Source organism: Castor canadensis, chromosome 15 (assembly GCF_047511655.1).
Source record: "Castor canadensis chromosome 15, mCasCan1.hap1v2, whole genome shotgun sequence".
In the NCBI taxonomy this organism is placed as follows: Eukaryota; Metazoa; Chordata; class Mammalia; order Rodentia; family Castoridae; genus Castor; species Castor canadensis.
The window spans coordinates 7,434,497-7,578,675 of record NC_133400.1 but is presented as its reverse complement, the minus strand read 5'-3'; the positions used below and the strand labels follow the sequence as shown (position 1 = coordinate 7,578,675).

Genomic DNA, 144,179 nt, shown 5'->3' with positions numbered 1-144,179 from the left:
GCCACCAAAAGCAGAGAGCTTCCAAGACAAGCCTTATGATTTCCACACAACTGAAAAGTTCCTTGGACTTTATTCCCTTCCATTCATAAAAATGCCATTATCACTGAATGAGCTAACCACCCAATGTAATTGTAAATTCCTTGGCACTGTTAAGCTAAATCATTGACTTCAACTTTCTCCTTTGAACCTTGGGTAATTATACCAAGTTCTCCCAGGCCCAGGGAGGTATATATGTGTCCTGACTCTCCCAAGATGAGGAGGATGGTAACTTCCATTTATTAGCCAACCACATTAGTTAGGTTGATGATGTGCAAAGTGAGAGATGAACAGAATCTTATCCTGGGAATCAGAGCCAGCTCTATTATTTGCAAGACTCAGTGCAAAGCCAAAATGTGAGCCCTCATGTCCAAAGCTGAGTTTTCTTGTGAGCGTGGGGTCCCATGGAAGTGTAAAGTCATACATGCGTGTGGCTGGTTCTGTTGAGGGTTGTTGGCAAGACATTGTCATGAATTTCTGAGAATGATCTAAAGAGGGCTATAGCAATTATGGCAGGCCTGAGGACACTTCCTTTCTAAGGTTAAGTGTAAAAGGGTAAAAAGGAGTGATGAATATAAGTCAACTGGCTCAACAAATGGAAGAGCGAATGTATGGCTGGAAATCAGGGGGAATTGACTTGGCCAACCCATCCTGGAGGTGAGCAAACAAGCAATCAATGAGGCAGACAGAACAGATCATTGTGCTATACATGGACATGCAAGAGAGAGAATTGTGTCTTTAAAAGAAGGCAAGTAGCGGAATTAAAAATATCTAGGACATCCACAAGTCATGTCCAAGCTCCACCTGCAACTTGAAAACAGCACAGTTCAACCAGAGTTCTAGAAGCATCAAACTCTTATGGGGGAAAAAAAAAAAGGAAAGAAAGAAAAGAAGCATGAGAGAAATTCTAAGGCTGAGACCCTAAACCTACTTTTGTCTTATGAATCCAGAAAAGACTCTGCTCTTTCTACTTTAGTAGCTCAAACATGCCAAGGCAGAAGAACCAAGGCCTGGTGCTCTGTGTATATTTTAGATACATGCATGGTAAACTTTATGGGATAAGATAGAGAGGTAAGTAATTATCTCTGAAACTTTAGCACTTAAACAGATCCAGAATGTATAGATATAAACACATCAGAGATGAAAAAAAACAACAAAACAGTATGCACAGGATGCAAGCGTAAGGGTGAAATACTGAAATATTAGGAGAAAAGATGGGAATCTGAACAAGGGAGCCAGCCAATAACTGAGTAAAGACCCCTCATTCTTCTTTAGTGGCCAGGTGGTAAGGACATTTTCTTTCTAGTGAGTTTTCTCAACTGTCCCCTTAAGTTTGACTCTAGACTCAGATATGCTGACATATGATTGTCTCCTCTCCCGAGAGGGACCTTAAACGAAGGTATCGTCCATTCGGTTTCAAGTAGATACTGAATATGATCGCCTCTGCATTTGTTGAAGAACAGCAGCTCACCCTTCGATATTTAAAGGGGTTGAGGGTGAGGTTGTATTGCAAGAACTTTTTTTTCCCCTCAAAAATGTATACTTTGACATTTAACCAAATTAACAAACATTAATTGCACATAAAACCCACTTTGCTGAATTGCAATGAGCCATTTAACCCTATGGACCAATCCACCCGAGAGTTTAGGAGGAGAAGCAGACTTGGCAGTTCTCAAACATTAAGACACTCAGCTGCCTACACTCAAGCTCCTTCGAGGTCAGAGAAAGCTATGTTGCAGAAAAGGAACGGGAGGCCAAATTAGCACTTTGGCAGCATTCTTCAAAAGAAAAATGTAACCTCAGGACTTTCCCAATGCTCTTAGTTCAGTCTTCCAAGACATGCTGATGGATTATAGTCTTATTTGGACACAGGGCAAGGAAGGTTGCTCCCTACAGCTTCTCCTATCCTTGCACATATATAAAAACTAAGAAACTTTTTCTGCATTCAGTTTTTTTGGGGGGGGTTGGGGGCATGTCTCTCTCTGACTAATTGCTGATTTTCTCTTAGCCCAAGGCTATGACACTTTCTGTCACATCACCAGCACTTCCTCATCACAGAAAATCATCTCTGTGTACTGTCTTCTCCAAGATGTGAGGGAATCATAGAACTCCATCCCTACTTCCTCTCTCCACTGAGACTGATTCCTGGAAACAGGTGACCTATAACCACAGTTTTATTTGTTTCATCTTCTAATGGTCCAAGGTATGTGTCCCAAGGGGAAGGTATGGGCTGTGTCTGTTTTATTCATCATTCTATCTGGGGGATGGACTCCTTGTCAATCTATATTAAATGCTCAATAGAAGTTTGATGAATGAATAATGAGTGATGAGATGGGATGACATTTTTTTTCCCCAAAACTGTCTGCCAAAACACAGTGGGTTTCAAAGAAATCACATATGGCCACCAGAGTCAGCTTGCACACAGATGTTGCTGTACATTTTATGCTTTTCCTCATAGTTATTTTCTTTTTGGTTCTACACACCCCAGAGCACCACCACACAATGAAAACCCAAGGGATCTGCAGCATGGAAGCCAACTTTCAGAAGAGTAAGCAATGGAATTCCTAGGAAAATGGTGGAGATGAACAGTCCACCTTGTACAGTATGGGCACAATGATTGAGAGTTGCCCAACCCTCATTTCTTTGCTGTATTAGAAAGTTTCCAACACTGAACATGAAAAGTTAGGGAAATGTCAGCAGAATATATCTCCCCGCCACCTCAGGACAGAATTCAGATATATACCAGGCAATCACAAAGGAGTAGGAAATAGAGGATGAAATTTAACTTCAGTTAGACAAGGCAGAATTAAAATGGAAATGCACTAAAGGGTTTAGGCAACAATCTCATCTTATATGGATAAAGGAATAATCTAAGTACAATAGTCATGCAGCTCTATTGACAAATAACAGACTCAAAATATATAAAATCAAAATCATTACAAATAGGAAGAGAAACTGACAAGAAATACGGGAGATATGAGTTTACCACAGCTGTTATTGTCTGCAACTGTAAATACCTTCTAGAAAAAAATGAATGTGAATAACCAACTTAGTCTCTAACTAATGATTTACCAAGCAACTAAATGAAACAATACAAACTAACACTGAAAGATCATGGAGATGAAAATTTAATTAATACATAGGACAATTTCATTACTATGTGGTTAATTAAAAGGTACATATTTATTTTCACCCACACCTTTACTTTTTAAAAATGTCCCTGACATATCTACAAAAATTGATCATTGAACCAAAGCTCCAAAAATTTGTGTTCCAACACCATGATTTCATCAGAAAGCAATGAAATGAGAAATGTAGAGCAAACATGAAATCAAAATTGTGGGGCTGGGGACATAGCTCATGATAGGACATTTGCTTAGTACGCACAAGGGTCTGGGTTCAATCCTAAGCACTCCCCCACTCCCATATTGCAACCATTTTGAGTCAGCACACCTTTAAATATCTCATGATCTTTAAATATCTCAGAGAAAGATCAAAATTAAAAATTTCACTTATATATTAAGAAAAAGGGATTGTACAATACAAAACTACCAACACATGACAAATGAATCCATATAAGATATATTAAGTCCTTTAGTTAGAAGCAAAATTCATAGCTTTAAATCCTTTATACATTTATATATAACATTTAATTATAAACATTACTAAATATTAGGTATATGAGAACTGCTTAAACTTTATATGGTAAACATGTTATATTATATATATATACATATTATAGCATGTGTATATGTTATCTTTTTTCACTTCAGTTGAAAAGGCCTATGAAAATCACAGTTAAGGCACAGCAAAGGGAAGAACAGAGGTAATGGCAACTTAGTAAATTCAGATACGGAAAAAGCACACAACTCATCAGTGCACCTAAGACTGGATACTGGTGTGTGGTAGGGCAGAAAACTAAATGAATTCTGGGTGATTTCACATCAAACATGGAGGGAGGAGATGGGAAAGAAACACAAAAGCACTGTGAATATACAAGAAGCAAGGCAGAATTCTAAAGTCAGAATACTTTATTGTTATTCCATAACAATAATTAATTTGAAAAATCACAGTGAAATGTTAAAACATTTTTCTAGGAGGCTATTAAAATTGATCCATCTGCCTAGCTCAAGGACTTTATCTAAATAAAATTGAAACAAAGTTTCAGATGATCACTTAACACAAAATGGCTCTGCATCCAGAGAATTCATAGGCAAGTAATTTCAAGGAATAACTAATTTTCACAGTACATAATCATATCTAAAACATATAAAAGTAGACAAGTCTCCAATTTGTTTTAAGTTAATATGGCTTTATAACTGAAACACTCTGAAGAACAAACTACGATTCACTCTCACTTAGGAATATAGGTGAAAAAATTCTAAATAATATATTATCAAATTGAATCCAGCAATGTATTTAAACAATACTATACACTAAAGAGAGTTCAATGCCATCATAAAAATGTCATTTAACAATAGGGAGTTCATTAATAGATTGGTCCTCTTCAATCTGTCAAAGAAGAAAAATATTTTCCATCTCAAAGAAGCCAAAAAGATATTTAATAAAATTCAGCATCAAATGCCAATAACACTTTATCTAACTACTTTCTTAACACCATAATTAACATCTATCTGCAATGGGTAGAATCGTGTGCCCTAAACCTGGAACCTCAGAATACAACCTTACTTGGAAATAGGTACCTTTCAGATGTAATTAAGGTAAGGATCAAGATGAGATCATACTGCATGGCATGGGCCCTAAATCCATTGAGAGAATCCAATGAGAGACAGAAATGGACAGAGAGGAAGGTGAGGAGAAGGCAAGGCAGAGATGAAGGTGACACATCTATAAAATAAGCAATGCTGGTGATAGCCAGTGTCCACCAGGAGCTGGGGGAGAGGCCTGGGACAACTCCCAGAAGGGCGAACCTTGTGGACATGTGCATTTTGACCTCTGGCCTCCAGAATGGAGAAAATAGATTTCTTTGTGTTGGTTTAAACCATTTAGTTTCTGGGTTAGCCAGTCTAGGAAATACCATTTTAACTCGCAGGTCCACATCACATTTAACTGTGCAACACCACATGCATTCATGTTAAGGTCAGTGACATGATCGTGATTCCTGAAGGATCATGATAACTGTATACAGATGCTACATACAAAGCATTGCCTGCCAAACACAAGGCACAGGCAACCTCTGAGCCTATTGATCTGGCTAGTGCCAGTTCTGCAGCAATACTCTGCAAAGTAAAAGGCAAGGAGGGGGCAAGTAATAGTGACTCTGCAGCAGTGTGAGGTGTCTCACGACCGTGACTCGTTTCCTCCTTCTACATTGGGAAACCAAGACTTGAGGATGCTCCAGAACCTTCTCATGGTGGGGCCAGCTAGCTGCTGGGAGAAGATTCAGCTCAAGTTTACTTACCTTGGGTGCCATGACCTTCCATCTATTCCAAGCTCCCTCCCTGATCTGAGTCAGGACCTCTTTCCACGTTTCCTAGAAATAAGTGTTAGTTCCACATCTACTCTGGTAACCAAGGGCTACTAGAGAACTAGGCACCTGCCTTTATCTCTGTACCGATAGCCCTTACCACAATAAGTTTAAGTTGATTTTGTTCGGCAGTGAAGAAGGAAAGAAGGAAGGAAGGAAGGAAGGAAGGAAAGGAGAAAGAGAGGGAGGGAGGGAAGTAAACAAAGAAAATTAGGATCAAACAGTTGTAAATCCACATTCTCCATAAAGAACAGTTCATTCCCCTCTTGGGCCACATTTTCTCGGTGTGATGGGTCAGTCAGTATGCCCTGTGCTAGGCTCAATAATTATTCCCAAAGATGTACATGTCCTAAACACTAAAACATGTAAATATGTTACCTTACATGGCAAAAGGGACTTTACAGATGTGATTAAGAAACTTGACATTGGGAGATAATATTGGATTATCTAGGTGACCCCAATGTAATCCCAAAGGTCTCTATAAAAGGGAGGAAGAGGGAGATCTAACTACCCAGAAGAGAAGGCAATGTTACCATGGAAGCAGAGATTAGAGTGATAGGGCCACAAGCCAAGGAATACAGACAAGCAGAAGCTAGAAGAAGAAAAATTTAAAAACCAAACATTTCCCATGTTCTCAGGAGGGAACATGGGATACCTTGGTTTCAGCCCATTGACATGCATGTCAAACATCTAACTTTCAAGTCTGAAGACAATGTGTACTGTACTAATCAAATTAAGTTTGTGGCCATTTGTTACAGCACTCATAAGAAATTCCCGCTCACCCTAGCCAGTCAAAAAAACAAGCCTCCAAGTCCTAATTAAATAGCTCTTGATGCAAACTGAACTCAGGAGGCATCAGAAATGGTAAAGATACATTGACAACAAACACAAAAAAGAAAAGGGAGGGGGAAAGAAAAACTGATTGATTATTTACAAAACTCACATGTACAATCACACATATATATAGGTATGATTATAATAGGACTATATATATTGTACTTAGGAATATATATGATTATACATGAATATACATACATTATTATATGTAGGAATATATATACACATATATAATCCTTTAGTATTAGCATTAAGTGTTCTGAGTTTTGGTAAAGTATTCCCTAGTATCATCTTCCCAAATTAGAAAAATGAAATAGCAGAGATTCTGGAAAGTAACTCACTCGTGAAAGATAAATACTTGATATTTATCAAGTACCCACAGTAGTATTTACCCTTTTATTTCTAAACATTATCTACAGCACTTTTTTTTTTTCATTTTTCTTTTATTATTCATATGTGCATACAAGGCTTGGTTCATTTCTCCCCCCTGCCCCCACCCCCTCCCTTACCACCCACTCCACCCCCTCCTGCTCCCCCCCTCAATACCCCGCAGAAACTATTTTGCCCTTATCTCTAATTTTGTTGTAGAGAGAGTATAAGCAATAATAGGAAGGAACAAGGGGTTTTGCTGGTTGAGATAAGGATAGCTATACAGGGCATTGACTCACATTGATTTCCTGTGTGTGGGTGTTACCTTCTAGGTTAATTCTTTTTGATCTAACCTTTTCTCTAGTTCCTGGTCCCCTTTTCCTATTGGCCTCAGTTGCTTTAAGGTATCTGCTTTAGTTTCTCTGCATTAAGTGCAACAAATGCTAGCTAGTTTTTTAGGTGTCTTACCTATCCTCACCCCTCCCTTGTGTGCTCTCCCTTTTATCCTGTGCTCATAGTCCAATCCCCTTGTTGTGTTTGCCCTTGATCTAATGTCCACATATGAGGGAGAACATACGATTTTTGGTCTTTTGAACCAGGCTAACCTCACTCAGAATGATGTTCTCCAATTCCATCCATTTACCAGCGAATGATAACATTTCGTTCTTCTTCATGGCTGCATAAAATTCCATTGTGTATAGATACCACATTTTCTTAATCCATTCGTCAGTGCTGGGGCATCTTGGCTGTTTCCATAACTTGGCTATTGTGAATAGTGCCGCAATAAACATGGATGTGCAGGTGCCTCTGGAGTAACAGTCTTTTGGGTATATCCCCAAGAGTGGTATTGCTGGATCAAATGGTAGATCGATGTCCAGCTTTTTAAGTAGCCTCCAAATTTTTTTCCAGAGTGGTTGTACTAGTCTACATTCCCACCAACAGTGTAAGAGGGTTCCTTTTTCCCCGCATCCTCGCCAACACCTGTTGTTGGTGGTGTTGCTGATGATGGCTATTCTAACAGGGGTGAGGTGGAATCTTGGTGTGGTTTTAATTTGCATTTCCTTTATTGCTAGAGATGGTGAGCGTTTTTTCATGTGTTTTCTGGCCATTTGAATTTCTTCTTTTGAGAAAGTTCTGTTTAGTTCACATGCCCATTTCTTCATTGGTTCATTAGTTTTGGGAGAATTTAGTTTTTTAAGTTCCCTGTATATTCTGGTTATCAGTCCTTTGTCTGATGTATAATTGGCAAATATTTTCTCCCATTCTGTGGGTGTTCTCTTCAGTTTAGAGACCATTTCTTTTGATGAACAGAAGCTTTTTAGTTTTATGAGGTCCCATTTATCTATGCTATCTCTTAGTTGCTGTGCTGCTGGGGTTTCATTGAGAAAGTTCTTACCTATACCTACTAACTCCAGAGTATTTCCTACTCTTTCTTCTACAGCACTTCTTAAAATGGTTCTTGACGCAGGCTACTATGATAAACTCTATCTTGCACCTCAGCAAATTGATGCTCAAAAATTAAATTTTAAGCTGAATATCTCTTATCTGAAATAATTGGGACCAGAAATATTTCAGATTTTAGAATTTTCCAAATTTTGAAGTGTTGGCAGGTGATGACAAGGTATCTACTTCATAGATTCCTCATACATACACCTGACAATCATTTGATGCACCATTTTTGGTACACTTGTGTTCTAACTGTGACTTGTCATGTCACCTGAGGTATGAAATTTTCCACTTGTGGACATGTTGGTGCTCAAAAAGGTTTTGTTTTAGACCTTTGGATCAAGGATACTCAATCTATATTTGCCTGGGGTCACCCTTATGGTAACAGACAAGGAAGGACTTGGTCCAAAGCCCAACCCAGGAACAGACTCATCGAGATGAGGATAATGACATCAGGCTTTTGTCATTTGGTACTGTTCCTGAAACCCCAACTCCTACTTGAATCACAAGTATCAGGTAGTTATCCGTGTGAACTCTGGAATCCTTGCTCTCCTACTTGCTTAAGCCTGAACAAGTCACTGACTCTCTTGTGAGTCGCCTGTCTCTAATCCTGCATGATAATAAAATATTTTATGCAGGGTCATCATGAAGATTGAATAAAAATGGATCAAAAGGCACTTAGTTCAATACCTGGCACACAGTAGGTGCTCAGTCAATATTGGTTTCCTTCTTTTCTAGAAATATTGACATGCCATGGTGAGCCTCAGAGACGAGAATTATATTTGGTCAGTTATGCTATTCATATTCTCCCAACTGTGGTAAAATTATAGATTTAAAAATCTCTTTGTAGATCAATTTCTCTAAGTCTATTGAATTATACAGAGGCAACTCACTTACTGAAGCAAGAGGGAAGAAAGAACATGGTAGGTGGGGGGTTGTTTTTAATTGACCCACAAGGAAGAATCACTGAAATGTAGCACTATTTCATCACCACTTTCTCTCAGTTTACAAAGACAGTCGTGGCCACATGGTCTCAATCCATATGCACCAAATGGGGAGAACTGAACTGTATGTACCAAGAGCAGTTGGTTTCATAGGTTGTTCAATGCACAGACAGTTTTTAATTTAATATTTCCCATAGACCTTTAAAAGTATTGGGTGCATTTTGAAAAGTCCAATAAATATTTGTCATTTTATATAGGGCTATCATTTTTGTTTGTTTGTTTGTGGTTTTTCTTTCCCTCTCAAACACAAATCAAGTGAAATATTTAAGGTCTGAGCCAAATGCCCAGGAGCTTATTAAAAATGAGTCCAAATGAGTTGCCTGGCAAATGCTGGGAGTATGGAAATAAGGCAACATTTAAGAATTCCAGAGTGGGCTGAAAAAGGAATGCCATGCATGGTGCCCTTTGGGGTTAGAGAAGACTGAAACCTGAGTATCTGAGTAGTCAGAAAGATATAAAGGGGCAGTGAGAGATACTTCAAAGGCCAATGGCCAGGGAACATAGAGGATTAAGTATATGAAAACCATGACAGAGGGAGGCTGCCCTCCAAGCCCACCTCCAAAACACACACACACACACACACACACACACAAGCACACGCATGCACGCGTGCACACGCATGCACACACACACACACACACACACACACACACGGTCAGTTGTCTGGTGGTGATAGGTTATCCAAAGAGAGATATCCACTAAAGATCAACTTCAGAGCAAGCTCCCTCCTTTTGTTCTCCAGCCAGTTATAGAATACTTATTTGTATGTGTCCCTCAAATCATTTTTTATCAACAGTATTTTTAATGACACAAGATCAATTGTTACTTATTCAGCACGTATGTGTGGATTTATGTATACATACAGACATAGCATATACATATAGAGAGAGATCAGACCCTATCTATTTATCTAGCTATCTATCTATCATCTAGTGAAACCATTCTGTGACTGACTCTTTGTAGGTCCTAGGGGAAAATGGTGAGCAAAAATTGGCTGTCTCGTCTACCTAGTGTTTCACTGGGGTTCTGCCTGCCCATTCTGTTCTCACAGCCTTAATTCAGAATGTGAAGCCTCCCCAGATCCCCTCATTGCCTCCACCCTCTTCTTTACCCTCCACACCATCCAACCTCAGGAGATGTAAACCTGATCTCATTACTCCTCCTAGAATCCCATGATTCCCTGTTGCCTACAGAACAAAGTCACAAGCCCTCTGTAGGAGTAGAAGGCAGGGATTTCAGTATTCCCCTCCAGCCTCATATTTATGTTCTGTTCTTATCTGAAATTTATGCTTGAACAACTCTATTGAGTGCTTACTGCCCCAAGATGCTAGGTTGGAGAACATCCTCTTGTCTAGGTGCTTCTACCCAACACGTTAAATTAGAATGGATCATTATTTTGAGCCATATTTCTTCCTGTTTCAGAGGCCCTCTGTCTGGTTAGACCTATATATTGGGGCACTTTATTAAAATCATCTCTTAATAGATCACCTCATGTTGGAAATCTTCAAAATGTAATCTAACCATTACAAAATATATTCTTCAGTCAGGGCAAATACTTACTGGCACCTGAACTATGTCAGACTCTGCTTGGTTTAGGTGCTACAGAGTAATGGCCCTAACACCATAAAAACAGCCCAAGGTTAGCCAGCCTTCTATGGAGGCTCTCAGGGTGCAAGGATGAGAAGGCTGCACTGCTCTTGTCTGTTGTCACACTTGGCATGGGGAGAATGGTCACCACTGTTTTCCTCAGGACCAGGATCTTCCGTCCTTCTCCACCTCACTTTTGCTTTCCTAAGACCTGGCAGGTGAGCTCGTGACCTCTATACAAGTGGCCCATTCAGTTTGAGGCAAAGGTCTACCTTTTAGTTCTTTTTAAACAACTAATTCTCCAAGAACTCATGAAGACATCCTCTTCATCATTCATCTTAGTCTTCCCAGTTCTTCAAAGTTGGAGTTCCTGGTAACTCTTCCCCAAAGAGGCCTCTCCTGACTTTGGTTCACAAAAAAACCACCCACACCAGTGTCAAAGAGGACTTGGAATTCAGTCATTGAACTGACCACCTGGTGTTTGGACTGCTCCATACCCATTCTTGTTGCTCCTGGCACCTGGACACTTGTACTCTATGGGGTTCGGGTTGAACACATTGAGTCACAATTCCCATAATAGGAAAAATTGAGCAGGCAGTCCAGTCTGGCCAATCATTTCACTCCCTTCTCACAGTGGAAGTGACATGCTTAGGTTGATCCAGAAAGAGAAAGATAATCTATCAGATATTACAGCCTCACAATCAACTTAAATAATATGTGGGGAAGTATAGCACAAAGAAAATGCTCATGGATTGTAATTCCCCTGCCATCCCTGTACCCATCCTCTTTTTAATGGAGTCAGATCTCCTGGCATATATGTGCTCTCAGTCAAACTTGGAAATTCACCTAGCACCCATCAGATTCAACTGTCTATACCAGACTCAACCTACATTTTCCCCATCATTTGAACAGAACTCTCTGGTTGGCTTGACTGAGCTTTCTCAGAAGCCATTCCATTTCTTACTGAGCCAGACCTTGCCCTAGCCTCTGACTTCTCCTCCTCAGCTCCCCAGGAGGTGACAAGAAAAAGGCTGCCTTCACCTACCAAGCCAGTGTTCATCCACCAAATGCTCAATGCAGAACCCACTCGTCACCTCAAGCATTGTTTATCCACAGTAAGCAACAAAGTCAGCCTTGAGACAGAACCTGTCACTCAAACTGTCTTAAGGAAATTCCACCTTCGTGGCCTCTGCACTACACTTGGAGCAGGTGGGCAGGCCATGCCCGCGTGGTCAGGGAAAACAGAAGGCCTTGGAAACAGAACTATTATGTGTGGAAAATAAAACCTTCTGTAATTAGTCATGAAAGACTCAAGTATTTCCCGTTGTTGAATCTGTGCCGTAGGAATAAAGTTATTAAAAACATTTCTCCCTACTTATATATCGTCTGTTGTTCATCTTGGCTCTTTACAGAGGATGGGTAAAGGAGTCAATTATATCCATAAGGAAGAGGAAGGGCCACTACAAGTGGCCTGGTTAAACATTATATATGTTTTTCATCCTAAAGAAGCCAGGGCTGGAGGCATCTGGCCATGTCCAATGGGCCTATGGCTTCTGTGTACAAGAGCACAATAACATTCATGCCAGAAGGCAATATGGCTCCCATGTGATCTGCCTGTTGAAAAATTATACTTTCATAAGTGAAGTCGCACCATTCCATCAGTTTCTGGTAGGTGAGTTCTGGGCTTACCATCAGAATTAGATGTAAGTCTTGGCCTGCTGTTCTTGCTCTACCATTGGGGGTACAATTTCCTTATCTGAGGCCTGATATCCAAACTATAAAGTGAGAACATGACCATGCAGTGTCTTAGCGAGCATTACGTGAGATCTTACAAGTGAAATACTCACCATGCCACCTGGGTCACTGTGGGAGTTTTGTGAATGTCACCGATGGTGGCAAAGATGGGGAACTTAGGATTGCTCTTTATCACTGTGCTTCCTCTCACCCTATTTGCAAAATAGAGGCCAGTAAAAGTGTCCCTGGGTAGGCCTGTTGAATCATGGTCACCTAGAGCCAAGAGTGGGTACCAGAAAGTTTTCTGGCATCAGGGCATATCATAAGGAAAATCAATTTCCCTGCAAAGGGCAACATGTGACCCCTGAAGATTCCATGGCCTTCTCCAGCTTGGTCAGCAGGAAAAGTGCAGTCACTCGGGACCGAGACTGCAGATGCTCCTCTCTCAGGACTGCAGATTTGGATGAGAACTCTCTAGAGATAAGAATCCCAGGAGACTTGGTGTTCTTCCTATTTTGAGCAAGGCCAGAAATACCCCAGGCAGAGCTGACTTCTAGTAGGATGTCCCCCTAACTGGCCAAGAGAGGCAGTTAGGAGCAGAAGGTAGAGGCAAGTAAGACCAATAGGAGAGAAACTGGGTGAATTCTTTTAAAGTTCAAGTGTTTAATTTTGTCTTGGTTTTGTTCAAGGTTAAGGGGTCAAGTCATTTCTTATTTTATCCAAATCATCTCTGCAACCTCTAGAGAGAAGTCACAATACTGCTACAATATTTCCAAAGTCCTTGTAAATCAATGTCTTTACTCTGCCCTGAGATACCTAAAATGTCACTGTAAATTAGAACCTTAAATAGTTCAGAATAAGAGCATTACAAAGACTGTGTTCAACAATAAACACATGAAGTAAGAGATCCAGTGTTATGCAGTACACATATTGGCTAATCTGACACTCTCCCATTGTGTTATGGAAGGATGGGTTTGCCTTGATGCAAATTTTCCTTAGGACCTGGGATTTCCTCCAATGGTCATTTTGGCAAAAACGTTCTGTCTCAAGAGCTTAATTCAAAGTTGTGTACACATCACAATGGGCTCCAGACTGGCTCGGGGCTCTCACAGTTAGTCACAGCCAATACTTCTTTCACTAGACTCTGGAAAAGGTAAGAAAGATCTCTTAAACTCTCTCAGAAAGCTTTTCCTCTAGGACATGAGTCCAAGCAAAGCTGCTGGGGAAGTTTCATATGAGTGCAGACCTAAAGGAGTAGGTTGTCAATTGGCAAAGGAAGGGCCTGAGTCCTAGTGAAGAGTATACACATACACATCAGAGCCCAGCAGGAGGACCAGCAGTAGTTGGGAGGCAGTTGTACTGGTTCCCAGAGACAGCTGTGTGCAACTCCCCCAATGCTTTGTTGAATGTCACTATGTTTGTATCTTTTATATGTGGTGGTACTGGAGTTTGAACTCAGGACCTCACACTTGCTAGGCAGGTGCTGTACCACTTGAGCTACTTCATCAGCCCTATTTTTGTGTGTTTGGTATTTTTGAGATAGGGTCCCACTTTTGTTGTCTGGGCTGGCCTTGAATCATAATCTACCTGATCTCTGCCTCTTGAGTAGATAGGATTACAGACATGAGCCACTGATGCCTGGCCCACGCATACATCTTGAAATTTCCTTTGGTATGAATATTTATACCATAGAAGTTGACAAATGCTATAAACCAAGATTTTTCTTAAGTACAAGGACCAAATGACAATTTCCTCATACTCTTGTCCCTAGCAGTCTGCATGGGAGACCTCAGTAGATATGAATTTTCAGGGAAGTGAGGTAGCAATAGTTACAGATCCGGTCATCTTCCTTCTCATCATTGTCAAACCTGCACCATAGAGGAATGGAGCAAAAGCTAAGCCATGAGCACAAAGGTATCCAATTCTATGCCTGGTTCTCAGAGAAGCAGATTTCTATCTGCCTTAGGCAGTAGCTCTTCCACTGAGAACATAAGTGACACACACCTGTGTCTCACTTTCTTTCTAGCATCGACATTTGTTCTCAACTATAAATTTTGATTGAAAGTATTGTATAATCTGCACTGGGTCACATTTGTCTAACTGCCATCAAAGGACCCAGAAATACAATGACAATTGCTTCATCTACTTGCACTAGAGGAAGAAGACAACATCTATGTCCAGTCTTTTCTACAAATTTTGAAATTGGGAACACTGGAGTCATAAATATTCAGATTCAAATCTTGACTTCATCGGTATTTTGATGACCTATGTGGTCCTTATTTACAAGGATTTTGGTAGCACCTGCCTCCTAAAACTGTGAGAAAAGTTTAATGAGATGAAACAAGTGCAATCCTTGGCATAGTGCTTTTGACAGGAGTCAAAGTTTCGATAAACTAAAATGATAAGCCAGAGGGAATCCAAGGATGACTCAATCCTCTTCATTGTGGAACCGCCTCATATTGGGAACCACCATGCTCTGATTTGTTTTCTACATGGGGGTGGTTTTTATTTACAGTTCTTAGAGCCCTGCTAGCTGCATATTGGTATCTTCACTTTCCTGATGAAGCCCTTGAGGATGAGGAAGGTTGAAGACTTTCTGAAGGCCATAGTTAGCATGTGGCTGAAGCAGAATTGAAATCTAGGTTTCCCTGTCATCAAAACCTGTATGATTTCTCTCTATAATTCTGCCTTGATAGATAACAAAGTCCAGAGAGAGAGAGAGGGCTAATTAGTACAAGGTTTAAAAAAATGAATAGCCCAACTACAATTCAGGTCTTTGAATCCTGTGTGACTGTGGTTTCCACCAACCCTCAGCATCTCACCAAGCACCACGCAAATAGATTTAGATCAGCTTCATTCAGGGCATTCATATGTCAAAGTCAGTGACATGTTATTTTGGAATGATAAGATATGAAGATCCCTATTTCTAAGTGGACAGGGACAGCAAATACTCCCTTGATTATACAAAAGCATGGATTACAACTTTATCCACGCCCCCCAACCTCCACACCTAAGTTTCCCAGCATTGCTTCTAGTTTTGCTGCCCACTGTATTTGTGCCTTGGTTTCTAGATTTTGGAAAGAGGATTGTATCACCTCCCAATGCTGTTGAGAAAGTCCTAAGTGTAATTCTGTTAGCCAAATTCAGTTTCCTCCCTGCCCCAATCACAACTTTGTCATTGAGCTATAGCCTGCCTCAGCACTCTGGAGGACACAATATTCTGTAGGGTATCCCCTGACCCATGAGCCACCCCAGTCATTGTTTACAATAAAGGAGAGTCCTCTATCAGGGACTCTCCATCAATGATGGGCAGTGGGGACAAGGAATCAAAGTGCAGTCTTAGGACATTCAACAAACATTAACCAATTTGTTAGTGATTATTTCACATCAGCCCTCATCATACACCAATTAGTCACTTCCACGGGACCACAGTGCAGGCAGGATAATCATGAGTGACGAATGAGCACCACACTCAGGTGCTTTTGTGTGGTAGAGGCAGGGAGGTAGGTTGCATTGCCATCCTGTGATGAGTCTTTGTTCAGATCTGGTTCTCTTTATTTTCTTTCAAGAAAAAGTACTGAGTTATCCTCCCACATCCTCAGGGGATTGGTTCCAGAATACCTCACCAAAAATGTCAAAATCCAAAGATGTTCAACTCCCTTGTATAAAATAGCACCACATATACATAGAACCTCCACACATCCCCCTCCATACTTTAAATCATCTCCAGATTACTTCTAATATCTAATACAATACAAATGCTATGTAAACAGTTGTTATGCTTGATTGTTTAGAGAATAATGATAAAAAATAAAAGTTTTTGTTGGGGGGAGAAATAAAAGTTTGTACATGTTCAGTACAGACACATTTTTTTCAAATATTCTCACCTGTGGTTGATTTAGTCTGTTCTAGACAACCCATGGGTACAGAGGAGTTATCACATATGGAGAATAAGAACCAAATTCCAGCACAGATCTGCCAGTGGCCAGCTGTGTAACCTTGAAGGCCCATCATATTTGTGAAGAAGGAGGTACCCACGGTCAGCAAGACCTAGGTTTAGATTTCAGAGTTGAGTAGTTTTGAGCACAGTCTGGCTTCACTATGCATTACGACTCTGAATGTCTCTCTGTATGTTACAGTAGGTCTCTTACTGGTATTTATTGGCATTTATTCGAAGATTCAAGATGGTGTTGGCCATGTAGAATCATGTGCTCTGAACCTCCCGTATTAATTTTCTTCTGCTACTGTAACAAATTGCCAAACTGAGTTAATGAAACCAATACAAGAGTAGCAACTTAAAATCCAATGCCTCATAGCTCTTGAGGTCAGAAATCCAAAGTAGGTCTTGCTGAACTAGACACCAGTGTCTCCAGATGTGGTTCTTTCCAGAGATTCCAGGGGAAAATCCATTTCTTTGTTTTTTCCAGCTCTAGAGTCACCTGCCTTTCTTGGCTGTGGCCTCTTGTTCCATCTATGAAAATGCTCCAATTTCTACCTTGTCATCACCTCTCCTTCTCTGACTCTTACAAGGACTGTTGAACAGTTTCTCCAACTCAGGGGTCCTGGCTTAATCACATCTGCAATGATCCCTTTTTAATGTCAGGTGATGTATTCATAAATCCTGAAATTCCAATATGGAAACCTTTTATATGGCCATTATTCTACCCATCACCTTCTTATGTTCAGTTAGATTAAATTACATGACAGTCACCAAGGAGAAACAGTTGCCATCTCCATTGTCAACTTACTTTAATGATAACCAAGAAATGGAAAGGAAAGAAGCAGTTGGAACCCAAGAATATTGTCATCTAGCTTAACCAATCTATGGTCAGTTTCCTGTGTGAATTGAGGGTTATAAGATTACCAGGCACAGAGGTTTGTTGTGGAGATTATCTAATTTAATAGAATCCAGAACATAAAGAAGATACTAAGAATATCAACCCGATGGACCACCTTTTTGCAATTATGACACCATTCATGCAAGATGAAAAGGACTGGTTGACCAGTGCTCATGAATAAGTATCACCGTGACTTTTTGACAGGGCACAGAATCTCTAATTAACTCTCACAGAAGACCCGGAAGACTTCTCCTGTCAGACTCAATCACACTCTTTTAGAGTTTAAAAGTTGTAAGATGGATGACAATTTAGAATCTACAAGGCATTTACTCTCTTCATCTTCACCACAACTTCAACCCAGGAATGTTAATTCCATCTACTCAGAGGAGGGGGCTGAGAGTTAGAGTGGTCAAGCCCAAAGCTAAGTTGCTAAGAAGTGACTTAGTCCTGCTTTTTGAACTCCAAATTCCAGGCCCTCTCCACTGTGCTATATTGTCTGCATATTTTTGCCATGAGCCAACTTTGTGTATCATATCTGGGAAAGGAAGGAAAAGAGAATCCAACAGAAATTAACAGGTGACCCACATTCAAAATAGTTGGGAACGGTATATAGCAAATGACTGATCATAACTTTTATTGATAACATTTTCATTCAAATTTGTTCCTTGAACTCTAAACACTACAGTTGGACTGACCTGAGTTTGAGTCCTGCTTTGATACAGTGATATATGATGTCTCTGTGACAGCTCCTACTTGAGTAAAACCCCTGGTTACTGTCACTTGGGTATACATATAAAGGTGAGTGTAACTATTGTATGTCTGACTAGTGGGGTTAGGTTATAATTATGGAAATATTCCAAGGAAGATTTGATTGGATTAATCCCCTTCTAGAATCTTCACAAATAAATGGAAACAACGATAGAGACTGACAAGCTTGCATAAGGTGAGCCTGAATTTCCTTCCATCCATCTTGTCCACATTTTCTAGGGACATTTTTTGGGGGAGATAAATATTTAGATTTCAAGAAATGATACTCAAGGTCTCTGGGGTTGTCTCACTTTAGCTGAATATGAAAAGCATTATAGTTTGGAAGGTGCATTATAAATCCAGTGACAGCTAGTCTGGGACTGATTGGAGATACTTTCAAACCTAATTAAAGTGGTTTCCCATTTTGACTTGGCTCCAGGTATCCATTTATTGCCTGGGCTAGAAACTAATTTGTAGCAAGATTTGGGATCCAGGCCCTTACACTGGAATGAGTGTTATGTGTGATAAAGCTAAGCCACTTCATTTAATACTAGAGAAGTAATTTGAAATAAAAGAAATTACATTCCATATTCAAGAAATAAATATGCTTCTAACTAAAAACAGAATTAAAGTGCGTAAAAACATATTTTCTGAAAGCAAGTACCCATTTCAGTGTTATCTGAACATGGACTTACAAATATTTTCCTTTGAATCATTTCTTCTACCATAGCCCAATTCTGTCATTCAAAGGCTTGGTACCTTTTTCCACATTGGCATCTTTATTTTCTCTTCCTTTTTAAACCCATGGCTGACCTCTTTCTGTTGCACTGGCATTGCAAGGAATGAATAAGATGCTGTAAATTACCTGCCACAGAGAATTCACCACTACCTCATAGCCAGCATCAACATCCATCCCTACATCCTCATCACATCACCAATCTCATTGTCACCATCAACACCATTTGTCTACAGAGGGGGCAGGTAGAATAAAAACTTGATCATCATGAATTGAAGAACCTAGTCCATGCCTAACAATAGTTTTTCTTGTGCCCTCAAAGCCACAGTTGCTGGTTAACTCTACAGTACAAAGAAAGGACTGGAACATACATGCATTGACAATGGTGATTCAAAATGTCTGCTTAATTCTCCTATAACACCATCACAGCACATTCATCACGTCCTCAGGGAAATCCTTCCAGAAGCCAAACAAATTTAAATTTTTGTTATAATCTGTCAGCATTACCACTTCTGTCTTCTCGTGATTGTTCTCACAATTGCATTTTTCTGATTTCCATTATCATTTGATTACTGTGTATCTCTACCATAACACCTTATGTTCCTTGTATGATTTTGCTAACTGTATACGCCAGTCCCTAGCATCCAAAAGCATTAAATAATTAATGTTGAATGAATAAATGAAAGAATAAATGGATGGATCAAAAAGAGCAACTATAACAAGTGTTGGTAAGGATATGGAGACTTTGGAACCCTCTGTACTTCTGGTGGAATTATAAAGTGGTACAGTCACTTTGGAAAACTGATTGGATACTTCATCAAATGGTAAACATGGAGACACCAAATAACGCTACAGTTTTACTTCTAGGTCTATATTCAAGAGAACTGAAAAACTTTTGTATGAATTTTCATAGTAGTATTATTCATAACAGCCAAAAAATGGAAAGTGATCCAAATGTGAATTCAACTAATGAATAGATAAATGAAATGCATTATGTCCAGATGGGCATATTATTTCATAATGAAAAGCCATAAAAAATTGATCTATGGTACAGCATGCATAAATCTTGAAAACATTAACTAAGTGAAAGAAGCTGGTCACAAAAAGCCACATACTCTATGAGTCCATTTGTATGAAGTATTCAGAACAGAAAATCCATAGAGACAGAAAGATTACTGGTCACCAGGGGCATGTGGAGGAGAAAACGTGGAGTGACTGCAAAGAGATAAGGGGTTTCTTTGGGCGGGGATAAAGATGTTCTGGAATTACATAGTGGAGATGGTTATGAATAATGCTTTAAAAAGCCCGCTAAATTATATATTTTAAAATGATATATTTGAGCACAGAAAATGTTTAGGGTGATGGAAATACTCTGAATGATATGAGTGGACAGCCATAAAATGCAAAACACCAAGAATGAACCCCAATGTACACTGTGGATTCTGAGCAATTATGGTATGTCAATGTAGGCTCATTGGTTGTACAGAATGTACCACTTTTGTGTGGGACACTGAAAATGGTGGAGGTTATGCACATGTGGGGGAAAGGGGAGCATAGAAATCCTTCTAACTTCCACTCAATTTGGCTGTCAACCCAAAACTGCTGCAAAAATTGTCTAATTTTTAAAAAAGGTGAATTTTGTGGCATGTAAATAATATCTCAGTAAATATTTCAATAAAGAAGAAATGCAACATATTGACATTTGTCTGTCTGACTCCCATGGCCAGACTTCCTCCCTCATACAAGGCTGCCTCTGTTAGGGCCTCTTGGGGGCCAACAGCTCTTTGGTTGCTTGCTCAAGTCTCCTCTTCTGGGAACTGAGAAGTCTAAGGGGGACAAACTACCCCCACCAATTCCTGTCACAAATTCATTCTAGGAAGTTCAGCTTTGAATGTTTCAGTGATGAATCAGTTTGGATTCTGGCCCCAGAAATAATAATAGTGTACCTTCAGCAGAGTGTGATCTGCAGCTAAAAGAGTTGCTCCAAGCTGTTGTAGTGTAGACATTTTTAAATAATGGAATCACACATTGTCCTGGATCATCCTTGATTGCCTCTCGTCTAGACCAAAAAGCACACAGCTTGTTTTCTCACTAAACAGAACGCATCACCCACTTTATCCAGGGTCCCCACCCATTCTTAGGATTCTCAACATCTCTGCGCACTTAGGGAGTCATAGGTAAAGGACACGTGGCCTCTACACAGGATTTTATCAAAGAAAGGCTGAAGGAAAAAGCAGTGTTTGCTGAGAACTTAAGGTGAGTTTTTACAGCCACTTTTTTATGTTACCTATAAAAATATGGGTTCCCTCATGAATCTTTCTGTAGAATTTGCTACTTGAAGGAGACCCAAATCTGAGTTTGAAAGCTTATATGAATAAACTAGCAATTATTTCGATTATTTTTAAGAAATGGAAGACAGATTTATATAATAAATACAACTTCCTTTTAAAAAAAAAACTTCCAATATTTCTGCTTCATGTTTCACAGCAGCCAAAATACTCTTGGGATCCATCTCTTCACGTCGTGTCTGTTCATCTACGTTCACTCCACCCAAAAATCAGCCCTGGGAGATTTGGCTCTTTTCGGAGCCTCTTCCTGGATCTGTATTATATGCATTTCTTATTTAATTTTTATGAAAGATTTATCATACACATATTATTGTGGCTCTGTTTTACAGACTGAAAAACAAAGACTCAGAGCAGTTAAGTGACTTGCTAAAGGTTTTCCAGTTAGTGAAGAGGCTGTACTTCATCTTCGTCTGACAGATCTCTCATCTCGCTTTGTGCAATAACCTGTTACCTTCTCACCCATCTATTTTGGCCCATATTGCTCCTTGTTTTGCAATATGGGGAAGCTGACACTTGTTGAGATTTCGCAGATAAAATCTCCAGTGCAGCCTTTATTTACACTGAAAACCCACCTTGTGGAAGGGATGCAAACCAATAAACACTTTTCCAGTGCCTGATGGTGGAAGGTGTTAGAAAAATGAAAAATCTGACAACCTTACTTCTTTGAGGTGCAAAGGTTAAAATTATTGGAAAACACAGATGGCCTTTAACCAAACGTTGAAGGATTTCAAAGCTGAGAAAAGCTATGTGAGTGAGCTGGGTAGGTAAAAAATACTTTCTAGGGAAGTATTTTCCTAATCTGAGCCCTAACTGATATACAGCACTTGACACAGGACCTGGGTTTCCAACAGATAACCCAAACATTACTGCACTGAACTTTGTCATTTCTACCCAATGTATTTTCTTCTTTCTTATGTGTGGACTATGGTGGGGGAAGGCTGAATTTCTGCTTCTGTCTGAGTAGAAGAGGTAGAGGGGGTACAAACGTTTTTTCTATGAGAGAGAGTAATATAGGTCAAAGCCTCTGCTCACTCCTGTCCCAGACTCTTCTCTATGGAGATGATGTTCTAAGCTGGTTGTACAGCATGAAGAGTATCTCCTGAGCTAATTTCCATGAGTTGCCATGTCTCAAAGCCAAGAACCAGACCCCATCCTTACAGTGACTGTGGAATAGGATTCCACGTTTGGTAATGTCTGGAGACATTTGGAGTTCTCTGAACTTTGTGAGGTATTTCTCACAAAGCTTCTCTGTATCACTCTGTATTGATACAAAGTGAATAAAAGTCAGAACTGCTCCTAAAATCCTACAGAGTACAGAACAAAAAAATTACCCAACCCAAATTCAATAGTTTTGAGAAGGAGAACTCCTGCTCACAAAGTACCTTTTCCTACTTCTCCCAGATCCTGCTTACTCCAACCACTGGTCTCTATGTAGCAAGAAAAGCAGCCTCCTCGTCTCCATTGTACCTTCTCTAGCTGTTGGTCCAACTCTTGACCAAGCAACCTACACTATCAAGAACTGGGCTACTAAAGCCTGCAACTTGTTAGTATCTGAGAGTATTGTGTCTAGTAATTCTCTTAATTTCCCTTTAGCATAAGTTGATCCACTTGACTGGGCTTTTGCTTAAGTTAAAATCACAATATCCCTCCTTCTGGTTTGGAAGCAAAATAAACAAAGATTGAGAAAAGGAGACTCAAGCAACTACCCAGAAGCCCCCAGCACAATCTCTGCTTACTGTGGAAGTCCTGCATTTTGGGGTACATGGATTTCTGCCCAAGCTCTTCCTGACTGTTTTCCACTCAGTTTTTGCTCTTGTTTATATAGCTCCCTTAACTCAAGAGACCAGAGAATAATACTATGTGGCAGGATTTAGGCACCACAGTCTGACAAAGGACTCCAAAAAAAGCACGACTTCAAAGTCTGCCTTTCCAGCAAATCTGTCACCTGTGAAATTGAGATTTGGTGTCAGAGGAAATGGGGCGGAGATATTTCATTTGCAGTGAAAATTCTGGATCATCCCAAACCCAATGGCTGAGACACATTTTCAAGAGGAACAGATGGGTGCCTGCCTACAGGGGGCCTTCAGATGCTCAGGGGAGGACAATGTTTTAACCACACCTCCTGGGGGAGTCCATCTGGCCCAGGTCATGAGAACATACCCCATGATGAGGCCTGAGGCTGCCTGCAGCTCTGAGCAGGTGGGCTTGTGTAAGGGCCAGTGTTCTCACTGGCTGCCAGTCAATTCTGGTCCTGAAGGCAACCAATGGGCCAGATCTGGATAAGGAGAAAGAAGACACAGCTCTGTCTAAGGAGTGGACCCCATGACTCTGATCCACCTTCATGGGTGGTGGTGAACCATGCATGCAGCTCACACATGGCCCAGCCTAGGCCTCGGTAATGGAAAGCTGACAGTTCCTGGTTCTATGAGTTCAGGACAAAAGACTGACACACCCAAGGGCAATGCTCAGTGGGCATTCGACTCCCACAAGCTGGTCAGTATTATTTTTCACAGCAGGGCTTTCCATGCTGCAAGTGATTAAGCTTCCAGCAACCCAAATTCCTTAGCCTTGCAAAACTTCAGCTAATAATGTAATGTGACCATTCTCTGAAACGCAACACTCTTGGGGATAGAGCACATTCCCAAGTAGAAACGAGAGTAGCACATCTTTCTGAGCACCTGAAAGATCAAAAGGGTGACATGGTGAAGGTCTAGCATGGTTATTTGCAGACTTTTGGTCTTAGTAGACGGCCGCACTAATAACCTATTGAGGTCCCCAAAAAAGCTTTTGGTTCCATGGGTTCCATCTGTCTTTGGTTATATTTTAGAGATTCAGACCAACACAAGTTTTAAACACTTAGTTATCAATGCGTTTAAAACCATAACAAAGCTACTACATGTGAACATAAGTAACACAGTTTCACTAAAAAATAACCATAGCTTCCCAGACAGAAAGCAACTTAGTAAGATGGCAGGCATTGTAAATCCTTTTAGTTACTGGCTTAATAGAAAACAGATTCTCACATCAACTCCTGCATTTAATCTGCTACAATATTGTATGAAAGTACATGAAAAAAGTCCAGACTCACACAGATATGGAAGTAGAAAAGGGGAAAGTATTTTAGTGGCCCTTTCAGAGAATTGAGGGTAGTGTTTTTGATACTACACCAAAACTCAGCAAGGGGTATTTCTTAAAGATTAGCTGCAACATGGAATCATAAGACATATCAATAAATTTTTATATATATTCAATTAAAATTCATGGGTACATCTTGCACTTTGCATTGATCTTTTAATACATGATGCATTCATAATTTGGAAAATATGGGCTCCTGAGTTATACAGATTTTTTTTCAAATCTTTTCACATTTCATTTATACTATATACATATATATTTTTTAACAACCACACCTTTGTTAATAGCACCAATCTCATCCCCAAAGTATTCAAGTGTTTGGAAGCTGTTAAGCTCACAGTTGCAGATGTAAATTTTCCAAAATTCTAATTTACTCTTGAAAGTTGGACTTTGAGCATTGGCAACAAATACTGTCAGTTGTTTTTCTTGAAGTGACAGGCTCATTTTACTCATTTTCAAGAAATTGTCTGGCACACAGCCAGGTCTGAATAATCATAATTTGTCTGTCTTTTGTTCTTCTAAGGGAAAGCGGTGCTCCATGAATAAGTGGCTACTTCAGCTCACAACTCAAGCAATCGCTCAAGTGGTTTTCCTCAAGCCAATCATTGCTCTTTGCTATGCAGCAGAAATATTTGTAGAGTACTTCCCATTTTATCATACAAACTATTAAAAGGATGTGGTCTAAAAGGTGGTCTACAAAAGGTAATCATTTTTACTGCATTTTTAAGGGCATTCTTAGGAGAAATAGGCTTTGTTTCTTTTCTTTCTTGTTGCGAGTATGTGAAGATGCAATGACCCTTGTGTACTCGGATAGTGCTTCTTGGCTTGCGAAGGTACCAGCAATTCTGACCCACTGCTGTCTTTGCACCACCAGGGCAACTGTCAACACAGGGACAAAGACAAATAGCAACTTAATTTTATGGGAAAACTAATTTTGATCTCCAAGATCACCTGAAAAATTTTGGGGACTCCCTGGCTTCCACACTTAGGGGACCATTGACTTTGGGGACCGTGGAGACCTTGGAAGTTCACCTGATCTCAGTCTGCTGAGGTAATGATTTTACCTACCTGATATGAAAGGGCTGGTGACAGAGAGGCCACTTGGATTCCAGTTGCTTTAATAGTCTGCATTTTTGTTTCAGAAAGTATATGCTTATTTAAAAAACAAAGCAGTGTAGACATATTTGATGTTGGTAGTAAATTTCATTTGTAATCATAGCCAAGATTTTGAATTTTGGTAGAATTTTCCCAAATTGTTTTTCTATGCCCAGGAAGTACATAGGTAAGTAGATGGGCACAGGATGGAATATATATAATAAAAATGGATCAAGCAATGCATGCTGATGTATGTTTTACTGCTATCATGAAACAGTATCATTTAACAGTACATCTTGAACCCCAAAGCATCATTTACCTTATGATTATTTGATGATGTAGAGCAAGAATTTGGGACAAAGACACAAACACACCGCCATAGTTCCGGCCCTCCAAAGTAGGGTGCTGTGCCTTTGTCCTTCTGGTAGAGAACAGGGAATGGCAGCCAGTCCCTGCTGGGGACCTCTCCAGGAGACAGCCCAAGCAATGCAACTTCGTCATTATTTCTTGTGAGAACCACAAAGAAGCCTGAGAAAAGGAAAGTAAATGGTATCAGGAGAGAGTTCAGAAATGAGGGGACACTGATGTTAGGTTTGGTAGAATGAGAACATGTCAGCAGCACAGATGGAGAGAGGAAGCAGCAGCTGGTAGGGCTTATACTGGGCAAGCATGACTGACATGTTTTAATATGGTAGAGTGGAGGGGAGGGAGGGAGGACAGAGGTAAGAGATAAGATGGAAGAGGCAATTCCAGGCCATATAACCAAAGGTTATGGTTACCAAAGGAGACAAATGATAAGAAGTTTGCCTTTATATGAAGAGCAATGAAGGGCCACTGGGGGGCTTCTCTCCAGCCAGGGTGATCAGATGGCTTTTGAGAAATATCCCATTGGCCACCATATGGAGAAGGCTTAGAAACAGCTGATGGACACAGGAGAATGGACTGGATCCTACTGTTTTCATCTAACTGAGGAGCACCGAGAATCTAAAGCAGGGCAGGGAACACAGCGTGGAGAGAAAGATTGGGGGAACTATTCAGGAGTGACCACACTGTGACTTCTCTATCCAGATCTCAGCCCTTTACCAGGGAGGTCATTAGAACCATAAATCTCAAATTAATCTTAAAAAATAAAACAACAACATGAAAGCAAGGGAGGAAAGAGCTGTACGTGAATCCTCCCTCTGCCCTCTGTATTTGATGACTCCAGGTTTCCTCGGAAAAAGTCAATGAGACAATTAAGTCCCTGCCCATTTTTCCTCATCCTGATCTCAAACAGTGTTAAAAAGGCTTGCACCACACTTTTCACACCCCGGCTTGTTAATAATTCATGCACTTGCCTTCTCCAGTTCTTTTGTCTTTGCTGTTTAAACCCAGTGGAAACATGGAGATTCTCATTTGGCTTCCTGAATGCCCCATCCTTACAAGCTGTCCAGTGGCCACTGCTTTAATGCCCCTGCTTTGGGGTTGATGAAATTCTTTATTTTCCACCAAAACGCCAACAGGGATCAAACATGATCTTTGCTAATTCTGTTGTCTCACATGTGACAGTTTTTTCTCACTGGGATGACTTTTCCCAGGATCACTGTGGCTAGGGGAGAGAAGGGGCTTCTGTTACTACTCAGACTGTCGTTTGTGGGCCAGCAGCACACATTTCACTCCGGAAAAGGGTTTCTCAACCTCCACACAGTTGACATTTGGGCCAGAAAGTTCGTAGTGATGGGGACTTTCCTCAATACCAAAGGATGTGTAGCCTCTAAATGTCAGGAGACCTAGAACTCAAAAGACTCTGCAATCCCAGCCCTGTCAATAACCTGGCACAGAGGGGACACCTCCAGGTGCCTAGGATTGGGGAAGCGCTTTGGATCTCAGACCCGGCTACTTGTTCAGCCTCATTTCTCAAATTCAGCCCCCTTCCTCACCTCTTCTAACTCAATACAAGTCTCATCCACTGCAGCTACGTGAACCTCCCTCTGCTTCCTTCAGTGTGGTCTGTGACAGTGTCCTATCTATGATAGCTCGTTCTTCTCTATGGGAAGCTTCCCCACACCAATCCTCACCAGCGAGACCTCCACTTCACATCCCTATAGCACACTCTGGTTGTTACCATTGCTCTTACAAAGGTGCCTGATGATAACTCCTTATTTAGTGTTCATTCCCACAAATGTAGTCAATGTTAGGAGGGCAGTGGCCACATCTGTGAGCGTCACCTAACAATCCCTGACACTGAGTGCGAACTTAATGAACATTTATTCAAGGAATGAATAAACCAAATACTGTAGCACTGCAGCTAGGTCTAGAGCTAACTGGTTCCCTTTCAGCCACATCTAAGAATGAAATTAGGTAAGAGGGTGGGCATGGAGGCAGAGAGGAATGGAAGGAGGAAAGAGTCTGGGGTCAGGGAAGCACTTTGGTCCAGATTCAGACAGCAGTCAGTGCATCAGCATCTCCAAGGGGAGCTTTGTCTGCATGGAAGCAGTAAACCCAACACTCTAGTTCTGACTATATTGAAGATGGTATTATTCATCACATAATCACAAGAGAAACGGTTGTCACACTCCTGTCCCCTTAGGGGCCTCATTCCTCACTAGGCCTCCTGGATACAACTGGAATCAGCAAAGGAAAGAGAGACAAGACTCAACAGCAACCAGATCTCTGGCTATGGGAGAGAAGTGAGTCTACTCCAGGGAAGGGAGTCAATACCTGGAACAGTCACACAAAAGGCATCTGACCCCTCTGAAGAGGGAATGCCCACTCAAGACTAGCAGAACATGTGAATCAAATATTGGCATGATTAAAATTTAGCCTTGTGACATGTGGCCTCATAGGCCAACTCTGGGATACACAGATGCATGTGTGGTGGTAAACTTCTGTTGACAGCCAGGGAAGGGAGATCTGGGATTTCTATCCCTCTCAACTTCCCAAGATCACCCTAGGTTTTCAAGATTCAGCTTGAGCCTGAGAAATTTTTTAGGAAAATGGTCACTATTACCCCAAACCAGAGGTACCCCTCCTTTGTAGGAGAACAACATGGGAATATTACAAGTAGTCTGGCTGAGGAAGAGGGAGAGGCGCTCTCTGGGCAGAACAGATACCCCAAACAATGATGTAGAGCATCAGACCTGCTCAGAGTGGTAAAACTCATGTATCCCATACAGAGAAGAATCAGTGGGACAAAGCATTGAGGCACATGGAAGAGGATTTGGGAAAATGATGGTAACAATGATGATGATGAATCATAGAGCCTTAAGTTTAATTAAATATTCTATTACTTAAGAAAATCCTAATGATGACCTTCATCCTAGGTGGGCCAGGGCAGGTGGTCAATAACTGTTAGCCACAAGTTTTCTCAACTGGATCTCAGTAAGCCCCATGCTGGACTGTTGTTGCCACCACACAGAGAAAGGGAAAGACAAAGGAGAAACAAGCAAAACCAAGCCTACATTTATAAACATACTTGGAAGTGGCCCAAGGCTCAGAGCTAGCTCTTTCCTCCTCCTTAATCCTCTTCCTCTTCCTCTCTTCCCTTTCCTGTTCCTCCCCCTCTTTCCCCTAATCCTTCTCTTTCTTCTTTGGATAATTTATTGAGGTGAAATTCACGTAACATAAAATGAGCCATTTTAAAATAAGCAATTCAGAAGCATTTACTATGTTTACAAGGTCATATAACTATCACCTCTATCTAGTTCCAGAACATTTCCATCAATCCTAAGTGAAAGTCCACACCCACTAAGCAGTCTTTCCCCTTCCCCACTATCTCCAGTCCCTGGCAACAACCAACCCGATTTCTCTCTGTGAGTTTATCTATTCTTGTTAAGGTGTTTTGTAAAGCAAATCATACAATGGATGGTCCTGTGTGATTGACTTCTTTCATTCCGTATGTTTTTGTGGTTTATCTCTGTTATTTCACATAGCAGTCCTTTATTCCTTTTTATAGCTAAATTATATCTCCTTGTATGGATAGACCACAGTCTGCTTACCCATCATCCACTAATGGACACTTGGTACATTTCCACCTTTTGGCTAATGAAACAGTGCTCTATGAACATGGACTCGTCCGAGATCCTAGTTCCCATTCTTCTGTGATGTACCTAGGCATGGAACTACTGGGCCACACGATAATTCTATGTTTCCCTTTTAAAAAACACCAATCTGTTTTCCACAGCAGCTGTACCATTTTGATCTCTTCCTAGCAGTGCCCGAGGGTTCCGATTTCCCCATTGGTGCTTCGTCAACAGCCCTGTTCTCCCCTTCCCACTCCACACCAATCTAAGTGCCTTTGACCTTGGCACAGATACTGTATTTATTTCTAATTAGCCTCTTTGCAAGTCAGCACTCCATCTCACCCTGCAACTCACCTTGACCTTGACCAACCAAGGTCTCAGTCCCCACTGCACTTTAACATATGGCCTTTAACCCCCAAACCCCTTAGAACTAGTCACTACACACCCTCAGGCCTTAGCAATCCTCACCAGTATGTCCCATAACTGCTCAGGACATCTGTCTTAGATTGGCTGGACTCTACAGTCCAACGATTAGGCTTCACCTTAAAAACCACTCTCCCTGTTGGCTTCTGCTGTGCAGATCAGCTGTTGAGAAGGATTCTGAGGTTGTATCTGGTGCTGCAGAGTGGAGAAAAATTAATATAGGGTTTGGAATTGGGAAGACAGTGCACATACACTGCACCAGCCACCAGTACCCACTGTACCCATTTGTCCATTCGGTTTGCCTGCATTTATCAGCCCCTACCTGCTCGTGTGTTCACTGCTCGATTCTGTGTCTGTAGCCCTCTCTGCCACAACTCAGTTCACATTTCCCTCATAGCTCTTCTTACCTCTTATCATTCCCCACAACATTCTTAAGTTCTGCAAGTCCCCAATGCTAGCCAAGACCACTACTTTAGGCCAAGATCATGGGATATAATCTCAAGAGCTCTCCCATGTGATAGAACAAAATTAAGGACAAAGGTAGAAGTGGTCACATGCATACATTGTGAGTGGAAAGAGGGAGCCCCCGGGTGTGAGGGTACATGCTAGTCCTCTAGTCCTTCCTTGTTAGCTGCTAGCATTGTAGGCAGTGACTGGTGAACTGGCACAAGAGACTGAGAAGTCAGAGCTCTTTGTAACCTAATCGTGTCTCCGTGCAGAACTGTCAAGTCCTCACATTTCAAAGGTAGCAATTGTTTTGAGTACCAAAAATAAACTCTTGCTCTTTGACTTGCTCCACAAGCCCCTTAGGGTTTTAGACTTTCCTCCTTTTAAGTTTTTGGGTTTAGATCTTTCTACAGCCAGCACTGCACAAAGCAGAAGTGTAGAAGTGAATTTCCCCATCAGAACTCAGTACATGGTCAACCATGAGGCTCAAAGGGGCGATGTGACAATGCCTGCGTGGAATCCAGCTGCATGTGGTCAAGTGCAAACAATAGCTGCTGGGCTTGTCCTTTGCATTACTGCAGGGAGCAGCAGCCCATAGAGAAGCAGAGAGAGCTGGAAAGGCCTGCATGATACCTATCTCCCTGCATGAGTTTGACCCAACGCCCTGCTCAGGCTTCCCACAGCGCCACGCTTCAGCCAGAATCCTCATCCCCAAAGCAGGACTGCCAGGTTTACTGCCATCCTTAAAAGCTTCTGAGGTCTCTCTAGTATGTACAGCAAGGTTACCTGGTCCTAGGTCCCCCAGGCCCTCACTACTCTCTAGCTGGAAGCTGGCAGACCTTTTCTGTCAAGGGCCAGAACATCAATGGTTGAAGCTTTGCAGCCATCTCATTGTCTTTATCATAACTACTCACTCTGTCCCGGGGCAAGAAACCAGACATAGGCAATATGCAAACAAGGGCTGGAGCTATATTCTAATAAAACTTTATTTGCAAAAAAAAAAAGAAGCCAGAAGCTGGCTATAGTTTTCCACCCACAATATTCTAAATTGTGGCAAGATGTACAATGATATGCGCTTGGTATCACACACTTGAGATAATCAAGCACAGCCCTTCCCACCCCTCACCCTCTTCAGGGAGATGGTAGGCCCCAAATGGTCTAAACTGACTTCATTGTAAAAGTGAGACTTTGAGACTCAGGTAAAGTATCAGTCCATTCAGGCTGCTATTGTTGCGGGAGTTTGCTAGTTGAAAAACGAGACTCTGAGGCAGTTAGCAGGAAGCAAGGTTATATTGTGCCAGCACAGACCCAGCGGACTCGTGTTCAAAGGCTGAGCCCCAAGAACAAAGGGGTCTCACCTTATATACCCTTGCAAGCAGGTTACAGAAGCAAAAAACAAGGTCTAGTCCATATATGGTTATATTTAATTTTATTGATTACTTTATCCCAGTGCTACATGACTTCCCCCTCCCTGGTGCTATGTGACCTTCCTCATGTTCAGATTTCTCAGGTTTTATCTCTCTGCCATGCCATCCCTACCTCCCTGCTACTTTCTCAGGACTCAGGCCTAGTCTGTTTTCACCCTCCTCTCTGCTACACTATAACAACATATCTTAAACTGATAGGCTTAAAACAACAGAAACTTAATCCTCATAGCCTGGAGGCTGGGAAGCCCATGATCAAGACACCAGTAGATTTCCTGTCTGGGAAGCATCCACTCTCTGGTTCACAAATAGCTGTCTTCTCTATGGCTACTCTCATGGTGGAAGGGATAAGTTAGCTCCCTTGGCCCTTGTTTTTAAAGGGCATTAATTGCCAAGCATGGTGACTCACACCTGTAATCCAAGATATGCAGGAGGCAGGGGTAGGAGGATCACTATCTGAGGCTGGCCCAAGCAAAAGCAAGAGACCATATATTTATGATAAAATAAGCAAAAGGGTCTGGGGGCATATCTCAAGTGGTAGCGCACCTTCCTACTAAGTGCAAGGCCCCAAATTCAATCCCTAGTACCATCAAAAATAAATAAATAAAAGGGCATTCATTCATCCATGAGAGCAGTCTCCTAAAAGCCCTATCTCTTACTACCATCACTCTGGGGGTTAGGATTTCAACACAGGAATATGGGGGGACACAAACCTCAGGCCACAGCAAGAGGCTTCTCCAAGATCAAGGTCAATGGTTCCTCTGTTTGAAGGTGAGCCATATTCTGCCTTTATTACAGCATAGAACCTCCAATACTATAGGCAGTGACACCAAGCCTAAGGTTCCAGCATCCAGTCATGGGGCCAAGTAGAAGTGAATTTTCCAGTGGGGGAGAGGATGGCTCCTTAGAGCCACAGGAGTTGCCACTGGAGCCTCACAAAGCCACACATGCATGTAAATGAAGCAACTCAAGGTCCAGGAGCTCAGGGTTTATCTTATTTTTAAGGTGGTGCTTTGGCTGACAGCAAAAAGTCATGAAAGATCCTTACTGAGAGTCTTGGGGCACGTGTAAAGATGTTCCACTGGGTCATGTGAAACATGGACACTGAAAGTTGAAATGCTCTTTCCTAACATCACCAGTCCCTCATAAATGGGTTTCTGTAGCCTCAGGCTTTGGGGAAATAAGCACTCCTAGAGTCCCCTGTGCGGATTTGGTTGTGAATCAGGTATAAAATTCAGATGCTTCTTCTCTGCCCATTACATTCTGCAGCACTCACTCAGAGGATGGTCCCAGCACTCAACACAGGAAAATAAATAGCTCTGACAGTTCTCAAATATGACGATATTAGAAGAGCTGAGACTAGGACAGGCAGAGAGTAAGAAGATAAATAATAGTACAAGTTTCAGCTTTCCCCGTGACAGGTTAAATGGCATGCTAGGACTCAGGCAAGGTTGATGGGTACTTGCTAATATCCACTGTCCCTTTCTTAGCAAACGCCACTGTGCTAACAGACTGTTTTCCCAGCCTTTCTTGCAGCTAGGTGTAGCCATGTGGCAATGAGCTATAAGAGAAACAGGATAGCAAACTTGCAAAGGTGTCCTTTAAGAAGGAGTTTGCCCTTCCAATTCTTATTCTCTTGTAGCCTGGAATGCAAACATAATGGCTACATCTTGAGCAGATGTCATGGCCATAAGGAAGCATGCTAAAGACAGCAGAGCAGTAGGTAGACAGAGCCTGCGTCCCTAAGGATTTCAGACACCTCCCATATCAGGTTAACTTGCTTATCTCTCGTTAATGTCTTACTTGTGAGCATAAATCCTTTTATGTTTAAACCACTGTAGGAGACTTTCTATTATATGAGGCCAAACTCAATCATAGTGATCAAATTACCAAATTCATATGTTCATTCATTCTCATTCATTTTCTCTCTCTCTCTCTCTCTCTCTCTCTCACACACACACACACACACACACACACACCTTACTTCAAATTGAAAGTGTTTATTGCAAGTTTATTGTATCCAAGATAAAATTTGGGAAACTTTCTTTCTTTGGATGGGTACCTGAGTATGAAACTACTATTGCACAAGGGAAGGTCTGGATCTTGTCGTTCTACAGAGTCATTTTAACTAGTGTGAGTTTTAAATTTTGACCTTTAAGCTCCTAGAATAGAACAGCATGATTCTAGAATGATTCTCTACATGATGTCTACATCAGAGTCTGAAGCCCAAGGTCAAACAACTCAACTCATTTTCCCATCCAGCTTCTCCCTCAGTGATCATAGTCACAGAAAACGATACCACCATTCACACTGTCATTCTGGGTCCTGGTTCCCTCTTTCCTCCTCTCATCTGCTTCATCGTCAAGTCCCCCCAAAGTCTCCCCAGATCCACTGCTGTTCCTCTCCCATACCCTCCACCGCCTGATGCTAACCACTGGTGATTTTCCTCTTGACAGATGCTACCTTAGCACCTTGCTGATGCATTGTCCTGGCCTTGCTCCCCTAACAGCCGGAATAAACATTTTCAAAATGAACATCAGATCAGATCATATGAACCTGAGGAAATCCTTCCAAAGGTCTCCCAACATAATTTAATGCAAAACCCTCACACTCCTTACCTTACCAACCCCTGCACCTCTCCCCACCATGGTTCCTTGGCTCCAGTCATGTGGTTTTATTTCTATTCTTTATATACACTAAGCTCATTCCTGCCTTAGGACTTCTCCCACAAAGATTTCAATGGACTCTCTTCCTCCCTACACCCTCTCTAAAGGCTCTTTTCACCCCAATCTCTATTGCCCAAGTCAGTGTTAGCACCATCATAACACATGTGAGTACCTGGTGCTCGGGGATTTGTTTATTTGGGTGAAACGCCAACGGGACTGAAGCTCCATGGGAGAAAACTCCTTCTGTGTGTGTTCACAGCTATATCCTCTGTGCACAGAGTGGGCACTTAGTAATTACTTCTTAAATGGGTGAGTTAATTGGCTTGTCAACCAAAATGTTAAAATCAAATGAGTTGATGTAACTCTGCACCTCAAGTTTATATTACTAATGCTAATTTCAAAGTGATTCCAAATGGAATTACTGATATTAATCCATTCATTGAATATTACAGACTTCAATGGACCTTCCACCCTCCCACTCATTCAAGTCTAATGGCAATCCTCCATACTGAGCCCTATTTCCCAAGGCCAGGCTGTCCTTGGGAGGACACAGTCGTTTCTTTAGCTAAACTAGCAAAGAAGGAGCCAAATTGCTCATCAATAATAGGTGGGAGGTTTAGAGAGTAATAAAAATATTCCCGTTTTTATTCACACCTCTTCCCTCTCTTTCTATCGGCAAATGATAAGGGTTGTTAAGAGTTTATTGAACAACTTTAACCATCTACAGTTGATTGGCAAAGCTTTGCTCTAATTAAACAAATCCTAGAGATAGAGTCAGCGAGGGGAAGATTTTCTTTTCTTATGTTAGGCCGCTGTAACTGATAGAAGCGTTTCTCCAGCTTTAAGGGTTTTAACGAGGAACATGCCCAGCATTGTTACCCACCACATCTGCAGAGCACATGCCCACTGATTACTCGCCTCCCACAAGCACCACCAGGTATTGGGCCTTTTAAGCATTGCAAATACCAGCAGAGAACAGGCTTGACTCCAAGCTCAGCAAGGTAGAATAATCAAAATGTGTTAATACTTTATTGAACAGAAAACCTGTGAGTTAAATAGCAATTAAGTTAATAAACCAATTCTCATTTTCTTCACTGAATCAAAAGATCTCAGATGAATTTTCTTATTGGGAACTCACTGGTTATTAATGCTTTTATGCAGTAATTTTAACAAAGCAAATATGGCAGTGTGGATTAACAATTAGTAGATCACTCATCCAGGAGCCATACAGATCTGGATGCAAATATCAGCTTAACTCCCTGCTGCCCACTGAGCTTTAGATAAGTTACCCAAACTCCTTCATCCTGCACATTCTCATTTTGGAAAACAGGCATGAGAAACAATCCTGACTTCACAGGTTGCGAAAGTTTTAAAATAAGACATTTTGCCAAAATTCATAGCAAATATGAATTTTATAGCAAAATTTATTTTTCAGCCCTAAAATCAACCCTTTATCAGGACAGCGGTCATTTCTTCTAACAGTTATAGTACTAGCCTAAGTATTTCAGATGGTTAAGTTTACTTGCAAATGGCCTGGTTTCTCCAGGTAGACTTTAATTTGAGTTGTTGCCTCCTCTTAAAATCAAAGGTCTTAACAGGCCAATAAGAGCCTGGCTCATTTGGATCCTGCCTACCTTTCCTACCTTTACTCTCATATCAAATCCCATCCCTCCCTCGTGATCAACACTCTAAGCTCAACATCCTCCTTTTTCTTCCCTGAACGCCTCCTGTTCCTCTAGACTGCACATCTGACTCCTCCTCGTCCTCCAGCCTCAGCTCCAACACTACCAGCTCTTGGTGGGATACTCCATGATCACCCCTTGTAAACTTTCTCCCATTGCTCTTTCCCTGCTTCCAGCAGGGCACATAGATACAATCCAAGGCTATCCTTCTCATGTCTGTTTGCTATTTTAACATGTGTTTGCCCACAAGGGTGTACCCTCCTGTGCACAAGAATGGCTCTCTGATGTCAGCTCTGAACTTTTTCCTAGCAAATATATAATAAATAAGCAATCAGATAAACAAATAGTGATTGTTTTGACTCAATTTCCTGCCAGCAGACAACAAGAGTCCCTTCTCTGGTTCCTGGCCACCATGATAAGATACTCCTCCCTGTCCTCTTCAACATGATGGACTGAGCCCTCTGAAACTGTGAGCCCAAGTCAGTCTTTTCCTCCTAAAAAAAGACAATGAAACAGGGATTTGGGTGCAAGCGACTTGTTTGGGAAATGAAAGTGCAAGTGACTTGTTTGGGAAATGAATTCAGGAAAAAAAAACAGCAAGAAGTGTGAGAATGAGACAGAGAAGGGACAAAAAGTGAGGAAAGATGACTTTCCAAGCTGATTATCACTATGGGCAACTGGGTCTCTTGCTGTTGGGGAGAGGAGAGGAATGCTAGCAGAAGAAAAGAACAGCTAGGTGATGTCTACGCTCCATACCCTGGGAGAGGGATCCTGTATTGATCCACCATTCACATGAGTTGTTTGTTGAAGGCTGTAATTCCTAAACAATTCTAGCTTGCTCTAAACTTCAGACAGAGTAGACTCCAGTGACCAGAGAAAGCACTCAAAGAATCACAGGGGCAAGAAGCTAGAAATCAGGTAGGGTGTACATCAAAGACCTAAGCTCCAAGGGTTTACATGACAGCAAAATTATCTGCTGAAACAAAACTCTAGGCACATAGTCTGCCATTGAAAAGGAGTGCTATTCCCTCAAGTCCATGAACCACACTGCAAACACAGTCAAGGGACACAAGTAGGGCACACAGAGGGGTCACATACATGGTACATGCACAGCACATAACTTTTCCACTGTCTTCTCAAATGACCTCTTGGGCAAACCATGGCCCAAGAAAATAAAACCAAGTGGTCACCTTTAAAAATAAGCAGCCTGTGGCTAAATGCTATTCTACATGTCGCGACCCTCCCACAGTGGCTCTTGCTTGGGATTGAACATGACTTTGAAAGAACCCATATCACATTAGCAAGGTTTATGCTGCAAATTATTCTCTACAAAGAGCTATTAAAAATCAGTGATGAGTGAAAATAGCCTTCAAAATTTCATGTCTACATTCAAGCCCTAGATTGAGTTTCTCCTCTTCAGTTTCATTCAAATAATTATGTTCCCTGAATTAAATGATTTTTTTAATTCAAGTGTGTCCCATGGCCATATGTTTATTTGGATGAGAGAGAAAGGTGTCTTAATTTCTCATAATAAGAGCTTTCCTGAAAGCTGTCACTTCAGTGGCATGGCTGTAATCAAAACTGAATTCTATGCAAGAGGAAAATTATATTGCCTTTCAAATTAATTTGCAAATGGTCACAATCCTAATAAAATGCAGGCAAGACTGTGATTTCTCTTCTGCAAATGCCCAGTTTCCCAGTGACCAGGAGAAACAACTGACTGAAGACCACAATGTCTGATGTGTGCTACATGACACAAAGTCTGAGCTGAGCTCAAGATGGGAAGTGCAAGCTGGGGACCCTGGAGTATGACAAAGTTGTAGGAAATTTCTCATTCTTGTCTTCAGTTTGCTTGGAGTCTGTGGCTGGCACTAGAAATTACCAGCATCCAGCCCCAGAAACTGGAATGAAGAAGGAACCACAGGAGGACTTGGTGCTACAGTTTTGCCAGCCCCTCATCTCCTTCCTTAGGAAGGGCTTTGAGGTGATCCCTCCCCTCAATGTGGTCCTTCCCTTTAGTTTTAACACCCACAACACAGATGTTCTGGGTTTTTTTTGTTTTTTTTTTTTGGTAGGATTGGGGTATGGACTCAGGGCTTCATGCCTGCAGAGCAGGTACTCACAAAGTAGACACTCTACCACTTGAGCTACACCTCCAGTTCACTTTGCTCTGGTTATATTGGAGATGGGGTCCCATGAAACTTTTATCCAGGCTGGGTTTTGTACCATGATCCTCCTGAACTCAGTCTCCCAAGTATCTAGGATTACAGGCATGAGTCATGGGCACCCAACCAGATGTTCCTTTGAAATCTACTTTTGCTTCTGTCAAAGTTATCCTTTGTCTTTTCTTGGTGGGGGGGTGGGGTAGGGTGCTGTACCAGGGTTTGAACTCAGGGTCTTGCACTTGCTAGGCAGGCACTGAACCACTTGAGCCACTCCTCCAATCCTTTTTGTTTGGTTATTTTTGAGATAGGGTCTCGCTTTTATGCCCAGGCAGGCCTGTACCACGATCCTCCTGTTTATTCCAATATGCCCAGATTTATTAGTTGAGATGGGGTCTCAACTAAGTTTTTGCCCAGGCTGGCCTTGAACTGCCATCCTATCTCTGCCTCCTGAGAGCTAGGATTACAGGTGTGAGTACCATGCACAGTTTAGATAGGTCTCTTTCCAGGCTATGAGCTGCTTAAAGACAAGACTGGGTGGGTGCATTGGTTTCCTTTTGCCACTCTAACAAATCCCCACAAACTTAGTGGCTTAAAGCAACACCAGTTTATTGTCTTGCAGTTCTGGAGATCCCAGGAGAAGCCTTTCATTTTTCAGTTTCTAGAGGCCACCTATATTCCTTAGCTTGTGGTTCCATATCACTCAACTTCTGCACCTGGTATCCCATTTCTTTCTCCTTTTTTGACCTTCTTTCCTCCCGCTGTAAGGACCCATGTCCTTTGGCCCACCTGGATAATCCAAAATCATTTTTCCACTTCAATGTCCACAATCATGTCTGCAAAGTCCCTTTTGCAATGTGAGGTAAGATATTTGCAGGTTCTGGGGATTATGAAAGAGATATCCTGGAAAGCCATTTCCTGCCCACCACAATGACAACCACCATTCTATCCCAGGACCTATTCCCCCCAAAAAACCACGTCCAGATAATGCAGAATCAGAGTGAACTGGCAATACAGTAGGGAATCCAGAACACAGTCCTTTAGTGTGAAGTCAGGCAAGTGTGACTCTAAGTCCTGGGCTTGCTGTTAGCCTGACCAGCTTCCTACAGTGTTTCTCACTTGTAGTACAGATAGTTGAAAGCACCTACCAGCAGTTGTTGGAATAAACTACAAAATGCCTATGAAGAGCTATACTCAGGAGCTCAATAAGTTTGCACTGAGAAGTAAAGCTGAGTTGGGGCAAACAAATGTGTTTTGAAAGGGACAGATGGTGAAATTTTTCATTTTCAAAGGCCATCCAGTCTCTGTCCCAGCTATGCAACTCAGCCATGGTGACGCAAAAGCAGCCATAAGACAACATATAAGTGAAAGAGCAAAGTGATGTTCCAATAAAACTTTATTTATGACATTCAAATTTGAATTTCATGTAGTTTTCACATCATGACTTTTTGCTTTTGATTCTTTTTCCAGCCATTTAAACATGCAAAAATGTTCATTCTTAGTTTTTGAGCCACAGAAAAACAACCTCTGACAAGGTTGGATTTCACCCATGGGTCATGGGTTGCTCATTCCCATACTCCCTTCCAGCTAAGAGTACATAATCCCAGTCACCAGAATATAGTGCTGGGTTCAGGGGGAGACAATCAAATCCAAGTTCAAATGTAAATTTTATGCCTTTAATAACTGGGCTACCTCTATTAGGTGATTTAGCCTAAGTATCTGTGCTATACCAGCCAAATAAAATACTTTATATGGAAATGGACATTAAAATAAGCCAATCACACAATACCAGAGGCCAACTTGGCCTGTCACATAGATGCTCAGTAAACATTGGAAGTCATCCACCCCAGAGGATGTCTCTTTATTGGCAATTTTTACTCTAGATGTATCTGCTTTTAGAGAGGCAACTTTCAGTAATAAGGTGGATTTGCCAAAGAAGGCTTTCTGTTCTCTTAGCTGCATGTCAGACCACAGTAATGATGAATCAAGAACAGCAGTTGGTCTGGAAGAACACATCTGTTGCTGGATCCCTTAGGATGCTACTGGAGGTTGAGGCTCAATTCAATAACAGTTGGATTGAGGGCTAGGAATTTCTCAACTCATTGAGGGTAAAAGAGAGAAGGAAGCAACTGTGTTTTACCTTGCACGTCCAACTTGGTCTCCCCCTCCTTACCTTCCTACCCCACATAACAAACCATCTTCCCGCAACATGCACTACAGTGAGAAGCATGCAGGGATAAAACCCAGCTAAGCGCTTACGTCATTTTACAATCAAGCATCTCCAAATCTGTTTATCTGATCAGCCCCAAATTCTGTTGAAGCATTGACATGTGCATTTCTAAATAATTTCAGGATGTCAACCTGAATAGACCCACAGAATCGGAAAGTTAATTATCTTTGACAACTTTGCCAGCTAATTTCCTATTTATATGTACCAAACCGGGGGCCTCTCTCATCCCCTCCTGTCACAAAGGATTTATCAATCAAATCAAGGCCTAAAATTGTCTGCCAAGGCATTCCAGCTTCCCAAAGGGGCGTTTATCTATTTGAAATCTCACCGGCTATCCAATGACAGCATAGTTGACATGAAACAGAAGAGGGGCTGCTTCCTTTCTGTGTGAGGCCCTGGCAGTGAGGGCCTCACTGGACAGTTTTGCCCCAACTCCCAGCCCAGTACCCCCACCCTCTCTTCCTCTTCTTGTCAGGCCCCAATTTCCAAATGACACTAGCTTCACCTCTGTGTTTCAGCTGACAGACCCCACAGAGCACTAGGGCACTGCCTGTCCAAGCCAATCCACTGGTCCTCGCTCAGGAAAGGGAGTCCTGGGAAGGCAACAGGCCAACGCTGACAGGCAGCCTGGTGGTGGCAGTTGGGGCTCCTGATATTGCTACTTCCCTCTGACAGTGAGTCCATGCTCAACTGTAATGGCCATTTCCACTGCCCCATTCCCTGGGATGGGGCTATGCTGTATGAGACTCAGCGCAGTCAACTGTGGCTTGGTGGGCTACACAGGCATAGGCTTGGAAGTTGTGATTTCTGCTGTTGGTTCCTCATGTGAAAGTCCCAGCTACCAAGGAGACACCTGCAGTTACTCAGGATGAGAAAGAGGACTACAGGTGCCCTGTTCCTACCCATCCCTAGAGATACTGACTGGGAGAAAGTCCAGATTAACAGGCAGGTTTCCTATTATTGATTTATCTATTCCACAGGCCCTACCTAACATGTTCTTTGTGCTGACTGCCAAGCTGAAGGAGCCCTGCCTTTCAGGAAATTTCAGTTTAATGAGTGGCATTCATTCATTTCTACCGTTTGACAAATCTGCTGTGTACAAGGCATGTTCTAAGCACTAAGATATAGCAGTGAAAAACAAAATTTTAAAGAAAGAAAAAGACTTGTTCTCATGGAGCATATATTCTATTGTGGGGGGATCAGCAAACTATGGTTGGTAAGCAAAGTCTGGCCCACTTCTTGCTTTTATAAATAAAGTTTTATTGAAATACCATTGCATTCATCTGTTTGCATATTGTCTATGGCTATTTTTGTCCTACAAAAGCTGTGGTGAGTAGCTGTAATTGAGACCATACGGCCCATAATGTCTACAATATTTACTCTCCAGTTCTTCATAGAAAAAGTTTGCTGCAAAGAGCCAGAGATAACTTGAGCACAGAAAGATATGTAGAAATAGAAACATATAGCATCCAGAGGGAGCTCTTATGATGGCTGGCCCTTGAAGTTTGTTTTATTCACTGTTGGTGTCACAATGATGTCACAATGAGTGGAACAGTGCTTGGAACAGAATAGATACTCACCAAAAAGTTTTGTTTGGCTAGAAAAGTAGGGGATGGGTAGGGGAACAGACAGATGGGAAGGTTCCAAAAGGTTTGATGAAGAAGGTAATATATAAGTTGGATGTTGAAAAACTAAAACATTCACCAGAAGAAGGGGAGGGAGTTTGGAAAATCCGTATGTAATACTTGCAATGTAGAAGCAAGATGGTGCCCTGAGGGTACAGATAGCTGGTGAGCACAGGAACCCAGGTCAGAGTCAGAGGGAACAGGGTCATAACAGAGAGGATCCCCCTCGTGTATTTATAATACATGATGAAGATGCGCAGTGTGTCCCAGGCTCCTTGCCTCGGGGCCCCACACTTTGGGGTGCCTTTCTTGAAATGGGCATTGGTCCTCATTTCTCCCCTTGAAGCACTTACTTCTTGGTCCTTTACCCCAAGGAGCTCTAGTAACCCTGCCTATGAAGTCAGTCAAGGACTCCATGACCAGCCCCTAGTTGCAAGAGTATAGCCTGGCTCGCTTTGGCTGGCATGCTATTTATTTCATGGGAATGCTCAGAGTTGGGCCACCAGAATGGTGCCAACAGATGGATTTAAGGTAACTATTCTCATGTCAGATACATGCTGAGTCCAGGGACCTGGCTCTTAAAGGATCATGGCTAACATCTAAGTATGTTGAGTGGCCACATGAATCAGTTCTGACAATGCTACCTGCAGTACATAGCACCCAAGGACAGCTCGGTGGTAGCAGATGTCCTTTACCCTATGCCCCTCCCTTTCAGTACCAGCAGCAAGGGAGTCACCTGCCCCATCTGCAGACTGTTTAGAGAATGGGGACAACCATGCCTGTCATGTCTGAGGGATCCACAATGTCAACCAGTCCAACCGTCAATGTTCTCTCCTGCTTCTGTCCACACGATGGTATTTCCTGTGCTCTTAGAACCAAGCTATGCTGGCTGAGAAAGAGACACTCTTCAGACGAACTGCTCTCTTTCCTCTACCCATGGCCCTTGATTGCCCACCCCCACTGTGGGGAAGGCAAGATGCCATCATAAACAGGGCCTGATTGTGGCCTCAGTATACAAAAGTGGACATAGAGAATATGCTGTTCTATATTGTATGTTGACACAATCAAATTCCAAATGGGAGATTTAACATGGCCAGGAAAAATGAACTATCATTTCCCTTTTCCTGCACACTCGAGAACATTGATTTGAGGTCATGTTCCTGGCAGCACAATCTCTGAGAACAACATTGGAAGCCAGTGTTTAAAGGTGGCACAAAGGATGGTGACCAGTAGTGGTGGAACCACTGGGAGCTGCAGAAGCAAAGATGCAGGCATTGTTTCAATATAAGCAGGTTATGAAAACTATGGGATTGTGAGTAACAACAGTGTTTCTACCTTTTGCTTCTGGAGGAACATATGAAATTAGCCAGGAATGGCATATTGGATAATAAAGAAGACAAAGACGTGGTCCCCAAAATTAATGGTGCCTGCCTTCCTCAAAGATACTGATTGGACAGATTCTCTGCCCATGGTTCCACATTTTCATCAGAAAATCACTATCCCTCATATAGACCCATGAATTGTGTAATAAGTTTTATAATCAAATTGCTCACATAGACAAGGACCTCATTAAAAAAAAATTGCCCAAGGTACTACACCTCTTCCAGCGGTCCTAAGGCATTTCAGCCTCAGAGAAGTATTGTGTTTTAAAAGAAAAGATCAATAATTACAGAGCCAACAGATGACTTGCAATCCCTTTACTCATTTTCTTTTCTTTGAAGGACATCTAGAGCTGACCAGAAACTCTTCCTCTTCCTGATTCTTACCCTCTATGGACTCCAGAGCTTTCTTCTCTCTCTCTCTCTCTCTCTCTCTCTCTCTCTCTCTCTCTCTCTTATGTTTCTGTGTAACTCAATTTGACCTTCACCCCTAAGTTGATCCACAACCCAGACTCTATTCTTCTACTCTTAATTTATTCCCTAATTTTCCATCACAAAAATAGAGACATGGCCTCAAAAGAGACAAACACTCAGTGTTTCCTTTTTCATGGGCCCCTAGGGAGGAGGTAACTGTGGACACTTGTATGCCAATGCATCACATTTATCATGTTTGCCAGGCTAAGGCTCTTGATTACCCCCAAAGAGTAGAGAGGTGAAATAAGAATCAAAATATAGACCATGGTGCTGGTAGAACATTGCTTTCCAGTTAAAATAAGGATTTAAGTATTTTGGGGAAAAATAATACAAGAGGCTATGTCAACAGATCTTGAAATTATGTAACAGGTTGTATACACCAAAGGATACATATGGCAGAAATGGTAGCAGAAGCTCTAGGGTATTAGTTATGTAATCTGTTATCAATTTTGTTTTGATCTTTTGCTTCCTGGCCTTCTGTATATAAAATTAACCTATGGGGTTCATATGGATAAAAGCTTATGTAACAGGAATTGTCATGCTCTCTATAGTCAGCATCACATAAATTCCTTAACTTCAGTGGCAGGGTGCCTCTTGCTCCCTGACTTTGATTGGTCCTTGTTTTCAGGTCCACAGAGTAGCTCAGTCTCAAATCATAATGTCCCCTCTCAAGATGGCTTCTGGTATGAACACTCTGATATAGGGGACAACAAAATGTCTTTCTTCTCCAATATGAGTCTGCCACATGGAAGAAGTCATTGCCACACCAAATCCCATGCTGGGTTTAAAGCTTGCAGGAATTGTGGGTCCTTCCTTTGATTAGGATTCCCAATCTGTTGTGTTGTCACCAGGGCTGTCTGGTTTTCTCTGTGTGTGTGTATGGGGGGGGTACCTTGATATTAAACTTGGAAAGGAGGTACAAGTCCTCAGAAAGTAAGGAAATGAGATTTTTTGTGTCTCTAATTTTTTTTTTTTTGCAGTGCTGGAGCTTGAACTCAGGGCCTACACCTTGAGCCACTCTACCAGCCCTTTTTTGTGATAGGTTTTTTTTTTGAGATAGGGTCTCACAAACTATTTGCCCAGGCTGGCTTTGAACTGCAATCCTTCTGATCTCTGCTTCCTGATTAGTTAGGGTTACAGGCATGAGCCACCAGTGCTCGGCTTCTGTGTCTCTAAATTTTTTTTTTAATTGATACACTTTTTAAGAGCAATTTTAGATTTGCAGAATTGAGCAGAAACTAGTTATGGTCCCTTCTTTCCCCTTTAGTTAGCCTTCTTTTAACACTTTGCATTAATGGTACAATTAATGAATCCCTATTGTATATTGTTATTCATTAAAATCCAGTTTGCTGTGGGGCTCACACTATGTTGTACAGGTCTATAGGTTTTCAGTTGTTTTGACTTTATTCATTTCCTTACTTCTCAGCACCTTAGGGCTCCTTCAACATTTTTTTAATGTTTGAAAGCAACTACATTTATAAACAACTGGACTCCTTGTATAATATGATTGTAAATAAACATTTCTGATCAACTCAGTCCACTTACACATCTTTTATAAAGCACATACCAGGCACTGGGTGCTGAATTTAACAAACAGGATCAGCAAGTCATTAAAGTAGGGTCCCCTATGCCAGGGAACATGTTGGCTACACAGATCCAGAGCACAAAGTGAGCAGAATATGGCTCCGTGTCCAAGCCTGTGCTGAAGCAAAGTACTGGATGCTCTGGTTCATAGACGGCCACCTGAAATCATTCACTATTTCCTGAGGGCTTTGTGTCACCCAGAAGCCAGCTTAGATCTCCACTGCAGTGTCCTGGCCCCATGCATCCCAGAGCCCCCAGATTGGGAGGCCTCATGTCCATTATCTAGGGCTCATGCCCATGACTCCTAGAGCTGCCTCCTGTCACATCCCAGTCTCTGAGCGAGTACAGAATTAGTTGCCTCGCTGCACGGATGCCCTTTGTCTGGCAGTGCTGAGCTGGCCAGTTCCTGCCTGGATTTATTTCAGTCACGAATTTCCTGGGTTGCAAGGGCTGGCTGAAGGGACAGGAATTCTCTGAGACCATTTGCCTTGTGTGTGAGCATCCTGGGGCTGCTGTAACAAAGCACCCCAAATCAGGTGGCTGAAAACAACAAAAATTTATTTGCTCACAGCCTGGAGACCAGAAGTCCAAAATCACAGTATCCACTATGATATGCTCCCTCCGAAGGATGTAGAGAAGAATGTGCTCCAGCTTCTGATGGTGGCAGCTGTCTTGTCCTTGGCATTCCTTAGCCTATGTCATCATGTGACACTCTTTCTGTGTATCTCTATTTCCAAATTTTCCTCTTATAAGGACACCAGCCATTGGGTTAGGGCCCACCCTAATCCAGCATGAGCTCCTTTTAACTTGATTACATATGCAAAGACCCTACTTCTAAATAAGTCACATCTATGGTACCAGTGGAATTAGGACTTTTAGGAAGGAAGGGGATGTACGTCGACCTGCAACTCCTTGAATTCCCAAAGTTGGCTCACAACTGGCTTCCCACAGCATGAAACTGAGTCAAAGCAAAACCAAGCTGAAACCAGGAGAAAAAACAGAGGTTGTTTCCTGACCCATTGGCTGCCTTGGAACACCAGTGAACAACTGGTGCTTAGCAGATGCCAAGTGTCACATGTATATGTGGCTTAAAGAAAGAAAAGGCAGAACTTGGAGCTGTTCTGGAGAGCTGTAATCCCCAGAGCCCTGGAGGACATCATTTCCTCACCCTGAGAAATGATGCCCTTAGCAGGAGAACATCCATTCTTCCCCAAACCTGTTTATCAAGTGCCCACAATGTTTTAAGCATAGGAGATAGAGCAGCAGGGAAAGGACAAATGCCTGAACCATATAGCTCATATTCTAGCAAGAAGAGACCAGAAATAAATGAGAAAAATAGGTGGAAAGTAGAGAATGAAACAACTCCAGTGAGCATGAAGTGACTAACAGGAAGAAGTCAGTAAAGAAAGCTAAGAAGGCCATCTTTTGGAGGTCCAGCTCTGACTTGGGAGGCCATACACGGAGTGAATGCAGGAAGGGGTGGCAAAAAGAGGAGAAGTTTGTTTGGGGAATGGCTCCTATGTGGCCAGGTACTAAGAGAAATTAATAACGCAGGAAAAAGAAGGTGCTACTGAAGGAACCTGGGTAGTACAGTATCTAGTGTTGAGGAATAATGAAATGGAAAAGAATGTGATGGCAGGTGTGGGGGAAGGTTGCTGGAGAGGAGCACACACCTGCAGTCCTTCTTGACCCTTGCCATTGTCCCTGTACAACAGGAACCAGTTCAGGTCTTCCAGTTAGGGTGGGGGAGCATTTGAGGATTCAGGAATTCCTGTAATTGTCTTGAAATAGAGATGAACATGGGACCTTTGGGGGAGAGGGTGGAGGCAGAGCCAGGTAGGTGAAGGTTAGTATGACTTCCTGGGAACTAATGAAGTGGGAGACTCATTATAACACCCTGGCTTTCTTTAAAGAGCATGGAGTTATGTATCCTGACACCACTGTCTGCAAGCTCTAATGCCATAGGTAGGTCCCTTAACCTCTTGAGGCTTCTGTTTCCTCGTCTGTAGGCTGGTGTTAACAATGTCCCAACCTCCTGGGACTGTTAAGAGGAGTGTGTGAGTGGCTCCAGGCAATGTGCTCAGAACAGGATTGGTTGTAACAGAGGCTTTCAGCCCTTCTGCCTTTCCAGCCCTCACTGTACAAGCTTGGGTGTCTAGTACATGCTAGCTATCTTCCAGCTGATGGTATAATCTAGAGAGGAAAGGATATAGCTCTTGTTCTTGACTTGGAGTCAGCGACCCATATACCAACTCAGAGCAAAGGAACAAAACCCTCACTGCAGGAAGGAAGGAGACACCTGTCCCCATCCTTGGAAAGGCTCTCCACCCTCATTTTCATCTGAACTATCTGGAATACTGGAAGTCAGAATGTGAAGGATTGTCTTTCCCCACATCTTGTGTGCAGCCTGGATAAGGGAGCTCTTTGCCACCCAGCTATCTCAGCATCACGGTGTCGGAGCCCAGGGCAGCCACCTCTGTCACTTTCTCTGCCCATTCCCATCTCCTGTCTGAAAGCTCAGGCAGCAATCAAGTGCTTCCATTGACAGACACTTGGATTAGAAGCCAGTGGTGCACCCTGCAGATGATTCCCTCAGACAATATCCCACTCTGAGCAGCCTGCAAACAAAAGTTTCCACACACACCAACTTGTGTCAGTGCTGATGAGCAAGGAACACTGTGATGATAGTGACTTTCCAACTATGGGGGATTCACTCCAGACCCCACTATTCCCTTGGATGAACATGTTTAGCATGGACTGTATTTCATAGCAATTTCCCACTACAGGGGGCAATGAATATTTACCTGAGGTGTGGACTTCTGCTATCCTGATAGATACTTACACAATGCTTGAGGGTCACTAGATGATCAAGATGGGACTTGCTCACCTCAACTGCCTAGGAGCTCTGTGCACTTTACCTCAGTTGGCACACCTATGCAATGGGGCTAGCATGGCTCAGAGGGCACATGAGAAAATGCCTTGGAAAGAGAGTGCTGGAAGCAATTTGGAAACTCTTCTTAGCTGCTTAGGTGCTGGGCAACTGTGGGGAAAAGAAAGACAAATGGGAGGATCCTTTCCAGGCAAGCAGAAAATTAATGCACTTCTTAAGTGACTCAGAAATGGAGGGCTGGGGTGTGGCTCAAAGAGTAGAGTACCTGCCTAGCAAGCTCAAGACCCTGAGTTCAAACCTGAGTACTGCCAAGAAATGGCATATGGAAAGAACCTTAGAGGTGGTGCAAAGAAATGCTCTCATTTCAGTCAAGAAAGCCAGCTCTGACAAGATACATGACAGGACCAAGGTCACACGACAGGATGAGGACTCCAACCCGGGTCTTCAGTCTTTAATTCCAATTCTCCTCCACTACATGGCAGAGACTTGTCCTTGCTTCTTCGTTGAACATCTTGGTGTAGTTGTGTCTGCTGCAAAACCTCCAGTGGAAGCTATACTCAAGAACTGCAAGTTCAGTCCCCTGTCACCTGCTCTTATTCGGGGACCTGAGTTCTAGTCTTGCTCTAGGACTCTGTTTCCTCATTGGCAAAATGTTCCAGGGATGCACCACTCCTCCCACTGTCCTTCACAGGCAGTATTCAAATATTTTCTGAAAGTGACAACCTTTACAGCAGTCACAAGCACAGTTATGCTAGGCTAGGATTTCTCAACCTTAGTCCAATTCACATTTGAGCCAGACGATGTGTGGGGACTGTCCCGTGCATCACAGAGGCCAAGCAGCATTCCCAGGCTCTACCAGCAGCACTCCCTTCTGTCCAATGCTCCAGTTGCAGGAATCAAAATGTCTCTGGGCACTGTCTTGGTCACCTGCCTGTGGCACTGACCCCTGATTAAGAACTACTCAAGACCACAGATGAGAGCAGAGACCTTCTTCAGGTAACAACCTCACCCAGGGCCCGCTCTGTGTAGATCGGCCCTCTTCAGGACAGGAGCCCAGAGATACAGGCTTGTCTAGGACCCCATTTTGGTCCCAGGCCACTCTAGTCTTTAAATCACCTCCACTGCTGACTTGACTTCACTGGCTCCAAACAAAATAATAATAACAAAAAACAAGCCTAGACAATGCTTTTAAAATGAATTAGTTACTCAAATATAAAAGCATTATTCCGGTCTGTAGCACACACAAGGAACTCCTTTCTTTTCCTTCTGAGTCACCAAAAACAAGTTAATTTGGAGTAAGAAGTGTGTTCTAGTATCTACTTTGAACAATTTTCAAGTCATTTATCTATTTTTGAACTTTTTTTTTTAAAATGATTATTTTTAAAAGGGGTATGGGGCTGGGTGTAATCCCAGCTAATTACAAGGTGGAAGTAGGATTATTGTGGGGAAAAAGCATGAAACACTATCTGAAAAGCAAACTTAAGCAAAAATAAAGGACTAGGAGCATCACTCAAGTGGTAGAGCGCTTGCCTAGGAAGCACGAAGCCCTGAGTTCAATCTCCAATACCACCAAAACACAAATAAATAAACAATGCAGGTATGGGGGATGGGAAAAGTAGAACAAATAATACTAAACAATGATTTATTAGAAATGTCACTACTCATTGTCACTAATGTCATTTTATTTTCCAGCTTAATCAACAGAGATGGGTCTCAAAAACCTAAGAGCTGACTACCCTTAATGAGACACAACCCAGATAGGGACATGGTCTTAGGATTTCATTTCTTTCCATGAATCCAGTTGAAATTCTAAGATACCACTGAATGAAGGCTTCTCAGCTCAATGCTGAAGAGTGAATCAAGATTTCCATTAAAAGAAAGGAAAAGCCAGCATGTTCCAGGCTTTTCTCATTTGTATACCTATAAGCAGCAGCTGCAACTTTGCATACAAGTGATTTCTTTTTACATAAATAAAATGTTTTTTTGCCATTTTTAGTCACTGGAGCATTAAAATAAATAAATAAAATGGAGCCTTTGAAAAGGGCTGCTTAAGAAAACAACTTTGTTGGCTTCCTGAATGACTCGCTCTCAGATTTTTGAAAGTTTGTCGTGCACACGGCCGTTCCCAATTCAATTTACTTTTACCCCCATAGACCTCTGTACTTTAAATTGCTACTCTGATTTTTGTTGTGAAGATTTCTTTCTCCTGCAGATGTACTGCTGTTGAGATAAATGATATTTGGGGATTTTGAAAGTACTTTTAAGCATGGTATAAAGAAATCTAAACGTGAAGACTGAATAGCAGAGGGAAAACATGTCGCCCAGGAGCTGCCTCAGACTCTCCCATCTCTGAGATGGGTCTCATAGCACACAAATGTGGTAAGAAGCAGAATCCTATGAGTCATTCCCATGCTGGACTCAAGACTGGATGGACTATTGAGTTAGCTTAAGAATGTCCACCAGGGCCCAGTGTGGTGTCTCACACCTATAATCCCAGCTACTTCAGAGGTAGAGATCAGAGGGTCACAGTTCTTGGGCAGCCTGGACAAAATATTTGCAAGATCCCATCTCAATCGATAAGCCAGACATGGTGGTGTGCACCAGTGAGCCCAGCTACACAGGAGGTGTAATTAGGTGGATCACAACCCAAGACCAGTCCCAGACAAAAGCACACGACCCTACCTGTAAAATAACTAAAGCAAAAAGGACTGGGGTCATGGCTCAGTGGTAGAGCACTTGCCTAGCAAGCACAAGACCCTGAGTTCAAGCCTCAGTAAGGGTCTGGGGTGTCCAGACCCTTTCTTCCCAACTGGCTGGCCTAATTCCTTTCCCCACACGACTCTCTTCACTCTGTACTCTTCAGCCAGGGCCCTACTTGCTGTATTAAGAAGCCGTTGTGGAGTAAGCTGAGGCATCTCTCATTATTTGTGGATGATGGTGGGTCTTTGTTCATGGGTGGAGGATTTAGGGCAGCCTCATTCACATGGCTTGTGGTTGGTGCATTATCAGATGGAGCAAAATGATGGGTGTGACTTGGTCAAATATCTCACCATTTAGCAGCCTAGCTGGTGTCTCCAGGTTGCTAGAAATCAATCTAAGAACAAGCCTAGCTAGTGCTTGAGCACTCTCCCCATGATTGCTAAGGTCAGACTGGCCAAAGTAAGTCCTGAGGCCAGCCAGCTTGGAATCAGTATAAGAGGTCACTACCAAAGGCTATACTCCAAAGAGAAGAACATGTGGCCGTTTTATTGGAGATAAGACCTATGTTGGTTGTCCAGGCTGGACTGAACTTACTATGTAGCCCAGGATAGTTTTAAACTCACCACCCTCTTGCCTTGGCCTCTTGAGTGCTGGAATCACAGGCAGCTCTGTGTGAATGTTTTTAATCATTTATCACATTTCTTGGTTAAACAAATACATTATTTGCAGAGCCTGTACTTACAAATTTGTCTACTTTCTAACTTGTTTGCAACCCCAAACCAATAGCCCCAGCACTTGTGTTGGCATTTGCAGACCTGCAGAATGGGGGAAAAAAGTAGTCCACCCAACAAGCACAGTCCCAGCTGAGACTGCAGAAGGCTCAGCTCTCTTGCCGCAGACTAGTGGCCTCTGTGCAGTGTACTTGGTGCCATGGCTTTTGTATTTCTATGCTTTGCTGGTGATTTTGCCATTTAAAATGCCCCCCACTGGAGGGCTGAAGCACTGTCCCATGTTCCTAAGTATGGAAGGCCACAGTGCGCCTTCCACAGAAAACGCAGAGGTTTTATTCAGGTATGCACTAGAGTGCAGTTGGCTGAGCATTCAAGGCCAATGAGTCAATGATACAGATCAAATAAGGAGCCTTTAAACAGAAACACACATGACAATGGCTATTCATTGATCTGCTGGTGAAAGTGTTGTGAGCCCGAGCTCACAGGAACAACACCCTGTATTTCAACCCCAGGAGCAACAGTTAGTATTCACTGATTCTCTGTTTGTGGTGACATTGTGGGATGTAGTGACTGTGAGTAATGACAGTAGCTGTGTTTAATGAGTGCCTTCTTTATGCCCAGCCTGCTTCCTGGGGCAGGGTTATTTGGTGAGTTTCCTACTTTCAAGGAGCCTAAACTTTAATGGGGGAGTCATGCATGACTTAATTAATGATATGCAGCTTCAGGAAAGTCAGAGGAAGTGCCCTGAGGATTTGAAGCACAAGCTGAGAGCTGGAAAGTGGACAGAAGAAGACAGCACAGGTACCAGAGGAGAAAGTCTGACTTGTAGCTCTTGAGCAAGGGTGGACTGGGGAACATTTACAGGAGTTAGTCACTAACTATGGGGAGCTACATTAGAGAAAGAGTGGCAACAATGGGTCAGAAAGCCCATAAGAGATAGAAAGGTTCATTAGGAGCATTTCAGTTAAGGCAAAAAGTCTGGGATTTTGTATCCCCACATCAACCAGTTATGACTTTGGACAAGGCACCTCCCTCAGTTGAAGTCAACCCACAGGAAAAGAGAATTCAAACTGAGAACAGTCATGACAGATGAGAAAATTCATGTAGTTAAAGTGAACAGTGTCCCCTAGTAACCTAAAAGGACTTGAGAGCCAAAGAGAAAGGCAGCTATGTCAAACAGAGAATAGCTGTGGTAGAAGGGAACATAGAACATGTGAGCAATAAAAAGAAAGCCCATGTAGGACTGTTGGCATGGACAGCACATACAAGCGTGGACTGAGATAAAGCTGGAGACCTGGCCAAGATGAAGGCATGTGCTGCCTCTTCCAGTCCTCATCTTCAGAGTCATGTGAGTTATGGAGGTTTTTGAGCAAAGGAAGCAATCTGCTTAAGTGAAGAGAACAGAACTGAGCAGTTGTAGGGAGGTTAGGCTAGTGGATAGAATAAGACTAGCTATGTGGTGGTGAAGATGAGATGGCAAGAGGTAGAGGGAGTTGATAGGTGTTTAGAAAGTAACATCAATAGGACTTGACACTGACACCAATTTAGAGAGCTGGGGAGGAGGACATCATGGAGACTACAGTTGCTGGTTGCCTGGATAGATGGTTGGATGGAAGGATGGGTGGATGGATCAATAGATGGATGGATGGATGGATGGATGGATGGATGGATGGAGGTTCCCTCTGCTGAGAAAGAGACTTCCAAAAGAGGAAGGTTTAGAAGGTTGACAAGAGGAGAGTAACCACTTTAGAATCAGCCACTTTGTGCCCTCTCCCCAAAAAATGGGATCCATGTGTCTGGCACTCAGAAGTTTATGATGAAAACTTAAATTTAGAAATCACCACAGAGACAGTAATGGAAATCTCTGGTAGGGTGAGACTGACTGACTGTAAAGGAGCAGAGAAGAAAATGATCTAAGACAAAGAACACCCACATTCAATGGGCAGGAAGGGGAGACAGGTTACAAAAGACCTAGACAAGTGGAAGGGAGAAGGAGAAGGAAGTCAGAGACCTCACGGGAAGACACCATTTCATGAGAAAGTGGTCTAGGGTCAGGTTTGCTGAGGGTCCATACCAATAAAGACTGAAAACTTTCTGCTGGATTAATAGCAGAAAATAGAGCTGAGGTCTCCAATGGGATAAAAGGAGGAGTCAAGCAGAATTCTTTTCCATTTGAGAAAAGATAACTCTGGGTTTTATAGAGATGGATAACATCATGTCACTGTCTAACTTGGTCCCTCTTTATTTTGTGTTTGGCTTGTGGAAGGAAGAGCTACAAGAATCCTCAGCACTTAGAGAACTGATTGTGTATGTGTTCAAGCCAAGGAAACACTCTGCCTTTGATTAGCATGGGAACAGCCAGGTCTCTGTTGCTAGAAAGATCAAAATCTTGGAGAAAAACCAAATATATGAAATTAGGCAAAAGTGGGATAAATTTAGAGTGAAATCTAAATTTTATAAAATTCAATACCAAATCCTGGTGAGCTTTCAGTGTGTCCTACAGTCATTCATTCATTCCTTCACTCACTGTATATTGAAATGGCCACATTGGAAAGAAATGATTATGACAATATGCATCAAGATTCATGAAAATGAGGCTAGAAGCGTGGCTCAACTGATAGAGTGCCTGCCTAACCAGGATGAAGTCCTCTGTCCAAATCCTTTACCACCAAAAAAAAAAAAAAAAGAGAATCATGAAAACAGTCTTTTACCTTAAGGTAATGACTGTGCTCTTGTGAATGTTATCCAAACACATAACTCAAAAGAAACTAAAGAAAATGAAATTATATGCATACATTTATTCAATGCAGATTTTCTCTAAAAGCTAATCTTTGGAAATAACATAAGTGTCCAATATTTGGGGAAATTTTTAATAAATATCTGTAAGGCAACAGGATATAATACTGAGGAATCATTAAAATGGCTTTATAGTACCACAGGGGGAAATGTTGAAGTATAAGTAAAACGCAAAAGAGTAGATCTGGTATTGTTTTATCTATATAAATTACTTATGAATATGGAATAAAATGAGATCATTGGGTTACATAGTGGTGTCATAGATCTTCAATTTTGAAAGTCACTAATATTTTTGTTTTACTTATTCATGTTAAAAATGCAAGAGTAATATAGCTAGTGTGTGGGGGGGGGGGAACCAAAAGAAGAAAAATGCCTTCTGAAAAGGGCTTTGATGTAAAGCTGACCAGAAACCTACAACTGTGCTCAGAATGAGATTACATCTTGACTCCGCACTGAAGTAGTCAAGATGAATTAAATGGAAATGTCTTTCTTCTTTGTTCACTTGAGCCCTTACTGATAGAAGGTAAAATGAACTCTCCCATTTGCCTAACTGTTTAGAGTCTTGAAACTTTGTTCAATCTTCCACATCACCTCTCCAGGAGTCATTTTGTGCTAGCAGAGAATGCTACATAATCAAGCAGCTCAAGCCTGCTTCTCATGCAATTATACCCGGAGGGATTTGAGAGTCCAGCTCAGGAGACCAATAAGAAAGGCTGCATCTTGTGTGTTGGTCGCTGGACCAAGGATTAGACTTGGAAGAATTTAACTGCTCCCTGAGCACTGGGCCATACTGCCGTGTGGAGAAGAGATACATAGGCCTGAGGGGCTGTTGTCACTCTGCCACTCTCTGGACCTCCTGAAGAAGAATGAGTTGGTTTGTAAAAGCTTCCCTGGCCTGATATGAGGGTCCAGCTCTTATGTCCATCAGAACTGGGGACAAGAGCCAGTGCTTGCTAGAGTGGTGATGGAGTGTGCTTGGATTCTGAGCATTCATACACTTGTCCACCATAATTAAAATGTCTCCTCTTAGTCTCCTCTCATGAAATCACAGGGCTCATTCAGACTACTATGACAGCTGAGAAACAGGTGCTCATAGGCCTGGCCAGGATGCTCCATCTTAGCTCTGGGTTTCTGGAGAAGGAAGCACTTTTTCTGTTCAAGGTAGGACATGTTTTGGTGTTGTTCATAAAAGAGAAAGAGGAAAAGCTCACTGGGAAGTCTGACCAGAGACTAGCCTCTGATGGCCAATTCTGGTCCCAGAATTGTGCTTCTTATATAAATCCACATTAACTTAAAGGTGATACTTACAACAGACAACATCCATGAGAGGAAAAGAAAGAAAATTTGCAGAGGATATTGCACCAGCTATGTGAATTCCTCCTGCCTTCTACAACTGATGGTCTGGAGGTGATGGTGCCCATGCAAAAATGATTGTATTTGCAACAAAAATGACTACCTGCCCTCAGAGAACTATGACTTTTGAGGAACAAGAATAGACTTTAAGGATCCAGAGACATTCAGGGAGATCGGACTGTTAACCAGTTATTTTCAGAGATTCTTTAAATTATCTTCCCTTTAGACCACACCATACCCCCAGCTAAGAACCCATTTCCCAACACTGATCAGAAAATATTTTAAATCAGAGCACAGACCAGCCTAGAGAAGGAAAATCCTGTTTGCAAAAGTCTGGGTCTCATTAAATAAATTCTTCCTTGACAGAGGCAAAAGGCCTGGCTAAGGAAGTGACTCCTTAAGCACTTTAATTTAATTCAACAAGGATTTATTGTGCACCTGTGATCAGGGGCCAAACTCCAGGAGCCGAAACTTTAGGAGGGGACCATATTTTCAGCACTTGGCTGGGAAAGTGGTGGCCAGTTCTGGAGATCCTGAAAGCACATTAGCATCACAAAAGCATTACTATTGGCTGCCAATGTCTCTACCATGCTCCTAAAACCTGCCTTTTTCATTTCTGGGGCACGGATTTCTGTCCCCATTCTGCCTCTTGCCGATGACTTCATCTTTTCTCATTTAAGTCTCCAGTGTATTGCCCTGCCCAGAACTGAGCCCATTCCTCCCTGGGCCTCACCTGACCCAACTGAAGATTTGGCAATCACCTCACCATGGTCTTCTACTCCTCCAGTCTCCCACTGTTTTTCCACTCTAAACACCTGTCCTACCCAAGAAGTGCATATCAGCTGCCTCCCAACACCCACAGATCATCCGGCTCAGGGTTCTGGGACTATAGAAGCTGTTCCAGCAGGAATAGGCCTGACTCACATGCTTCTCTATTCAGACAGAAACACACCAAAGTAATAATGTAAGTCAGGAAGAGTTAAGGGAAGACCAGAGCATATGATGGTCAAAGGCATGACCTCTACTGTCACTCATCCCTTCAACCTTCATGTGTCTGTTCTATGAAATGGGACACCATATCCATGTTGGAGGTTTTATAAAGACATGATGAAATAATCCAGCTAAAAGGTTTAGTGTGACAACTGGTATTTAGTCATTCACAAAACAGTGTTAGTTGCTATTGTGAAACTTGTAAAAATAGTCCCTTGCCAAAGCCACCTTCAAATGCCCATACATTCTCAGAGGACCCATGGTGTTTGGTGTTGCTCCCTCTATAGTCATCTCTGTGATTCAATCCACAGGGCTCCTCTCTGTCACTCCTTCCTACAGTCCCTTAGCCTTTGACAGAGGATGCTTAGTAACATGGAATTTACTGTACCTGAAGCCACAAGAGGGTCCATCTCAGTCCTACCTGATTTGCTCCTATCAAAAAAGGTGTTCCCACATACAACAACTGACACTTCAGGACAAAATATAAAGCAACTACCTGTAGCCCAGTACAGACAGATTCTGGAGGGGTCTGGACAACTTACAGGGCAGTTGCAAGGATCTGTACTTGAAGACATGCTAAAGAAGTTCTTCAGGCTAAAGGGAAATCCCATGGAAATCTAGATCTTCACAAAGAAATGAGAACTCCCTATATGAGGGGTACCTGGAGACCTGTGAAAAGTCTTTCCTCCTTCTTATTGTCTTTAAAATGCCCATAATTAAAGCAAGGAATAGCAAACTGTAAAGGTCCAGGTAGTGAGTGTTTTAAACTTTATAAGTCACATGGTCTCTGTTGCAAATACCCAATTCTGCTGCCATCACTTGGCAGTAGTCATAGCTAATATATAAAGAGTTGATCATGGTTGTCTTCCAAAGAAACTGTATTTGCAACCAGGCTCATGACTGTAATCCTAGCTACTCAGGAGGAAGAGATCAGGAGGACCATAGTTCGAAGTCAGCCTGGGAAAATAGTTCACAATACCCTATCTGGAAAAAACTCATCACAAAAAAAGGGCTGGTGGAGTGGCTCAAGGTGTAGGCCTTGAGTTCAAACCCCAGTACCACAAAAACAAACAACAAAGAAAAAAACTGTATTTGCAAAAATGGGTGATGGGTCAGATTTAGCCTGAAGGCCATAGTTTGTCAATCCCTGGTTTAAAGAAAATTGTAATATTCTACTGAGCGTTTTAAAACATATATAGATGTAATACATATGACAGCAGCAGCATAAAGAACAGAATGGAAGCAAATGGGCTCACATAGATAGAAGTCTTAAACATTCAATTTTAAGTGGTACAATATTGACTTTAAGTAACTATATATATATGTGTGTGTATATATATATATATATTTAAGAATATATATTCAAGCACCTTGAGAAACCACTAAAATGAGTTTTGTCAAAAAACAAATAGATAAGTTAATATGGAATTCTTGCATATTCTAATATAATATATAGTCAAAACCCCAAATAAGGCAGAACAGAGGAGCAAAATTAAGTTAAGGAACAAATAAAAACCAAATGGTAAACCAGAAGACCTAAATACAATCTTATTGAGAATCACATTAAATACTAATGGAATAAACATTCCAATTCAAAAGGCAGAGGTTTGCAGAATGGATTTTAATTATCAAGCCCCGAATATAGGGCTGGCAGCATGGCTTAAGGGGTAGAGTGCCTACCTAGAAAGCACAAGGCCCTGAGTTCAAACCCCCAGTACAGAAAAAAAAGACCAAAATATGTACTGTTTATAAGAGATGTGTCTTAAGTATAAAGACACAAGGCAGTTGAAATTGTATACACACAAAAAGATATACCAGAATATCAGTAAACATAAGAAAGGTGTTATAATGATAGTGATGTCAGACAGAATAAACAAAGATGATTTAGAGAGAGAGAGAGAGACAGTCCTTATCAATTAAAAGGATTAATTCAGCTGCTTTAGGATGGAATACTCTATAAATGTCTAGGAGGAAGCAGGATAGGAAGAGTATGACAGGGACTGAGTAATACTGAAATAGGTTGCACCTGTGTATGAATATGGTATAAAGAAATGTACTGAAAGCTGTTGAATAATAGAGGGGCAGGTGGTAGAGAAAAACAGAGGTCAATCTGATCAAAGTACAATGTATGCATGTGTGAAATACCACAGTGAAACCTCTTTGAACATTAATATATGCTTTAAAAAATGAAGGACAAGAACATAAAAGAGGTCCTCCCTGGGGGTGGGTAGTAGTGGGAAGGAAGAAGGTAAATGGAGAAAGCAAAGGAGAGTGAATACGGTCAATGTGCTTTGTATACATGTATGAAGATAGAACAGTGCAACCTGTGGAAATTGTTTTAAGGAGGGTGGATGAGGGAGAATGATGGAGGGGTGAATCTAATCAAGGTATATTGTAAGCACATTTGCAAATGCCATAATGAAACTCCCCTGTAAAACTAATATATATGAATAGAAATGTAAAAATAAGATTAATTCATCAAGGATACATATCATAAATATATATGTGCCTAAAAACAGTCTCAAAGTGCACAGAGGGAAGTTATTAGAAAGTCCTTGCTTCCAAAACAAAATGTTGGTCACTATTCTCCATGTGGCCAATCTCTACCCTCCATCCAGGTGGCTCTGACCAGAGCTGTCTTCATATGTGGCTTCCGGTTAACCCAGGCCTGGCCAAATAGCATGGAACGAATGCAGTGTGAGTAAGACTTAATCTGGAACTTAAAAAACATTTTGAACCATATAGAAAAACAATGCAGTGCTCATCTGGGGTGGCTGAGAAGCTGGAATGAGCCCTTTATGAGAAAGAGGCTAAGATAAATGAAAGCAGAACCAAGAAAAGGCCTCAACACCATTGTCTGGGTTTCTGGATCCAGCCATGCCTGAAGTTACAACTTGGACAGTCTGTTCCATTCTTTCATAAACTCTCTTTATGATTTAAGCTGATTTAAATTGAGAATGTTTGTCTTATTCAAGCCAGAGACTCTCAATTAATGTATCACACACCCTGCAGACACACAGGGAATTGCAGACAATTCTTGGGTCTTTGTCCCCAAGAATTGGTTCCTTAATTGAAAAAAATGAATCGATATGGTGCATGAGAAGAGAGGCAATCCCTGTGGGTGGCATGGGGATGGCCCTGAGCACCACATCCCCCTTGTAAAATGACCGGACTACACTTGTCCTAAGACATGTCCTTGCTTCCTGCTCCCATCCTCTTTAGGAAGGAAAATGGAAAAAAAAATGAGAATGAGTTGAGGGCTGTCAGGATGTCAGGTTACTAAACTCCCTGCTTAGAAAGTCTGAAGACAGTCAGTGAGCAGTGTGGTGGGGACCTGAGGGATGGGAGAGGATGACAAGAGTGTGTGGGTTTGGGTCAGTTTCCATCTTGCAATGGGCCAAGGCAGATGGTTGACACCCCAGCAAGACTCTAAGTCTGCAGCTGTGAGCAAAGCCATCAGGGCAGCATTTTCAGAGAGGTAATTTTGCACTTGGCCTCCCTGGTACAGCCTGGCAGTATCAAAGCAGATGAAGGCCACGGGATGGTAAAGTTGCCAGGGAAAGGCAACGAAGCAAATTAACTGGAGGAGTTGCTGCTACTTCTTTGGGGATTGGATTCTTCCCTGAAACATGAAAGTGTCTGAGAGGAAAATTACCTGGTTGGGATGGAACAGCTTGGGATGGGGGAGGACAGACATAGGGAACAATAAGGATTCCAGGAAGGAAAAAGGAGTCACATTCATTGACAGGTGATTACTGCCTCTGGACAGGCAGAGAAGCATCCTTTCTCTGACAGAGAGAACAAGATAGAGGTAGAGAAGTCTTGGAAACCACTGGCAAATATCCTTGACCAAGCACTTGACCACGTTCTGGACTTTGGAACCTTTTGTTTCACTCAGCTGTCTCAGAAAACATCCCCAGTGAGATCATGAGATACAGGAAAGGGCACTTGGTCTCCCAGCCCTTATGAGAGGCAGAAAAGGAGAGGGAAGAGTAAAAGAAAAGAAGGGAGGAGATGGAAAGAAGGCAGGGGGTAAAAAAGAACAAGAGAAGAGTGTAAGCCACAAAGTCCCAGGACCATGAGATCATTAGGCTGCTCATTTATGGACACGATGAACACACATGCATTGATTGTTTGCACCACGCAATACCCTAGGAGCCTGGAGATCACTGTGGACAGAATTTCTTTTGTGATCTTTCGCCATGGAACCCTTGCCTGCAGGATGTGATGCGACATTCACTAAGAGCCTGGGTTATCCATGCTGCACCTCCACTACTCACGTTGAACCAGTCAACACCCTCTGGTGCAACAGACTTGCAGTTCCTAAAAGAACAAGCATGGAATTGTCCCAGCTATCCCACTCAGTTCCTTTCTCCCAGGGACCCAAGTCACCAGCTTCCTTGGCTATCTTTCCTCACTGCACTCACAAAAAGGCTGACATTAATAATTATAACAATTCCACCATCATCCATTTGTCCTTATGTTACCCCTCATCCTGTGTGCTCAGTTTTGTGGATTTAATTGGCACTCTACCTGGTGAGATAGGTGCCTGGTAGTCATCCTAAGAGGAAGTAACCAACTATCAGAGAGAGTGAACACTGGGTAGGGGGAAAGCCTGGGTGCAAATACATTCCCCAATGCACAGGTACAATCAATCCTTCACTTGTCAGCGAAAACCAACAGACACGATGTGTCCATTGTTTGAAATAGTTTCAGGAAATGTCTGTATGCATCTCTAACTTATCACCATGATTATTATTTTACAGAGGTCAGAATCCTTCAGTGGAGCTTGATAATGAAAATCTGAGCATTGGTGAGTAGGTTGTAGAATATGCCAAGAAAAGGAAGTCCTACAGTATCCTTGGTCTTTCTGTCCCTCAGCCTACTTACCTGTACAATGGGAGTAAGGAAAGTCTCTGCTCCTAAGTTCAGAGATTCAATGAGCCTATGAAGGTTTACAGTTTGCACTCTACACCCTCAGTGTTTGTCCCTATTGAGACCTTCCCCAACAGAGAGAGAGGACGCAAGCACTACATGGACATGATTCTAATAGCTAATGTCCCCTCTGCCCTGCCTACATTGGAGAAAATGTCCCTGCACCCAGTTTCCTCCTGTTCTGAGGCTAGAGCTGAAAGGGATAAAAGGGAGCCAGACATTCATGCGGAGCAATTGCTGGCTCAGCTGTTCTCCAGAGAGTGGTCCACCAGCCAGCAGACCTGACAAGCTAGTGTCTGTACAGAGTTCTTACTGGACACCTCAGGTGATGGTTGAACTTGATGGGGTGATATAGGAAAGGGTGCCATTCAGTGGTACCTCTAAAACTGCCTGGAGTCCTGCAGAGCAACCCAAACTTTTCATCTTTATCCCCATCACCATTCATATGCTGATGCACAGCAGCCAGGCACCATGCTGAATATTTTACTTATATGACTCCAATTTCACTTCCCTTCAACTCAACAAGGCCAAAACTATTATCCAGGAGGTCCGAAGTATTAATTAACAGGGAAACTGTGACAGAGATAGCTGAAATATCCTGTTCAAGGTCATGAGCCTAGAGGAGGCAAAACCTGGATGGCACCTGCATTCACCTGGCTGCAGAACTCTGAAAGCCACGGTGTACTGTCTCTGCTCTCTGGGCCTCAGTCTCAGATATCATGGAAGCCTCTCTCAGCCTTGACCAGCCCCTCCTGCTGCCTCTTACCCAACGTGGCTTCCCAGTGTTGACTCTGAAGAAGGGCCAGAGAAATTGGCCCCCTACGAGACACCAGCTTCCTTCTTCCTTCTCCCTTCACATTTGTCGCGTGCATATGTGTGCGTGTGTGCATGTGCTCGTGAGTGGTGGGGAGAGAGAGATTTTAGAATTTGAACACAGGTGAATAAGGGAACGCTGGAATTTCCAAGAATGCTTTTCAGAGTTGAGTCTCCTTAAGGTGCAAAGCTAAACCAAGCACTAGGTTGGGCCACATCATCACCTTTCACAGCTCAGCCCAGAGCTCACACTTTCCTCCTATCTGTTCCCAACTCCCATGATTTTAAATAAGCAAGGCCATGCCCTTCCCCCAGCATACACTTCATTTGCATGAAAGCACAGGTGTCAAGCATTATGGAGTCACTTTCACCTGTCTTGTCTCTGCCTGGTGGCTATGGGAAATGTCACTGTTCCCCTCAGGACCATTTCCCATCCTCCCTGCAGCCCAATGCCTGCAAACCGCTTCTCACGGGTAAGATGCTTCCTTCTGCTGTAGTAGTCATGCATTGTCTTCATCTTACAGACTTGTGGACTGCGGCTCAGAGACGCTAAATAACTCACCCCAAACCACGTAGCTCTTAAAAGGGTGGCATTAGACTCTTTCTCTGTCCAAATTCTAAGTTCAGATTCCTAATCCTCTGAAAACACAGGCCTGAGACCATGTGGCTGCACCTCCTCATCTGGAGGTCCTTTGGGACCTCAGAGAACAGGACTTCACCTCCACCCCTCTGCACAGGAACCCAACTGGTTAAAGAACTCTGATTTTTCTCTAGAAAGAAAAATCCTAATACCAAGGCTCTTCAATTACTCTATACAATTAAGTCCTGAGTGCTTGTTTGAACAATTAACTGAAATAATTATAAATGTATCTCTGTTACTACAATTGCATATTAACAAAGGCTCAGGGCCAATTAATCATTACTCCATCAATATCTAATTTGCATAAACTTATCCTCTTTAAAGACTCCAGGTTTTGGGTGACAGGGCTCCCTCATCGATTATGGAAATGTTCCCATCAAACCTCCGTAGGCCGTCAAAAGGAATAAAAGGGGATGTCTGTTGTGGGCTGCTTAGCACCCCTGCCCACCCTCCCCAGGACAGGCAGGGATTGAGAACAGAAGGGGAGGGCTGCAATTAGCGTGCACTTCTCCCTCAGGAGAGGGGACTTGTCAGGCTTCTGGTAATGGAGGTGATAGGCAGAGACAGGACATCTTGCCTGAGGTGGGGTCTGAGCCTCCTTTGAGGTCAACCAGATTCATTCATTCATTCATTCATTAGATCCATCCACAAAGATTTACTGTCTGGTGTGTAATGGATGCTGGGAGACGATAGTGACTTAGGTTCTTCCAGGTCATCACTGAGTCAGGTAGACAGTTAATGAGATGCCATAGGGCAGGTTTTCCCGGGCAGATGTTGAGATGGAGATGGATGTGCAAGAAGTCGATTGGGGTTCAATCCTGTGGAAGGAAGGGAAGGAACAGGCCTGGGCAGGGAGAAGCTGGGCTGTCATCAGGCTTGACAGAGCCTCAGCCCACTTGGTGTGGTGCTCCAGGGCAAGCCTCACTGGCCAGAGCTGTCCAGACTCAGGTTGAAATGGTATTACAACCTGCCACTGGAAGTGGGCTGCCCCAGCAGAGGTGATGATATAGCTGAGGGAGACCCCTATGTGTTTTCTATACTTCCTGCTGTCAGCCAGGCCTCAAATCCAGGTCCACCACACTGGAACAATACTGCAGGGGATACTAATGCTCTAAGAAGGGGCAAGAATGGGGCCATTAGGCCAGTGTGGTGGTACATACCTATAATTCCAGCTACTCAGGAGGTGGAGAAAGGTAGAACACATTTCAAGACCAGTCCAGGCAAAAAGTTAATGAGATCTTATCTCAAGAACAAGTTGGGCATGATAGAACATTTCTGTAGTCCAGCTGCTCAGGACATAGAGAGAGGAGAATCTCAACCATCTCAATCCAAACCCAGCCCAGGCAGAAGTGTGAGAACCTATCTGTAAAACAAACTGAATTTCAAAAAAAGCAAAAGGGTTAAGGGTGTAGCACAAGTGGTAGAACATTTGCCTAGCAAGCAAGAGGCTCTCAGTTCAATCCCCTATACTGCCAGAGAAAAAAATGAGGGCTTGGTACTGGCTCAGAGGAGCAAGGAAGTCAAGATAGGTAACATGGTGACATTGAAGAGTGATGTAAAACATGAGCAGACCTTTATCTGGCTAAAAGGATAGGGAAACCAACCATGCTTCATGCAGAAGGAAGTGCTAAAGCTTAGATGCCAAAGGGCTTCAGAAGAACTGGTTGGCACGGGGGGGTGGCCTGCAGACACAGAGGTGGGTGACTATTCCTGAGGATTTAGCCTGACACCCAGTCAGTGGCACCAGAGCTAGAAGCTCTCTCCTCTGTGCCCAGGCTCCTACTCAAATGGGCTCCTGCACTTCTCAGGAAAGGTGAGGGGACATCACCAGGCCAGCTATCCTGGGCAGGGTCTGGATGCACTCAACAACCTCTCTTCTAGATGTCAGAGCACTTGGGCTGCTTATCTGAAATTGTGAAAAGACAACACAGAGATGTTTTGAAAAACAAACTATTGCGATTTTTATTTTGCTAAGCATAGATGACCACATGTTGAGGGGAAAACATTTCATTCAGCAGTCACTGGGCTCTTCCAGGTACCTGATATTTGCGTGTTGCAAAGAGATAAATGATACAAACTTCTGATCTCAAAGGGTCAACAAGTCCTTCTGCAAGGACTGAATGTTACAGAAATAAAAGTGAAATACTAAGCAGTAAATAGATATTCTTCAAAAAAAAAAGAGCTATAGATGAAAGTGATCAATACAAAAAAAGTAGGGAACTTCAGAAATATACAAATCAACTTGTTCTCCTGTGTTCTGCCTGTATTGTTGTGCAAGTGGCTGGAAGAAGAGGAGGAGGAGGAGGGATGGAAGAGGAATTCACTCAGACATTTCCAGGTAAATGCTACCTGGTGGCCACAGGGGGACAGCAGTTTCCATCCCAGTAAGGAGAGCTCTTACATAGCCAAAGGCCTCATCTTAAACAGCCGGAACACCTCAAACACAGGGATAAAAATAGAAGCCCCAGAAGGATTTAGTGAAAATAAAATGAAAGGTGAGAGCCCCAGAGGAAACCCTGAATTTGCTGCAGAGGCAAAGTGAAGTGCAAACTAGTGGACCCCAAGGTCAAGGTCAGGAAGCTTCATTGGTGCTTAGGAAGAGGCAACTTGGCCTGGCCCAGGGGTGGACAGGAGGACATGAGAACCAGATGACAGCAAGGATCAGGCTTCACTCTGTGCTCTCAGATGCTTCCAGAAACTCAGTCTTGCAAAACCACCACCCCTGCCTGACTCTGGAAAGAGCACATTTTGTACATAAGGCTGTCCCAGCTCTCTCATTGAGAAATACCCTGGAATGATTCGTTAGACCTTAGGCTCTGCAATAAGCACAGCAAGGTTAGTCTGGCTCCACTAACACCTTGGGATAAGCACATATGGCAGGCCTGCTGTATGCATCAGGTCAAGTCACTCCATCACTCGCCTTCTGGATTCCAGGCACCCAAGAGCACCTGTCATGAAAATACTCATGAACCAGCTGGCAGATGTCACAACCTAACCAGTGACTCTGGAACTGATTGTTCTTATGAAGCAACTCAGGATCACTTTTAGGGCCCAACCCTGAGTCCCCAGATCTATTGAATCTGAATCTCTGGGAAGAAGCTATGAATCATTTAAAAGAGAAAGTTCTCCAGGTGGTGCTATTGATCAGCTGGGTTTAGAAAAAAATGTGGTATTTTTTCAGAGCAAACATCTCCCCAGCTAACATTTTTCCCTCAGAATACCTATGATTTTTAAGATGCAGTCTTCACAGGATGCAAGTGTTTCACAGGACAGCATTCTTCCACCCATGTTTATAACAGAAAACACGTTTATGTTCCCACAGTCAGCACGCTGGATTTTTAAGACAATGTGGAAATAAAGAATCAAGTGATCTTCCAAATTAAACCAGTCAGATATCAGAACCGCATGCAGATATTTTAAGACTGAGGGTCCACATAAGGACTGGAGTCTCAGAAGTGGCTGGTGCTAACACCTTCCAGCATCACTATGGAAAGGGGGCAGCTGACTGGCAGCATCCATACTCACTGTTTGGTGTTCCAAAAGCAGAATTTTAAACATTTTACACGGTAACCAGATAGGTACTCCAAGTAAAGGTGTGTTACCCTCTCTTAACTACGATTTAAGAAAGTGATTAAAGAATTTGCTTTGTTGGAAAACACCACTTAAGTTTTTCTATTTAAAATAACAGAATTCAGCCCCTTGGTTAACACATGTGAGGGGAACATCCAAGGTTTGGGAGTGAGATATTGGCCCGCAGTGGGAGAAGCCTCTGAGTGCAAATCCAGTGGGGGCTAGCAGCCCAGAAGAGACAGTCATTGCAAGGAGGAATGAGCACTTCCTAAACACAACCTTAAAGTCCGTGGCAATGACTCTGAGCCATACTGGACAGAGAGGCAAGACCCAGAAGGCAAAAGGAGGAAGGAGATGAAACTTCAGGAATGAAAAATTCCATGAAAGGGCAGACTTTGGAAAGTACTTGGGACCACCTAGGGAACATGGATTTGGTAATATGGAGTTCTGACTACATGTGAAGGGCCAATGGGACAAGAGATAGGGGAGGGAGGTACTTGTTCCCCAACAGGCATCCAGCCCACCTTTAATCAGCATCTTCTGTGTACCAGGCACTGTGCAAGGCACTGAGGATGGGGAAGAGAAGGAAAAAGGCAAGCCAAGAAAAGTCACCATCTTCATGATGTCTTCCCTGAGATGGCTTATCAGTCCAATGGGGGAGACAGAAATTCGAGGAATGAACACGTGTACTTCCAAGGCAAATGACAGAGAAGAAACCAGAGTTGGTTTTGAGAATCAGAGGTGATTTCTTTCCCTAAGGATTATTTTTTAAGCTGGAATCTGAAGGATGGGTACAGCTTAATCTTCAGTAGGACACTGAATTGTCTGAACATGGTACACAAGTCATGCTTCGGCCCTGTGTGGGAATATTCCCTATTCACCCTTTTCTGGCAGGTTTGAATATCCAGAAGGATTGGATGGTGGGTCACTGAGGAGCCAGCTGGGGTGAGCTGCAGACAGACATGGCAGAGAGGTGGACAGGAGGCCCCAGGATGGGGCTGTTGATGCAAAGCCAGGCTCAAAGAGGGGCAGCTTCCACAGGGCTGTGGCTCAGTTCACTTGGACCAATGCTCTCTGCTGAGAGCACAGAGACCAGCAAAGACCTCCAGCAGCACGTGGTCTGGATTCAAGGACAAGCATGATTTGACAAAAACATGCTGTTAATAATTTTTATCTCTGGAAACAGTTCTTACATCGAGAGGGCTGTATCATTCTACCTTGCCTTCCAGAAAACAGGGAAACAGAGGCAGCTTCAATTTGTCTTTGGAGAACACAAACAAACCAAGTAGATAGTTTTTGCACCATCTGTCTCCCTGAAACGTCCATCAAAGTATTTTAGAGTCTGCAAAGTCCATAAAATAGCTAGGTCTGCCTTATTCTTTCAATCATCACTCCAGTTATTTTCTGAGTGTGCTGTCTGCAAGACATGGTGCTAGGAGAGGAAAGGATAGGAGAGGACAGGAGGGAAGACAAGAGAGGAAGCAACTACTGCATGTGCATAGGCCCTGGGGCCATAGGGAGTATGGCAAATAGGAGGACCTAAAGGCCATTGTGCCTGAAGTGTAGACAACTAAGGAGACTGAGCCATGAGAGAGTACAGGGAGAGGGACAGGGACTGGTAGATCCTCTCATAAACAAGAAGTGACACTGAAGGATGTCCAGTGGCCAGCACGAAGAGCTCGCTATACAGCTTCCAGCTGTACGCACCATGAAGAGATCAGAGCGGGGGGGCTGTGTGGCAGTGGTGAAGCCAGGGAGCTAGATGATGAGTTTAGCCAGGACTGAGCTACGCACAGCCTGGTTTTCAGCCCAGCAGCATCATCCATGCCTGGGAGCATGGATGCCAGGCTCCATCTAGACCTTCTGCGTTGGAATGGCTGGGAGTGGGGCCCGGGAATCTGAATTTTAATCAAACTTCCAGCTAGTAGTGATGGGGGAGAAAGAGAGCACCTGCAGATAGAGTTCAAAAAAGTACATGAATAGATCAGTAAAGAATGGGGAATACATTTTGATAAATCCATTTTATAGAATTTTGTAGAACTAGTAAGAATTAGATAATACATAAATTAAAAATACCTTCTTTTGGCAGTCCTGGGAATTAAACATAGGGCCTTGCACGTGCCTAGCAAGCCACACACCCCCTAGCCATTTTGTTTTTCAGATATGGTCTTGTTAATTTCTACCCAGGCCAGCCTTCTTATCTTCGCCCCTTTAGTAGCTGAGACCACAGGCACCTGCCATGATGCCCATCTTATTTTGAGACAGGGTCTTGCTAACTTTGCCCAGGCTGTCCTTGAACCACAATCCTATCTTTGCCTCTTGAGTAGCTGGACTTAAAGACATGAGCCACCCTGTCCAGCCAAGAAAAGATATTTTGATGTATTATTACATATAGAAAGGCAAAATACTGGGTACAGAATAGCTCATTAAAATACATAGGCACATATGCCTATATGCATACATTTGCATGTTTATACAGGAACAGAAAAACTTATAGGCTACCATACTCCAAAATGTTACCATTGGTATTCTAGTAGGCAGAGAAAAGAGAAGGGTTAAACTGATTATTACGTTTATTAAAACTATTATGTTTACAAATACTTACAACTAACTTATGTACACATATATAGCATTTGTATTTATGTAAATATGTAAAAGACCTTCCCAGATCATTCCAGTGCAACTGGACATAATGGTGCAGGGCCTCAGCAGGAAGCATATACTCTGAACCCTAGCCCCTGGGTCCCAGCTGCTACCTGTCCTTGGGCCTTCATGAGACAGGACAGCTATATTGAAGCTATGTCTATGTGTCCCTTGTCACCACTGGCCATGGTGTTTCTTGCCTTTATGGTACTGGGTTTGGAGTAAAGGTCACTGCACCCAGCTCCCATTTTCCCTGGGGACTCTGCTCCCACACGCAGTAAAACACTAACATTCCACTAGGTCTTTTACACTGTCAACATTCACCCCAACACCTCCTTTTGGGGCACAACTCAAAAAGAAGCTCTTGTTCCACCGTGTGGCCACTCTAGATGCTGTTTTTCCTGGAACTTTCCGTGAGAAGGACGGCCACTGACAACAGGGGCCACAGAGCACCGCCAGGCCTATGGTCTGTGCTCACCCAGGCAGGAACGACATGACAAAAGGCCCGGAGAGGCACTCAGCGGTCCCCAAAGCATCAGTGTCATGGCCTGCGGGTGGGGGAGGGGAACGAGACCTTTGCCTGAAAGCAGCATTCTCAGCTCAAAAGAGCCAACAGTGCTGATTCAAAAAAAAAACATTTTCAAAAACGCCTGTGGGTAAATTTGAGCTGCCCACAGCTCCCCAGGGGCATCTCGAACTTGCTGTCGAGCCATTTCTGTGGATTTCAGTCAAATTCTAATTTTAGTGTTCATTAAACAAGGGTAATTCCCCAGCCAGTCCCTGCCTCACCTCGTACACAGAGCATGTCGGCAATATAGGTCACCAAGGCTCTGAAAACACTCCCACATCAAAGGGGAACCTTCTCATTATAAGTATTAACTTTATAAATAATGATGAACTTTCAAAGTTTCCCACAGCTGCGGTCGTGTGTGAGGAGAGCTGGGAGAGAATGAGGGGTGGCTCCTGATGGAGGGGCTGCTCTCAAGGTCACTGTGGTGTGGGACAGGGGCCTGTCTTCATCTATCCTTCCATCTAGACTGATAAGGACTCAGACCCATAAGGCAGGAACACCACTGGAGTGTGAGATGTTGGAAACACATATATCTACAGTGGCCATAACCATGGCTGGGGACCACAAACGGTATTTTAGCTCTTCCTAGTGCTCATAGAGATCAAATTCCTTATCATAGCTGTATCAGTATCTCTTCATCTTAAGGTAACAAAAAGGGGATTTGATTCTAAAGATAATTAAAACTTTATAAAATATCCCAAAGCTGTTGACTCTAATCCTCGTGAGCACAAGGTGGCTGCTGTAGTACCAAACATTACCTCCTTACATCAGAGCATATGCTCAATTTAACAAACCTTTGTCTTAACATGATTAAGTATCACATTTGTCAATACAGAACAATGCTTTCTCCCTTGTTCCTACCTTTAGGTATGCTGTTCCCTTTCCTTAAGAGTCTCTTTTCTTTGGCACAGGTAGCTCCCGTTCATCCCTTGGGACTCAGCACAGGTATTATTGGCTCCTGAAAGACCTTCTCTGGTGGCTTTTGTCCACCCCAAGGGGTACACCTTGCCCCTCATTTTATTTTCCACTCCCAAGGTATTTCTCGCTCCTCACTGTAACTGCTCTCTTATCTGCTTCTCCTGGGAGTTTGGAACCGGGTGAAGCAGAGCTGAAGCTTGCCTGTGGATTCTCTGTACTTCACACACAGCCTGGCTGCTCTGTGACGTGTCCATCCATCGGATGAAGAAGCAGCAAGAGACCCAGCTGCCACTCCGAACTTGAAAAATAACTGGCTCTCTGTGGGGGTACAGATTCCATGTACAGAGCCTGCCAGAGAGGCCATCCCAGAACTCTACATTCCAGGGCCTCACCCTAAAGGGACAAGAGACTCACTCATTTCCTAGGACCTGAAAATTAGGGTGCGACCACACAGGGACCTTTTGGAGGCATGGTCACAATTGCCCCACACTATGGCATTGGGGAAAGGGGAGGTGGCATTTGGGGTGGGTGTACTGAGAGATCGAATCTCTTTTCCTGATGTCAGTTCCTTGTCAGTTTCCAAGAAAGGCCTTGGCTCTGCTACTGGGGCTGGGCATGTCTGCTGGTGGCAGCAGGCCCAGGGCCTTGGAGCTTTTCCCACCCTGTGGCTGGCATAAGGCCTAGGGGCTTCTGGCAAGTAAGGAGCAGGGGGAGCCCCTTTTGCTCCCTCTTAGCCTCCCGGGCAAGAAGACAGAATCCAGGCTGACAGAGCACAGGCCAGGCCTGCTTGGGTTTGTGGATGGCCTCAGAGCAGCCAGAAGATCCTGGAGCCGTGAGAGATGTGGCTTTGAACCCTACACAGAGGTGAACAGGCAGAATGACCAAATCTTCCCAAAGGGCCCATGGAGATAGAACCCCAGTTCTGCCAGTGACTGACTACCTGTGAGACTTTGGAACCAATTAATCTCTGTGCTCTGGTGTTCCATAATGGTACCTGCTGGGTTGGATTGTTACAAAGATTAAATGAGTTAATATCTTTAAGTGCTTAAAAGAATGCCTGGCACACAGGATGTGCTACAGAAGTAAGATATAAATAATGAAGTGAGATAATTCACTCAAATGCCAGGGAATAGATAAGCACAGCCAGCCTTCGTGGTTAGACCTTGTCCACACAGCATGAGGTGCAAGAGTTGGGAGCCACTGCTAGTTGACTTTGGTAACACTGAGAATACCAATCTGAGTCTGAATCTGCGTTCTCCTTCACACTATTGACAAAAACAGGTTTGCTCTCTGGATCTCATTGCCGTGGTACAAAATCTGAATTCTGGTATTGAGAGTCAGAGCATGGAGGGGCTGTGCACTACCAGGTCAGGGCCACATATGCATTCCAGAGTCCACTGGAAAACCAAAACCCGCTGAACTCTAGACGATACCACCATGGTGAGACACATCAAGAGGGGGACAAATGTGACCTTTCCCTTCAAAATAGCAAATGAAACTGCTACAGTCCCCATTCTTCAATCTGCATCTGTTACTAACACGGAAAACCCTTCACATCGGGGTTTTTCCAGGTATTCGAATATGCCTCACTCTACCTGACACCCCCAGTCCCTTCTGTCCCCTCTCCTGGAGCTCATATTGTTTATGGACTGCTAATTTCCTGTGACTGTTTTTATTGACGATCGGTGCTTATGAAGCAGCAGATCTACGGCAGCCCCAGAGCCACTGATGGCCAGTACATGCCTACCTGCTTGCTTTTTTCTACTGAGAGGACCGGAAGCCCACAGCATGTGGACGAGGGCCATGGGACCACAATGAGGGGCCAGAGGGAGCCATGGGGTGAAACAGGAAAGACAGGCACCCATAGAGCCGCAGCTGCCGTCTATCACTGACTCCTACACCATGCCTCCTAGCACCATGCACTCCCTAGCCTACTTTTGTGCTTTGCACATGGCACCCTCTGCCCATCTCAACCTGAAGAAGAGTCAGTTTTGGAGAGTCTGCTCCAGCTGTGGGAGTCAGAAAACCTATCTGCATCTCAAGAGGGCCCTGAGCTTGCCTCTGCTTTAACCCACAAAGTCCACTGCAGGCTCAGCGCGTTTGTACCTATGTCTGAGACCTTGGGGCAGGAGTCTGCTTTCTTCTCTGCATGTCCTTGCATTAAAGAATGAATAAGCCAGTTTCAGTGCCCAAAGTACGCAGATACGTGTGCAAGTCCATGAAAGCACAAGAGTGTCCCATGGCTCAGCGACAAATGACTACAAACTTAGTCACTCAGAGCAACACAAAGTTACCTCCTGACAGCTCTGGAGAACAAAAGTCCCAAGGGGTGGGTCTCAGGGAACTAAATGAAGCTGTGCACAGAGCTGTGTCTTCCAGAAGCTCCAGTGGACAGTCTGTGTCTTCACCGTCCAACCTTCCATGACTCTCCTCCCTCCGAAAGCCAGCAGCATGGCATCTGTCAACTTTTAACACTTGCTCACTCACTCCCTCTTCTGCCTCCAGCCCCACCTTCTCTGCCTCTATGCTCTTGCCTCTTATAAAGATCCTGAGGTTCCCCTGGGCTCACCTGGAGGGCCCATCAGAAGATCCCTGATCACATCTGCAAATGTCTACATGCCACACGAAAATAGCATCTTCACAGGTTGGGGGATGAGGACGAAGACTTCTGTCTACCACAAAAAGGGAGCGTGAGGCTGAGGGAAAGCCCAGGAGCAGAAGCCAGAGGGACGTGGGCTTTAGTTGTGATGCTGTTCTTTCTTCCTGTGTGATCCCCAATAAATCACTCTGAGTATAATTTTCTTCATCCAGGTTTACTCTGGGGAAGAAAAGAATTTACATTTAAGAGGAAAACACTTTTAAACATCAAAACACTGAACACATAGGAGGTCTTCTTTCAGCTTTTCTTTTTTCTTTTTTTTCCCTAGGGATCTGATAGCTGGGCCACTCTCCAAAATAGTTAAAAATGGGACAGAAGGCACACACACATTGTTTAGAACATCACAAAAAACACTGCATTGTAAAACTGAGAAATATGGCCAAAGCAACATTCTAAGGTAAATTCACACCTGAATTTTTTAAAGCCCTGTATATCTGAGCACTCATTGGGTACTAGACACTATCATATTTTCATTGCATCCTATTTGTAGCATAAATTTCCTCAAAACTACCCTACTATCACACATAATTTCTACTCAGGGAAATAGAGACCTTAGAGGTGTTACACAGATACAGCCAAGAAGCATCAAAAACAAAGAGATTTAAACACAGGGTCCAAGTGCAGATGCCTGTTACTCAGTCATTATCTGTCCTGGCTGCCACTGCCCTCTCAGGCAGCATCCGGGTAGCTAACATTCTTTTCACCTAACATACCCAACAGTGATGCTCTACTCGTTCGTGGTCCCTCGATCCTCTTACAACTTCTGTATGCACCAGCCTCATGTACAAGGCCTAGCACCTGCCGCTTTCTCAGGTGAGTCCTCAGGCGACAAGAGCTCCTTTGCCCTGGTAAACCTGGTAAGCTGCAGAGACCTGGGAAATTCAATGCCCTGCAGATAGGCCTTCACCAGTGATTGACAGGTGTGGAGTATAAATACCAGCTTCTCACACTCTGGCGGGGAAATATGGGGCACATGTTTCCAACTTTTCCCAGAGTTTCCATGCAGGATTTAGCTCCACTTGTTTACTACTGGTTTAATACCCGGCCTCCTCCTGCTGCCTACTGTCTCCTATATGCATGATGGGTCCTTACACAAGGTCTGTTTCCAGGGCAGGGGACTTACATATGATACACCACTAAGACAACCTGGAGATTAATAAGGTTCCTAACATTGGGGAGGAGGATAAAAAAAGCAACCCCACAATCGAACTAAAACTAAAATAGCATTAAAAATAGTAAACACTAAAATCAACATTGAACAAAAATGGCCAGAAGTGTTCCCAGAACACAAAGTAAAAGAACAAACAGACATTAGAGGACAGTTGACAGTTAAGGAAAACAAAGGGCAATGATCCCATTCCAACAGATGGATAATCAGTGCTGCAGGAAACCCCAGCGAATGAAACAAAAGTAAAATGTAAGCTGCCATGAGGCTGGATGACTGATTCTGCAGATGAGAAGGCAGGTAAATTAGCATACAGGAAGCAATACCTAGACAGAAACTGTCTTATTGCTGTTTAGGTTTTTTTAATTCAAGGATAGAGCACTGTTAGGAGTATCCAGGCAAGGAAGGGGCTGGGTGTAATCCCATCTACTCAGGGTAGGAGGCAGAGGTAGGAGGATCACAATTTGAGGCCAGCCCAGGCAAAACTTATTGCAAGAGGCTGTTCGAAAAACAAACTGAAAGCAAAAGGACTGAGAGTGTGGATCAAGTGGCAGAGTGCTTGTCTGGCAGGCACAAGGACATGAGCCAATCCCCAGTGCTGTCAAAACAAACAAACCAACACACAAAACGTGTGTCTGCGCAAAAAATTCTGCTTAGCTGCAGAGGAAGAAAAATCCTGTTGGTCCTTCCCCAATACATGCCAGAAGAAAATCAAATGGCGTCCACATTTTGAAGAAGGGGGAAATAATGAGAAAACAGAATATTATACCCAGCCAAATGGACAGAGCATCCAAAAATGATTAAACTATAGATAAACAATGACATACATTTTAACATTCATTCATGATTTTAGGGCAGAAAATAATGAAACTATTAGAAAAATGAAGAACTGTAACTCTCACATTTTAAATGATAAAAATTAAATTAAAACATAATGTCACAGAGAACCTGGAGGGACTAAAGCTTTGACTCTTGATACAAAGCTGTGAGGACATGGTGCGCTGTGTAAACCATCACATTCCATGACGTAAACAGGAGTAAGAGGTGGGGAGGAAACAGACGCCTTACTTGTAAGGAAATAAATAGCAGCCAACTTAGAGTGAAAGCTCTTTCCTGTCAGAAGTCCGTTTGTTTCAAAGAAAATGTGGGATTTGGGCCAATCTGCTTATTTGAAGCTCTACATTAACTTTAGTAGTGCTTTGTTATAGAATATTAAACTTGAGACAAAAATGAGTATTTTATCATGGGAAATACTTATTAACTCGTGTCTTTATTTTAGGGAACTGAATTTTCTTCATCAAACACATAACAACCAAGAATGTACTAAAGTTATAATTATCTCCACTAATATAAAACAGCCCATAGTCTCCTGGAGTCAGGAAACAAAAGAAACGAGCCAGTAGAAAGTCCTTCTTTTCCACCTTGTACACATTATGGCACAAATAAAAATAAATGGTGACTAGAAAAGAAACATTTAAAAATAATATTGCCTTGTGGCTTTTTCTCATCAATGAGCAGAATAACAGACAAGGGATAAATTAAAATATACTCAAACAGCGCATTATATAAGATGATGGGTGACAAATATTAAATACTTCCATAGGGTTATAAAACACAAATACGGTAATATTAAAATAACCTTTGAAAGCTACAACACATATAAAATCACAATCATAAGCAGAGTAAAATAAATCAGTTCTGAACCATCTCACTTCCTTAGAACAACAACAAAATGACGTGGTCAAGTCATCCAACAGACTGGCCCAGGCTTGTCTGAATGATGGCAGCAGACATCAGGAGAAAGCTGAGCTTTCAGAACCTCATCAGCATATTGTCGACCCCACCCCATACTGTGGCAAGCAAGTGGAGGAGCCAGTCCAGCCTCAGGACGCCACCACCTGTGGGAGGAGCTGCACAGCCATATTGCAAAGAGTACAGTTAGGAGGGAGGGTGAAGAAGGGGGTTTTAATGACTGAGTTGTGCAATCAACCATAGTTAGGGAGAGGATAATAAGAGGAAGTGAAATGGTGCTGTCTTCTTGATATTAATATAAAAATTACATCATCGACAGAATTATATTAACCACATGATCTAAACTGAGAAAAGCATACTACAGAAACAACAGTGTCATAGCTCCAAGGTAAAACTAAGGAAGCAAATACGAAAAGGATCAATATTCTAATTTAAAATTGGGCAGGTGACATGATGAGGCAATTCATAAAAGAAGAATAATTGCTTAACTTGAAAAGTATCCAACCTCATTAGTGACCAAATAATTGCCAATTATAAATATGTATTTATATATAGCATAAGTATATACATGTACATCTACATACATATAAGAATATATTCACACATGCCTTATGTAATTATGTAAGTTTATGAATGCATTCTAAACAAATTGAAAGGATAGTTTTGCCTCCCAAATTTGCAGAGCTTCTCTGAAAATGATAATCCTTCTGATTCTAGGAGAGAGTCACTCTTACATATTGCCAGTGACAATGGAAACTGGAACACATTTTCTAGAGGCCAGTGTGTCAACTGGGTCAAAAGCTTCAAAAGGCAGTTTGTTCTCTGGCAAAGCCTACTGGAAAAGAAATCAGATGCCCATCATGATTTACCTACAGATTTGCTTGTTCTTCAGAGTATTTTATGCCACCATCATCTAAGACTGAAATATTGCAAAGAAACTTACAAAGGAAGTGAATTGAGTAAATTATAGCATATCCATGTAGAGGAATATTTTTGACTATTAATACTACCTTAAGGATGAAGTGACGAGAGAAGCCCATAGTACAATGATGAAAACACACTTTAGGCCATGGAATCTTTTTGCACAAATGTACATGTATACGTTTGCCAACTAGGAAAAGCACAAATACTAAGTTGCAAATTAAGGTGTACTTTTAAGTTTTTTCTTTTACTTCTGCTTTCCCATTTTTTTCTAAAGTGGTTTTTGTATTGCTATTATAAGAAAGTAATTAATTAATACCATTAATTTAAGTATTTAATTAACTAACAATCAAATGCTGATTGGTGAAATATTTGCAAAAATATTTGCAAAAAAAAATTGCAAAAAAAAAAAAATCTGTACGCACCCAATGTCAATGCACCCAATTTCATCAAACATACCCTGAAAGACCTAAAAGCATATATAAACGCCAACACAGTGGTTGTGGGAGACTTTAACACTCCATCATCATCAATAGATAGGTCATCCAAACAAAAACTCAATAAAGAAATCCAAGATCTAAAATATGCAATAGATCAAGTAGACCTAGCAGATGTCTACAGAACATTTCATCCAACCTCTACACAATATACATTCTTCTCAGCAGCCCATGGAACCTTCTCCAAAATAGATCATATCCTAGGGCACAAAGCAAGCCTCAGCAAATATAAGAAAATAGTACCGTGCATACTATCTGACCACAATGCAGTAAAAGTAGAACTCAACAACAAAAGTAAAGACAAAAAACATGCAAACAGCTGGAAACTAAATAACTCATTACTTAATGAGAAATGGATCATCGATGCAATAAAAGAGGAAATTAAAAAGTTCCTGGAAGTCAATGAAAATGAAAACACAACCTACCAGAACCTATGGAACACAGCTAAGGCAGTCCTGAGAGGAAAGTTTATAGCCATGAGTGCATATATTAAAAAGATTGAAAGATCCCAAATCAATGACCTAATGATACATCTCAAACTCCTAGAAAAACAAGAACAAGCAAATCCCAAAACAAATAGAAGGAGAGAAATAATAAAAATAAGAGCTGAAATCAACGAAATAGAAACCAAAAAAACCATACAAAGAATTAATGAAACAAAAAGTTGGTTCTTTGAAAAAATAAACAAGATCGATAGACCCCTGGCAAACCTGACTAAAATGAGGAGAGAAAAAACCCAAATTAGTAGAATTAGGAATGCAAAAGGGGAGATAACAACAAACACCATGGAAGTCCAGGAAATCATCAGAGACTACTTTGAGAACCTATATGCAAATAAATTTGAAAATCTTAAAGAAATGGACAGATTTCTAGATACATATGATCATCCTAAACTGAACCAAGAGGAAATTAATCACTTGAATAGACCTATAACACAAAATGAAATTGAAGCAGCAATCAAGAGTCTCCCCAAAAAGAAAAGTCCAGGACCTGATGGATTCTCTGCTGAATTCTATCAGACCTTTAAAGAAGAACTGATAGATACCTTAAAGCAACTGAGGCCAATAGGAAAAGGGGACCAGGAACTAGAGAAAAGGTTAGATCAAAAAGAATTAACCTAGAAGGTAACACCCACGCACAGGAAATCAATGTGAGTCAATGCCCTGTATAGCTATCCTTATCTCAACCAGCAAAACCCCTTGTTCCTTCCTATTATTGCTTATACTCTCTCTACAACAAAATTAGAGATAAGGGCAAAATAGTTTCTGCTGGGTATTGAGGGGGGGAGCGGGAGGGGGTGGAGTGGGTGGTAAGGGAGGGGGTGGGGGCAGGGGGGAGAAATGAACCAAGCCTTGTATGCACATATGAATAATAAAAGAAAAATGAAAAAAAAAAAAGAAATAAAGATGAGACAAAAAAAAAAGAAGAAGAACTGATACCAACCCTCCTTAAACTGTTCCACAAAATAGAAAGGGAAGGAAAACTGCCAAACACATTTTATGAAGCCAGTATTACACTTATCCCAAAACCAGGCAAAGACACCTCCAAAAAGGAGAACTATAGGCCAATCTCCTTAATGAACATTGATGCAAAAATCCTCAACAAAATAATGGCAAACCGAATTCAGCAACACATCAAAAAGATTATTCACCACGACCAGGTAGGCTTCATCCCAGGGATGCAGGGGTGGTTCAACATAAGAAAATCAATAAACGTAATAAACCACATTAACAGAAGCAAAGACAAAAACCACTTGATCATCTCAATAGATGCAGAAAAAGCCTTTGATAAGATCCAACATCATTTCATGATAAAAGCTCTAAGAAAACTAGGAATAGAAGGAAAGTTCTTCAACATTATAAAAGCTATATATGACAAACCTATAGCCAGCATTATACTTAACGGAGAAAAACTAAAACCATTCCCTCTAAAATCAGGAACCAGACAAGGATGCCCACTATCTCCACTCCTATTCAACATAGTACTGGAATTCCTAGCCAGAGCAATTAGGCAAGAAGAAGGAATAAAAGGAATACAAATAGGTAAAGAAACTGTCAAAATATCCCTATTTGCAGATGACATGATCCTATACCTTAAAGACCCAAAAAACTCTACTCAGAAGCTTCTAGACATCATCAATAGCTATAGCAAGGTAGCAGGATATAAAATCAACATAGAAAAATCATTAGCATTTCTATACACTAACAATGAGCAAACGGAAAAAGAATGTATGAAAACAATTCCATTTACAATAGCCTCAAAAAAATCAAATATCTAGGTGTAAACCTAACAAAAGATGTGAAAGACCTCTACAAGGAAAACTATACACTTCTGAAGAAAGAGATTGAGGAAGACTATAGAAAGTAGAGAGATCTCCCATGCTCATGGATTGGTAGAATCAACATAGTAAAAATGTCGATACTCCCAAAAGTAATCTACATGTTTAATGCAATTCCCATCAAAATTCCAATGACATTCATTAAAGAGATTGAAAAATCTACTGTGAAATTTATATGGAAACACAAGAGGCCACGAATAGCCAAGGCAATACTCAGTCAAAAGAACAATGCAGGAGGTATCACAATACCTGACTTCAAACTATATTACAAAGCAATAACAATAAAAACAGCATGGTACTGGCACAAAAACAGACATGAAGACCAGTGGAACAGAATAGAGGACCCAGATATGAAGCCACACAACTATAACCAACTTGTCTTTGACAAAGGAGCTAAAAATAGACGATGGAGAAATAGCAGCCTCTTCAACAAAAACTGCTGGGAAAACTCGTTAGCAGTCTGCAAAAAACTGAAACTAGATCCATGTATATCACCCTACACCAAGATTAACTCAAAATGGATCAAGGATCTTAATATCAGACCCCAAACTCTTAAGTTGATACAGGAAAGAATAGGAAATACTCTGGAGTTAGTAGGTATAGGTAAGAACTTTCTCAATGAAACCCCAGCAGCACAGCAACTAAGAGATAGCATAGATAAATGGGACCTCATAAAACTAAAAAGCTTCTGTTCATCAAAAGAAATGGTCTCTAAACTGAAGAGAACACCCACAGAGTGGGAGAAAATATTTGCCAACTATACATCAGACAAAGGACTGATAACCAGAATATATAGGGAACTTAAAAAACTAAATTCTCGCAAAACTAATGAACCAATAAAGAAATGGGCAAGTGAACTAAACAGAACTTTCTCAAAAGAAGAAATTCAAATGGCCAGAAAACACATGAAAAAATGCTCACCATCTCTAGCAATAAAGGAAATGCAAATTAAAACCACACTAAGATTCCACCTCACCCCTGTTAGAATAGCCATCATCAGCAACACCACCAACAACAGGTGTTGGCGAGGATGCTGGGAAAAAGGAACCCTCTTACACTGTTGGTGGGAATGTAGACTAGTACAACCACTCTGGAAAAAGATTTGGAGGCTACTTAAAAAGATGGACATCGATCTACCATTTGATCCAGCAATACCACTCTTGGGGATATACCCAAAAGACTGTTACTCCAGAGGCACCTGCACACCCATGTTTATTGTGGCACTATTCACAATAGCCAAGTTATGGAAACAGCCAAGATGCCCCACCACTGACGAATGGATTAAGAAAATGTGGTATCTATACACAATGGAATTCTATGTGGCCATGAAGAAGAACGAAATGTTATCATTCGCTGGTAAATGGATGGAATTGGAGAACATCATTCTGAGTGAGGTTAGCCTGGCCCAAAAGACCAAAAATCGTATGTTCTCCCTCATATGTGGACATTAGATCAAGGGCAAACACATCAAGGGGAATGGACTATGAGCACATGATAAAAGCGAGAGCACACAAGGGAGGGGTAAGGATAGGTAAGACATCTAAAAAACTAGCTAGCATTTGTTGCCCTTAACGCAGAGAAACTAAAGCAGATACCTTAAAGCAACTGAGGCCAATAGGAAAAGGGGAACAGGTACTAGAGAAAAGGGTAGATCAAAAAGAATTAACCTAGAAGGTAACACCCACGCACAGGAAATCAATGTGAGTCAATGCCCTGTATAGTATCCTTATCTCAACCAGCAAAACCCCTTGTTCCTTCCTATTATTGCTTATACTCTCTCTACAACAAAATTAGAAATAAGGGCAAAATAGTTTCTGCTGGGTATTGAGGGGGTGGTAGAAGGAGGGGGCGGAGTGGGTGGTAAGGGAGGGGGTGGGGGCAGGGGGGAGAAATGAACCAAGCCTTGTATGCACATATGAATAATAAAAGAAAAATGAAAAAAAAATACAAAGAACTGTCATTTAAAAAAAAAAGTTTTTTCTTTTACTTCTGCCTTCCCATTTTTTTCTAAAGTGGTTTTTGTATTGCTATTATAAGAAAGTAATTAATTAATACCATTAATTTAAGTATTTAATTAACTAACAATCAAATGCTGATTGGTGAAATATTTGCAAAAAATATGACAACTGAGGGCTCAATATCTTCCATGTATAAAAAATTTATAAGAAATATTGGGTAAAAAACAGGAACACATAAGACAAAATAAATTTAAATGGTGAGGAAAAGTATGCAAATTTTAATACCAGCTAAGGTATTAAGAAAAATTCCAATAAGTTTTGGTGAAATTATAAATGTGTACAACTCATCCAGAAAGCAATTTCACCAGAAAGTAATGTAAAACTAGAAAGCAATGTAAATCAGAAAGTTGCAAAAATATTAAAGGAAGGTAGATAAGAATATGTTAGTGATCTCAGGATAGAGAGTTTCCCTAAACAAGACAAAAATATATGCCAAAACAGAAATATTTACCCAACTGTCTACAGTGGGACTGCAGAACTCTGGTCTGTGAATGCAACTATCATTTACCACAGCCACCACCAGTCCCAAACCACTACCATCTCTACCACCACCAACAACAACCCACCACCACCACCACCACCATCACCATCACCATCTCTACCACACCACTGCCATCTCCAAAACTACCACCACCATCTCCACAACTACTGCCACAATCTCCACCACCACCACCATCACAAGATCATTGCTCCTCTTCCAACCAAAGTGGAGGAGGTTTTACTTAGAGTGGGTAGGTGTAAGGACTGGCAGCTTTTCTTGCACAGTTAAAGGGGGAAGGCCTCAGTCCAGTTGGAGTCCATGTTCAAGATGGAGGCAACCATCTTGAACATGGGGAGGTTCATGCTCAGTGTATTTCCAGGCTGAGTCTCTATACATGCACAGTGAGTTCCAGAGAGAACACTCATAAGCTACATCCCTACAGTGGAATACTCTTCAACAATGAAAAAGCAAGGAAGTCTTGACGCATGCTACAACATGGAAGAGCCTAAAAAAATTAGATAAAGTGAAAGAAACCACATGGGAAAGACCATGTATTGTATGATTCCACTTCATACGAAAGTTCCAGCAAAAGTAAATGTATTGAGATAGAAAGCAGATCACTGGTTGCCTCAGGCTCAGGGTGGGAGTGGGAATGAAGTGCAAATGGGCACAGCAAACTTTGAGGGTTGCTGGGAAAAAGTCTAAAACCAGCTTTTCGATTTTTAGATAGTTGTACCGCTCTATAAATTTACCAAAAAAAAAAAATCCTTGAATTGTACATTTACAATGGCTGGATTTTATGTAGTGGATCTGATATCTTAATGCATTTGTTAAAAGAAAGAAAGAGAGAGAGGATATGTGCACATGTGTGACAAAAAACATTAGCATCCAGATACATACAGAAGAGGAAGCACAAAGAGCCAACCACATCAGGAAAGGTACCCAATCCCCCAGACTTCAGTGACTGAGTGCTCAGTCCTTAACTTATAAAACCCAACCTCCTTGATTTTCATTACGTTTATTCTTAATACAACAGATACATGAGCGAGCGCAAAACAGTTGAGATGTTACAGATTGTGATGGGCTGGGCAAGGCTAGCTTAGTTCAGTAATGTGTTCTATGGGGCATTTCTATTATTCCTATTAACGCCTAATGGCCCACCAGGGCCTGTTATGGATTTTTTTGTTTTTCTCTTCCTGGTTGATATTGAGATTTCATTAATGCCAATTTATCATTAGAACCCAAGACTAGCTAGTTTTTGCCCAACTCACACCTTCATTTCTATTCTATTTCCACCTGGAAATCAAATGTCCTTGGCACAATCACACAATTCATTTCTCTTGAGCCTTCGAGCTGGTAACTCATCTCTCTTGGGCTCCAGTTTCCTCTGTGTAAAATGGACCCCTCTAATCTTGCTGAAATAGGGAGAATCCGAGGAGAAGCTGGCTGTGGATGAGCTTAGGAAAATGTAACATGAAAACAGGCTTTTCTCCAGGCCAGGCCAACCTTACTTCTAGCCCTAACCCCATACCCACAACCATATGCATAGAGAAAAAATCTAGGGTTGGACTTTGTTTTCGCAAACTATATTAATCCCAGCACCAAAAAAATCAGAACCAATGCAAAAGCCAACCAGAGCAAAAGCACACTGTAACCAAAATGAAAGATAAAGGTTTCTTGGCCTTCACAAAAAGCCTCTATTCTCACAGGTTTGTCCACAGATGGTGGATGCCTCCAGGTTTTCCCACAGCTGACTGAAGAGTGTGGGTAGAGGGAAATGAGAGATGGGGTATCCAGAGCTCAGGGCAAGTGACTAGTCTTCCACTTTCTGTGACAAAGGCACAGCAGGTGGAAGGAATGAAGCCCAAGGTGAGATTCTGAATCAAGGCCTCTTGGACTCTGCCTTGTTCTGCGGCACCAAAGCTCCCCCAGGTGATTCTGATTTGCCCGATTGTGCGGCGCCTTGGTGCAGAGCATCTTAGTGAGTTGTGAGACTGCAGCACAGGGTATCTACTAAAGCATGAGGCCCAGGGTCCTGAAACAGGACAGTACGTGGAACTTTGTATGTTTGCCAGGATCTCCACATTCTTTTGATCTGACTAGAGTTTGAGAACTGATGGGTTGGGAGATATCTAGTGGATGTCACAGTTCCCCCTTGTGGAGAAGGTGTCCATTAAGCTAAGAAGTTTAGGCACCTGTACCATGCCTAGCATGTAACAGATCTGTAAACAATAACTGCATCTTATTTGCAAGCACAAGGGACAAGAGAAGGGGGCTTGGGACACTCAGTACTTCAGGAAAGACCTGCCAATATTCCCTTTATGCATCATATTTAGCAAACTATGATTTTTTTCCCATATCTTGCCTTAGCCCCATGAAAGAACCAACAGTAGATATCAACAATTCAATGATATGCCTCATGAGAACAGGTGTACTGGGGTTGTGGGAAGAATAAAAAGAGAGGTCATTTACTAGGAATTTACCCCTGCAAAAACTTTTTGTCCCAATGACCATCTCAAGGAATTTGTAATGAAATATTCAAAGCCAAGAACAAGTGAAAACAGGACTCGATTGAGTCAAGAGCAAAGCTTCGTACAACCTTAAGGGCTTCACCAACCCAATTCCCATTAATCATTCAAAGACAGATGAGGCAATACTAAAGTCATCCCTCCATCCATCCATCCATTCATTGAGGGGGTGGTGGTCAAGGATTTGGATTTGGGATTGGGTTGGCTGATCCTGCCATTCTGGTTACATGTGTGTGTGTGTGTGTCTGTCTATCTGTCTGTCGTAATCTCTGTGGCTCAGTCTTGTCTTCCATAAAGTAGGTAAGATAAGAATATCTGATTACTGGGGAAAGAGTGACAACTTAGAGAGTTCTGTAAGTATCAGAATTCTGTCAGGGACACAGAAAGTGCCATATAAGTGCTAGCTATTATTATCATTCATTTACTAGTCCATGAAGAATGGCTATGTGCTATATGTGGGGAATACAGAAATGCTTCTATGCAGGCAAAGGAGACGGGCAGGTAAGTCAATGACAGTGGTCTATGTGTTGAACAGTGACAACCAGTAATGACAGAAGTGATGTAGAAGCTGCCAGTGGTGCAAAGTGACTGTAGGGGGCTATTTGGAAGGGGGAAATCTCAGAAGTTCTCCTGGATGGGCTGACAACTACTGGCCTAGGAGAAACAAATGAGTAAGAGAAAGGTGTGAAGGAGCACAAGGGTAAAGAAAGAAGCAGGAGGGTATGGGGAGAGACACATGTGTTATGGTCAGACCTTCGGTTTACATCTCAGCTGTGTTCATTTCTAATCTCAGTCAGAGATCTCTGCTGTTTAGTTTCTTCTGCTTCCCTCTTTTCCTTCAAGAATGCTGCCCCAGGTTGTAATTAGGTTATATTTGTGGGTAATCGCTTCTTTTCATTTCACCCACTAAAAGTTGAGCCCCGTGAAAGCAGAGGTTTTATCTGTCTCTACATCGCTGAGTGCTCAGCTCTTAGTGCTTAGTATATGACAGGAGCTCAACAAATTTGTTACATAAAGAATTAATTGGGTCACTGCATGGGATGATTTGAGTGGGTCCTCTAAAAGTTCCTGTGTTGAAAACTTGAACCCCAGATTCATACAAAGGTGTCTGTGGAGGGGTGAAGGTGAGCTCTTGGGAGGTTAACATGGATGAGGTCATGAGCTTTCTAAGCAGAGAAAGAGAGACTGAGCTAGCATACTTTCTCCTTACGTGATGGCCTGTGCCATGTTACGATGCAGCAAGAGGCCCTCACCAGATGCCAAGCAGCTGTGGCATCATGCTTTTGGGCCTCACAGCCTCTAGAACCAACTAGATGTCTATTCTTTATAAGTTATCTGTTCTACTATTTTGTTATAGTAGCAAGAAATAGACTAAGACACTGTATACTTGGTTGTGGACAATTCAGATACATTCAAATTTCTTTAATTAAAATGAAAGCCTTCTGCTTCCAAGTCATTCAGATTGTTTGCCTCCCTAAATATTTTTCCACTATTCTTCATTCTCCTGATACTGGTGTTTTTTTTCAAAACAAATTCTCTGTGTGTCTGCACATACCTCATGTGCTTGATTATAGGCAAGATCATTGTTGAATGCCAACAGTGGTTGGCATACAGCTCAAATCTAAATTTTATTGGTGACTCCATTAGTTACAGTTGGGACAAATGAGCACAAAAGAACACACAGCTCTCTTGTCCACAAATTTCATTATCCTGATCATGAAATATATGGACTATAGATGAAAAACCCAGAAAAAATGACAACTATATATTGATATAGGGCCTCAAATTACATACTTCAGAACACAATGAGATCCATATTTCATCTGGACTGTGAATAATCCCAGGAGTGTGATAAATAATTCCAGGAACTACAGCTGAGAAAGATAATTGGGGAATCAGAATGTGGAATTTTAAAGGAATTTCAGACCAGGAATTGTGAGCCCAGATGTTAGTGTCTCTTGCCTAAAAATAGAAGCTGCAGGTAAAAACCCAGTGGAAATAAAGCAGTTACTATGTTCTAACCAAATGCTCTCACTTGCAAAAGTAAAAAATACCAGCTCTATCATTCACCCACTCAACAAAAAAAAATTAACGAGTATATTCTGTTTGCTTGTTTTATTTTATTTTGGTTTTTGATATGGGGTATTGCCATTTAGCACAGGTTGACCTCAAACTTGCAATCCTCCTGCCTCAGATTCCCGAGTGCTGGTGTTATAGGTATGTGCCACCATGCCCATGCCCGGCTCTGTCAGGCATTGTTCTAAATCCAGGAAATATGGAAGTGAGCCAAACTCACAAAAATCCCTGAACTTATGAAGTTCATATTCTCATGGAGAGACATACCATAAACAACTACATATTACATTGGATGTTGAAACGTGCTATGAAAATAAAATAAAATACAGCAAGAACACAGAAAATGTAGGGGTATGATGGCGCCATTTGAAATAGGGTGATCAGAGCCTTCCCCATGAGAAAGAGAGCATTTGGTTAAAGATCAGAAGGAGGTGAGATGAACCACATGGATTTCTAGGGGAAGAACACACCAGGACCAAGGCGATGAGATGTGCTAAGTTTCCCAAGTGGGAATGTGCTTGGTGTGTTAGCAAAGGGTAAGGACCAGTGGGTGCAGAAGAGTGACTGAAACCCAGAAAGAAAAGGACGGATGAGAAGGAAATGGTGGGCAGTGGGAAGTGGAGGCTGGTGGAGCACAAAGACACTTTCAGACTGGCTAATTCTCTCTGTAAAACAGAAAATTTAGAAAGGGTTTGAGAGGCATTAAAAATAAAGACCAAAATGAAATTTTCCTCTCATATAATCAGAAAACATGGCTCAAGATATCTAATGAACAAGCAGAGTACTAATTTATACCCTGCCTCCAATTACTTCTATGGATATGTAGATACATACATACCTGTACATTTATACACACATGCATATATGCATATTAATGCCACCCAAAGTTATTTTTTTGCATACCAGCAAAGGTTAGCACTTCATACTTTGGAAATATAGCTACCCTGAAGTGAAAAACAGGAATTGGCCCACTTGAACATATGCCTTTTTCACCAGAAATGAGAAAAATTGACATTTCCAGATAGTAAATGGGTTTTCTGATATTTTTAGGACTTGGACAGCTGAAGCCCCTGAACTGAAAAGTAGTCCCTTGATCACAGTCCTAAAAGGATTCCCCAGCCCTGAGAGCTGGGTCTCCAATGGGATTCTGCCTGAATTAAAAGATGGAACCATTTCTAACTTAGGGCACTGTCCAGCTTTGAAGTTTGCCTCAATAAATGATCCATTTTTATATACACCAGAGCTGGCAAATGACAAGGTATTCCCCAATGGAAAGCTAGTACAAAGCTAATCAGGGGAAAAGCAGCATTTGAACGAACACTCTGTATCTGTCTTTGAGCAATGATGACATAAAAGAAGTGTTTCTTCTCTCCTGAAGCATTTGGCAAGAGTGAGGCCATATTTTAATAAGCAAAGCATGTCCAATTCCCTCAAAGCATGTGTGTGTATGTGTGCACATGCATGAGCACACATGTTTACATGAGCTCAGTGCCAATTCCCATACGATGTTTAAGTCAACACGTATCTGTCAGGTGGAGAGAGGTGGATAAAACATGACTTTTTCCCCTCAAATTACTCACAGGTAGAACAAGAGAAGGAAGGGGAAGCTGAAGAGGAATGGTAGGGAGTAGGAGAGAGAGGCAGGGAGGAGGAGGAACTACCTCATGCACTTCATGTGCATAATGGAAGTAACTGACATCTCCAGTGGCTATTGAAGACACAAAGCATCCCCCACACGTCTCTTGCTCTTTCCCTCCTTGTTCTTCATCAAGTTATGATCAGCTCACCTGTTTTGTGTGCTCAGTAATCACTCCCTTGGAAAAGCCTTTCCTTACTTCCCCGCTCCACTCTAGGAAGGCGCAAGGTGTTCTTTGTGCATCTCAGTCACCTGCTCTATGAGTCGATTGCTGGGATACCAATTATGACAGACTAAGTGGCTCAAAGCAACACAAATGCATTCTCTTACCAATCTGGCCATCATGTGTTTGAACAGAGCCTTACAGGGCTTAGTCAATGTGTGGGCAAAGCTGGTTCCTTCTGAAATTTCCAGGGAAGAATGCTTTCCTCACTTCTTCCAGCCTTTGGAGGCCAACTGCTTCCATAGGCTTGTGACTGTACCACTCCAACCTCTGTTCCCATCATCCCAGTCTTCTCTACTTCTCCCTCTGCCTCCATCTATAAAGATATTTGTGATTACTGTTACTGTCCATCCATATAATCCAGGATAATCTTCCTATACCAAGACCCTTAGTTTAATCACATCTGCACTTTTAGCACTTTTGCTCTATAAGGTAATCTTCACAGGTGGATGTTAGCATAGACATCTTTGGGAGTCATTATTCAGCCTACTACACTCATGTTCTATGTTTGTTAGGCATGTGTTTTACACGTAGCTGACAGAGAACTTAATGAACCCTGATTAATTTTTATGAAATAAAAATAAATCCAGATGTAGATAACATTAGTTTTGCATACAATGTCAACACAAGTACTCCACAGATAATTCTCTTGACCTTTCTCTTCTAGTCACAAGATGACCCTGTAGCTAGAGACACCTATAGCTGTGTGTCTGCTTTGGAATTAGGAAGAAATAACACAGGGTGACATCAACTACATCCATGTATCTATATGTATATCTGTTTGCCTGTCTGTCTGTCAATCTATCTATCTACCTAACACTTGGCCAAAGCTTTCCAAAAACCCTCCCAGGGGATGTGCTTTAAGTCTTAACCAAAAGTTGCTCATGGTCACTTCTATTTGGTTTTCACTTTTGACTAAGAGCAACCCTTGAGAGAAAAAAAATTAGATTTCACCACTTGAAGCCTCAAAAAATTTATGAATATGTTTTAAGTCACCACACACTACAATTATTTTTATGCTTTTTTTCACCTGAAGTCATTAAGTGCATTACCTTGGAGTAGGCATATGTCTCCTTGTGGTAGTGATGGTAGGTGGAATTAACAGCTGCCCTGTTTTTAGCACTATGAAGATTCTAATAACTCTGAAAAAATTCCATCTATTATTTCATTGGCTCTTAAACAACTTTGTGAGACTGGCATTTGTATTATAACAGATTGATCATTCAGAAATACTTACTACGCAGGCAATCAGCTCAAGGGAGGAGCGTAATTCTTCTCTCTTGACTTTGTGCTGGGCCACATGACTTGGTTTGGCCAATGAAATGTTAGCAGGAGTGGCACTGGGCTTTACAAATGCTTGACTGGTGGGACTTGGGCTCTGACCCCTCTACCATTGCCATGAAAAGAGCATGCTTCAGCCAGCCTGAAGGAGAACGAGGGCAAGGGCAGCAGAACCATACATGGGTGATACCCAGCCCATCCAGTCACATGGATGGGTTGACCTGTTGGAGCCAGCCAATAAAGCTCAGAGGAGCCCATGGGACACACAGATGCCTGCAGAATTAAAAACAATGGTTGTTTTAAGTCACTGAATTTTGGGGAGCTTTTAGATAGCTGTTAAACATTACAAGCATCATCTCCATTTTACAGATGTAGAAAGAGGTCAATGGTTTGGTCAAGGTCACACAGCTAGCTATAAAGTGGTAGAGACCTGGTGAATACACTTCCAACTTCATTCTCTTAATTATAACGAAATCCTGCTTATTGTTGAATCAATTCCTAAATGTTAAATCATCCTCCCTACAGCCTCAGCTTTTCTCTTTAAAGAACAACATCCTAGTGACAAACTAACGCAAGTCGGAGAAAAAGTCAATAAGGATCTTTTTGGCAAAGAGGAAAAATGAAAATATGAAACAGAGTCACACAACTCAAGTCCCTTCTGACAAAGCCCCATTGGTCTGATGAAGCAGACACAGAAAGGATTTCACTTTTAATTTAACCATCGGGCTTCTCTGGCTGAGAAACAACTCGGTTCCCTTTAATTTGTCAGAAGATGCAGTAGTGAAGTAAGACAAAAATATTCCAAGTATAAAATGCCTCTAGTCACAGAAGGCTCTAAATTGTATATGAGTTTGCATTGGATTTGTTCTCCTGGTGACCGTGCCTTCTTGCCACACCAGAGAGCTGTGATACCACAGTCACTGAGCAATTGGAAGGAGAAATCCACCCATTCCAAAGGAAAGCCAGTTCACCCTACTCCTACCTTCTGGACCTCTCTGTGCAGAGATACTGGGCCGGGCTCACATGACAACACCCAGTGAATATTTTCACAGCAAGGTCCAGGTTGAAGTTCCTCTGTAGGGTCAGAGAAGGAAAGAAACCTCCAACAGGCATGGTACCCATTAAACATCACCCCTGTGTCCCTGGGTTCAGTGTTCATGTGTACAAGTTACCTCATTTCATTCTCACAGTAATTCTGTGATACATATAGCACCCTGGTTTTACATTTGGGATGCAGAGGTTCACAAAGGTAAGCAGAAGTTACCCAACTACAAAGCAGAAGAATTAATATTTGAGAAATTTTCCTAACTCTTAAGTAACTGTTCATTAAAACATGTAATTCATTAGTGGAAAGATTAATTTCTGAGTCAAAAAAAAAGCTCTGTTAAAGGTTTGGGATTGGTGAGTAGAAGACTGTATTATATAAGAAGCTTTTAGCTACAAGTGAGAAAATCTATTAAAAGTGGTCTAAATAATCAGATGTATTATTTCATACAACAGAGTCCATAGTTGTGGTGGCTCTGTGAGTTGGTTCATTCAGGCACAGGTACTAAACACAGAATAAATACCATTAGCTCTTGTACTCATGGCACATATTATCTGTCACCTATTCTATTATTTCTGTTTAGCCTAAATTCATCCTCGGAATCTTTCTTAACTCAAGATGTCACTAAGCTCTTATCAACGAGCTGGAGTGGAAAGCCATATAAAGCCCATTATCTTCTTATCCTACTCTTTCTTGATCAGTTTGTAAATAATTATGAAGCATGTACTCTGCCCCAAGCTCTCCTGATGACCAAACTAATGGGAAAAATACAAGAGAATCAGGGCAAGTGATCCTTGGCCTCAGTCTGAAATCTTGCTGGAGAGGCAAAATATATACATAGAACAGACTATCCTTAGTTTAAAAAAATAAGTATACTGCATACAGATAATTTGGAAGGTCACCTTGGTTTGGCTTGGTTTGGTTGACCATGATTTTGTGACATTCTTATTGGCAGCCTCTTCCTTCCAACCAGAATATTCCTGGCATTTACGTCACTTTGTTTTGTTTATTAAATATATTCTCAAAACTAGGAAACTTCTGACAAAATGCAGGCATTTTCATAGAAAAAAGTAGGATTTGTAAAATAAACGGTCTCTGTTCAACCATTAATAGTTGCTATTGATGTTCATGATGCCGAGGTTTTGTCTTATCAGAATTATCACACAATCATAATTGCAAAGAGAATTTTAAATTGTCTTCTCTGGATGTGCTTGTTGTTGTTTATATTCAGCCCCAAACATAATTATTTTAAAACTATTTAATCTTGTTTAACTATTTTGTTCCTACCCTGCAGCTGCTTCCTTCCTAAGTTTGATAAAAACTTGATGCACAATCTTCATTTCAGGTTTTGCATTTCGCATCAAATTTCTTTAAAGAAACAACTCTGGAATTTGGAAACACCACTGACTGAAATTTCAACTGTGCTGCAGTATTTTAAATGAGGTTTGTATGCAATGATGTTTAACAAGAAACACAGCTCATTTCAAGAGATTTGGCAGTGAGGGCCGTTTTCTTTGGTATCTGTGATGTCAATTCTCAGTCAAGGGACCAAGCAGATTGAATGCTAGGATGGAAGATTATTAGGAAAAGACATGGATGAATTTGGAAATAGGCATAAATTCAAAAACAATCAAAATTAAAAGGAGAGTGAAAATTTAATCATGTCACAAATTCTCAAACCTATTTGGCCAAGAATCACAAATCTGGCCACAAAGGAGATTTCCATAGCATCTGCACTCACCATCATGCAAGAACATCATATTTATTTGGCTATTAAAATCCATCCCTCCACTGGATCCTGCCCACCAATTTCTTTCTCTGATCTTGCCCAATTAATATTTGTTTTTTGGTTTTATAATATAATCTATAAAATATTGAAGGCTATCTCTTTTTTAAGTTTACAACTTACCCTTTAATGTTTTGGCAATTCTATTGTTTCCTAAATTTAATTTTTTCACTTTTCTGATAGTATACTGTCTTAATTTGGCCGACAAAGGCAAGTAACATAAGGGGTTTTAGAATATCATGATAGGATGCCATTTTAGTATAATGAATAAATTAGAACAGGTTTCAATTAAATGAAAAAATTTACTTATTATGAAGTGAAGACATGCTCATTGTAGTAAATTCAGACTCTTAGAAAATAGAAGAAGCAATTTCAAAGTCATCTTTGATCTCTCAGAATAAGCACTGCTAACATGTTGGAGTGTATCACTTTTACACACTTATAACTACATTTATCTGCATTTTCTGTCAATAGGATCATGTGTCTTTGGCTGTCTGCCTTTCCCTACTAATAATATGCCATGGCCATTTTCTCCATGTCAATAAGCATAGATTTTAATAATCATATTAGATGCTGCATGTGATTCCACCTTATTGACCAAAAAGTATTCTGCCAATCCCATGTTGTTAATTGATCCAGTAGGGCAATGCTGATATTCCAATATTATAAACCAGCCTGCTGGGAACCACACCTGTATCCTAACCTACTTATCATGACCTTGTTGACCTTTGCAAAACAGAATAATGGGCCTGCTGTTTGCTGCTTTAGAAACCTATCATGGTCTCTATTCTCTGGATATCATAAGTGATAGTGCCTGATGTGGATCTGGTGCCTAGGATGCAAAGCCAGGGAGCTGGCTTGGGGGTAGGGGTGGGGAGATGGAATTCCTATACTCTCCTGGGGTTGAGGATGGCACCAAGAATAGGAGGGTAGGGGGCTTTAAGGACTTGTTCAAACATTTCAACAAGGGCTCCAGAAATAGCTGGGAGATTCAAAGGCAGAAGCTGGGGAGTTGGCAGGGGCAGTCCAGAGAAAGGTTATTTGCTCCTATTAGTGTCGCTGACTTCTGGCCTGCTGGGAGGGAAACTAGCCTTAGAAAAAGAGCAAAGGAATGAACATGTTTTGGATGCACTACTAACACAGGGGCCAGTTTATTTCCAATTCTGCCTAGAAACAAACCTAAGAAGGTGAAAGTCTTAGAACTATTACTCTTAGAGCCTCCCAGAAACCACCAAAGCCTCTCACTGACCCATAAAAAATCCCAGGACTGCAGTTCCAAAGTTGCCAGTACCAAGGAGTGGCCACCGCCCAGAGAGTGGCTTTATCCATTGTCCGATGCTGCCTCCCTCTGCCGGTCAGTGCAGGTGAACCATTTTTCTTTCCCAAGGAACACAGTGGCTGACTTGGGAGTTTGTAGGCAGGATTTAAAGAGTGTGGTTGCAGGGGCTGTGGGTGCTTCATAGCCCATGATCACTCCCTGTTAGGGGAACACTTCCAAGTCACATTGTTGCCTTTTCCCTCATGATGGATGGGCAGCATGGCAGTATGTTTGTTTTGCCACCACTATCATAAATGGCTCATAATTGCCACAATCTCTCTGAAATCAGTTGTTTCTACAATTAATGACTGATTTCTCAGGGCATTAACATCCGCGGCAACAGTTCATTAGCTATTGGCAAGTGGGAATAGCTACAGTTCGAAGGTCCTTATTCTGCCTTCAGAAGACTTGCCAATGGGGAGCAGAGACTTGTGCCCAGAGGAAAATAACAAAGAGGATAGCCTTTACAGGCACCTGGAGTCACAATGCAGTCTGGTGGATCTCAGCAAGATTCTTCCAGTATCTCAGCCTGAAACTCAGGGCTAGGCAGCCAAGAAACAAGAGGATGGAGGTGGAACAAGAGCTAGAGCTCCTTCTGGTCTATGATAGGGAAGAATTCTGCCCATTGCAGAAGTAGAGTCTGACCTACCGCCAAGCTTCTGGGATACAGAAAGGTGACAGGAGAGCAATCCATGGAGCATGACACAGGGGGAATTGGGCAACAGGACAAGGAGACTGTGACATCTGATTGTAGAGTCCAAGCCACTGCCTTTCCCCCCACTGAAGTTGATGCTACACTAGAGCAGACAGACAGCAGACCTGCTCAGCAAAGCATCCTCAGGGCTTACCCCACTGCCTATCACATGAGAAGTGCTCAATAAATATTTGTTGAATAAATAAACCAACTGGAGAGGGAGGTCATGCTAGGGACAGAGTGGGGTTGAGGCAAGAGTAAGACATGCAGGTTCAGAATAGAGAGCAAGACCTGCAGGGAAATGGAGCCCAAACCCTGTCTGAACAAGGGCAAAAGGAGACCTAGAAAATGGGAACCCATCTCAAGGCACCTGCCTTTGAGATTCAACTTTCTAATGGCCCCGGCCTTGGTTAAGATTAGCTTGAAAGCTGGACAGACCCAGGGAAGGCTCACACCAACACATCTCCAAGACACAGGACTGGGGATATAAATCTTCCCCAAATAGTGATCACCCCATGATAGCTAACATGACCACCATTTTGACCTCAACTTCTCATTTTAGCTCCACCACAACTCTTCTCTTTCCTCCGCACTTGCTTCCTCTTGTTCTTGCTACACATCATGACTTTTCTCACTTTTGGGCCTCTGCATACACTGTTTTCTTTGAATCAATTGCTCCACTGCAATTCCTCAGAGAAGCTTCCTCCCCAAAGAAGATGCTCCCAACACTTGGTGCCCCTGGGTAGCACTGTTAGTATCTCTGGATGTCCTCTCACTGTTTATTATTGTCATTCCCACTGGACTGTAAATGCCACATACCCACATGTACTGTATTCAGGATCTACTTCCCAGCACCTAACCAAGAGCTTGGAATGTAGTGGGTTTTCAACACATATTTTTAAATGAATGAATGCAAGTAAAGGAAGTGCTTCATTAGGCAGCGAGCAAGACACTGGAGGAATCTTCCCAGTAATGGGTTGTCTTCGTGACACACACCTGTGGCTATCTTAGGACAAGTGACTCAGAAAAACACAAGTAAAGAACAAAGCAAATCATGGACCGATATGGCTGGTTTCCTCCCTGTGTGTTTTCCTTTGCCTACTCAAGCTAAAACAGCACATTTCCTGGGAGGCTGGGTATCTTTACAGATGAGTTCATCACTTTCAAGCATTTGACACAGGTTGACTTGTTCTCATCTAAGATCATACCCTGATGCTTGGTATCACCGGTCTCTGACCTAAAAACACATCAGAAATATCTTGAACCCTAAATGAAGTCAACGTGGAATTCATTGACCTAATCTCTATGACAGGCATTATAAATAATTTTTAAGATTAATATATTTTAGTGTTTGTTTTTATTTTTTGTTTATGCCTCTTAAAAATAAAACAAAAAGAAATGTGCTGTGGGGGAAACTCAGGGCTGGCTAGGACTTTTAGAGTTTTGTCATCTGAAGCTCCACTCAGGGCTGAAGGGGCCAGGATTAGGGGGAACCAGCAGATGAGTTCAGAAAGGCAGGAACAAAAGCTGAGAGAGATGACCTCACTTCACAGCACCAGAGGAACAAAGCTCCTGACCAGCTCTCTGTGATGCTGCCTCTGTTTGGTCCCAGCCTTTGTGACCGCAGCTTAACAGTTTACACGGGTGACGTGCAAGTCACTTTCACGTTCATTAACTCATTTGATCCTTACAACTCCAGAGCAGACAAGCAAAGCAGGACTTATTCAACCCTTTAGGCCACAGGAGAAAACAGAAGCTCAGCTTGCAAGTCCTACTGCCCAGGCCAACACACCCAGTTGAACCACCCGTCCATTTCCACTCTCCTGAGAGAACCCTTCCCCTAGCCTCAAAATACAATAATAATACTTACTAACACTCATTGAGGGCTTTTAGATAACACTGAAGACTCTGAAAACTGTTTTACATGCATTATCTTATTAAATCCTCCAATAACACCATGAAGGCATGCAGTACTGGCTGTAACAAATTATCACGCACCAACATGGTAGCTTCAGACAACAGAAATTTGTGGTAGCCCCGGAAACCAGAGGTCCAACATCAGTCCCATTGGGATGAAATGAAGGTTTCAGCAAGGCTGGTTCTTTTGGGGGCACCAAGAGGAATCAATTCTTTTTGTTTCTCATGTCTGCTGGCATTTCTTGGCTCATTGTAGCATCACTTCCAGTTGCAAAGCAAGTATCTTCAAATCTCTCTATTCCAATCCAACTCCATCTTCACATTTTCTTTTTCTCTATGTGTCCTTTTTTAAAATTATTATTTGACAGTACTGGGGTTTGAACTCAGGACTTTGTCTTGCTAGGCATGTGCTCTACAATTTGAGCCATATCCCTAGCCCATTTTTCCTCTGGTTATTTTGGAGAAAGGGTCTTGCTTTTTGTTCAGGCTTGCCTGGACCATGATCCTCCTATATTAGGCTTCCCATCAAAGTTGAGATGACAGGCAAGTGCCATCACACTCAGTTATTAGTTGAGATGGGGATCTTGCTAACTTTTTGCCTAGGCTGGCCTGGAACCATAATCTTCCTGATTTCAGCCTCCCAAGTAGCTAGGATTTTCTGTATCTTTGAAACCTGTCTCTGCCACTCTCATATAGGGATATATGATTGTTTGTTGTGTCATTCACAGTCTACCTGGATAATCGAAAACAAACTCCCATCTCAAAATCCTTAATCACATATGCAAAAACTCTTTTTCCAAAGGAGCTAACAGTTGTAGGTTCTAGGAATTAGGACATGGGTTTATTTTGAGAGGCCATTTTTATCCTATCACAAGTAGGTAATGTTATTATCCTTATTTTTCAGAAAGAGGAAACTGAGGAACATAAAGATGAAATCATATGCCCAAGGTCATGTGGCTACAACAGATGGCACTAGAATTTAAAGCCAGTCACTGACACCAGTTTGCTAAACTATACTGCCTTCCTAGCCTGCCCAGCAGTTGGGCAATCTTTTTAAAGAAATAATAAAAAACAACTCCAAAGAGTGTCTGTTACTCCCCCCAGGCATTAGATTTGCAATCAGCACTAGTTTCCTTTGTTACCCCATGGCATGGTGCCTACTAAGTTGGTGTTGGTCTGGAATATGGTCTTCCATATACATGTTCATCTCATTCTGTGAATGAGTCAGCCATGTCTGAAGGACTCTCATTTACAAAGAACCACATGTCCCCAGAACCATAAAGGCAAGGGCTGCTGACCCTCACCATGTCCTACTCCAAATGGACGCTTTGCCCAAGACAGATCAGGGAACAACCTTGATTCTGGTAGAACTGGCCCAGGAAAAGATGGAGAGTCATAATTCCTGCATAAAGAGGAAGAATTTTGCTTAGAACTCCTTTCTTATTTCAATGCCTTACAAGTCTGTAATGCCTCAATACTCCAATAAAACCACCACCACCCCCAGGGCAAATAGGTAACAGAATCCAAGTGACCAAATGGCTCACTTAGGATTGGTAGGAACCTCTTGGACTGTACCTTTTGATAGTGCATCAGAAAGGAGGTAATTTTCTGGACCTTCTTCCTGCTTTTCCACTGTGGACATGGTTAAAACAGACCCAAAACTGATAGACCTTGTGAAAAATGGAATGTATTGACTCATCCTCTGGAATCAGATCTGGTAGGAATTGGTTATAATCGTGACCGCTCACTTTCCTGGTTTTCCAAGTACAGCTGAGCCATCACCAATCCAGTGTACGCACAGTAGTGTATGGTCACAGCATTCCATAAGAAGATAGGAACAGAAACATTGGGTGAGATCAGAAAACCAGCAATGGGTAGGGAAGATCTCAGAAACAAGTTGGAGGATCTGTACTTAAGAAGAGAAATAATTATTTCAGAGGTCTTCTCTCTGTGGGCCGAGAACAATCAAAAAAGCCAGTTTCCAAAGTCTTAAGGAGCCACCTTCAGGTCACTACAGAGTAATTGCAGGTGACTTTAGAGTTTAAGATTACCATATGGTGGGCACCCCCCAACTCTGTCTTTTGATCCTTCACAGGGTAGGATCCCCACTAGATCATTAGGATCTGTGTACTCCCAAGTCCTTCCCTGCCACAGAGGGCCATTGTTGAGCCAGGGTATGAACCCTGAGAGCCCCACTGTTTCTAACTTCATAGGGCAGAAATTGCAGAACCATTTCATTGTTTTTGCAACCCAAGTTGCACACTTATGCCAACATACAAATGTGTCCCTCGAAGCCATAGCATTTTAGCAGCAAAATGAAGCTCTTTTAGCCCTAGAGCCTTTGTGCAAGGCATCCAATCAAATTTTGGGTCAGAATTTGTGCTCAGTGTTCAAATTCTTAGTGGAGCTGAATCCTCCTACAGACCCTATGAAACAGCCTACATACCTTCTGAGGAACCAGGAGAGCTAAAACAAAACAAAAAAATTCACATGGCATCTTTATGACTTTGTATTTTCTCCCCCATGTAGTAGCCTTAAGAATCCCTACCCCTGGTCTTTAAAAAGTTCTTGTAAAGAATACATATATGAAGTCTGGGCATGGCAGTACACATCTATAATCCCAGCTACATGGGAGATAGAAGCAGGAGGATCACAATCCAAGACCAGCCTGGGCAAAAAGCTCAAGACCATATCTGAAAAATAACTAAAGCAAAAATGACTGGGAGCATGGTTCAAGTGGTATAGCACCTACCTAGCAACTGTGAGGCCCTGAATTCAAACTCGAGTAATGCAAAAAAGAAAAAGGCTACTTACATGAGAATGCTTTGTCAACTATAACATCTTAGGACTAAAGATTTTTCATCAAGGGAAAAGTAAAAGGCAACAACGACAAAAAAGGATTATTTTCAGAATCAATTTCATACATCATCAAAACATTTTATGTTATTATAGCATAGTTTCATTGGTGATAAAGAAGTCTTTTAAAATTAAGGTTTTGGGTCATCCCTGTACTAGGAGGACATTTGACTCAAAAAAGCAAGAAGTCATCTACTGGCTAGAAGCTGACCTGCAGGGTCAGGGTTTACACTCAACTACTTGTAACTCACTCATTTCGTCCAACAAGAAAACATCTACAATTCATGAACATCTGATTGCATCCATTTTTGCTACCCTAGAGGCAGGAACTGTGCAATTTTAACCCCTGAGCCTTGCTTTTGTGGAAAGAATATGGACACATCCATTCTTTCAGAAGAATCCTTGCTGCTGCCTTTCCGGACGCTGAGCCAGGCAAAGTCAGCTTCAAAGCCAAGGCAAGTGGAAGATGATGGCTTCTCTTCCACCCCAACAAAACATTCTGCCTTCCACATTTAGAACAGAACAATGGGAGTGAGTAATACGCAGGGCATTGGTAAGAATTAGAAAAAGAGGCTCATTCTGGCCAAACAATTAGAAAAAGATGCTCTATTCTCTACGTGAATGCAGCCTGGGACCAGTCCCAGTTTAAATCAGATCTGAAATGCTTCCTTTGGTCCACAAGGCTCTTGCCTGTCGGTTCCCATGTGTATGGGGAAACTCTACCCATTCCTTAGTCATGCTGGCTACTTGCCTGCCTTTGCCCTTGACTTCCCTCACCAAGAAGTCCTCTCCCCAATCCTTATGCACTTTTTTACCTGGAAAACTTCCATTCATCTTCGAGATCCATCTGTGGTAAGCCCCCCAGGTGAAACCTTATTTCACTCATAAGTCTTCTACCTGCCCCCAATTCTACTGTATGTGGTATGAAAATAGGAACCTGCCTGTTTTGTCACCCTTGTCTCTCAACAGCTTATGGTGGGTGCTTTTTAACAACTGGATGAATAATCAGTCTGTCTTTTAAGCCCCCATAGCACTCTGTATATGTCTTGATTGGCCTCCAATGCTCCATGTTGGGGCATATATCACCTTATCTTCTAAAAAAGGAGTTCTTAGAGGGAAGAGTTTGTGCCTTCTAAGTTCTGCATCTCCACACAGAGCTTGTCAGAGCTACAGTACTTGTTGACTCAAGGTTTCCAAAGTCTGGGTGCAAAATAGCAAGCTGCTTTCAACTCTCCCATGATCCATTCCACATCCCTCACTGAGCAGTCAGAATCAGAAAAGGGAAGGTTGGTCCCTCTCCCCGGGCTGATGGCTTCCCTTAGGCTGGTGCACCTGCAGAGAAGATCTGAATCCCTTCCTTCTGAGTGTGTGCTGTTGACCTTATTCTGAAGGATAGACCAGGCAGACCCTGTGTCACAGAAGACACAGCAGACAGGATTAGATTTCCTGACTTTTCCATCTGTAAACTCCGTTGACTGTAGCTTTAAATATTTATGAGCAATGCAGGAAGTTTCGCTGGAACAGAGAGGAGCTGGTGGGGGAGGACTTGCTTCTCTTTTCTGGGGGATGCATACAGCAGAGTTGGGGGTGCAGCAAATGCGTTTTCAGCACTGGGATCCTTTCCAAGCTGGGGCACCAAATGTCACTCTGTCCACAGTGGGTGGGGTGACTGTGTGGGGATTTTAAATGACGGTTTTGTTCTCTTCCATAAGCTGTTTTTCTTATTCCAGGGGATGTACTATTGACCCAATCATGGAACACAGACACAATGCAGAAAATTGTCTCTCAACCCATTCCTCCTAGGAGGGGCCGAGCTATTATGTAAAGAGGCACAAAAGGTTTAATTGGGGCCCAAAATTTCAAGTCAATGCTGAGTGGGCTGGGGAAGTTAGAAGTAGGATGGTGGGGAGAGACGATCTCTTTTTATTTTTATTTATTTTTTAGATGAGAGAAGGACTCTTCCAGATATGCTCTGCCTGATAGTTCCCAGCAGAAATGCTGCAAGAAAGATAAGTCGTGACAATCACCACTGTTTATGCAGAATCTCTGGCCAACGGCAAGTTTTCAAATATGCATCACCCACCACAATATCGCCTCCCTCACTCCGTTTCCACTGTTGGATTTTGTTGAGGATGGTTTTCATGATTTGCACACATTTTGCAAGCAACGTGAGGACCAGCTCCAAAAGAAAAGCTAATCAGGGCTCTACCCAGAGACCCTGCAATCGAAATCATATGTGCTGAAGGAAAAATTAATGGAAACGCAGGAAGGGAAGGGTGCCTTACTGACTTCCTTGCAGAGAGGAGGAGCTGACAGAGGGGTATCTTCCCCAGCAAAGGGTCTGCAGGATTCCAGCTGTGCACTCGCCCATTGTATTTATCATGCATGAGGCAACATCTGTAAAGAACATTTGACATTCCTGGGCCCCAAACGTCAGACTGAAGGAAGCGAATGAAATAGCAAAACAGTTTGTGCTGTGAATAACTTCTCAAAGCAGGGAGAGACACTGCTGATGTGTCTTTCAGGCAGTTCTGTGGAGCAGGACAGATTTAACAAGAACCAAGTCACGAGGAGGGAGAAATAAAACCACACAAGCAAGCAGAGAGATAGCACAATTTCTCAGAGGTCACCTTTACTTCTGGCTCAGTTCTTGAGGGACCTTGCAGGTAAAAGTGTGACTCTGATTGTGAATTCACAGGGTCCCCTGACCTATGATGTGCTGAAAGAAACAAGATCCCCATAACTGAAGAAATGAATGCCAACAACATGAAAGGAAAGAGCCAACATGGTTCTAAACTCAGGAGCAGTATAGTCTTGGTCTGCTTAGTAATTCTAGGGGTTAGGAGGGGGCTTTTTCATCCAAAAACAAGAATTTAAGAAATTCACTTGGCCTACCATCAGTTATGTGATGGCAGTTGATCGTGGCACCAAATTAAATGTTTGACCCAAAGATAAAGATGCATTCAAAAATCCACAGAGCCTAAATCAACCTCTGGAAAAATATAACTCTGGCCTCAGTGATATTTTTTTCTTACTTTTCAGCAACCTCTCTCCTTCCATTTCAGGACCAGCTAAGCATCCCACTTAGTGACTAAAGTCTCATGAGGTTAGAGACCCTGCTCTGGTTTTTATGTTGCTTTCTGGAACGTATTTCCACATGTACCCCTTAAGGACACACACATACGTGTTGGGGTAAAATGCACATTGAGGCCTACACATAGGCGCTGGTGGTTAGCATGCCCCTTCCCTCACATCTCACTGGAGATAAGGACCACATCGAGCAGGTTCATCCAGGAACAGGTGCTCATAGCTGCATTATAAAGGGGCCTCATTAAGAATTCCTCCCAAAAAAGAACCTCACGAACATGTGTCCTGTGTCACCAGCTAAATATCACATGCTTTATTCCCATAGTCTGTCTCCTGCCTTTAAAAATATAAAGAGAAAGCTGTTCACTTTAAAAATTCAATTTATAAATTGCTCTGCTATGCTCTGTAACCACCATTAATAAATGATAATTGACTCTACCATTCTGGAACCACCCTTATTTCACTTGGGATCCAGAGTCAACGATCTAGCAATAATGATGGCCATGTGCTCAACCCCACACGCCTGGGTGAGTTTCCAGAGACAGAGAGAATGCAGGCAAAAGCAGCAAGGTTCCCGCATTACTTAAAGTAGCTCACGTTCAAAGTCACCATCAGAGATGGGGGAGTGGTCGGGGAAAGCGGCCACTGTGTGTACTTTCTTCAGGAGGCTGTATGTGGCATGCAGGTGGGCACCGATGGCTTGAGAGACACTCAGACTGAAAAGACCAAACCTAGTGAGAGTGCAGCATCCCTTATCACACACTGGTAAACCAGCTTGAGTGACCTCTTGCCAACAGGGGCAATTGGATGCTGGCCCTTCAGAGGGAGAACTCAGGAGACTCTGTCATATGTAACATTCCAATCCCACCTAGGGGAGCTGCTTCTCATTTCACCAATGCCCTTTTCTTGTCACCCCGACCTGCTCCAGCTGCTCAGCCTGCATTTCTTCTTAGAAGGACAGCCTCTTCCAGCCACTTTTAACAGTTAGCTCCTTCCAATGGCTATGATGGAAGGTAGTGTTGCGTCCTCACCCAGAGCTTTGGCTGGGTCCTGGAAGGTTTGCTGGCAAGATGGAGCTATTGATCAGAATGCTGTCTACGGGTTCTCCCCAGCATGTTACTGGCCATTCAGGACATTATGAAAACTGAATTGTACCCTGTCCCCCTGCCAAACTCATCTGTGGATGCCCTGACCCCCATGGGATAGCATCTGAAAATGGGGTCTTTGGGAGGTGACAAGATTGAGATATGGTGCAGAGGGTAGAGACTGGTCTGTGATGGGACTGGTAACCCTGTACTTGATTTCTCTCCACCATGTGGGGACATGGCAAGAAGGTGGTAGCTGTGGCAAACCAACAAGAGGATCTTCACCCAGAATCCAGCCATGGCACCCTGACCTTGGGCTTTTGGCCTTCCCAACTGTAAAAAATAGATGTCAAAAATATTACTATTAAAAAGAAATCAATGTCTGTTACTTGGCTGCCCAGTCTGTGGTAATTTGCAGATTACAACAGAAAAAAAACAGCTCCACATAAAAATTTAGTTAAGAATGACAAACAACTGGTACAGTCGTCCCCCCCTTATCTTTGGGGAATCCATTCCACGTCTCCCAGGGAATGCCTGGAACCACTGATAGTTCCAAACCATGTATATATGTTTATATATTTAGTTTTCCTATGAATACAAACCTAGCATAAAATTTAATGTATAAAATAAGCAGCAAGAGATTAGCAACAATAACCAATAATAGAACAAGGATAACAATATATCGTGATAAATTGTTTTGCTGTGGTCTCTCTCAAGGTATCACATGTATGATTTACATATGCACAGCATGGATATGCTGGACAAAGGGACGACTCAATCCTAGGTGGAATGGAGTGGAATGGTGGAGATTGTGTCACACTACTCAGAACAGCACACAATTTAAAGCTCATGAATTGTTTATTTCTGGAATTTTCCATTTATATTTTCAGACTGTGGTTGCCAATGGGTAAGTGAAACCACAGAAAGCCAAACCTCAGATAAGGGGGAAGCACTGTATTCTGTTCATAGAGACAAAATGCTTCAAGACACAGTGAACCGGGCCCATCTGATCAAGTCCGAACACTGACACCACTATTGCAAGCCACCCCAGCAAGTGGCTGGGCTTCCCTAGATTTGGTTCCTGGTCTATAAAACTCCATGACCACAGCCACACAGCCACACCAGAGGTGTGTCATGAAAAGTGTGGAGTAAGACTCAAGGACATTTAGCACCATGCTGGGCACAGGGTAAATGCTCAATAAATACACTTCAGCTACCCAGTGAACTTGGAAAGAAGGCTACTCTTAGGAAGAAGACGATAAGCAGAAAACGACCTTCAGAAAACAGTGATCATGGGGGTACCAACCAAGATCCAATGTCTGGGGTATCACAGACATTGTAGCTCCCCCAGATTCATCTTTGCTCACCCAGTACAGCACCCACTCCAACCATACCACTGCCCCAGACAAATGTCCAAGCCCCAAGCCACTGATGAGGCTCTGATAACCTAGCTCTCTGAAGTCCAAATATGAGCTCATCTCTGTCCTCACCCAACACCCAAACCCCGCTATCCACCAGCAACTCTGTTTTCATTTCAGTATCAACATCTGGTGCCTCTAATTCTATCAACACCCAAACATATGGAAAGAACGACAAGCCCCAGCGACATGAACCATTATTTTTAAAAAACAAACTGGGTCCTAAATACCAATTGATTGCTAAAAGGGCACTTATGGAGGTTTATTAAGTACACAGAACATAAATCTGTTTGGCATGTAATTAATTCAAAATTACAGGAACACTAAGTGTGCAATTAAATCTACACGGAATGTCTAGGCCCTTCGCTGGCATTTACAAAGGAAGCTATGGGAAATTCAGTAGCTAGAAATTTATTGCTCAAAATACTGGTAAATTAGGAATATGTTGATTGAAATCTAGCTTGCTGTCAATCTGCAGTTATAGGCCAATTAAATGTTCAAAGTCTTCCAAGTCAGTGGGCAGATCAGAGCACTCTGCTCAGAATAGAGTCTGATAGTCATGGCTAAGTTTTCCCTCCTGCTTTACCTCCACAAGTGGCTTTGTTGCCCTGGATGATAAGTACCCTGCAGATGAGCTTCTATGTATCTAAATACTTAATTGGCACATTAAACTATGGCCCACAGGAGACTTGGCTGATATAAAAGAAACGTTATATTTGTAATACTCACCATGGACGAACTTCACTACTTCTAATCAGAATAAAGTCTTTCATTCTGGTTCACTTTTAAGCAAAAGCACAATATGAAAAATGTGTAAAACAGCTCGGCTCTGGTGGCATGCATTATAATCCCAGCTACTTGGGAGGCTGAGATTAGGAGAATGGTGGATCTAAGTAAGCCCTGGCAAAAAAGTTTGTGAGACCGCCTGTCAATGAGAAAAAGCTGGGTGTAGTGGTGCTCTCCAGTCATCCCAGTTTTGTCAGGAAACCTAAAATGGGAGGATAGTGGTCCAGGCCAGCCTGGGCACAAGCCAAAAAGAGAGACCCTATCTCCAAAACAACCAGATCAAAAAGGGCTGGAGGTGAGGCTCAAGTAGCAGAGCACTGGCCTACCAAGAGTGAAGCCCTGTGTTCAAAACCCAGTACCACCAAGAAGAAAAAGTGCAAAATGAGGACTCCAAATTCATTCTAGAATCATTTTCATTCCTTTCTAGACCCAGCAGCAGGTTGGGGCTGCACAGACCTATCCAGTGCCCAGAGTTGCCCTGTCCCTTCCTTGGGTGATGGTGGGCTTCACACATCCCCCTGGTCAACATCAGGACAGGTGCTCCCAGATGTCTCATGATACCACCTTCATAAGCACCTAGGAAGTTTTGAGACTGAGAAAACCAGTGGCACCCCACACTGGCCAAACCTGAAGAAAACCATGTTCTGTGGCCTCCCGGGGACCAGTCTCCAGACTTTTGACAATTTTCTTGAAAATGTCACTGCCTTCAGTTGCTCCAGCTGCTGGAGTTTCCAAGTGTTTTGCTTTTGAAAAGAATCCTCCTCACCTCGACATTAGGAAGGGTGGGGTATTCCACTCATTCCATCTGTGTGTGTGAGAATTGCACTGGCTACAAGTAAAATAAAACCCAACTACTAATAGCTTCAAAAACAGTAGTGTACTTTTCATCATACAACAAGAAACCTGGAGACATGTGGTCCAGGGCTGATACCATCTCTAGGATATTATGTCCTACCCTTTCTCTGTTATTTTCTCTGTCATTGTACTCTGTTTTCATTTGTCACCTCATTGCACAAAATAGCTACTACAGTGCCAGCCAATGAACCTGTCGGGCTGGAGTACACTGGAGCGTATTCCAGCAGGGATGAAAAGAAAGGGGAAAGCCTTAGTCTGGCAAAATAGATGCCCACTTCTCCTAGTGGCCACTTGATAAAGGAAGACTGAAGGGAAAAGCATTCCAACCAGAGAGAAATTTGTGTGTAAAAGAAATGAAGGTTAAGAGAGATCCTGAAACAATCTCTTTTTTTTAATTTGTAAAGAAAAGAGGGTTGGACATAGTGGCTCATGCCTTTAATCCTAGCTACTTGGGAGATGGAAATCAGGAGGACTGCAGTTCAAGGCCAGTCTGAGCAAAAATTCAACCTGAGATCCCAATTCAACCAATAAAATTTTGGAATGGTGGTGTGTGTCTGCCATCCTAGTTATGTGGGAAGAGTAAATAAGGTCACAGACTAGGACAGTCCAGACATAGAAATGAGACTTTATCTCAAAAAATAAGTAAAGCACAAAGGGCTGGCAGTATGGCTTAATTGGTAGAGTGACTTTGTAGCAAACATGAGGCCCTGAGTTCAAACTCCAGTACCATCCCCTCAAAATAAAAAATAAAATGAAGAGATTTATTTTGTTCACGATTCTGAAGGTTCAAGGTCACTGTGCTGACATGGGCTTGACTCTGAGGAGGCCCCTCATCAGAGAGGCCTCATAGTGACAGGCATCACGGAAGGATCACACGGGAGACACAGAAAATCAGAGAGGAGCCAGAAAGCCTGACCCAGGGGTCAGACTTTGTTGTAACAGACTGTTACAACAACTCTCTTGAATGAACTCACTACTTAATATTACTTAATAATGCCCTCAATGAGCTAAGTCCCTCCCACGAGGCTCCACTTCTTTTTTTGGTTTCTGTTTTTCAATTAGCATACATTAATTGTACATTGTGATATTTCCATACATGCATATAACATGCTTTGATCAAATCCATTCCCTCTATTATTTCTTACCCCCTGCTCCCTTTTTAATCAATTTTAATGAGTTTCATTATTGTATTTTAATGCACACATATGAAGTACTTCGATCATATTCACCTTCCCTTCACTCTCCTTTCACCCCTCCCACTGAGTCCCAGCCCCAAACCTCCCCTGTGAAACAAACCCCTTAGCTACACCACTCCCCAATCCCTGGTCCTTGGAAAATGAGATCATAACTGTCTATATTATAGGTACATTGCAATGCATCATTACACAGCAAAAGGTAAGGAATTTGGGATAAAAATACCATAGTGTGTGCGTTGCTAACTCCTTCATGTTAACACTGACTGGGGTACAGAAACCACCAGCTGTATGCTGTGGCTTAGAAGACAAGAACAAGTGAAAGACTGTGAAAAATATGTGGATGCCAATGCTCCCTTGACCACCTCTAGGACCTGCCTCCCAGAGGAAGCTCCCAAGGCTCCCAACAGGCAGGCCCCCAAGCTCTTCCATCACTGACAGACCAAGGACTTTGGAAAACATCCACATCTTTGCCTGATCAGCCTAGGTTCAAAAGCAACATTTCAGATGACATTAAGTTGTCCTCCTTGAGTGGTCCCTGTGTCAATCACCCTTTTGACTGGGTAAGAAGCCAATAGTCATTTTAAGGGAAGGATTCGTATTTTTAACTTCCATGAGTCAAACTGTGTATAGGGTGTTATGCAAATTCAGCAAAAAGTGTAGACCCTCCAAAAGTCATCATCATTAGACTTATTTCAAAATCAGATCTAATATTAATTTCCAGGCAATAATACTCTTTGGAATGAAAAGACTTGATTACTCTATAGGGATTCCAGTGACTAGAGCTGCCACTCCCCCACCCACCACCCCGCCTGCACTAGGCATTTTAAAGAATGGCTTTTGAACTTCCTGTCTTTTCTTTCTCTCCTTCCTTCCTTCTTCCTTCCTCTCTCCCTTCCTTTCTTCCTTCCTCCTTTCTTTCAGTCTTTCTCTCCTTTCTTCTTTCCTATCTTCTTTCTTTCTCTTTTTTTTTTTTAGCAATATTATATACAGTAGGCAACTTTGGCATCTGGAGTTGGCAGATCTGGACCCTCAGAAGCCCTTCATAACAGGGTCAGAGCATTTGAGACAAGCAGAGGGAATCCACTATGCTGGAGGAGGCCACTGGTTCTCTGAGAATCTAGAGCTGTATCAGATCTGACATGGACAGTACGTCTCAGGAGCAAGTATGTCCACATGGGTCAGAAACACTAGTGGGGGAGAAAGAATAAAAGCACCTGGGGAAGATGAAAACCCAAAAATCACTATTTAAACTCCATGATGCTGCTATCATTTAAATTATCCTAATGTCTAAGTGAAAAACTGGCCTGGGGACCATAGTAGAGTCCCTGAGCTGGCAGGATACTCAATTCTGCCTACTCTCTGGGCCTTCATTCCTTCTCAGGAAACCATCAGCAATAAAGGGTCCTGAACTATCTAGGAATAACCATTCTTTTCATAAGAGAGGAAGCTGCAGCCCCAATTGCACACAAGTTGGCTGAGCTGGGGCAAGAGCACGAGGTTCCTGGGTTTTTATTCAGCTTCCTTCCTGCAACTTAGAGGAATGAGTCCAGGAATCCTTGGATCCTGTGTCAGTGGGGCAACACCATGTAGCATTATCATTAACTGAAGCTCACTGCAATGCTTCTGATCAGAGCATCTCAACAAGAGATGCTTCTTGGTTCTAATTGGTATGACACTTTTTGGAAATCCAGCTTGTGTTCTTTCACCCCAAATCATTTTAGTTCCAGGAACAAAACAGACAGGTAGAAATTCCACTCAAAGAAGCTCAATCAGCAGCCTCAGGAAACAAAGTGAGACTGGGAAGTTAGGTGTTCTACAAACTATAGGGTTTGAGAAATTATAGAATCTTCTAGAAGGAATCCAGCCATGCAGCCTCCTCTCCCAGGCAGTTTTCATTATGCCATGATGCCAGGGAAAGATTTTTTTTTGGCTCTTCTCTTTCTTTCTTTATTAACATTTATTAATTGTATAAACAAATGGGTTTCATTGTGGCATTCTCTTCTTACTTCAGTTGGAAAACGAATGCACATGTGTGGAAAACAGGAAAGCTTACCAGCAGAGTCCACAAATGAACTCTCCATCACACTCCCTAACCAACGCCAGGCCCTAGCTTCAAGCATAAGTGCTCTTCACTGGAGTTTGCATTTTGTTCCATCAACAATTTATTGACCATTCTCTTATTAATTGAACTTCCCCATTGTTTCTAGTTTTTGTGCTTCCAAAATCCACATCTCATATATGGGTCTGAATGAATTCCCAGCAGAAGACCTGCTAGCTTAAATGACATGTGCACTTTAAAGTCAGAGGCAGAATTTCAGGGCATCCCAGTAATCTGAGTGTCTCCATACAGAACAAATGGAAATTGTCCATCTTGGCTGCCCCCTTGGCCTAGCTTCTTTTCCCAGCTTCCTCTGGCTTCCCCCTGAATGAGGACCAGCCCCTGCCCCTTCAGAGCCCCAACCAAGAAGCCTTCCCCAAGTTGGCAGAGAAAAAGGATTCACTGAACATTTGCTAAAGGAATCTACCAGGACACCTGGAGAGATGACTATGTGGATAGCTGGCCATTGATAAAGGTCCTATAGATTTTCCAAGGTGGTATTCGCTACCTTTTACTGGAAATTCATGAGGATCTTCCTTCTGGAGTGTAGAAAGACATGGTAGCCTTCAGATCATGTCCATGTTCTTCACAGTGACCCTGCTGGTGCTGACCAAACAAAGAGCAGACCTGGAGTCTCAGATCAATGACTGTGTGTGTGCAAGCTCACAAGCATGCCTACCTAGCACAAAGAAGGCTGTTGCATGAAAAACAAAATCAGCTTGCCAGGACCTTACTGAGGGTCCCACATCCCTCAGCAGAGGCTGTCAGCAGCAGGACTGCCTGTGCACTTTTGTTTGGGCTGATCAGAGCTATCACAGACAGAGTGCATCTCCCAGTGGCAGCTCAATGTAAGCCAGGCGAGCAGGGAGCTCTGCACAGGTACCCTGGCCAGGAATTCATTGTTGCAAGGTGCCTGGCCTTTCTCTTCCAAGGGCAAGGGAGAACTTACAGAAGATAAGAGATCGTACCAGTGACAACCATGGCAAAAACTTTAGTGGAAAACAAATTAAGTGCTAGGCACTGTCCCAAGTGTGTTGCAAGGAGCAGTCCATCAGATTACAGCCCTGTGGTACAAGACTACCACAGCCAGCATTGACAGAGGACAGGAGGAAACCAAGGCACAAAGCTAAAGTCACCCCACTAAGATGTGGCAGGGGCAGACAGGAATCTGGACCAGGGGCTCCAGAGAATGTGGTTATCCTCCCACAAGTTTGGGAGTCGGTCTACAGGGCAGGCATGTGCTAAGCAATCCACACCTGTCTTAGGCCAGCTTCCCACAGCCAGGGGAAGCTGGTCCAAGACAGGGAACAGGGATAACTCCATCTGCCAGTGAGAACCCAGGGGCCACTGCAGAGTAATGGGAAGGCTGAGCTCAAAGTGTGCACAAACTCAGAACCCTGACTCACACCACCTCAGACCCACCTCCCTACCCACAGGGCTGTCCTTTTATTCCACACTAAAGGACCTGCCGCCTGTTATTGGGACCTTCACAAACACTGGCCAGCCTCAAGGGCTGGTGAAACGTTTTGCCTTAAAATCATTTCCAGTGTTTAACACACAGTGATAGAAAGAGGTGTGGATCACAATCAGCTTGGAAATGGAATGCAGTCCACAACCCAGGCCCTGTTTTCTGGATGCATTATTTTTAATAGCTATCACTTCGTGAGCATTTACTTCCTGATATTGTTCTAGGTGTTGGCCATTTTTTAAGCCATTTAGTCTTCCAGAGTAGGTAGCACTATTCCCATTTTACAGAGGTGACAAGGCACCAACAGTAATTTATAATAAGTTACCCAGAGTCACACAGCTCGTAAAGACAGGGGCAGGATTCAAAGGCAGGCTGTCTGTCTCCACAGCAGTGTGGCCAGACTGAATATATTAAAACAAACAAGCAAAAAGCAAAACGACTCCCAATTAAGTTTAAAGTTCGGATAAATAACAATTGTTTTAGTAAAAGAATGACCTGTGCAAATCTCTGCACCAGGTTTTACACACAGAGCAATCAGCCTGGTATCTGAAAGATTAACCGTCAGTGTAGATTCTGAGTCGTGGAGACATGGACAGACAGCCCCATCCTCACTGGCCCTGCCAAGGCTATGCAATTGGTTTTCCCACCGACCCTAATTCCCCACCTGCAGGTTAAAGGAGCAAACACACATCCCCAGCCAATGGAGCCCCATGACAGCCCCTGGTAGCTTGTGCTGTTAAAGAGCAGGGACCAAAGGACTTGTTTGTGAGACCAGCGATTTGCCTCTGCTCTCCCAGAACAGAGGCTGGGAATACTGCTAGGGCCTTCCTTTGGTATTTGCACAAAAATGGCAGAGCATGACACGCCCCTTGACCTCGGGAGAGGATGGAAAGAGCTGAAGGACCATCCAGCCCTCTACTAGAAATCCTGAGCATGAAACCTGAGCTTCCTCCTGAGGTGTAAATGTGGGAACAGATGTGACTCCTCTGCAAATGACAAAATATAAATATAAAGAGCTCATATGGACGTATATGGGAAAAAGACAAGCAGAGGGGTGGTGTTAGTTTTTTGGGAAGAGGTGGGCAGGGAGGAGGGACCCTGAAAAAACCCCTGAAGCAACTGAAAGCAGGAGTTAAGATAAAAGGCTCTCTGAGTGCAAAGGGCCTCTCCTACATCCACCAGGCTGCAGCAGGCAGGCCGGGCACATTCACATGTGACTTTCAGGATTGCCATTTGGGGTGTTTCTTTGGGCTAAGCACCGTGAAGACACATGTCCCCCCTGTGGTTTTATGACCATGTTTAGCAATGAGTGATGCTGCCTGGATCTGCTGACTGGCCTGCTCAGACTTTCTGCAGAGGAGACCCAGGCCTCAAGAGTGCTGACCTCCTCACCCGGCAGGGCTTGGTGGAGGTGCAGCGCTCCTCGTGGCCCCCAGAGCTTTCTATTTCCACAAAAAGGATTCTCAGCAAAACAGCATCCTGAGCTGCAGGTAATCTGGGCCTCTTTCTCTTTAAATAGCTTCTTTGTAACCACAAACATGTATGTTTTTCATAAAGCTCTGAAAATTGTACTAGGCCCTGGGGAGGTACCAAGTGGAAATGTGGGTGCTGGGAGATTAGAACTCCGCTACTCAAGAGGTACTATGTGCTGTTTGTAACAATTATAATAATACACCTGTACCACCATTGTCAATGTGGACCAGCCACACGGGGGCTCATTAGTATTGTATTAGGGCTGCATGGGGAAACAGATAATGGCCCATAATGAAAAATGCCAAATTTTCTATATAATAAAAATGAACTTGATTAATGAAAATCACTTTCAGGGAAAGAGTTACAGCGTTGTTAGAAATAAAAAATGATGTATTAATCCAACATTCTTACAGATGGCCCCAACCTCCTGACAACTGCTATTCATTTGAGATGCTATTAGCATGCATAATTATGCTAATTAAGTTGTAATTAAGCACCAATTCTTCAGAGGGCTTTTTTTTTGTCTATCATTTGATACAACTCAGTTGCAAAGAGTGCTTAATGCTTTGTACTGGGTTTCATTCAAAAAGGGCTCCCAAATTTCTTAGCAAAGATTGAGCAGCTGAGCCATGGATAGGAGCTATAATCCTTGTTTTGGTTAAAGAAAAGTCAGTAAATACCAGCGGGGTCTGCCAGTTGTTGATAAAATAATGAACGCTTTCTGCTAAAATAAGCACAGTTCAAACCAGGGCAATTACAATGAGAACAAAATGTATAATTATCAGTAGCGATAGAACCATTGTCCTATTACATGGTCGGTTTTATTCTTTTTATTTGAAAAAAGGGGACTTAAGAAGTACATTCAATAAGAAATAATTGGGGAAAATGGCATTCAATATTTTATTAAAAGTAAAATAAATCAGAAAGCTAAAGATATCTCTAGGGGGAGGGGCTGAGAAGCAGAGAAGAAATCAGTGATTTTGTTCCCAGTTCTGAACACTGTTGCAATAAGCATTTGAAGAACATCATAAAATGATTAAGTGCACATAAAATGGTTTCTCCAACTCAATGATCAGTGAAGGCAAAAGCAGACATTTGGGGGCAGGGGGAAGAAGAGGGAAGAAGTTAGGTAAGCTGGCAATTTGGCAACTTAAGAATAAATGTTTACCCACCGGTTTGGCTGAATTCTACTTTTGTCTCCAAATACTTATTGTGAATGACTATTTGGGTGCAGAGTTAAGCTTTATTTTGTTTGATTTTTCTCACTTGTTCAGCAGTGAGGAAGCCAGAGAGCCTGAACAAAGGAGAGTAAGCAGGGCGGAGCACAGTGTTCTTAGAAGGCCTGGCTGGCTGGCAGGGAGCCTTTGTCTAGGTCTGAGACTTGCACACCTTCCTCCCAAAGCAGAGAATCATTTCCTGCTTCCTGTGAGCTGAGAAAGCAGAATCAAGAAACACACCTTGGGATGCCTCCATTCTCCCTGATCTTCACTTTAAGTGACTTATTTAAAAAAAAAAATGAACCTGGGTCATTGCAGTCCCAATTCTAATTGCCACATAAACATGAACTGCTCAAGGAGGGAACTTTTGAAATTCTGTGATGTCACCTCTTGGATGCCTTTCTCCCTTCCTAAGTATTGCATTTAAAAAACTTCTTTGAAATGAGGTGTTTGCTTTAGACTTGGTCTTTGCATGTAATTTTACTTTTCTGGAAAATTTAGTCTCTGGATAGGATGCTCTGGAGAGACCTCTTACCTTGTTTAATCTTCGCTTTTTCTGCCTGTAGCTCAGAGCAGCAGGAAAGTCATCTCTAGACAAACCCTGCACTGGAAGTCAGAAGCAGCAAGTCCGTGGCCTGCCTCAGTTAAATGTTACAGAAGAACATTTAGCAAATGGTTTGGCAGAGTTCTCATCTGTAAAATCAAACACCTACTCCCTGCTCTGGATGGCTCATGTGAGGATTAGATAAGACAGTACATGGACAGGCAAGATGAAAAAATGGAGCATTGTATATAGGGTGTGGGGTTTCCACTTGATACAAATGTCCAGGGTTACTGGCCTCCTCTGGTTCTTAGTGTTTAGGAACACATACACCATAGACACAAGTATACTTCTAATTCCCTCTTTCAGCAAAGATTTATTTACAAATCTACTGCATGCTCTAGAGAGTTCTAGGGGCCAGGGATACAATGTGAACAAGCTGTCACATTTAAATAAGATGTCAGACATAAGTACAATAACAAAAATAAGGCTGAATGATACGGTAGACAGTGGTTAGAGTCCAGAGTTGCTTAAAGTGGGAAATGTCAGGAAAGTGCTCTCTGACACGCTGGCATTTGAGCAAACATGGAATAAGATGGAGTAGCATGTCAGGTGCAAAGGCCCTGCCGCAGGAGTGGGGCTGGCTGGTTTGAGGAAAGGGAAGAAGGATGTAATGACTGGAGACACGAAACAAGTCAGAGATTGGAAGCCCACAGAGACAGAGGAAGAGGTTGGAATATGAAAGTCCTTGCAAAACAATAAAGAGGTTGAGTTTCTCAGTACACCGAGTGGTTTTCAATCAGCAATAATTTTGAGTTGTAGGTGTACAGAGTTGGAAGCTCTTGGGATAACAGACAGGAGAGGCAGGCAGCTGGGAGGAAGGATGGGGTGATGGTGATGGGAGAAGTAGATATACAGAGGATATCTCTCGATACAGAGAATGGGGCAGGTAGACTCAGTCACACAATACAAAGTATTCTCATTTGCTTTCTCATTAACTTCCTTTTTTTCATGTTATATATCTTAGGTCTAGATTTCACACATAAGAGAAAACATGGTATTTATCTGTCTGACCTTGGGTTATCTCATTCTGCATAGTGCTCTCCAGTACAACCACTTTTGTGATATAAATGTCCTACACTGCAACTGAACACAACAATTAGCCAATCAGACAGTCTCAAACACAGTATCTAAGATTTGAAGGTAAGTCTCAGGTAATGGGATCATCAGATCTCAGAAGTGGCTTTAGGGGCAGGCATGCAGGCATTCTCAACACACCTGTGGTCCTCGGAATTCCAAGGTGCTAAGGACCAGCAATAAGTGGGTAATGTTTCATGGGAAATCTACGAACTGATAGAAAGAAATGAATTTTGAAAGAGGAAAAGAATCACTTACTTGCTGGAAAGAACCACAGCCTTAGAGAAAAGAAGAATTAATTGGTTGTCTTCAATTAGTATATGAGTTAGTGGCCAGGATGGAAAAGAGTCAAAAAATTTCCCCTTCCATGTGGTGGAGAAGAGGATTGATGCACCTCCAGCCAGAAAACAGCCAAGGAAAGCTACATGCAAGGTCATGTGACAATTCTCACCATGTTAATTCACAATGTCACCTCATGAGGAGGTAAAATGATTCTCACTGATGATAAATTGGCTTACTCAAGTCACATAGCCAACAAGTGGCCGAACCAGATGACGTCAGGCTACAACTCGGATAATCTTCATGACTTGGATTTTCCAGAGCTTCTGGCCAGGTACTCATGAGAAAGTAGGTTTCTTCCTGACCTGGAGACTTTGGGTACAAGGAAATCCTCTTCCAAGACAAGGCAGAGATCATGGACAAAGGAGCGCTCCTCTCCTTTTCTACACAAAGTGACAGTAATTACTATGGCGCTAAGAAGGTAACAGGAATGCCGTCCTTTCATAAGGGTGGAAGGGGTAAGGTGATGAAAGAAAGATCAGATCCCAAAATAGAGGTATTTTTCAAATAAATACAAGTCATTATAAGCAGATTAAGAAGCAAACAACAAATATGGAAAATACTTACAACCTGTATCAGAAAAAAGTTAAAGCATGCATATATAAAAAACTTCTAAAATAATAATCCTACTGAAAAATGAACAAGTGATATAGGAAATCAGAGAAAAAATGCAACGGCTTTTTATTTTAAGAAAGATCCTCAGCTTTGGTAATAAGGGAAAAATGAAGAGTAAAATGCCAGTGACACAGAATTCTACATCTCCAAAGGTTTGAAACACACGTAATACACAATGAATGTTCAAATTCGCATACAAATACATATGTATTGGTGAAGCAAAAATGGAGTCTTTAATACTTGTTTGTACAACTTCCAGATGATACAGTTCCTCAGACAAGAAATTTTTAAATGCATAGCAAAACTATGTATGGAAAATGGAAAAAGCACACTGTTAAAAAATATGATGTGAGCAAACTAGTCATTGAAGATCTACTTGCAATAGTAAAATCTAGAAATGGTGCCAATGTCCACCAGTATGTGGATAGCTGGATAAACTCTGGTGTGCCGCTCCAGTAGAGTGTATGCAGTAGAGTAGTATGCAGGTATGAAAAGGAAAAAATTTATATCTATTTACTGCCATGGCATGGTCATCAGAAATTATGATTAATTAAAAATGCAAAGAATAGAAAAGCCTGGGTAGTATATTACCTTTTATTTAAGAAATGGGTGATATGGTATGTAGTTGCTTATAATTACAAAAACACAGCCACAGATAGGGACAGGGTAGGACCCTAGACTTCTCTGCATTTACCTGTTTATCAGAAAGGCCTTTGGAACCATGAAATTGTCTTATCAAATTGAATTTACAATTTAAATCAAAATAAGGACAAATACTTTAAATTTGAAAACTAAACAAATTAACACAACTGTAAAATATGACCTTATCAAAGTGAAATTATTTCAAGTGATGTAAAACAACATAATCCAATGATGAAATTCAATTCAATGAGTGGATATTTCCTAAGGTCAAAATGAACCACAAATATATATTTGAGTTGAGCATTTATATTGTATAACTTTCTAAAGTATTTTTTTCTTAAACATGTTTTTCCTAGAGTCATTCACTGAACAGACCTGGACATAATGACAACAAAACACAAAGACCTCCCCAGTGCTCAGACTCTGAACCTCAAAATACCTTTTCTCTCTTAAAGGAAGACCTATTCCTTGGAGAAATGGCTGCTTTCAGATCTTGACATGACACGTGCCAGGTGACCTGGGCCAAGTGGGAAAATGGGGGTCCCCAAGACTCCCAGGAGCCCACCTGAAGGAACTTCCATTGGCCAAAGATGAGACAATTTGATGCTGTCCTTGAATGAAACACACAAATAATATTGAAATTTATGGGTCTATGATGATTTGAAGGATGCTAACAAACTCATTGTTTTGAAAACTAGAAAATAAAGAGGAAAAGAACAAATATTTTCCCTCCTTTACTCTTTCTCAAGGCAAGTTTAAATGAACAAGAATGAGAAAAAGTAGGAGAAAGACAAGAAAGAGAAGCAAAAATTCCTTGCATAAGAACTCTAAATTACAAAAAGAAGAAGAAAATAATAGGTTTAGAACATCAGCACTTTGAGCCCTTTAAGAAAATGATAGATCTGGGAAAAGATATGCATGGACAGTTAAGCCTCTGGGTGGACAAGTGGTGGGAAACTTCACAAAGGAGGGAGTGGGTCAGCCACAACTGATTCCCTGATGGACTTCAACCCCATAAAAAAGGTATGAGCAGGCCTTATGTAGCTCTTTGTAGAAGCTTAGTGCCATCTATGAGATCTGGATTTAAAGGGAGAGTTGAAAAGAATCAGCAGGCCACTGGGGATTGGTTGATCAAATGTTATCAAGATTCCAGCTGACTCACATACTACAAACAGATGTCCCATGCTCTGATGGCACTTGTGGCCCGAGGGAGCAGAGCACGACATTATGACCAAGCAGATACTTATCCTAGAAATGCAAGGATGGTTCAACAGAGCAAACAATCACGTCCCATAATATAGGTAAAACATTCTACAAAAGTTAATATTTATTCATGACAGAAAATTTTAGGGAACTAGGGAAAAAAAGATTTTTGCATTTATTTATTCATTTTCATTTATATTTTTTAAATTTATTTTGCAGTGCTGAGGAGCCAGTTCTGGGCCTTGCTCATGTTAGGCATGCACTCTACCACTGAGCTACACCCATCCTAGAGTGAGACCAAAAATGTTTATCCTAATGCAAAATGATTTCTAAAAACCCACTATACAAATAATACAGTTATGAAATAGTAGAAGCATGTTTTTGAAGGTTAGGAAAAAGTCCAAAAGGTCTTTTATGAACAATATTATTCCTTTTTCTCAGAGGTCTCAGTTTATAAAGTAGGCCAAAAAATGGAAAAAAGAATTAAAGAAATGAGGCTGGCAGAGTGGCTCAAGAGGTAGAGCACCTACCTAGCAAGCATGAAGCCCTAAGTTAAAACAACACATTTGAAAAAAAAAAAGAGTTAAAGAAATGAATTTCTTCCATATATAAAATTATTCCAAAATTTTTACAGGAAAATAAAACTGTTAGGAATAAAAAAGATAATTAAGCAAAATTTCTGGATATAGTTTCAAAATAAAAGTAAATAAATGACAACACTACAAACTAACACCAATCAATTAGAAAATACCATAGAAAAAGTTCAAGGTATTTTACTGTTATTAAGGAATGAATTTATTTAAATGTATAAGACTTGTAGGGTGAAATGTAATAAGATTCAATGAAAGACCTAAAAATTTATAAATGGAAAAACAAACTACATTTATCAATGGGAAAATTAATATCATATGAAGAATTCAAGTCCCTACAAATTAATCAATAAATTTAATACAATTACAATTAAAATCCCAACAGGGTTTTCCATGGAAGTTAATAGGTCCTAAGACTTGTATTGAGGAAATATCTAACAGCAGAGGCAATTGTGAAGAACAACATGGAGGGAACACTTCCCACATATTTTGCTTTGCAATAACCCACCTCAGAATCTAAGTTGCTTAGCACAATGGTGGTTTATTTTGTTCCTACATCTCCAGTCTGAGCTGTTCTCAGTGGTATCAGCAGGAGATGCTGGAAGCACTCCCCAGGCTGGGGTCGTCTGAAGGCCATCTGGGACCACAGTGGGCTTGTTGGCTGCAACATGCACACACACACACACCCTCCACGTGACTGTTTGGATTCCTTACAGCCTGTGGCTGGGTACCAAAGGTGAGTGTCCCAAGAGGGTGTCAGGCAGAAACTGTATTACAGTTTACAACCTAGCACTGCAAGTCTCAAGACAGCATTTCCTCCACATTCTAAAAACTTCCCAGAATCAAGGGGCAGGAATTAGAACTCTTTGTGATAGAAATGTCCAAGAATTGACAGGTAAATTTAAAACTGACCACAGGACATTTCTGTAAGATATGATATTTAAATTAGAGCATCTCAGAATGGCCCAGAGATAGGTAGACAAAACATGGAGCAAAGTGAGATGGGATGGGGTGGGGTGAGGTGGGGTGGGGTGGGATGGGATGGGATGGGGAGTTAAAAACAGAGTCACAAGGACATAAACACTTGATGTAGCAAGAGTTGACATTGCCAGTGCACAAGGGAAGGAAGTATTCTTTATGAAAATGTGCTGCTAGAAATGATAATCATAGAGGAAGAAAATAAAACCAAATCTTTTTGCTATACCACAGAAAAATAAATTCTAGTTTCAATATATTGCATAAAACATAAAAAACAAAATCAAAACTTTAACAGGAATGAAATATATAAGAATATACTTACAAGTCAGTAGTGTAGAATTTCTTAAGTAAGGCATCAAAAAGACTGAATTTTGATGACAACAAAAATTTCAGTTTCTATATAACTAAAAGTATCATAAAATTGAGAAAGATAAGTCACAGCCTTGGTGAAGGCATTTAACTGATCAGTAAAGAATGCTTCATTTTTAATGAAGCAAATAACATAATGGAAAAATTAGGAAAAGTTACATGCATTTGATTCTTAGAAAAGGAAATATGAATGACCCAGAAACACATAAGAATTTCCTTAATTTTTCTATTAATTGAGGAAGTGTCATTAAAATACTATAAAATATCATTTTAAACCAAAAAGATTGGCACTTCTCTCTTTTTAAGTGACAATGCCAACTGTTGGCAGGACCATGTGTGCAGTGCTGATGGATGTGTATTTTGGCAATTTGACAGTAATGTTAAAGATGTCCAAGTTCAGTAATTCCACTTCTGTAATGTATGTGTTCTAGACACACACACACATACACAGAAGTTAACACACATGCTAACCATCTGTGAGTGCAGCATATATAAAATATATCATAAGAGAAAATGTCTATGCATCCATAAGGAGAGGAAGAGGTAAATTATATCACATTCAAATAATGAAAACTGCAACACCTACAATGAAAGATCTGGGTTTATGTGTATGTTGATTTTTAGAAGGAAGTCACAGAAGGACAAGTATCGCCGCCCACTGTACTGCTAACATGTTTCAGTACCATACATTACTTACTGTCACGTACTTATGTAGTAAATGGGGACAGTTAGGGAGTGAAGGATGCTCACAAGCTTCCAGTTTTCTCTTGGGAAGATTCAAGGAAAATGAGTGTGATGAGAAGTACAAAAGAGGCTTAATGATATCTGTCACATTTTGTGTAATAATAATCATAAAAATTAAAATCTGAAGCAAAAATGTCAAAGCGTTGAACTTTGTTATTGCTAACTAATGGCCATGAGTATTATATTACTATTATGATTAACTCATTTATATTAAACATGCTAAGTGTGCAGTAAACGTAGCTATTGGACTCTTGGTGGCAAGTTGAAGGAAAAGCTGAGCCAGCTCAGACAAAAAGGGAATTTATGGGCTCACAGAATCCAAGGAAAGGCCAAGTTTTGGGAGTAGCCCTTAGAAATGAACCTGAACCAAGAAAATTGAACACCAGCAGTATCCCCTCACTGCCTGGAGTCTGTGTCCTTCCACAGGAAATGCTCCTACCATCATTCCACAACTTCAAATACAGGCAGCAGTGAACATTTATGAGAACCAGTAGTGTGCACATTGTTGACCTACAGACTTTATTACATTTATCAACCAATTAAATTCTCCAAACAATACCATTTTATGGATCAAAAACCAGAGGCACAGGGAGGTGAAATGACTTGCCCAAATCACACAGCTGCTGAAGAGCAGAAACAAGAATTAAGCCCAGACAAGCATGCTGATCCCTTATTAGCAGACACTAATTTTCACCTGGTAGAAATCTGAGTGTTGAGTGTTTTTAATAATTTTTTCATCTCATACTCTCCATTCCTGGAGAAAGACAATTGCTCTTTCTGACCTCAAGTTTCAAATCCAAAGCAATGGCTGTCTGTGTATAGCCCATTTGAATCAGGTACTCCTCCTGGCCTGTGGTAGGGGAGGAGAGAATGATGGTACAAGGGTCATGGGACAAAACAGAAATTCCTATGGAAGGCATAAAGTTAGAGCAGAGAAGGAAATTCCCAGAAAAAAAAAAAAAGGATTCCATTTCCTAAAGGAGAAGGGGAAAGTAAGTATAAGGGGGCTAGATGCCCACTACACTTGAACATGGCATTAAATGTGGTGTTTGATGCTTTTTTATCCTTTTCTGTTTCATCTAAAATGTGTCCAATGAGCCTGTTGTGTTTTATAACTTTAGAAAATTAAGACCAAGTTCCAGTGTTCTCCAGAGGCTGCCCCACCTCTGAATTCTTCTCCCTGTTCCTTTTCCTCCCCACTGGAAACAGATGCTCACACACTGTGTTGGTGGATGAATGAAAGCAATGTCTCCTACACGGTCTCTGAATGCCTTCTGAAGAGCTGAAAATGTTCTTTATACATGTGCCATTGTGAAGAAATTAGTAAAGTGATTTAAAGGTCATGTTCACATGTTGTTTTAAGTGACTAATTAAATGTTTTCACTTCCTTATTTTGGAATCAGGGTCAGAGAATAGAGAGAAACCTAAGTTCAAATCTTGATTCTGACACTAATGGAAATAATATCAAACATCTTTCTAAATCTTCCTTATCTCAAATTTATCATTTTTAAATGAGGAATTATAATAGCCTCATAGGATTGGAGGTGGGGAGAAGAGGCTACAATGGAAAATGGTCAGAGTTTGGTCCAGGTGGTAAGACAATCACCGATCTGGAGCAGAATTTGTAAGCTGTCCAGAAAAGCACCCATGGTCTTCTAGAAATTTGTCACATGCTTGGAGTTGCAATTCTAAGCCAGACTTCTTTTTCTTCTTTAACCAAAAGGAGAGGTTGACCCCATCAAGTATGTGCTCTGGCAGGTCTGGAATGAAGAATATACCTCCTGAAGAAGGAAACTTCCTATGGTGTCTCCATATGGCATTCTTGCCACAGGATGCATATTTTTCAAGCACTGTTTCTGCTGATGAGCATTCTCCAGCTTGTCTGAAACTGGAGCACAAGGAAAAGCCTCTTTGTATCCATCTCAGCTAGGATTCCACCTAAAGGGCATTGATAACAAGCTGTCACAGACACTAATTTCTTGCTGTCACATCAGGGAGGCAGACCAGAAAGAGAGCCACCTATGAGGGTAGCATTCGAAAGGGCACATAGTACTGGAGTTGTCTGTGAACTGTTTAGACACTTGGTGACCAAGGAGAAAAGTGGGAAGCACACACCCTGGGAAGAAAACACCCCAAACTAGAAGGATCTAGATCTGTAATCAGCTAGAAAGGCAAGATAAGAACATGAGTAGGCTGCTTGGCCCATCTGCAGGAACATTCACCTTTCAGAGACAGGGACAAAGGCTCATTCCAAAGACCTTACAGAAGTTTGTGATGGTACTTAATCCCCAAAGTGACTCTGGAGCAATCACTCTGGTGTGGAGTAGAAGCCCAGGAGAGTGGGGAAAATGAGATTTAGAAGGCGACATGCTCATGGAGGTGATGGAAGTCCGAACTTGGAGAGTGAGGGAAGGGACCCAACTTGAGACATGTCTAGGAGGCTGGATTTTGGGAGCTTAGAGATAGTTTGGATGTATGAACTGAGGAGGTGGAATAAATCAAGAATGAGTCCCCATATACAGGATGATGCTGCCATTTGTTAAGAAGGAGCATGTAAGCTGGGCTTTGGTGGCTCACACCTGTAATCCTAGCTACTTGAGAGGCTGAGATCGGGAGGATCATGGTTCAAGGCCAGCCCAAATAGTTCTCAAGACCCTATCTACAAAAATAACCAGATCAAAATGGACTTGAGGTGTGGCTCAAGCAATAGAGTGCTTGCTTTACAAGTGCAAAGGCCTGAGTTCAAACCCCAGTCCCACCAGAAAAAAAGAGCATGTAGACATAGTTTCCACAAAGTTCCAGGGAGTGGGAAGTGGGAAGAATGACTCTGAACATTCAGAGCAAGTATTCCTGCCTCTGCAGCAGTGCAATTTCCTACAGTGCATCAATATATTGGCCCTTGTCTATAGAACATTCTCTTGTGCACTTGGTCAGCATAAGCAATCACACAAAATCCAGGTCATTCATAAAATTAAGGGTGGGAAATGGAATCGCTGTAGTTATCCTTGAACTGCCCCCTTTCCAGTTTTGACAGAGCTGCTATTATATCTCTGTCTCCATCTGTTTAACTTCAACAAGGAACTAAGAGCTTAAGTCCCATAAATTATAACAAGAGAGGTAAAAATAAGATGCCAAGGGAATTTGAAGGAGAAAGTTGCCTGCATCTGTGAGGATGAAGGATAGGATCTGAGGTCAAAAGCCAGCAAGATCTGGGGTTGCAGAGAAGGCTGGTGACTACTTAATCTCAGAAGAAGATGGTTGAATACTCTGAAATAAAAAAATGAGAAGGTCTAAGTGAGCAGTACCAGGCATGCGGTAGCCACTCGTTAGGTGAGTCCCCATATTGATCTAAGTCTTTGCTTAGTGTCCTCCCTGGAAGTGTGGTGTTCCTCCTCTGTGTGCATCCACACCTGAACCTGAAGCCATTGGCCTTACATGCAACAAGGTTATAGTTCTAAGCATTGATGAGATTTATCGTACATTGGGATCTGGTTTTCCTTCAAATCCAGTAGCACAGGTTTTGAGAAAAAGGAAGTAAGAGACTTCTGTGTATTGAGATGAAAGACTACATTTTCCCTTGAACCAAGTGGATTGGTTCAGACAAGAGGTGAAAAGAGAGGGAAGAAGCAAGGTGAAAAGCATTTGTGGGCTGGTCAATTCAACTCAAAATAAAAATCTCCCTACAAGAGTGTCTAGCCCATGATAAACCCTCCATAAATCATTATTGAATGAATAGGGAATGAAATTATATCTAATCATTATAAGAATGATCGCTCATATTTGAAAAGGGCTTTTCCCAGTCACTGCACACATGACTTATACTCACCACTTTGGATTCTGTTTTCTTCTTTTTATACTTGAGTGGTTAGTTAACCTTCCTCATATCACACAAACAGTAAGAGATGAAGCCAGAACACAAACCCATCAGTACATTTATTTTCATCCTACACTAATGCCATTGCTTGATCACATTTTATCTCAAATACTTGTATTTGGAAAATGTGTTGAGCACCTGCTTTGTGCCAGTCATATACTAGTTCTTGAGGATAGAATGGTGTACCAGACAGGCATTGCCCCTTCATGAATCTTAAAGTGAGGAAACAAAATAGATAGGCAATGAAACATATTTATAAATAACTACTTCTGCTGTTAATAGACACTGTAAGAATAAAACACTGAGGCTGGATGCAGTAGCTCACACCTGTAATTCTAGCTGCTAAGGAGATGGAGATTAAAAGGATCATGGATCAAGGACAGCTGGGCAAAAAGTTCACAAGGCCCCATCTCACCCAACAGCTGGGCATGGTGGTGCATGCTGCTCATTCCAGTTTTTTGGGAAGCATAAATAGGAAGAATGCAGATGAGGCCAGCTCAGGTAAAAAAAAATGCAAGACACTATGTGAAAAATAACTAAAGCAAAAGGGCTAGAAATATGGCTCAAGTGGTACAGCACCTGCTTAGCTAGCACAAGGCCCTGAGTTCAACCTCCAGTACCTCCAAACACTAAATTTTTTAAAAAGGAATAAAACACTGGTAGAGCAATAGGGAATGAGAAGCAGTGTAATTGAGGAAGGCATCCCTAAAGAGAGAACATTTACGTCAAGACCTCGAAGCAAAGCATGTCATGCAAAGCACCACCAGGAAAGAGGATTATTTCATATCCCTATAAGAAAAGCAGTAAAGTAGCAAGTATTTCCATGGTGATTTTTAAGTTCCCAAGCATTTCTGCTTGCATTACCTCCCTTCACCCCATCTGGATAAGGCTGTAGAAATTATCCTACTTTGGGGTCCTTTCCACAGATTGTCTCTCCTTATTTGTTCACAACCCCCATCACTATTCCGTGAGTAGACTAGTTAATAATTGCAGGTCATCAGTAAGGCTGGCATAAAGGTCAACCGAGCCTAAGAAAAGAAAATCCTCCAATTAGTTAACAATTAGCAAAGAGAGATGCTGAAGGCAGGGTAAGGAGTATCAAAGGAAAGGTTGCTTCAACCATTGTCCAAAAAGCAACTGGTTGCTCCTTAGGGAAGGTCAGCTTGGCCTGTCTAATGAACCTTGAAACTTTGAGCAAACAAATTCAAAGTCCACATTAGAGGCATGCATAGGGCAACAAAGGGGAGGCCGTTAAATACACTGACTGGATGCAGCCCTAGCTCTACCGTGGAGTTGCTCTACCACTCTATCGGGCTGTCATTACGGGCTCAGACACAGTATCTCCTAGGGGTGGCCTGCTCACACCTCCCTTCCTGTTCTTTTTCCATTTAATTCCTGACTCCCTCATCCTTCATTTCACAGCAGACATTCAGAGCAGATTTCCTAAAAAGACCCAGAGATCACCACTATACACAGAGCAATGATTAGTAATCCATCATGGCAGCCTCAGAATCTCCCTCAACACGTATCTATAGACAGACACTGATGCACATTAAGAATTGGGACACATAAGAAATCTATATGGCATTCCTGCATTCTGGACCATTCTGATATCATTGTCTCTGATGTCAAATCATCATGTCACCCTCTACATGGCCTGATGCATTTGAGATTGTCCCTTAGAGTGTTAACTACTGTTCAGTGAGAGCCTGGCACCCACCACAGTGCTTGCGACTTCTCTGCAGACTGCTCACTCATCCCCACTGCAACTGCAGGAAGTAGGTGATAAGATTGGCCCCATCATCCAAAAAAGGAAGGCAAGGCTCAGAGGGGTTAAATCAATCAAAAAGACATGGAAACAGTAGGTGAAAACACAACCTTCAGTGTGATGGATTCAAGACTCGGGGAGTACCACAGCACGGTTAACGTCTCAAGAAACCAATATGAAGCATTTAAGAGTAAAGGTCTCAGCAAGTTCTACTCACATAGACCAAACACCTACAGGTAACTATCCTTCTAGCCAATGTGTTCACTTCCTTTGGTTTTTGTTTGTTGTTTCTGCAGTACTAGGGATTGAACTAGGGGCCTGAGCTTGGCAGGCAGGCACTGTGCCACTTCAGTCACATACCCAGCTTTTTTTGCTTCAGTTATTTTTCAAAAAGGGTCCCACATTTTTGCCCTCGCCAGCCTGAACTGCAGTCCTCCTATTTGAGCCTCCGTTATAGCTGGGATGACAGGCATACATCATTACTCTCAGATTGTTGAGATGGAGTCTCACTAACTTTTTTCCCAGGCTGGCCTCAAACCTTGATCTTCCTGATCTCTTCCTCCTGAGTAGCTGGCATTACAGGTGTGAGTCACTGGGCCCAGCCAATTCGTTCTCATTTCTAAATTCAGTCTACCAGCAACAACATCCACAGCAAAAATAATCATTATTTTTTTGTATTGAGAAGCTGTTGTGAGCTGAAGTTAAATTTTATTTTGTTTATTTATTTATTTATTTATTTTTTACTTCCCAGAGCACAGTATGGCTCAATAAATTTTAGCATTTATTTCTATGGACATTAGGTAATTTGTCTTTCCTTTGAAATGGCTATGCTGGTCCAAATATATTTGGGTAATTCCTTGGCTTCGGTCTTTTTTTTTATTTCCTTTATTCATATGTACATACAATGATTGGGTCATTACTCCCTCCTACCCCCTCGCTTCCAAGCAGAAACTGTTTTGCCCTTATCTCTAATTTTGTTGAAGAGAGAGTACAAACATTAATAAGGAGGACCAGGGGTTTTTGCTAGTTGAAGTAAGGATAGCTATATAGGGAGATTCCTAGTTTTGCTTCCATGTACATATGTGTTACTTTCTAAATTGATTCTTCTCGAACTAACCTTTTCTCTAGTTCCTAGTCCCCTTCTCCTATTAGCCTCTGTTGCTTTAAAGTTTTTGCATTAGTTCCTTTGCATTGAAGACATCAAACGCTATCTTTTTTGGGGGGGGGGTTACCTACCTATCTTCATACCTCGCTTGTGTGCACTTGTCTTTTCATGTAATCAAAGTCCTATCCCCTTGTTGTGTTTGCCCTTGATCTAAAGTCTGCATATGAGGGAGAACATACGATTTTTGGTCTTCTGGACCTGGCTAACCTCGCTCAGAATAATGTTCTCCAGTTCCATCCCTTTGCTTGCAAATGATAAGATTTCATTCTTCTTCATGGTTGTGTAAAATTCTATTGTGTATAAATACCACATTTTCTTAATATATTTGTCAGTGGTGGGGCATCTTGGCTGTTTCCATAACTTGGCTATTGTGAATAGTTCTGCAATAAACATGGGTGTACAAGTACCTCTGGAGTAACCTGTGTCCCATTCCTTTGGGTATATCCCCAAGAGTGGTATTGCTGGATCAAATGGCAGGTCTATGTTTAGATTTTTAAGAAGCCTCCAAATTTTTTTCCAGAGTGGTTGTACTAGTTTACATTCCCACCAGCAGTGTATAAGGGTTCTTTTTCTCCACATCCTCGCCAGCACCTGTTGTTGGTGATGTTTCTAATGATGGCTATTCTAACAGGGGTGAGGTGGAATCTTAGTGTATAAAAACAATTATTGAAATAGATATTCTTCCTTGTTTGACACAATCTGATAAATTAATCCATATTTAAATCCCCAAAGTAATGAAGTGGGATTAGGTCCCAGAATGATTGAGATATAGTTATTATCTATTAATATAAGACCAAAGAACAGCTGGGTATGTCTTTGTATCCCTTTATGCAAGCAACAAATGTGATTCCTGATGCCCACTAGGTACCAAACCCTGTGCTGGGCAACAGTGCTTCTGTAGTGATAGCTCTCCAATGTCCATGGAGCTTTCAAACAAACAGAGGATCTTGACTTTAAATAGGGAGTACCTAGAATATAAAAAAAAAACCGAGCAATTCAATTTTGAATGTGTGTGGGGTGAGATCAGAAAATTCTTCTAGAGTTCTGACAGGACAAGTCGGTTAAGCATCTTCAGGGTTCCCAGAGCTGGGCTGACAAAGTTTGAGTGAGTCAATGAGGTACAATATTACCACAGAAAGTTGTTGAAAAAGAAAACATAAATCAGAAAGAATAGAGATATCCTTGGCTTCCATTTTGGCTAAGAACTTGAGTTGGACCTTGGACACAGGAATGTGGTGGCCATTGAGTCATCCATTCCTCACTACCCACTCAGCTGAGTCTTAGGCAAAGGAAGGAACATTCCTCAGAACATCCAATGCACAGAGCAGTTCTGGGCCACCAGCCTTGACTTTCATTCTGTCCCCTGTGCATTAAGTAACTATATCCATTGCTAGAAATTCCCAGACACTGGGTCAATGTCTCTATCTGCAGCAATTGGTAAAGTGAAAATAGGCTGAAATTAATAGAACATTAAAAATGACCCTGATAACAGCATTTCAAATGGAATTCATGGATGGATTAAGAGACAGTTTTCAGCATCTTTCCTCTAGAAAGAAATATAATTCCTGAAGTACATTGTCCTGAGGTGGGATGTGTATAGTGAAGGTCCTCTCAGGCTTCCCTTCTCCACATTTGGGTCTCACAACCAGGTGTCAGCATTTTCTGTTTCATGATAAGAAAGCAAGTATCTGATGGCCTGAGGCAGTCATGGGCCTAAGTGAAACTGCGGATAAATTAGTGAGGAATCTACCTAAGGAGGGAGAAGAAAGGTCTCAAGAAGCCACAGATACCAACCTTTTCTGGCTTCCTCAGTGGAAAGAAGAGAATATGCCCCACACTTACATGTCACTTTCTTATGACATAAACCAATACATAAAATGCCTAATTACATATGATTTTTAAACATTGAAGTAATGAAGGTACTTTCCACTTCTGTCCATTTTGAAGTAACCAGTGCTGGATTTCCTGTTAATCCACAAATGACTAGAAAATGAGATAAAATAGATTAAATGACTGTTTTCAGATAGTCATCTAGCAAACACTGCAGGACTTTAAACCCTGAGAGAGACAGGAAATAAATGAGGGAAGCACTTCAATTCCCTCAGGTTTCTACCCCAAGTCCCTTTCAGCCTTGTTCCATAGGAGGGGAAAGTGGAAAAAAAGCATGGCAGTATGAGTGAGGTGAGGGGACAAAGGTCAGTGTTCAGGGAGGTGGGAGAGCCTGAACATTCAAGACAAAGCACAAGAGAGGAAGACCACTCCAGAAATCTGCATAGGGTGCCCTTGAGTCTCATTCTACACATAGTTATGCAAGCATACATGAGAGTAGGAAGCTGTAAGGTGGACAGTCCAAAGTTCAGATGGGACTAGAGGATCAGGAGGATCACAGTTCGAAGCCAGCCTGAGCAAATAGTTTGCAAGACCCTATCTTGATAAAACCCATCACAAAAAAGCCACTGGTAGAGTGGCTCAAGGTGTAAGCCCTGAGTTTAAGGCCCAGTGCCACAAAAAAAGTTCTTATCACACAGAACCTGAAATGTTCAGTAGGACTGCACAGTGGCAGGACTTAGACAAAGAAATGAAGTAGCCTTAGAGTAGAGACTACTCTAGGCTCACCCTAAAAAGGTTAAAAGCAACTCTGAAAAGATCAAGTTAACCTGCAAATAACTCCTGCCAAAAAGCAACTTTCAACACTACAAAGGGAAGAAACAAACTTTCAACCACATAACACCATAATGCCCAGAATCTAATAAAAATTACTAGCCACTGACCAGGTGTGGTGGCTCACACCTGTACTCCCAGCTACTTGAGAAGCAGAGTATATTCATAGGGAGGATCACAGTTCGAGGCCAGCCTGGGCAAAATGTTCGAAAGACTCTGTCTCAAAACTAGACAAACATGTAGTGCATGCCTATAGTCTCAGCTATGAAGGAAGCAAATGTAGGAGGATTGTGGTTCACAGATGACCCAAGCAAAAGCATGAGGAAACACCTGAAAAAGCAAAAAGAACTGGAGGTTTGGCCTAGCAAAATGCCAGGCCCTGAGTTCAACCCTAAATACTGCAAAAAAAAAAAAAAATTCACTAGATACACAGAGAAGCAGAATAATGCAACACACAGGTAGGAGAAAAAGACACAGAGTTATTATAAGTCAGCTCTGAAATTTAAGGAAAATCCTAGAAATAAAGAGAAAATAAAGGAGACCTTAAAAAACTAAATGAAATTTCTAAATTCAAAATAATGAATTATTCCAAATGAAAACATCATAAGATTTAATAGAATAAACAGAAGTGCTAGGCATGGTAGTGTACCCCTGTAATCTCAGCAATCAGGAGACAGAGGTAAGAGGATTGAGAGTTCCTTTGAAGACAGCCTGGGCTACACAGTCAGACCTTACCTCAAAAAAAAAAAAGAAAAGAAGAAAATATCAATGAGTCAAAAGATATAAAAACTATTGAAATGACACCCAGAGACAAAAAGAAAAACAAAATGATGAGTTCCACTGACCTTGGCACAACATGAAGCACATAGTGCTGTAGAATTGGAATACCAGAAGTACATAAGTAAAGATAAAATATTTTTTAAAAACAACATCTGGATATTCTTCATATTTGATGAAAACTGTTAGTCCACAGATCTTCCAAGGCCACTGAACACAGGTAGAATTAAAAAGAAAAAGAAACCCCAAAACCACCAAAAAATAAAATCAAATTTCTGAAAACAAGTGACACAGAGAAAAATCTTAAAGCAGAAAATAAAAGACATTATATAGAAAACAAGCATAAGAATTACATTTGCAATGCAAGCTAGAACACAAAGGAAAATCATTTAAAAGTTGGGTTTGTTTTTATTTTCAGCTAAGGAAGAAAAAGTTTCAGCCTCATGCAAACCTTAAATACATGTTTGGAGGTGTGCTCACCAACAAGGATCATGACTGACTGCAGTTAATGTAACTCCTCAGCCTGTGCCTCCTGTGTTGACTGTAAAATTTAACTTAAAATAACCCAGCCAACCAATCAACCAACAAATAAATGTTGATCCCAGATTTTTCCCTGTGTCTCTGATTAAAATTTGTCATTCACCAGGACAAATCCAGAGCTATTTGAAAAGCCTGTTCCATTTTATAAGGGGCATCTACAGGTTGTACATCCTCACTGCTATTTTGCTAGCAGGTTGAAATAAAGGTCAGCCACCTCTAACAGACAGAGGTTAAGAATCAATGAAGAGTGATGTTGAATATGGAGTGAGAAATACTGAAAAAACTCAAAGAAAAATGCTGCCCCCCCACTGTCCAAAAGGCAACTAGTTACTCTTTAGTGAAAACCAATGGTGGCCTGCCCACTGGGAGTGGCACTCAATCCCCATGACTATAGTATGTCACTCTAGTGACACGGGCAGGAGTCTCTCAAGATAGAGACAGAGGCCCATCTGGTCTCTCTCTCCCCACTTATCTTTGCTCCAGCTTCACTGAGCTTCCCAGCCATCCCCATGTCCAGTCTGCCCTCCCACCTGCCTGCATCTTTACAAATGTGACCACTTCAGTGAGGTCTTCCTGACTTCCCCCAGGAAAGCAGTAACCCTCCTGCAGACTATGATAATCCATTGTATTCTCACACTTATTTCCTCTTCTCACTACATCATTGCTTCTCCCTACGGGTACACCTTACACTTAACCAAGGAAAAAAAATTTTTTTAACATGGACTTAACTCTCAAAAATTTTGCTAGAAGCCAGGCACCAATGGCTCACACCTATAACCCTAGATACTCAGAAGGCAGAGATCAGGAGGATCATGGTTTGAAGCCAGCCTGGGTAAATAGTTTGCAGGTCCCTATCTCAAAAACCCATCACAAAAAAAAGGCTTGCAGAGTGGCGCAAGGAGTAGGACCTGAGTTTAAACCCCAGTACTGTAAAAAAAAAAAAGATTTTGCCAGAATTGATGTAAGGACATGGCCTGAGCTTACAAAATGGAAAGCTCTCACATGTAGTACTAAGATGTAGCCACGTCTGAGAGAGAACCACTGTAGACAACAGCTCCAAAAGCTGCAATGTGCACCTTGTCAAGGTGAAGGTTCAATCTTAGGTGGTCTGGGGTGAGAACTGAGAAGCTACAGTTCTAACAAGTTCCCAGGGGTGTCTGCCACTGGTTCTCTTTGGGTAGTGAGGCGCCTAATGACAAAATCCTCAAGATGAGAAAGCTGACCCTGGAGTGCTCCACAAAAGTGTTGTCAGGCGCTCTAATGTACTGCGGGGGAGGAGGCAACTGACACCACCACATAGAAGAGTAATCTGGCAGACTCTATGAACATGGAAATATGCATATAAATTGTGATCCTGTAACCCAATTTTTGGCAATTATATAACAATAAAACCACCAGGATCTGAGGCTGTTTGTACAAGAATTACTTAGTCTTTTTTATGATGACTAGAACCTGAAAGCAATCTGAATGTTTATTAAGAAAGAAATGGTAAACATAAAAGATTTCTATGTCTTTATGAAATATTATGCAGTTATTCAAAAGAATGGTTTGGAGCTCCTATCTGGAAGCACATCTCTCTTGCATTATTAGTAAGAAAAGAAAATGGATAGTTTTTATAGCATACTTTCACTTTTTCAAATAAATAATAAAAGTATATTATACAAATCTGTGTGCATTTAGGCTTGATAGAGGGACAAATGCATGTGCCTTATTAATTTATCCTGGACAGTGGTGGTAAGAATCAAGTGAGAATAGGGAATTTCAAGTAAATAGGTATTTATTTGAAAAAATTCTTTCATTTTCTTGATGTGGTGAGCATAACTTATTCTGAAATCTTTAAAGTTTCATTAATTTCAATCAAATTTTTTTCTAATATAGACACCAGTATAGAATGTCCCTAGAAGTGAAATTCTAATTCTAAATTTCAATTGAGATCAAACCCCTACTATAAGGTCTTCACAGGCTCTTAGCCTCAAATCTTGAGGCCAAAGCCCAAATTCCTTAGCAAGGTGTATAAACCCTTGCAGGATCTAGGTGCTGCCTGCCTCTCTCTACCCTCAGCCCAGGTTCATCTCCTACCTATACACCTGCCCGTCATCCTAAGCATGCCATGCTTCTCTGGTCTCCAGGCTTTGCAGATGCAGTGGTCTTCTGACCTTCCATCCTTCACCTGGTTGATTATTATTATTGTTGTTATGGCAGTATTGGGGTTTGAACTCAGAACCTTGTGCTTACAGGGACTTTACACCTGAGCCACAAACCAGCACTTTTTGCTTTCATTTATTTTTCAGGTAAGATCTTGCACTTTTGCCCAGGGCCGGTCTCAGACACTGATCCTCCTACCCCTGCCTCCCATGTAGCTAGCATTATAGGCATCAGCTACCACACATGGACTGTTAGTGAGGTAGGGTCTTACTAACTTTTTTGCCTAGGCTGGCCTTGAATCAGGATCCTTCCATCTCTTTTTCTGCCTTTATTATGACATGTCCTTCAAGCTTTAGTTCAGGATTTCTTCTTCCCAGGATGACTTCCTGCCAGTCCTACTCACAAGACTGGACTGAGTACTGGTCCTGTGGGTTCCAATAACACCCTTTGTCCTATACTGCACTATCTAAATTATTGTATTCTGCTTATTTTATAAATCTTCTACTAGACTATATGCCATTAAGCAGAGGGACGACCATATCTTAGGCCATCATAGATGCTCAATAAATTTATTGAGTGGCTGGCTGGCTGAGTAATGTGGATGGATGGATGGGTGGTTAGAGAGATGGACAGATGGATGGATAGATGGCAGGCATAGAGTTAATATGACTTTCTCGGGGTCACATACCTAGTAGCTTCTAAGAAAAAAGTGAGATCAAATAAGTAGGCGAAAGAAAAGACCATGATACTTTATTTGAGGTTCATTCATTCTTGGTGATGCCTCAGCCACCTCTGGACAGTCCATGAATCTGGAAACCCATTCAGTCATGCTGGAAAGCAGGAATGTCACTTTTAAAAGCAACTCAGCACTGATGGTGTCGCAGACGCTGGTTGAACCAGTGCACTCAGACCTATCAGAAGTGGTACCAAGCATGTCACTTTTCAAGCTCAGGCAGGACAAAACAAGATGGCCAGGTCTGTAGACTCCCACACCCTCACACGCACATTCACAGGAAGTGGGTCAGTGCGATGCAGGAGAAAATGACAAGGCCCGGGGTGGTAGAGAAGCTGTTGCAGCTCATTTAACACCAAATTTCTGGTAATCGATCAGACCTTGCATTTTCTCTCTGCCTTCCCAGGAAGTCTTAAAAAAGCTCTCCAAAATTCTATTGCTACCAAGGACGAGCAAGAACATAAAAATGTCTAGCTACCAGCCTGCCTCAAACTACCTTTGGAGGTGAGCAGGGTGGGATGGTTTTGAGAGTAAGAAAGGCACCCACTGGACAGAGTACCAGGACAATGAGAGTAAACCAGTGTGTCTCCAACAAACCAGGGTATGTGGTCATCTTAGAAATGGGGGTGTCTGAAATCACTGGTTTTCCAGCTATTTCCATGTATTTTCCAAGTTTTAATAGAACATAGATAGTTTATTTTTAACTTACTGATGGAAGTAATTTCTTATTCATACTATATTTGTATTTGCTGGTGTGGCACCTAAAAACTGATTGTCCATCAAATGAATGAACCATGCCGGTACCTAACACAGTGATACTTGACACGCAGCTCCCCTAGGTCTGTGTCCTTACATAGGGAAAAGAACTTCCATAGCGGACACCCTATTCCTATGCATGCCTTCTCTCTGTACCCTCCCCTTCCTCATTTGATCCTCAGATCGTCTCCCCCACACAACCCTTCAGCTTTGATGCCCCATCATTTCATCTGCCTCCTAACATCATGATTGAAGGATAAGATTGACCCCAGAGCTTACGATTCTAAGAGCCAAAGTGAGACCTCCTTGTTCTTAAGAATATCTCTCTCTCTCTCTCTGCCTCTCCCTCCCTCCCTCCCTCCTTCCTCCCCTTCTCTTTCTCCTAGGCCCTTCATTCCTTAATATACTTTGCCCTAATAAGCTTTCTCAATTGTAGAAGGAGAAAGCAAACTCCACTTGGATTAACCCTTTGGTATTACTTAACAAAGGCAATTACAAAGCCCACAAATGCCTCCTAGGGTCCACTTGCTCTTGCTATCATTTCATTTGTGCCTTAGCTTCATCTTGAAGTGAAATTTAAACTATTATATGAAAGGACCACACTTCAAATTTTGAGATTTCTCCAAAGGTGTATACCCCAAGATTAAACAGTGTGTTTGCTCAACTGTATGGTGCCATTTATAGAAATATGTATAAAAAACCATTAAGAGTCTCTTAATTTGCTTTTCTCTCTTTACATATGAATGTACAGATATTCCCAGGGGCTTTCATAAGTTTACATTCACCTTGACCCCCTAACTCTTCTCACTGTGAAATCAAGCTCCTCTACTACAAACTCTCCAATCATGAGTGAAAGGGACTGAGGTAAGAGAAACATTTTACATCAACAGTTCTCAGACTTAAGCTTGTATCCGAATGCAGCAAAGGTTTGTTGAAACAGATTGCAGGGCTTCATTCCCAGAGTTCTTGATTCCAGTGCTCTGGGGTGTGGCCCAAGAATTTGCATTTCTAACAAGGTCCCAGATGTTGCTGATGCTGTTGGTCCAGGGACCACACTTTGAAAAACACTGCTCTATGTCTTTGATGGTTCTGCAGAGACACATATAGTCTACATCCCAATACTGCTAGAGTAAAGATTTCTGATGTTCAATTATTTGGTCCAAATCTTAAATTTATACCAATATGAGCCCATATTTTCATTAAGCAGATTTTATGGGTTAAAAACTCTCCAGAATGCTTTCCTCACAACTCTCAATTATTCCTTCACAACTCTGGGTATATAACCCATCATGGTCCTAAATCTAAGAATAAGAACAATGCAGCACAGAGAGATAAATGGTTCTGATTTACAAGGTGACTAAATTATTCATAAGTTAAAATACTTTATCATAAAAAATTACTAGGTCTACATCTCACCACTCTTAAGGACAGCTCTATCTCTTAATCTCTAGTGCTTCTATTAGTAGCTAACAATTTAGATCAATATATTGCTATACAACTTGAAAACCATTAACAATTATATGTGATTGAAGCATCTTGGGTCGGTTTTTTGAATTTTAGCTGATTCTGTCCCTTTTCTTCTGGTTGATGATGGACATCTCAGGATATATTAAATCTAAAACACTGCAGATTAGAATGGGCCATAGCATCATTTTAGTGATGAGAGCAAAGACAATGCATCTAGAACATCATTCCTCTTGGACATGGGTATGGATTGGGAGGAGTTGTGAAAAGAGCCAGGGCTTTGGAATCAGATTTCAAACTCTAGTTGTGCTACCTGTAGCAGTATGACGGTGGACATGTAACCTTTCTAAGTTAATGAGTCCTTTATATTTAACCACAGTGTTCTTGGGGGGACACAGATCATAGTGATAGCTACCATTTACTGAAAACCTACCATGTACAGGTACCGTTCAAACTCCATGTTCAATTCTTAACTGCAGCCCTCTCAGGGAGGTAAAATACTACTGCCGACAGCTGATGAGTTAGACACGGGATATGACAGGTGGTCACTGATGATCTTGCCCTTCCAGCATTCACATCACACTCTCGTATAACCCTCCTTTCCTCATCTGTGGGACAGACTGATAGACGTGTTATCGCTTCTGACACTAGTTTATACAAACATTGTGTTTTCCATCCCAGATGCCTGCTGGCTCTCCATGAGCTGCCCTGCAGGGTCTCAGGTGTCAATGAACTAAGGAATGAACTAAGGAAGGCCTCTTACCAACAGCCAATGAAGAGCCAGTGAAGAGCTGAGGTGTTCACTGCAGCAATCCATGAGTGAATGAACCAGATGGAAGCCTTGTGGGAGAATTTGCCAGTGTATCCTCTCCCAGTGGAGCCTACAGATGAGGCCTCAGGCACTGCTGACCACTGAAAAAGAGAACTCAGCTTGGCCATGCTCAGATTCCTGGCCCACAGAAATAGTGAGGCAATTAGTGTTTGTCTTCAAGCCAAAGTTTGGGCGTAAAACAGTGGTGTAAAATGACTTTCCCCAAGTTATTCAAATGAGAAGAATGAATTTGGGATCCTATATGAATTTGGGATCCTATAAGTAAAAAGACTAAAGTAATTTGCAATCAATAGAATTGTAGGCTATAATGTAAGATATAAAAATTGTGGTGACAATGGTAATAATGATCAACAGTATCTAAATAAATAAGCCAAAGATGCTGTATAAGAACAATGGTTAAAATTGATTTCTGGATGAACACCCTCAATATGCTTTCTTCTTAACAAAAAAAGAAGAAAGACAATGCTCTTTCTCGCATTACCCTCAAATGTAAATAGGTTCACCACAAAGGGACATCCTGCCCTCTCCTTCCAAACTGCATGGACCTGTATAACAAAGTCCCTGTCTTTGGAGAAGGTTCTGGTATTGGGAGGATGGAAATATGCACAACAGAGGGACTCCAAACTCTGATCAGTGAGTTTTCTAAAAACTGCGTGTTTGTATATTTGATGTGCAACCTAATTAGACCAGAGCATCTTTAATTAAGTATGTCAACCCTGGTGGAAGCCACAGAGTTCAATGTTAATAAAGCTGATAAAGGTTTTTGTTCCCCAGACTTCTTTTATTTAATGCCTCAACCATGTTAAGCCAATCTGTAACATATGGGCAGTTCTCCTACTATGGATTTATCATTTGGGTGTTTCTTTCTGTGAATTAATGCAATCAGCTCCTGACAATGTTAATTATTTTTTTCCAAGAAGCAAATCTCAGAACTTAGCAATAGCCAGCTGCAATGTACTGCTAGCAGTGCGACAGGACAATGGACATGTGCTGTCTGCCACTGCCTTGGGCAGATGGGGATAGGCTGCAGTGCTCTGGGGCTGACCTCAGTTTTTTGTGGTTCCAGACACAGGCAGCATTGTTAGCATTTGCCAGCCCCACCCCTCTCCCATCTCCAGGAGCTTAAATCTTGTGGTTTGCTTAAGTATCCTTTGTAGAAGTTTTGCTGGACACTAGAAACCTAAATGCCTGGGAGACTTGATCAGGTGGGATATACTTCACACACCATCCATCTGGACTTCCTTGCCAGGTTTTGCTTATGAACAGAACTTCTTCAGCTCTGGACCCTGCTAGTGCTCTTCCTGATGGCCAGAGTATGGTTCCCTACATTGGACCATACCTAGCAATCATTCCTCTTCCAGGTCTTCACTTAAATGTCACTTCTCTCTGTTTATTCCAATTAACAAAATTCTCAGTCACCCTGGAATTCTTTCTCAGTTCCCTCCTATATTCAAAGCCCTTGGCATATGATCACAATTACCTCTTTTGCATGTCTACCTGCTTAATTGGTTATTATTCCCTCCCTCCATTGAATATAAACTCTTTGAATTGGAGCTAGGTAGCTTTATTTAGTTTAGCATCCCCAGATCCTAGCCCCTTTTAGGAGATAGAGTAAGTACACTATGAATGGGTAATGAACTCTTGGAGGGATGACTGTGTATCTTTTCCACCCAGACAAATCCTTATCTGCTTTAGAGATACTAAAGGTTCCTTCCTGTAAGGACAAACAATATTTTTATGATTGTAACCAGTAACATAACAAAATAAAAGTCAACAATAAGACAGAACACATAGCCATACCTGTTTAAATGGTAATATAGACCTGAATTTAGGATGAACAAATTGAGATTTGAATACTGGCTGTGTGACCTCAAGCAAGTCAGTTGTTCTTTCTGAATTTTTCTTTCCTTATCCATGAGGAATGAATGCAACCATCATCAAGAAGGTATCAGAGCATAACTGTCCAGCAAATGGTCTTTCGATCTGAATTGGAGGGAAATTGATCTCAGGAGAAAAGGATGTTGTCCTTGAAGACATCTGTATACAACAGTAAGAAAACACCAATTGAGTTGTTAAATTTATGGAATAGGACCACATGATCATATGGAATGTGGAGAGTCCTAAGACCAATTTTAATTATATGTTTTATTGAAGTTAGTTCACCATAGCTTCCAAGGTGGTACTGCATACAGAAAGTTCCTATATCTCAGATACCCACTTTTAAATAAAAAGAAAGAAAATAAACTAGACTATTCTATGTTATCTTCATATTTCTTTTTCATTAATTCCTGCATTGCTCAATTTCACGGACTTGCTTTGATAATCAGACATTGGTCTTGAAATGTTGAGAGAAAAGAGGTGTGGATAGCAAAGGGTCCATTTGGTATAATGAGTGAGCCTAACAAACTGAAACCCAAGGATGTGCACTTCTGCCATCAACTTCAGGATGAGAGGAAGCACCAAGGTTACCAGGGAGCAGGAAACTCAAAAGAAGAAGCAAACCATCATTTGGTGAAGATCTACCTGAGATTTCAATTGAGCTGGGCACCAGTTTATCTGTTACAAACTAAATGGAAGTGGAGAATAAAGAAGTGGAAAGTCATCCCAGCACAAGGAGCAAAGTTCCAAAGCCATGGTGTTTCCCATCTATCCATCCATTCAGTCTTCAGAAGAACATTAATTCAGCCCCCAGTATACAGAAGACTGAGATTTTTCCCTCTTGTTTTGTGAGCCCTCTGACACACAGAAGAGAAGGGAAGGCTACACTGCCTTCTCTGTACATGGATGGGAAAGGAAAGGTCTGGAAAAGAGCTCTCTTAGGGAACTCAAGATCTCAAGTCTACTTCCCATTAGCTGAGAAGCCTAGGGAGAGAAGAGATAAGGGACTGACTCCTACACTACAATCCCATGTTATCCATTTCTCTGGATGCATGGCAAAGTCAGGCTATCCCACAAATCATAAGGTATAACAGTCAAACTCAGGCTAGTAGTTTCCTGAGCCCAGCACACCTTTGCCTATGCCACTCATACTCAGCAAATGTCTATCAGATAAATGTTTACCCGATCATTCTTGTTTTTAAAAGTTCTGTCCATTTCCATGTAGACAAACACAGGAGTCTTACACAGATTTTCATGGGAGAAGCTACTCTTCTTCCTAAGAACAATAGCTAAGCAGATGACTTGAACTTGATTAAGTAAACTATACTTGTGTGCAATGCAGTTGCACCGAATCCATGTGTCTGAGAAGTTTCCAGGATGGACCAACCTGCCACAGGTATAATGGGAAGGAAAGTGGGCTTTTTCATTAATGTTTTTACACTCCTCTCTCTTTCCTAGTTCTGCATTAACTCTTCTCATAGGACGGCCACATATTGACATACTGTCAGTGGCAACTACTCTAACTCATTACCCACGGTCTGCTACGACTGGAAGAATCAAAGCTAGAATCCATTCACTGCATACATACATTGATTATCTAAAGAAGACAGTTTGATAATATTCTCAGTGATAATATTTATAATTTTCTCTCAAGTAAATTTGATAATTTTGATAATGCTCTCATTAAATTATAAAGATATGCGGTCAAAGGATATTGTCGGTGAACTGGAAGGAAGGATTAAATTTTGGAAAGGCTTATACCCTCTGAGAAAATTATTGCACAGGAATAGGATAAGCTTTAAGAAGTTTAAAAATGGCATGACTTAGGACAAAATGAAACTATCAAAATACAGAATCTGTATAGATTGCTCAGGGACCTTTAAAGAAGAAAGGACCTGGGGACAATCGTTACTACAAGCAGAAGATAAGTTAGTAATAAAATATCAAGGGCAGTTTCCTGGGACAGAGGACTAAAATTTTTATCTATTTCTGCCCACATTCAACTAAGAATGGAGCAGAACGGAATAAAGCAATATTTGAGCTGGAATTGTCATTACAAGGCAAAGATGCCAATCTCCTCTTTGAGGATATTCCCAGAGGTAAATTGTCTCACCCACAGTCATCTAGCAGTTGACAGCAGAGCTGGGACTGGGACTCATATCTCTCTGGCTTCCACTGTTGTCACATCAGAGGGTCAGTATCACCTTTATCTGGCTCTGAGGATAACGAGGAAAGCAGCAAGGATATAACCATAAGTGTTTTTCTGACCCTGGACTGTGAGTCACTCATGGTTAGTTCATCTGGAAATGAAGCTTATTGCTTCCCTTTTCTCTGCCTCATTTGTCTTCAGTGATACCTAAAGAAGAATACAGAAGGAAAAGCAGGTACAGAAAACAAGGGACAGTCCCTGTACTCCAGAGACTGCTGAAATTATTCAAACCAGCCAATCCTAAACATGTCCACCTCACCCTTTCTTTCACAATAAAGACTCTTGCAACAAACACTTTCCACTAACTAATTCCTGACCCTAGTGCTTCCCCATATGGCCCCCTGCCTGGTGTGTGGAGCTCCTGTTCATGAAGGTCTGTGAGTGTAAGTAACTTCTTCCTTCATGACAGTCATCTACATCTTCACATGGCTTACCATACCTGATGAAAACAAACCTTAAAACAGACATTGAAAAATATGGAGTGGGAGTGGAGGAAATCACAGAGAAGAGTACAGAGGCTATGGGCATCTGATTGGCCTTTGTGATCCTTGATAATGATAATGGTCCTTATTTCATGGACATGGGGTTACATGGAAAGCTTTTAAACCTGTAAGTAGCATGATCAGATTGACAGTACCGCAAATGTTTTGCAATCTCATAAGAATCAGAGAGCACTCATCCCAGCTTTATGTCTCAGGAACAGAAGTTGCAAATATTAGGGGTCATAACGGTTTCCAACAAGACTTAAACTTCCTGTGTTGAGAAAAGAAGGACTATGAGATGCACATGGTGAAGGGTCTAATCTCTGCCTGCCAAAGTCAAACTAGCCCCCTCTGAAAAAATATCATGGATAAGAACATTCATGCATCCAGCTGAATACATGATAGGTAAACTTTTTTCTAACAGGTTGAGATGTGAGCTCTGAAGGTTTTCAAGGCATTACTGGGCATTCTTCCATAGACTGCCAGATCCAAAATAAACAATACATAGCCACTACACAGTGACTAATAGCCAGGTCAAACCATAATTAGGTTGACCCACTGCAGTCACCAATATTGGGGAAAGGAAAGTTGGATGCCCTCTGAGAACAGACAAGCACAGATGGAAAGTTGATTATATGAACTTCCCCTGCCCTGAGAGCTTCCTTAGATTCTTTCCTTTACCTTTAGTTTTGAAGTCTTCAAACTTAAGAGAAGTAACAGTTATCACACACCTGTGTATCTATCCAAACCCAAGTATAACTTCATGGTAACCTCATGAAACCCTGAAGATTTTTAGAAATACATGTATATATCCAT

General features: G+C 41.9%; 1 long non-coding RNA gene across 2 annotated transcripts; it reads right to left on the bottom strand.

The window, feature by feature from the left end:
- Positions 1-25,744: 25,744 nt before the first annotated feature.
- LOC141417183 (uncharacterized) lies at positions 25,745-140,808 on the bottom strand. Of its 2 annotated transcripts, none has more exons than XR_012441771.1 (4): positions 140,595-140,808; positions 138,726-138,874; positions 73,617-73,865; positions 25,745-25,928 (listed from the first exon to the last, which is right to left on the bottom strand). It is a non-coding gene; the product is annotated as an uncharacterized lncRNA (long non-coding RNA). The 2 variants fall into 2 exon arrangements; XR_012441770.1 differs by lacking the exons at positions 138,726-138,874; positions 140,595-140,808 and adding exons at positions 89,449-89,657; positions 90,579-90,885.
- Positions 140,809-144,179: the final 3,371 nt, after the last annotated feature.